The sequence below is a fragment of the Lepus europaeus genome, chromosome 15 (assembly GCF_033115175.1).
Source record: "Lepus europaeus isolate LE1 chromosome 15, mLepTim1.pri, whole genome shotgun sequence".
Classification (NCBI taxonomy): Eukaryota; Metazoa; Chordata; class Mammalia; order Lagomorpha; family Leporidae; genus Lepus; species Lepus europaeus.
This window is the reverse complement of record NC_084841.1, coordinates 84,858,136-85,002,314: the sequence shown is the minus strand read 5'-3', so window position 1 is coordinate 85,002,314 and position 144,179 is coordinate 84,858,136. Positions and strand designations below refer to the sequence as shown.

General features: G+C 40.4%; 1 protein-coding gene and 1 long non-coding RNA gene across 7 annotated transcripts; both read right to left on the bottom strand.

Annotated features, from left to right (window-relative positions):
• Nucleotides 1-40,558: 40,558 nt before the first annotated feature.
• TMEM161B (transmembrane protein 161B) lies at nt 40,559-118,083 on the bottom strand. Of its 6 annotated transcripts, XM_062212429.1 has the most exons (13): nt 117,955-118,083; nt 110,863-110,939; nt 94,305-94,408; nt 78,300-78,383; nt 76,091-76,188; nt 71,760-71,916; nt 54,487-54,638; nt 53,893-53,953; nt 53,311-53,451; nt 50,613-50,726; nt 44,367-44,541; nt 42,903-42,999; nt 40,560-41,759 (listed from the first exon to the last, which is right to left on the bottom strand). In XM_062212429.1, exons 3-13 carry the CDS (start codon nt 94,376-94,378, stop codon nt 41,482-41,484), a joined length of 1,431 nt encoding a protein of 476 aa, XP_062068413.1. In that variant the 5' UTR covers nt 94,379-94,408; nt 110,863-110,939; nt 117,955-118,083; the 3' UTR covers nt 40,560-41,481. The 6 variants fall into 6 exon arrangements, with proteins under 6 accessions (XP_062068414.1, XP_062068413.1, XP_062068417.1 ...); XM_062212428.1 differs by lacking the exon at nt 110,863-110,939 and having other exon boundaries at nt 40,561-41,759; XM_062212430.1 differs by lacking the exons at nt 53,311-53,451; nt 110,863-110,939 and having other exon boundaries at nt 40,559-41,759.
• LOC133774596 (uncharacterized) lies at nt 79,322-90,987 on the bottom strand. The gene is made up of 4 exons (XR_009868100.1): nt 90,754-90,987; nt 89,600-89,631; nt 82,218-82,282; nt 79,322-79,389 (listed from the first exon to the last, which is right to left on the bottom strand). It is a non-coding gene; the product is annotated as an uncharacterized LOC133774596 (long non-coding RNA).
• Nucleotides 118,084-144,179: the final 26,096 nt, after the last annotated feature.

Below are 144,179 nucleotides of genomic sequence, written 5' to 3'. Positions count from 1 at the left end.
CTCCTTCTCTCTGTGTACTCTCACTTTCAAATAAATAAATAAATATTTTAAAATGTATTTATTTACTTATTTATTTGATTAAAGGGCAGAGAGAGACAGATAGAGCTCCCATTCACTGCTCACTCCCAAAATACCCTCAAAGACTAAAGCTGAGCCAGTTCACTGCTGGGAACCCAATGCAGGTCTCATTAGCAGGAAGTTAGAATCAGCAGTAAAGCCAGGACAGGAATCCAGTCACTTCAACATGGGATGCAGGCATTCCTATCTGTGATGCTTTAACTGGTGGCCAAACGCCCATCCCTAAACTTACCTTTAAATCCATCGTCCACAGACTTGTAGTCCTCCTATACTCATAGGCTTCTTACCCTGGGCTTGTACCCAAGTTCCCAAAATGTACAGCACAGCTGCCAGTTTCTCTGGGTCCCTGTGAGAAACAAACAAGAGGAACCCAAAGCCTTGAGGGTGAATAGTTAGGACCAGGATCTTGAATTACCATCACACTCCTTACAAGTGTTTGGAACCACTTCACTGGTAATATAGCCTGGATCAGAGGCGTGAGAAGTCTGCCTGCCAGAAAGCTCAGCTGGGACCTCCAAGAACCTTGCAGTAAGGATTTAGGACGTATTTAAAAATCAAGTCACAAGCTCCATACAAGGAAATACATGGATGCTCAGAGAGTTGGAAGTCCAGCTCCCCAGCTACAAGCATGTAAATCCACACATCCTAATCATCAACCAGCCTCTTGAACACCCCTCTCCAATTTCCAAAAAGCAGTGAACATGTGTGTTTCTCTACACAGCTGGCTGGGTGGGTTTTACCTAGCTTGACATTACACAGTATTTAACATCAGGCTGTGGAGTTAGCCTCTAGGTGGAGTAACTGAACAGTTATCATGCACAATGTAATATGTATTCATGGAAAGTCCTCACTGCAGATGACAACACTCTGAACCACTATTAATCCACCCCTGGAATCAAGAAACCATGCACCAGAAATAAGTCAGATGGCCTTCAACTGCATAGATGGTCTGTGGTTCATTCACACAATGAAATACTACTCAGCAGTCAAAAGGAACACACTGCTGATGCACACACAACACAGAAGAAGATTCAACTCATTGAGCAGAGTGAAAGCAGCCAGCCCCCAAAGAGGTACACACTGTATGTCCATTTATGCAACATTCTGAGAAAGACAAAACTATAGGGATGGACAACAGATCAGTAGCCTCAGGGGGTTAGGGCGCTGGGAGGGGCAGCATAAAACAATGTTTCACAAGTTTGCGGCTTGTGGTGGTGGTTATACAACTCTGTACCTGTGAAGCTCAAAATACTGTATTTCCCCTAAAAAGATGATTTTATTATATGTCAATTAAAATCTAAATTTCAAAGTATAAAAGGCTTGCACAGTTGTAGTTCGCTCGTGTATTCAGGAAGACAGAATTGTCTTCTGAATATTCCTATTATACCTTGTTTATCAGTTTCTCGGACTCCTTCAGTGTCAGCTCTGTGACAAGTTTCCCCACTTCCCTGCTCTCCCATCCGTCTACTGTCTCGTTGCTGTCATTTTTTTAAGAAACAAGCACAGGGATGGGCACTGTGGCACGGCAGTTCAACCCCGGACCTGGGACACCTCCGTTCCTTCTTAGCGTGGTGGTTCCAGTCCCGGCTACTATACTTACCATACAGCTTCCTGCTAAGAATCCCGGGAGGCAGCAGCTGACGGCTCAAGTGCTTGGGGCCTGCCGCCCACCTGCAAGCCAGGTGGGGTTCTGAGCTCCTGGCTTTGGCCCGGCCCAGCCCTACCTGTTGTGGTCATTTGGGGAGTTAACCAGTGGACGGAAACATTTGTCTTTCTTCCTCTCTCTCTCTCTCACCTTCTCTGCCTTATTTAAGATGAATTTTAAAATAAGTATTTTTTAAAAGAAGTAAGCATTATTCACACAACTAAAACCCATATGGCTAAAGATTCCCTCTCCTCTAGGGCTAACCTCCACCCTTTGGTTGACCCACCTCCTTTCCCCAACCAAAATTTTTATATCCCTATTGCCTGGCTATGTACCTACACCTTTTACATTCGAGTGTGTGCAGTTTTAAACCGTGACGTCACCACACGTTAACACGGGAGTTCTCCATCAATTACCCGGACAGCTCTGTGTGCACCTGACCAGTGGCACAGACGCCGTTGCCCCACTCTAGGATCCGCACCGAGCAGCCACGTGTCTTCTTCCTGCCAAGCACCAAGCCTCCAGGCCAGGAACTACCCAGAATCCCGTGCCCTCCCGGACCTCCGGGTCACCTGAGGGAGCTACCCAGAATCCCGTGCCCTCCCGGACCTCCGGGTCACCTGAGGGAACTACCCAGAATCCCGTGCCCTCTCCGACTTCCGAGTCACCTGAGGGAGCTAACCAGAATCCCGTGCCTTCCCTGGACCTCCGGGTCACCTGAGGGAGCTAACCAGAATCCCGTGCCCTCCCGGACCTCCGGGTCTCCTGAGGGAACTACCCAGAATCCTGAGCCCTCCCGGACCTCCGGGTCTCCTGAGGGAACTACCCAGAATCCCGTGCCTTCCCCGGACTTCCGGGTCACCTGAGGGAACTACCCAGAATCCCGTGCCCCCCAACTTCCGGATCGCCTGAGAAGCACCGCGTGCGCGTCGTGCTTCGCGCACGGAGATGGCGCCGCTGAGCGCCGGCAGCGTGTTGTCTGCTGACTCCCGTGGTCGCCCGCGCTCCTCCAGGTCTGAGGGGGCTCTGACTTCAGTTCCCACGAGGAAGGCCCCCCGGAACTCCGGCGTCGACGTCGACAGCTTGGACACCCACTCAGCAGTGCGCCTGCTTTCTCGGGAGCGGACCTCCCCGGCGACCTTCTCCCCCTCGCCGAGCCCCGGGTCAGCGCGGGGCGCGGTGCACAGCGCGGTGCAGTCGGCAGCGCGGAGCAGCTCCCGGAGGAACCGGCTGTTCCGTGCCTGGGCACGCTCCCCCGCTTACCTGTCCCCCGGAGCGCCGGCGGGCACCTGCCTGCCACCTGCGGCAGGTGCTGCGGCCCCCGCCCCACCCCTTCCCTGCGCTGAGCGGGTCTTTGTGGTCCAGGGAGCCGCTGTCGCCGGGACGCGCGCGCGCACACACGCACGCCCTGCAGCTCTGGGCATACAAAGCCATGTGTCATCAGCTCGCGTCTGAACGCGCCCCGTGCATCGTGCGTTTCGGAGACGTTAATCTGGCGTCTGGGGAACGCGCAGAAAACCGTTTCGGAATCGGCCTGCGTGCAGACCCTGCAGCGGCGTTTTCGACGCCTGGCGTCCCTGCTCAGCAAGCCTCAGCCTTGACCTTCGAGAGGGCGTCAAGGGTAGAGGCCTGCCGCCGGGCGCCGGGACCCACACGTCGAGGGCGGCGGGCGCGAGGAGGGGCCGTCTGCATATGCATGAGACCCCTGGCTCTGCCCTCTTCCCCGCCAGCTGCCCGGGCAGCCGACGAGCGGGGGCGGGGCGGCGGGAGCCGCCGCGCAGGCGGGCGCCGGCCTGGAGGACTGACGGGGCTATTTGCATGGCGCCTGCTGATTGGCTCTCGGCCGGGGGCTGGGCCTGAGAGGCGGCCCCTGAATGGCTTGACGGAGGAGATCACGGGCGTCACTCGGCTCCAGAAGGCGGGGGGGGGGGGGGGGGGGCTGCTCGGCGCAAGGGGGAGGCCGGCCGCCAGGGGGCGCGAGGCCCCATCTTTGTTCCGCGGAGAGGCTCCCGCTCGGCCCGCCTCCCCGCGCCCGCCCCACCCCCACCCGCAGACCCGCGCCAAGTGCAGAGAAAGCCTGTGATGCAGTCGGCTGGCTCTGCCCCGTCTATTAAGAAAGATGAACACCCCTTTCTCCTCCATCTCCTTCATGGGAGACCACTTTTCATTTCAGATTATCACATCAATAAACATCCTTCGAGGAATGAGAAAGGCACTTGGCCAAAGAGATCCTGCAAGAAATGTGTGCACCGCGGAGAAAGACAATACGCACGCATGTCAGTACGCTCGTCGCCCTGAAACACGCGGCACGCGGGACCCCGGGAGGTCACACACACGGCTCCCGAGTCACAATGCCCGCACGCACATGCACACGCATGCACGCACAGATGCACGGCCTCGCACACGCGTATGCACGCGCGCCCATGCATGCACACACATGCGCGCCCGTGCGTACGCACACACGCACACGCACAGACCTCAGGAAAGGCATCCGGACGCAGTCACGTGCGGTGCAGACTGCCGAGAAAATACTGCAGAACCACAGCGGCCCATCCCCCGCCCTCCAAACACCCTAGAGCGGAAAGATGCTGTTTGCATAATACTCGCGCGGCCGAGCGCGGAAAAAAATGGCTCCAGTTAGGCGCGCACCAGAGAATGCGTATGCACACCCACACACACACACATACACCCGGGCGCGCACATGTGCACACGCATACACAGGCAAGCACACGTGCACACGCGTGCGCAAGCGCACGCACGCTCCTGCCGACGAGACACAACCATGGTCCGCGTCCTCCCGCCGCGGACAGGGGCGAGACACCGCGCACGGCTCCCGGGTCACCGGCCAGGAGAACGGCCGCTGGAGGACTCGGGGAGGAACCCGCCCCGCGCGGCCGGGGAAGCCCCGTCGGAGAAGCCAAGCTCTCGGAGCGCGCGCAGCCTGGCCACGAGAAAGGCGCGTCCCGGCCGGAGCTCGCTCGCTGGGCTGCTCGTGGGAAAACACACCTGAGGAAGCACACCTTGACCTTGGGACGCCTGCCCTACTCTTCTCTCGGGCTTTTCCCAACAGGATCCAAGGAGAATCCCTTTCCCTCCAAAGGAGGGTGGCCCCGTTCTTATTTTGCGAGTCCTTGGGCTTTCCCGTTGGATTCCCAGGGAAGGAGCAGCCAGGGAGGGGTTCCCTCGGCAGCCTCGCAGCCAGACAGCACCACAAAAGGGCATTATTACACAACCCAAATAACAAGGGCTGTCTGTTTGCAAATCTGTTCAAATATTTAACCTCTTAACTTGCTAAATATCCCCCTCTCTCCTCTCTCCTCTCTCTCTCTCTCTCTCTCTGGCGCGCGCGCCTCCCTTTTTTCCTTTTCCTTTCTCTGCCTAAAGTACTGGCGGGAAGGCCCCTCTCTGGAGTCTCACATGTGGCCAGGGGCTCTGCGTTTTACCTGGCTCTAGTGCAATGCCAATTTCGTTTCCAGGCAATTGCTTAGCCAGCCAGAGAATCTGTTTAGAATCGCCCAGGTCTCTCTCTCTCTCTCTCTCTCTCTCTCTCTCTCTCTCTCTCTCTCTCACACACACACCTTTATTTATTTATTTATTTATTTATTTATTTATTTATTTATTTTTACAGTGGGAGTTTTGATGCTACCCCCTGATATGTTAGACTGCCGCATCAAAGCCTCCCTTACTTCGGAGGAACTCCTCGGATCCTACAGGGGTTGCCAGGAACCCCGGGTTTCCTGTGCTCTGCACCTGCTGTGTGTTCCTGGGCCTTCGACGCCCCCGGAGAGCGCAGGCGGGGCCCTCGCCAGCCAAGGCCCAGGCAAGGCGCCCGCCCCGCGAGGGGCTCTGGCAGGGACCAGTTTGGAAGGCCCCGGTTGCACATCGCTTTATTTGGGGTTGGTAAAATGACCCCGGGGGGACCTTGGGTGCGGCAGAAGCGTTGCGATTTCACAACGTCGAGGGGTTTTGATGCACAGACAGGCGGAAGGGAAAGCTGTGCCCGGCCTGGGCTTCCCGCTTCCCCCAGAACTCGGCCTCGACGCTTCCTCTTGACATTCCGGGATTGTTCTTATATATACATATATGTGTGTGTGTGTGTGTATAGACACACACCCATAAGTATATACATATACGCGTATATATTCTTTAGGGAAAAGTCCGGTGCCATTTAAGTTGAGACAGGGAGATTTCCTCGGGCCTGTTTTCCGGGTACGGAAACAGTGACTCTGCAGTTTGGAGCAGCTCCAGGTCAGCCAGGTCCCCAAGTCCCCAAGGTTTCAGCCTCCACCAGCCCCAGAAGTCCGTGAGCCTGGGGGAGCGGGCGAGGGGCGAGGCACCTGCCGCCACAAAGCACCCGAGAAAATCCAGCCCACACTTGGGAAGCGCCCTCAGCACACTCACGTCGGGGTTACACCTCCCGGTGGTCCCAGGACCACCCCATCCCCTCCCCCGGCCCTCGGGCACCTGCCAGGCGCGGCCTCTCCCACGAACCGCGCGCTTGGGCCGGGCGGTGACCTCCGCTCGCTGCCGTCGAGGCCGGCGCACAGCCCAGCGGCACTGGGCGCAGCCCCAGCCTCGGGCAAGGGGAGTGGGTCACGGGCACGTTTTGAGGAAAGTCTTCCGAAAACTTCTGCAAATGCCAGAAAAGAAGGAAGGAAGGAAGGAAGGAAGGAGAGCTGAGCTTAAGGGGCGGGGGCGGGCTGGGGGTGGCAGCGGGGTCGGAGTCCGCAGGAGCTGCGCGCTGTGAAATGTTCAGCTGTGGATCCTGGGAATACCGCCCTCCCCGCCCTGCACAGACCCCTTAGGAAAGCTACGGACACGTTTCCTAGTCTTGCTTGATCAGAAAAGGTATTTATCCCGAGACCTTATCTACATCCGAGAGAGTGAAGGCTGTTTGTCATGCGCTCTGCGTCTCCAGTGTGTGCGCCGCCCAATTAGAAGCAATTTAAGCAATCAAGGCCGTTATGAGAGGAGGAGGTGTTAAAAATAGGTTTCCTATAGCCTCAGAACTCCAATTCCGACGAAAATCTAAAATTACATGTGTATCATTTCTTTATATAAAATGTACCGTCTGAATGGCTCCTGTTGGCTCTTCCTTTTCTTCCACGATCCCCACCACGCCCACGCCCACCCCCACCTCGCCTGCTTTCCTTTTGGGGAATTCATAACAAAAAAAAAAAAAGAGGTGAGCGTCGCCCCCTCCCCCAAAAAAGTCTCTCTGAACCCCAGGAGGGGGTCTGGATAGGGCATGGCCCAGCCTTTCTCGCCGCCACCTGCCTTCCATCCGCGGTGGGGGAAACGTGCCCAGAGACGAGGACCCCCATTCCTGGGGCCGACTCCTACGACCTCGGTCTCTGGTCATGGGACACGTCGCCCACTGGGGCTGCCACAGCCTTCATCTTGGGGGCTAGGGGTGCACAGAAAGAGCAGGGAGGTTGTACCGCGGAAAGGGGGCACAGAAACCCGGGCACGCGCTTCCAAACAGGACGAGAAAGCAAAAAATGTTTTAAAAGGTAAAAAGAAGCAAACAGAAAAAAAAAATAGAGCCCAAGCAAGGTCCCGCAGGAGAGGCGAGAATCAGGTGTGCCGCCCGTCACCCGTGTCACCCGTTCCCACGCGTCCTGGGCTCGAGTGCGCCAGCAGCCTGCCCCCCGGCGCCTCTTGCCCTTGGCACCGCGCCTGTGTCTTCCAGCACCGCGGCTGGAGGCGGCGGAAGGAGCGGGTCGAAAACCTCGGGGGCGAAGTTGGCACAACTTGCAGCAAGCGCTTCCTGCGCGCAGAGGAGCGGGACCGGGTCCTGAGCCTTTAATCCCGTCGGTCCCAGGGGTCCCAGGGGTCCCAGGCCTCTGGGGAGCGAGGGCCGCTCACAGCCCAACGCCAGAATCGCACCTGGACAGCCGTGGTGGGGCGTAGCGGGGTGCCCAGGAGCCCCAGCCAGCTGCGCTCCGGCCTAGGCTGGCTGGGCGCACGGGCAGGGGACGTGGCCCCTGCGCGCCAGCCGCGGACACAGGGCGCGGAGAGCGGGCTACGAGCTCAGAGTGCAGTTGCTCACCGGGCACTTATGCCTTCCAGAACCCAGGCTTTTGGACGGGGCCTAAAGTCAGAATGACTCTCCCTCCCCAAAGCTCGCAGGGGTCGGGGATGAGCGCAGAAGTGGGGCCGCCTCCTGCCTAAAGCGTGCTCAAAAACCGTAGGGGCTCCGGGGGCGGCGGCCACGCCCGGACACAGCCGGCGCCAGGGCTCGTTCCAGCCCCAGGGGTCCGTACAAGTTTCTCGAAGCTCCGCTAACTCTGCGCGATTAGAACCCTCCCTAGTAGCACGTGATGGATGTGTTTCCTGTTTGTTCTGCGTGTTTGTGTTCGATGCGTGCGCTGAAACCGTTTGTTAACAAATGTGTCGATTTAACAACTCAGAAAGTGTTTCCATTTTCAAATGGTACGAAAGAATTTTTGAAATTTCTTTGTAAAGCTTCGTGAAAACTGTGCTTCCAGATCTCTCTGAAAAAATAAATATGCTGCAGTGTTTCCATCATTGAGTTAGAAACAGGTGTCACTTAAAAAATGGAGCAATCATCAGGATATTCATGTTAATGAGATTTCTGATTTAATATAGAGAAATATTTAATTCCTCTTTTTACCTCATGATGTGTGCTTGGGTAGAAATCAGAGTGTAATTAGTGCTAAGCAATGAACCCTTTTACAAGTTAAGTTTGTCCGTTAAAATCTACTTACAGAGCAGATCTGAGTGTAGTGCCCATAGTTTTGGATATGGGTCCAACATGATATAGCAACATAGTCTGCTGTTAACTAGCTGGGGGGACTTAAGACTTTCATCCTTACCAAATCTTAGCCTTGTGAACTTGAGAACTTCTACTAGGTAGTCTACAATTGAAAACTTTTTTGAATAGTTTTAAGGTGCTAATACTATGAAAATTTTTCTGTAATGTTTAAAGAATCAGCACCAAGAACACCCTATGTTTTAGCTCTCTGCAAGACCTCTGAGGCTGACCCATCACCCCAGTAGTATAGGACTCTACGTGCATCTCTGTGCAAGTGTATGACTTCTCTGTAAAGGATGCCATGTCTCTCACTAGATTCCTAATCAGATCTGTGATTCAAAAACGTTTCAAGAACCATCGTCGTGAGAGCACAACCACGCTTCCACAGCATCTCCATCTTGGATATTAGTAATATTTCTTTCTAGGCATCCTGGAATGTGCAATACTACAAAAAGCAGTAAGCTGTCAATGAAGAGATTCAGTCTTCCTCTAGGTACCTAATTACCTCGAAAGAGATACCATATCCCTATGGACCCCAACGCACCCACTCAGTAGAGATAGGGAATGAGATGAACTCTGGACACAGTGGAGTCCTAAGGAAGAGTTCATGAACCTTTGGACACTGGGCAGAGCCACTGATTCTGTGGTTATTTAATGTTTTTCAGAGCAAGCACCAAAACCCATCATTTCCAAGTTGATGCCACAAGCTGCACTTGTTTGCAATCCTTTCTTGTTTCTTGTTTGCTCCTTACTGTGGTTCTTCCTTTGTATGGATGAAACAGTTCTTAAAATAGTTTAATGGCACCACAGCTACATGAATTTCTCCACTTGCACTGCTCTTAGGTGTAAGGAATGGAGTGCTTAGCAATGTTGTTATCTGTCAGCATTTTCTACCCCTAAAAAGAACTTGATTTTTTTTCACTGAAGTGTTTTGAATTATTATTCCCTTTGATAATTTGATATCTTTCTCTGGAAAAGAGCTTGCTCATCTCAGCCATCATAAAAATCAAGAACTACATAGAAGATACTCTGATAGTATACTTGAAGTTGTATTTTCCTCTAATAACGAAGAATATTTTCTCAATTCTCAGGTCCCCACCCAACCCCAATCCCACCTCTGCTCCCAGTCCCCAGCCCCCACACAAGCCCATTCCTTTCAGACTGGTCCTGAGCTTATTTACTCTGAGAAACATTTTCAGGAATTATGCTCAGTGGATTACAAGAATGAGCATTTTTTTTTCCATTCAGCCCCAAGTCTATGAAATTAATTTCCATTTCGATAATCACAAGACTTCCCTTGGAAATATCAGTGACTGCACAAGCCATAGACAGATCAAGTCTAGGTGCTCCATCATCTGAATGGGCTTGGGTTATGTTTTCAATTGGAACAAGGTATTAAGTGATTAAACTGTGCCAGCAGACATAGCACTTTTATCAAGCCCTTTTCTATCCAAGCAGGCACAAGGATAGTCAATCCCTGGCCCTGAAAGTCTCCAAGGAAAACTTGGAATGCTTCAGGAAATCATGTTTGCAATTAAAGCACTGGCATTTTTCTTCTCATCACAGAATAAAGACTGAATACCATTTTTGAAACTTTACCTTTTTTATTTCAATAAGCTACTTAAGATCCTCTTGCATTCATTGACAGGATTTTTGGCCCATGCTGCTATACTGTTCTACAACCATTTAATTGTCTGATGTTAACAGATTACAAATGACTTAGAGGCACATTTAGAATTCCAGACACCGTGATCTTAATTCCTACAGCAGCTAGCACTCACACTCATCGAAGATCAAATACCAACCTGGGAACTGTATTTTGCCTGCCTTTTTGTAGATAGAGTTGGAACACCAGTGTGTGGTCACCTTACTCCTATCAGCAAACCCGGCACATGGCACAGAGAATGAATAAGTCAACAAATAAATGAATAAATACACAGGGTACCCAATGTTTATTTGATTATTTGGACCCCTGAGAAAAGTGGCGGCTTTCTAGTGAGTCCTAGCGTGGGTCCCCCATTCTAAGTGCTCTTAAATGAAAAATACAAAACGAACACAACAAAATATTGCATAGCAGTTGCAAACCAGAAGTAAAATTGCTAAGCAGTCTGTTATCACAGAACTCTTCATAGAAGTCTTCCAAATGAGGGAGATGGGGGAAGGAAAGCCCAAACTTGCTTGAGAAGGCCAGAAGGTAATGGCGCCAGGCACTGGCCATAGAGCTTTGTGTAGACCAGCTCATTCGATCCCCAGCGAATGGATGAAAATGGCCTTTCCACAGGTGAGGCCACCACAGGCCACAGAGGCCATCTCACTGCTCAGCACCACAGGAGGGGTTGATCACACACTGGAGCAAGGTTCCGATGGAGGTGGTCTGGTTCCAAGGACAGAACTCAACACAGAGTTAAGTTGCTGGTGATGTAATGTATTGACAGAAATATAGGAAGGTGGACATAAAGGAAAACTCCAAAAATTAGCAGGTAACTCCAAGAATCCAAGAACTGCATGCATGCTGGTAATGACCAGAGAAATAAAGAAAGAGAGGGTGAGAGAGTGAGGGGAGGGGAGGAGGAAGGGAGGGAAAGACAGGGAAAGGAAGGAAGGAGGGAGGGAGGGAGAAAGGGCATTGTGACATAGCAGGTTAAACTGCTGTCTCCCATATGGGTGCTGGTGTAAGTCTTGGGTGCTCCACTTCTGATCCAGCCTCATGTGCCTGGGAAAGCAGCAGAATATGGTCCAAGTACTAGGGCCCCTGCACTCACCTGGGAGGCCCATATGAAGTTCCTGGCTCCTGGCTTCGGCCTGGCCCAGCCCCAGCTGATGCAGCTACTTGGGGAGTGAACCAGCAGATGGAAAATTCTCTGTGTATGTGTGTGTGTGTGTGCGTGTCCCTCTATATAACTCTCTCAAATAAAATAAAACTTTTAAAAAATAAAAAAGAAAGGGAGGCAGGAAGGCAGCGTGACTGGAACGCAGTCAGCTGAGCAGGATTCACATCCTGAGCTCCCATGCATTGACTGTGAAATCTTGAGCATGTTACCTACACTCTCTTGAGCCTCTATTTTTCAACTGAATTGGCAGTGATGATACTAATGGCATGAAACTGTGGTGATCAAATATAACAAGTACAAATTAATTGACATAGTCAGTGTATAATTCAGCCCTTGCTGTGTGGGGCACAGAGTCTGGGATTGAATTGTATCTTAACTGCCATCCCAAGCAGCACTGACTTCATTGTGACAACAAAAAGGCCCCTGTTCCGTTAGGACAGCTCCTCCCAGCTGCTTCCACAGCATCCCCACTTCTTTTTATCTCATCTTAATACAGTCAGGGAATTGTCTGGGACACCTAGTATGAAACTCAGCAGTTCTGTTCTTCTGGATTTCACACATAAACCTGCAAACAATCTCCCATCCAAAGTACCGTCTTAGAAGTTGGGAGAATGTCCAATAAGGGGAAGGCCTGACACAGGAGGAAGGTCCCTGTGCAGGCGTAGGCAGGAGCCTGACGTGAAAGGCAGGCTTTGGATGTGGTGACTGATTTCCCCAAGATGAGTTCTCTGTCCATAAAGCTTCATATTTGTGTAATATTTAAAATTGTTATCAAAGTAAAGAATATACATTTAAAAAACTATTTTTTTATTTTAGAGGGAGAGAGAAAGAGTTCCTATCCACTGATTTGCTACCCAAATGTTCACAATGATGGGGCCCAGCCTGAGGCTGAAGCAGGGAGCTAGAACTCGCTCCTGGTCCCTCACATGGGTGGCAGGAATCCAATTACTTGAGCCATCCTCTGCTTGCCTCCCAAGATCTAAATTAGCAGAAGCTGGAGTCGGGAGGTGGAACCTGGCTTAAGCCCCAGGTACTGTGATTGGAGCTGCAGGTGTATTTACCATCCTCTTAACCACAAGGACAAACACCCACCCTATGGTTTTAAAAACAACACAGAATGACTTACGATAAAAGGCTACATGCCCATGCCCCAATTTTCTCTACCTGTTACAACTCTTACAAAATCATTTTGAATGTTTTCAACTGTTATGGTTTGCCTTCTTCTGGTGATTACGGCCATATTGCTAAATAATATATTTATACACCTGGACATTGCCAAAACCTTCATGCTATGCAAAATGCAAATACAGCTTTCTTTTGCCACTTTCCACACCTCTTCCTAATATATCTACATCACTATTTTTATCTTCTACACTGTGCGTCTTTTCAAGTAATGCATTTTAAGTAATTTCATTTTCATATATTTCTCGAACAATCAACCACTAATATCTCTTGATTTTACACTTTAGGTCTCCTTTCATCTGTCGCCAAAATAGTATTCTTTGCATTTTTTGTTTATCTAAAAAGATGGCAACACTACCTTCTGTTTTTTCATTCACAAAGTTGTTATATGTACTTTTTATAATTTCAATATAAAATTGAAAATTATTTTAAAATTGTCATGACAAAGTATTTCATGTACAACTATAATTCTACTCCCTTATAAAGCTTTTTGTTTTTCCTGGAGTTTTCTGTTACCTTTCTTTTGTGTTAAATTATCCATCACTGTTATCTCCTTAGGTTTTTCAGATTCACAAGGAATCAATATTCACCTAAATACACCCCTCCCTGAGCCTTCTCCCATTCTGCTCAGGTCTTTAGAAATTCCTCTCCAAACTGCCCGACAGACAGGCAGAGATAGCCCTCATCACTCTGCTGGGCTCCGGCCAACGTTTTCTGTGTGGGAGGCTCATCTCATTATTTCTTAGATCACCTCTCTCTACCCCCATTTTGCTTGTAAAACTGAGCACACCAGAAGCCAGTCTCAGACCTCACTGATAATTAAGCTGGTTGTACAAATCTAGATTGAAGCTTTACAGTCTAAATCTAGATTTAGATTACAGTCTAAAATGGAAAGAGTTAGCTGCAATCAGTCTTTGATCACCTGAACAACCTAACAACTCCGTCAAATTCGTGCTTCCAAAGGTGCAATGCATATGAACATTGATTTCTAGGGGTCCTGTGTTCATGGGAAGAGCCTAAAAGAGACAACTATGGATTTACTGAAATAGGTTTGTGCCATACATCTTTTCAAAAGCAGCTGTAAGAAACTCATTGAGGCTGGCGCCGTGGCTTAACAGGCTAATCCTCTGCCTCGAGGTGCCGGCACACCAGGTTCTAGTCCCGGTTGGGGCGCCGGATTCTATCCCGGTTGCCCCTCTTCCAGGCCAGCTCTCTGCTATGGGCCGGGAAGGCAGTGGAGGATGGCCCAAGTCCTTGGGCCCTGCACCTGCATGGGAGACCAGGAGAAGCACCTGGCTCCTGGCTTCGGATCAGCGTGATGCGCCGGCTGCAGCGGCCATTGGAGGGTGAACCAATGGCAAAAAGGAAGACCTTTCTTTCTGTCTCTCTCTCTCACTATCCACTCTGTCAAAAAACAAAAACAAAAACAAAAAAAAAAAACAAAACAAAAAAAGAAAGAAAGAAAGAAGCTCATTGATCCTACTGGCAGCAAAAGCATACACACCAGCTCTTGGCCTTCCATTACCAGACGTAAGCTTGCCAACGGCAAAGTGGAATTGTGGCTCCGTTCTCAAAAGCATCTTCAGGACCCTCAAACTGGTCCAAACATTATTCCTGATTCTGCAAATAACACGCATTCTTTGGCTCTGACTCACAAATCAGATGGATGGATGGATCAGCTCAAGAGGGCGGTGCTCATGTCCAAGTTTCACCATGCCCTCACTGCCTAGCACAACTCACACGCTGCTGTGGACTGCTGAACCAGTGTTCAGGAAATGCTGAGAGAACTGTGTGTGCAGACAAGGTTGTGAAACTGTTCCTCAGACGTGGGAAACGAGATGTATTGAGATATATTAGGAATAAGAGTCTGCAGCATGGGATAAATGCCACAGGGGTCACCTGAGCAAGCACAGTAAAAGGCATTCAAGGGAGGCAGAGATTGCTTTAAGCCAAGATGACTGGAGTATACAGCAGAGAAGAGGGGCAGGACTTGGAGAGTGAAGGCAAGGGCTTTACCTGGCATAGAGAGGTTAAGTCAAAATAATATCTGGCTTATCAAATGCTTACGCTCATTCAACATATGTAACTGAAAAACAGAGGTGTCTCTTAGAGAATTTGACTCACTGTTTCCTAAGGAAGTCCAGACGGCACATCAAATTGTCTTTCTTCAATCAACTCTGGCAAGAGCACTGAGTGATCATTTGGACACAATTATCATGGCCTGTAAAAACCAGGCTTGAGGCAAGATGAAAAAGTCTCCTACATCTCTGCTTTGCCTTGGAGTTGAACTGAAATCTACCATTGACTCAATATGTAAACATCTTTTAGTTACAGCTGATTATCTGTTTAGGAAATCAAGAAAAATATCTCTCATTCCTAATTATTCTACTAAGTCTTGGCAATTTAATATGTTAGCACCCAGATTTTCTTAATGCAAACAGAATGTCTGGATATTTTCATATTTTGTTCACAAATACCCGAGTGCTTGCTCTTTAATCAAATACACCACAAAGTGGATGAATGAGCCTGGCTGAATTTCCTGAGCAGAGCTGCCTGGGACAGCATGGGGCACTCAGAGCGGAACTGGGTGCACACACTTGCAATGGCCTCCCCCAGAACTGAGAGTTGGGAGTCACCATCAATCCCAGTTTTCCCAACAACAGAAAGCTGCCGTCTCAACAAAAACAGGGGTCCCTGTTTGAAGGGCCTGTTTGTCTGTTTGAAGAAAGAATGCAAGCTGATCCGAAGGGCAGGAGTAATGACAAAAACGATAAATGGTTTATATATGTATTAGCTCCTTAAGGAGACAAACATGGAAGAAGAAAAGAAAATGAAGGAGGGAAATAAATTTATTAGAAAGCTTGGTTCACCCCCCAATGGCCACTGCGGCCGGCGCGCTGCAGCCTGCACACCATGCTGATCTGAAGCCAGGAGCCTGGTGCTTCTCCTGGTCTCCCATGCGGGTGCAGGGCCCAAGGACTTGGGCCATCCTCCACTGCACTCCCGGGCCACAGCAGAGAGCTGGAGAGGAAGAGGAGCACCAGGACAGAATCCAGCGCCACGACCTGGACTAGAACCTGGTGTGCCAGCACCACAGGTGGAGGATTAGCCTATTGAGCCTTGGCACCAGCCAGAAAGCTTTGCTCTTAAAATGACATAATCTTCCCATTATCGGCCTTGCGCAATTGTGATGTACTGGTCTCCCTACCTTTCCTCTGAAGTCTTGGACCTTGTCAGGAGTTAGTCTTCCTTCCCAGTTGAAATAACATTTTTTTTTTTTGACAGGCAGAGTTAGTAAGAGAGAAACAGAGAGAAACCTCCCAAATGGCTGCTATGGCTGGCACTCTGCTGCCTGTGTGCTGCACCGATCCGAAGCCAGGAGCTAGATACCTCCTCCTGGTTTCCATGGGGTGCAGGGACCCAAGCACTTGGGCCATCCTCCACTGCCTTCCCAGCAGAGAGCTGGACAGGAAGAGGAGCAACCGGGACAGAATCCGGCACCCCAACTAGGACTAGAATCCGGGGTGCCAGCGCCGCAGGCAGAGGATTAGCCAAGTGAGCCATGGCGCCAGCCAGAGATGATAACATTAACATCCACAGGAAACTGGCCCAAGAAGTGCTGGGGAGAAATGCTTTGTGCCCTTCAATGTCTGGGCACTGTGCAGTCCAATTAATTATATCAACAAGTCTCAATGCAAATGCTGTCTTTGGAATGCATAAAATGTTTTTTAAATTATTTACAAGATGTCCTATAACACGTTAAATCCTCTTTGAAAATGGCACATCATGCCCTTGAGTAGAATGTATGATCAATATGGTATTGAAAAGCACACTGGAGAGATAAGAGTCCTGGAAATGTGGACCCTGACCTTGGCTCAGGCAAGAAGCACCTTTGTGAAGCCACCACACAGATCAAAGTTTTCCAGACACACAGTGCTGCCAGATACTCACATACTAGAGACGTGGCAGATCCCTCCCAGAACTGGTTTTGCCTTTGAACTGACTTTTATGCATTTAGCGCTGTTCAGATTGAAGATTGCCCTCTCCTTAATGAACTACTGAGGTCAGTAACTCCAGTTCTAAAGACTCAAAATGCCGTGCCACTTGCAGCCATCACACAGAGGAGCCCCAGGCCCTTCCGGATGCATCTGAGCTGTGTAAATCCATTTGAAAAGGCGAAATTATGCATGAGCTCTAGTGGAACCCCACATTACAAACCAATATCTAAACCACCTGGTCGTTTGAAATTTCAAAGATTGTGCCTTCTTTTTCCTTTTTTATAGAGGCAGGACTTGCTGTTGCTCTAAAACATGTAAATCAAAGACCAGCACAATAATGCAAACTAATGCCAAAGCAGAAAGAAACAGCAGAACAGGCTTTTGCAAAGTTTCAGCCTCTCTCAAAAGCACTGACTTTTAAACTTTAGTCTCTTGGGTGTCTCCTTTTGTAGAGACAAGGCCTCTTTGCACACTTTCTTCCTGCCTCTTCCCGACAACCCTGTGCCTAGACCCACCCAGTTATCAGATTCCATGTCCAAGAGTCTGGTAGTTATTTTAGAGTAATAGATTTTTTTTTTTTTCTTCTGGCAAAGCCAAATAACAGGGGCGGGTACTTTGGCGAAGTGGTTAAGACACTGATTGTGATGCCTGCATTCCGTCAAACTGCCTGTGTTCAAGTCCCAGCTCTGCCTCCTAGCTTCCTAGAAGGCAGCAGGTGATCGATCACACAAGTACTTGCACCTGGGGTTGAGTTTCCGACTCCTGGCTTTGTCCTGATGCATCCCCAGTTGTCCAGATAGAGTGAGTGAACCAGCAAATGGGAGCTCTCTCTCTGTCTCATTGTCTTTCTGCCTTTCAAACAAATTACACAATTTTAAAAAAGCCACTTAACAATTGCAATGTATTTCAATAACTTCATGGAAAATAAAATTAAAAGTAAATTTAGGAACACGTGTTTAGCCTAGCAATTAAGATCTGGGTTAAGATGCCTGTGTTTCACATCAGAATGCCTGGGTTCAATGCCTGGCTCTGCCTGTTGCCCTGACTCTAGCTACCTGCTAAGTGGACCTTGGGAAGCAGTACTGATGGCTTAAGTTACTCCCTGCCACTCCCAGAGGGGATCTGGACTGAGTTCCTGGTTTCTGATTTCAACCTGGCAAAGCTCAGGGCATTGTGGGCATTTGGGGAGTAAACCAGTAAATGGAAACTATCTCTTTCTGTTGCTTTCTGTCTCTGTGCCTTGCATTTACACAAACAATAATCTATTTTGGCACAAAAAAAAAGTTGAAATGCATGCATAGTCTTCTCACAATACACACTGTGAACTTTTTAAATACTCCTTGTATGTAAGTATTATAAAAGGGAGCTGGCGCTGTGGTGTAGTAGGTTAAGCCTCTGCCTGTGGCACTGGCAACCCATATGGGAGCCAGATTGAGCCCCAGATGCTCCACTTCTGATCCAGCTCCCTGCTAAAGGTCTGGAAAAGCAATAGAGGATGACCCAAGTACCTGGGCCTGTGCACCCATGTGGGAGACCTGGAAGAAGCTCCTGGATTCTGGCTTCAGATCTGCTCAGCTTCAGCCACTGTAGCCATCTGGGGAGTGAACCAGCAGATGGAAGACCTCTTTTCTCTTTCTCCCTCTCTCTGTAACTCTGCCTTTCAAATAAATAAATCTTTTTAAAAAAAGAATAAAAAAAGAAAATTTGCACCAAAAATAAACTCACCCCTAAATCCATTTCCCACATTACTTTTCTAACCTCTGTCGCAGAAGCCTGGTCTGGAGTTCACAGCACCGTCAGAACTCTCCCAGGTGTCAGCTCCGTGCAGGCTTCGGGGCAGTGGCTTTGCCGCTGTTGGAGATGGACAGTCTCTGGGCAGGAACACTGTGAGCCCGCACGAGCCACGGAGCGACACCTGGGAAGATTATGAGTGCATTTGCAGGCTGTGCATGGTACTAAAAGCTCCGCTGAATCGTTCCACTGCTGCTCTAGTCAGTAACAAATTGAAGCACTTTATAAAATTTGTAGCTCTTCAATAATTTTGAATCACTTTAAAGCGCTCATGCTCCAAACCATAAAGTCTTTCTTAACCACTGCAAACGTATAAAAGGCACATCATCAAAATGACAGTAATCAACTCCTTCAATTTTAGGTGTGAAATTGTTCTGTGTTTTTTTTCTTCCTTGTTTTTGTTGTTCACCAAGTGCAAAAAAAAAAAAATGTTCAGAAGGACATGAGGTACAAAATCTCCATTTTTCAATCACACCAAGTAATCAAATTGTAAAAAGTTTTTAAAGAAGTATTTTGTGTTAGATACAATTTCCTCTGGGGTGTGTGTGAGAGTGTGTGTGTGTGTTATATCTGTCCAGGATCCTAAATGAACTGAAGGTGGCCATCAAGTGGCATGCAGGAATCTGCTGTTGCAAGTCTCTGGGAATGCTTTTGGAACAACAGGTACCATGTTGCCAGGAAAAGCAAACAAAAGAATGGAGCAGGAAATAGATTATACACTTGAAAGGGCATGAGTTTCTTTTTTGAGTTCAAATAGATTCCCTTATGGCTTAAACCACTAAGGAGCATGGCAACAAGGTCCTCTTAATACCATTTTCTAACTGGTGTTTGTCTTTACATTGTTGACTCCAACCTATTCAAATTAGGTCCTTCTAGCTACTGGGTAATACCAACTCTGGTTCAAACTCGTTCACAACTAAACCAAAGAAAACTCAACACTGGTTTCTAAATGAAGGTATCACAGCAGATTAGTGTAAAAATGTCTTCCATTACCTGGAACAGCCAAAATTACCTTAAGAAAACATTTTGTGTCCAGTGTTAGTGCAACTCAAATGCAGTTTATTTGTAAGCATGCTTGAAAATGAGTGTGCCCTATGGGGCCAGCGCTGTGTCGTAGTGGGTTGAAGCCCTGGCCTGAAGTGCCGCCATCCCATATGGGTTTCGTTCTAGCCCCGGCTGCTCTCCTTCCGATCCAGCTCTCTGCTGTGGCCTGAAAAGCAGTAGAAGATGGCCCAAGTCTTTGGGCCCCCTGCACCGGTGTGGGAGACCCGGAAGAAGTTCCTGGCTCCTGGCTCCGGATTGGCGCAGCTCCGGTTGTTGTGGCCATCTGGGGAGTGAACCAGTGGATGGAAGACCTCCCTCTCTCTGTAACTCTGTCTTTCAAATAAAATAAATCTTAAAAAAAAAAAAAAAAGAAAATGAGTGCATTCTCACCCATCTGGGGCTGCAGACACATCACTTCTGCTCGCAGCTCTAGCCGACATTTCTTGGCAGAGCCAACCACATGGTGCCCACCTAACTGTACATGACTAGGAAGCATGGGGACCAGATGCAGATTTGAAGAGTGAAAAGCATCTCTGCCACCAGCTCTACTCAAACCAGCAGACTCCTCCCATGTTTCCCTTGAGGGCGCCATGTGTTCATGTAGAGCTTACTTGCCAGTCTAAGGTGATGATTATTTTTTCTAACATCTTTTCCTATATTTGGTTGCTGGAGTAGGAAACAATTTTTTTTCTCTTTTAAAAGAGAACCTACATTTGTAATTTAAGAGTAAAATACAAGCAAACTCCAGTTTCCGTGGGAAGTGTAGATTTCTAGATGACAGGTATGGCTTCTTCCCACAGCAGGTAGGCTGTTGTACATCCCCATTATGAAGACAGAAGATGAAATGCTTCCAACAGGGGGAACATGTGGCCTTTCTTGTCCAATCGAATTAGGGATAGTTCTGCCTTCAGTTGATCAGCAGATGCAAAAGGCTCAGGTTGCCCAGGAGAGAGGGTGCTCTCTTTTTTTCATTATTTTTTATTTGTTTAGAGGTAATTACAGACAGAGACAGAAAGAGAGCTAGTTCACTCCCCAGATGGCCACAAGGGCTGTAGCTGACCCAATCCAAAGCCAATAACCAGGAGCTGCCCTTTGGTCTCCCACATGGTGCAGGGGCCCACATGGTGCAGGGGCCCAAGGGCATCTTCCAGTGCTTTTTCAGGCCACAGGCAGAGAGCTGGATCAGAAGAGGAGCAGCCAGCACTAGAACCAGCACCCAAATGGGATGCCAGCACCACATGTGGAGGCTTAGCCTACTACACCACAACACTGGCCCCAGGGTGCTCTCTTAGTCAGAAGTTGGCTTTGCTTAAAACAATCTAACAAATAAATCTTTAAAAAAAAAAAAAAAAACAATTTACCATGCCTTTGAAAATACATAGCCAGGAAGCCAACAAATACACTGACACTTCTTCTGTGGCATTAGGCCCTTAAAATGTATAACCTCTTTTTTTTTTTTTTTCCAGGCCTTTTATAAAGGAACATTTGGTTTTGGGTCTTTGAACCCAAAATATGATTGAGAAAGGACATTTACCAAATCAAGGTAGATGTGACAATTCCTGATTGAAAGAGAGAGCACCAGTCTTACAAGACCAGCAAATTTGATGCAGAAGAGAAAACTCATGGAAAACCATGCCATGTGACTCTCCCTCTGAATTAGTAGGAACCTAAGAATGTGTTAGGAAACCACCGTGACACAAACTGCAAAGACCTCTGTGGTTTTCAACTAGGGGTGGGTCCTGGGAGGCAGTTGGACATATGTAGCAGTGTTTTATCATCATTTCTGGTTTTCAGTTATGCCAAGTTTTTTAGTGGGGGAGCCTCAGGTGGCAATAGTGAGTAGGGAGTCAGGGGAATAAAATATCTCACAATATATTGGGCCAATAAAGAATTTCCACTATAAATGCCAAAGGTGGTCCAGCTGAGAAATACTGAGCTAAACAAAGGCAGATGCTTAGAATAAATATAAGAAAGCATTGACTCTCTTGGATATGGCTTTTGTGATGCAGCCAGACTCTCCATCATAACTTCACACCCAGAGAAATGCAGATTATTCTGGAAAAAGAGACAAAATGTAACTAACGGCTGGAGGAACTTGAAGCAAAAGTCAGTAACATCGTACACTCTTTTTCACGCACTGATTTAAAAAGTGATTGCTGAGCCCTTCCTTTCTCTGCCTGATGTGGTCCTGCAGGCATTGGGTGGGCTGAGCAAGGTTGGCACCCGTCCTGGGAGAGGAAGCCCCTTCTTGCTATTGTTTGAAGGTACACACCCCCTACAACTCAGGCATGGGTACCTAAGGCCCCGCTGCACTTGCCCCCTGCCAGCAGGTAAGCACGGAGCTGGTCTTCTCCAGAGGGCGCAGCAACAAGGTGCTTTGGAAGCAGAGACCTGGCCCTCTCCATGCACTCAACCAAGATCTTGGACTTTCAGCTTCAGAACTGTGAGCAGTGAACTTCTGTTCTGCACAAACTGCTCCACCTGGGGTGTTTTGTTACAGCAGCACAAAGGGGCCAAGACACCCTCTCCCACCCCGATGGGGCACAGCAGAGAGTTGCACATGTCCAAGGTCACAGGATCCAGCTAGACTATGCTTTTGCTGGTTAAATCTAGGACAACCTGTTCATCAAAATAAACGTTAATAATAGATAATGACCTACAGAATCAACTTGAGTCTATATGGTGTAAATAAATTGACTTACGTATGTATATAAAAGACTAAGAAATTCCTATTACTTCAAAGTGCTTATTCACAAAACACTCATGGCAAAAGATCATCTTCACTGAGACCAACACTGGCTGAATTAGGGATTAAAGCACACATCTTCAGTGACTCTGAGCCAGCTAACTGGATGCAATGAGAAAGGCATGATGTCACCTGTATAATAATCCTGCCAGTACTGAATGGCCTCAATGTCTGTCAATTCAAACTGTGGCCCATCCTACAAAATAACTGGTTCACAGAGCTTCAAAGTTGTTAAGGCCAGGGAAACCGAGAAAAGAATCAGGAGCTATGCAGATGGCAGAGCTGGACTAAAAACACGACAAGTAAATTCAATTCTGCACCAGATCACCGTAAGGGTATTCATTATTGGGACAGTTGGCCAAACTTGACTGCTGCCTAAAGTTTTGAAGGAAGTCATGTGTCTATCAAAATCAAGCGGATATATTGTGACTATATGGGTGAAAGTCCTTGATGGGCAAGAAAACACAAGAGTCAGAGCACGAAGGGACCTCTGAACAGTACATTAATGTTCAGGCCAGCAGCAAGGAGCAATTTTCCAATTTCAAGTCTCTGCACAATGCACTTCTTGTAGCAGCTGATCTCAATAAACACCAGATGGGAACCTCTCCCTCCCCTAGGTGGCCATGATCAGCCGTGTTCTGTTTGAGGCCTCTCCTCCTCACACAGTCCATGAAAATAAATGTTGTGTTGTCCACTTCGTGCCTTATCTGCAAAATCCTTATGATGCTGGAGTGAGGCACACCTTCTTACACGTGTGCTTTTACCCACATGCAGAAGCTAGAGGAGTCCTTGCGGGCTCTTGGGGTGACTTACACGGCCACTTGGGTCCCACTTTCCAGATGGTGGGGCAGCCTCCCCTGGCCAAAGCTGTACTGGCTGACGATCCTGCGGACCTGGTTTCCATCGACGACTTCCTCCTCATGGTGGAAGGATGTGCGGCCTTCTGTGGTGGGACTCACCTCTCTACTCTAAAATACTGGTAGCCCCAAGTAATCACCTACGTTAACCATAAAGTAAATAAAAATGAATAATGCTAACTATGCAAATATTACTAACAGCTAAAACTATATTAAGTATACAACATTATATTACCTATACTACACTATACTAATCATTAAAATTATCAAAATAAAAAATATTAAAATGAGAAAATACAAAAAAAAGCAAATCTGCAAAGAAAAGAAACAACACTAGCTATATTAACTATACTAACAATACTATTCAGTAATTCTAATTAGCCTATTTCTTTCTGTCCAGGTTACTTCCTCTCTATGTTTTTCAAATAAATAAAATCTAAATCTTAAAAAAATGTTAGTCCTAAGTAAAAGGATTAAAAATTAGAAAAAAACACAAAATGAGAAAAATGGGAAACACAAGAATTGGAAATGAGAAAAGGAAAACAATGAAAAGTAAGAGGAAAATAAATGATAAAATATCAAAAAAGAAACGGGGAAATGTGTAAGGAAAAAGGGGGAAAATAAAATGAATAGAAGGAAGAAAAGAACAAAATAAACAAAAGAGAAAAAAGAAAAAGTAATCCAAACAGACACAAACAAAAGAAGTGAAAAACTAGCTAGCTTGGTCCAAGAAAGAGCTTTATGGGCAAAATGGACAAGAACCTAGGCCTAGCCAGGGACTTATATAGGCATTTGGAATTATTACATAATAATGGCTCCTTATGATGTTAGAGCAAGAAATGGACCAATCACAGCTGGAGACAGTCCACATTAGTCTTCTCAAGAACTTTTCTGATTGAACAAATGAAAGAATCCCAAAAGCTTTTCTCCCCACCTTAGGATAGTGATAGAGGTTGATACTTACTTTTTGAGAAATTAAAATCCATAGGATGTTTCAGTGGCCTTTTCCTTTTCATTTTAAACATCTATAAAAACTTTTGGCTTTTGAAGATCTCCTACTGTCTACACTGAAAATATCCATTCTTTTCTCTTTAATCTCTGAATGATAGGTCTTAGAATGATGGGACAACTGCACTGGCATCCTGATACTACAGCCAAGTGTTTTGTTGCCCAAGACACCACTAAGTACATGTTAACATCTGTAGAGCTGAGAGGAAGGTATCTTTCATCATTATTTCCCCACAGAATTCATCATCAGATTTCTCAATGAGAAACAGTGGGGAACCGGAAGCCAATGATCCATATTGTGCAGGTGTAGAAGGCAAAGAAAGTGTCAACCGAGAACTCCGTATCTCCAAAACTGTCCTTCAAATGCTGGGGAGAAAGTGAGATATTCCCAGATGTCTCAGTTCTTTCGTGCTATCATAGCAAAATACCTCGACTACTGGGTAACTGAAAAACATCAGAAATTTATTTCTCACTCTTCTGGAAGCGGGAATGTCTAGGACCTTAGACCTATATGCAAGTGCATGGTTGTACAGTATATGAACTATTTTATTTAAAGAGTTGCTTTTATTTACTTGAAAGGCAGAGTTGCAGAGAGAGCTACAGGCAGAGAAAGAGATCTTCCATCTGCTAGTTCACTCCCCAAATGGCTGTAACAGCGAGTACTAGGCCAGGCCGAAAGCCGGGACCTAGATTAGCAGGGAGCTGGATGGGAGGTAGAGCAGCTGGGACTCAAACCTGCGCTCATATGTGATGCCGGTGCTGCAGGTCATGGCTTAATCCACTGCACCACAGTGCCAGCCCCTATACTGAATTTTTTTTTCTTTAAGTTATACAAATTTAATGTATTTCATATATACAGATTTAGGAACATAGTAATACTTGCCACCTAACCCTCTTTCCTGCCCATGCTCCAACTCTTCTTCCTCCTCCCTCTCCTATTCTCACTCTTAATTTTTACCAAGATCCATTTGCAGTTTACTTTATAGTCATAAGGTTAACCCTACTCTGCCTCACTCACTCAGAATCTACGTGCCCATAGTGCCATCAAACATGATTCCAATTTGGGAAATTCTGATTCGCATTTTTGTCTCTTCTTTTGCAGAAGTACAGCATATATAATTTGCTTTTTTTAACTTAATAGTTTATTTATTGGTTTTGCAAAAACATTTTTAACTAATATAGTCAAAGGATTAATGGCTCTAAATAAAGAGTTCAACAAATATAAAGTAAAAAAGATCATAATCTGGCAGGAAAATAGGCAAGGGCTATAAGAAATAATCAAATGAAAGATGTTCAACTTCATTCATATGAAATAAATTCTAAAAGTCACAAAATCATTAAAACTATAGTATATAATTCCTATCAATTTGTTAGCATATATGTGTTCATAGCAGTTTCTTATGATCCTTTGTATTTCTGTGGTATCTGTTGTAATGTCTCTTTTTTCATCTCTAATTTTATGTATTTGATTTTTCTCCTTTCTTAATCTGACTAAAGGTTTGTCTATTTTGTTTATCTTAAAAAAAAGCTTTTTGTTAATCTTTTGTGTCTGTGTGTGGGTATATATATATATATATAATATACATATTTAGTTTCAATTTCACTTATTTCTGCTGATTTTTTTTATTGCTCACCTCCTGCTAATTTGGGGTTGTGTGTGTCCTTATTTTTCTAAGTACTTGAGATGCATCATTAGATTGCTTATTTGAGATCTATTTTAATGTAAGTATTTATTGGTATATACTTCCCTGTTAATACAGCTTTTGCTGTATCTCACAGGGTTTTAAATGCTGGGCTTTCAATGTCATTGGTTTCAAGAAAGAATGATTTCCTTTTCAATTTTTCCAATGACCCATTGGTCATTCAGTAGCATGTTGTTAATTTCCATGTATTTGTAAATGTTCTAGTATTATTCTTATTGATGTCTAATTTTATCCCTTCATGGTTTAAAAAGATACATGGGGGCCGGCGCCGCGGCTCACTAGGCTAATCCTCCGCCTAGAGGCACCAGCACACAGGGTTCTAGTCCCGGTCGGGGCACCGGATTCTGTCCCGAATGCCCCTCTTCTAGGCCAGCTCTCTGCTGTGGCCCGGGAGTGCAGTGGAGGATGGCCCAAGTCTTTGAGCCCTGCACCCCATGGGAGACCAGGAGAAGCACCTGGCTCCTGCCATCGGATCAGCGCAGTGCGCCGGCCATTGGAGGGTGAACCAATGGCAAAGGAAGACCTTTCTCTCTGTCTCTCTCTCTCACTATCCACTCTGCCTGTCAAAATAAATAAATAAATAAAAAAATTTAAAAAAATTAAAAAGATACATGGTATGATTTTGACCTTTTTAAATTTACTGAGACTTGGTTTGTGGCTTTCTGTATGGTCTGTGCTAAAGAATGTTCCATGCACTGGTGAGAAGAATGTGTATTCTCTATCTGCTGGGTGAAATGTTCTCTAAATGTCTGTTAGGTACAGTGGCTCAATAGTAGGGTTCAATTCTGATGTATCCTTGTTGACATTCTGTCTGGATGATCTATCCATTGATAATAGTGGGGTGTTGAATCTCCCCAGTCATTGTATTGTATGATTCAGCACATTAGGCATTAGGAATATTCTACAAGTCAGTCCTACACTTTGATGCCAACAATAACTTAAGGATACCTAGAAGTGAGGGAACACCACTGGCACAGACTGTGAAACCCCAGAGACATGCATCTGCAAAGAACTTCCTATTCCTCCACCACACAACCTCAGGGGCGCTGCAATCAGGAGGAATGTTCTGATGGAACAATCAAAAACAACTACACATTTTTCAGACAATTTGCAAATTGGAATACACCCAGGAAAATAGCAAACAGCTGGTATAATTTTTCCATTCTGCTTGGTAGCAGACTTGCATCCAGTCTTTGCCTTGGCACCAGATTTGAAAACACTGCTTTAAGATTGCTTCTCTGTCTGTTGTGGTTTAACATGGCTGACTCCACCCAGTCTCCTCTGCTTCTTCTAATCTGACCCCACCTCCAAGCCTCTCTAGTTTTGGGTTTTCAGCTACATGCTGTTTCATTAACAATTACAAAGATAATGAGTTTTAGAAAAGGCACTTGGAGATGGCCTATTTTCCTTGTCTTCACTTACAGGTAAGGAATTCTGCTCAAAGCAGATTTACAATTCAGATTCCCAGACTTCTAAAATTGCTAGCCCCATATCTGTGATTCTAGAGCGTATCTTTTTCTTCCAATATTATCCCATCTGCTGAGTTTGAAGTTTTTGCCTTGAATACTCTTTTCTGAACACTCAGCCACTCACCACTCAAACTATAACTTCCAAGGCAGCTTTTGTCTTCATGCAGTTTTCCCTAAAAATCAAATTTGCATTCATCCTTAGTAAAAGCATTTACTACACTGTACACCCACATTGTGAGCCATGTAAGGGCAAAACTGTCTTGTTCACATTTGAATACACAGCACCCATCAAAATGGCAAAGAGTAACCACTTAATGTTTGCTGAACAAATTCACGCACTTTTGAATGAAGGCTACACATCACTAACACACACACTTCCTTGAGAAAGGCATAATTATCAGTGAGAAGACCTGGAACTTTGCTTTGTGCTTTTAATTTAACTGTTAACCACACTAGGTAATAGCAGTAGTACAAATTGTTGAAGGTCTTATTTTTCCATAATCTCAAAGGCTTAACCAGCAGATTTACAACTCATAATTGAGGAAGAAAAATCTCCAGCTCACTCCACCTTAGGAAATAAATTCCCAATTTGGACAGGTTTCTATCACTGCCACCCCCTCCCGAATTCATGGCCCTGAGAAGCCATACTCTTCATTGTCTTCATTGTCCTCCTCACTGACAAGCAAGAGTTGATAACTGAGTGTGTATGTTGGGGTGTGTGTGTGTGTGTGTCTTATCTTGAATCTGAACTTTGGAAGAGCCTGGAGTTTCCTCCCACCAGAGGATGCTGGGTGAGATGGTAGGAAATGTTTGCTGCCATTTCATTTACTTTATTTTATTTTGCTTTTATTTCCTTTGCTCAAGGGTACAGGATACCCACTAGGCTCTTAAATACACATTGAGGCAGATTTAAGAAAAGCACTACAAAGCAATAGTATTTCAGCTCTACCTAGAAATTCTGAAGCAAATTTCTGCATTTTTAGGACCCAAAGGAGGTGCATTTTAATATTTTTTTGTTTTAATTTCAGGGACCAATAGCCATTTTTTTATAGTAGCAGTATAGGAGCAGGCCAAATCTATTAACATCATTTGTAAGCAAAAGGCACTATAACATCACAAACTCTCGAAACAATCCCAGAATAAAGAATGACTGTCTAAACTGTATCTAAAATTTAGCTTCATGAAAATCATTGTTACATTGTGGTATTCTGCTTATCTTGCTACCAAAGAGTAAATACTCCATACATTCAGAAACTTGGCTGGGAGCTCTGTTCTCCTTATCTCTGGAGTTGGATATTTATATAAATTAAATGAACTTTTGGATAAACTTCATATAAATGTTCTAATGTTTGATTATTTGAATATACTTGAAAAACAGCATGACTGACACATTGGCAGGGAGTTGAGTCAGAGCAGAGGTGGAAGCAGGACTTGGTTCCAGGCACTCCAATAACAGACACAGGTGTCCCAAGTGGCAGCTTAGCAAACTGTGCCACACACTTGCCCCTGCCATCCTACCACTAATATTTTAGTGTGTATTAATCCATCATTCATAGTTTTAGTAAAATATACTAATTTTTGTGCATTTCAAAGTAAATTTACAAGGGCAAGTATTTGGCTCAGTGGTTAAAATGCTATGTGGGACACCCACATTCCATATCAGGGTACCTGGCTTTAAGTCCTGGCTCTGCTCTCTAGTCTATCTTCCCATTGAAGTGCAGCCTGGGAACCAGCAAGTGATGGCTCAAGCACTCAGGTTCCTGCCACTCACATGGGAGACCAAAATTGAGTACTGGGCTCCTGGTTTCAACCTGGCACAAATCTGGAGGTTGTTGGCATTTGGGGAGTAACCCAGCAGATGGAAAAACTCTGCCTTTCAAATAAATAAAAACTAGAAAACAAAGCAAATCACAGATATAATACAGTTCCCTTAGCATTAGCTAGAGTTTAATATAACTTTTTTTTCCCTTTTGAGGCAAAACGCACATTGAGTCAACTGTACAAACTGTATTTTGACAGATGTATACATCCATTTAATCCAAACCCCATCAGGATACATAGCATTATTCTCTTTCTAGGAAGTTTCTTTGTGCCTTTTTTTTTTTTTTAAATCTATTTGAAAGAGTTATGGAGAGAGAGGGATAGACAGAGAGATCCTCCATCCGCTGGTTCACTTCCCAAACGACTACCACAGAGCCAGGAGCCAGTTTCTTCTGGGTCTCCCATATGTGTAGCAGGGGCCCAAGCACATGAATCATCTTCCTTCGCTTTCCTCAGGTCATTAGCAAAGAGCTGGATCAGAAGTGGAGCAGCCAGAACTCAAACTGGCGCCCATATGGGATGCTGGCATTGCTGCTGGCAGCTTTATTTGCTACACCACAACGCCGGCCACTTCTTAGGCTTTTTCTAAGTCAGTGCCTGTGGTGGAATGAGAAGGCCATGCCTAGGTGGCCGCTGGCAAGCGAGCGTCAGTTACTCAGGAATGGCTTTGAAACCCACCTGACAACGGAGCCTGCCTGGCAACAGGCTGTGATTGGATGGCTTTGAATCCCACCTGGCAATGGAGCCTGCCTGGCAATAGGCTGTGATTGGATGGATTTGAAACCCACATGGCAAACGGAGCCTGCCTGGCAACAGGCTGTGATTGGATGGCTTTGGAAACTGCCTGACAACAGGCTGTGATTGGTTGGGGCATAGACCGCCCCTTGACCAGATTGGCTGGTCTTGGCTATATAAGATGTTGTACCAACTGAAATAAACAAGTCTGCAGGCTGCTTGCCTCAAGCCCACTTTCACCCGACTCCCGGGGTCTGTGTGGTGACTCCGCGCCTCTTGCCCCCACCACGCTCTCCTCTCAGAAACGAATCCACTGCAACATTGTTGAGAAATCAACTGCAACAAGTGCCCATCATTCCTGAGAGACAACTATTCTGGTATTTTTCATCATCTATTAGCATAACTTCTAGAAGTTCACCTAAGAATTTATAGTGTGTACTGTGCTATGTAAATCTTATTATACCACATTATTTTAAAGAATCATCCAGAGGCCAGTGCTGTGGCTCAGCAGTTTAAGCTGCTTCTTGCAATGCACACATCCCATAACCCATATCAGTGTTGTTTGACTTTTGGCTATTGTGCTTCTGATCCTGCTTCTTGCTAATGCACTTAGGAAGGCAATGTATGATGGTGTAAGTACTTGGGTCAATACTAAAAAAGTGGGAGACCCAGATGGAATTTTGGGTTCCTGGCTTTGGCCCGGCCCAGTCCTGGCTGTTGTTGGTATTTGGGGAGTGAAATGGAGGATCTCTCTCTTGCTGTCACTCTACCTTTCAAAAATAAATAAAATCTTTTTTAAAAATGACACCTTTAAAGATTCATCCAGTTTTCATGAATCAGCAGTTTGTACTCCTTTGTTGCAAATATTTAAAGATTTATTGGAAAGGCAAAGTTACCACACACTCACACACAGAGAGAAATGGACAGAGATAGTTTCTATCTGCTGGTTTACTTCCTAAATGGCCACAATGACCAGGGCTGGGCCAGGCTAAAGCCAAGAGCCTGGAACTCTAACATCCAGGTCTCCCATGTGGGTGGCAGGGGCTCAAGCACTTGGGCCATCTTCTGCTGCTTTTGTGGGCACGTTACCAGGGAGCTGGATTGGAAGTGCAGCAGCAGAGGCTTAAACCAGCACCCATAAGGAATGCTGGCATTGTAGGCAAAGGCTTACCCTTAGCAATGCCAGCTTCCCTCATTACAGTATTATTCCACTGTACAAATTCGCCAGTATTTTTAAATATCCTACTACTGATAAACACCAGGGCTGTTTCCAATCTGAGACTATTATAAATAAAGCTGCTATGAATATTCCTGACTTTTCGTGTATATTTTTCTCTTATATAAACACATAAATGCAGAACTGCTTGGTTGTAGCATAGGTATATAGCTTTATAAGAAACTACTGAACTTCCATACCAGGTGTGTGTCATTTCCAAGGTAGCTGTACCACCAAGTATGACAGTTCCAGTTGCTTCGTATCTTTATCAACACTTGGTGGTGTCAGATTTCCTTTTAGCCATTTAGTGGGTATGTAGTAGCATTTCACTGTGGTTTTCACTGATGACTAATGGTATTCATGGTATGTTTTTAAAAAATATTAGAACAGAAACCTCTCTTTGAATGAACTATTAATGGGGAGCAAAGTTTCCAGCAAGAAGCTAAATGAAAAAGCTGGGGTCTCTGGGGCCAGTGCTGTGGCATAGTGGGTAAAGCTGCCGCCTTTGACATCTGCATTACATATGGTTGCCGGTTCAAGTCCAGTCGATCCACTTCTGATCCAGCTCCCTGCTAATGACCTGAGAAAAAGCAGCAGAAGATGGCTCAAATGCTTGGGCCCCTTCCACCAACATGGGAGACCTTGATGAAGCTCCACGCTGCTGACTTTGGCCTGGCTCAACCCCTGCTGCTGCCACTTGGGGAGTGAACAAGTGGATGGAAGATTTCTCTCCGTAACTCTTTCAAATAAATAAAACTGTGGTTGAAAAACATTGTTGAATTTCAGCAGAGGTGACTCTCTGAATGGTGCCATCCATTGGCTGGAATATGCAAGGCATAGTACAGGAAAGAACCTAGAGCCCAGTGGTCTCCCTAAATTGGGAAGCTGATGAGGCAAAACAACTGGAATTCACAGGAAAGAGGACCAGAAAGACAAGCTGCAGAACAACATTGCTGAGTTTTGAGGGTTCCCTCTCATTCTCAGCTGATCAGTATGTGCCTGGGAAGGAATTACTCACTGTTACAGAATCACTCACCCGAATGGAAGAGAACAATTCTTGGGACGATAAAAGATGGGGAAAGTTTAGCTCCTTTCCTGACCAGCCGAAGTGGGAGAGTCTTGTAATACGTGTGTGTCGGTGGTGAGTAAAACTTAGCAATAGGCCGGCGCCATGGCTTAACAGGCTAATCCTCCGCCTTGCGGCGCCGGCACACCGGGTTCTAGTCGCGGTTGGGGCACCAGAATCTATCCCGGTTGCCCCTCTTCCAGGCCAGCCCTCTGCTATGGCCCGGGAAGGCAGTGGAGGATGGCCCAAGTCCTTGGGCCCTGCACCCCATGGGAGACCAGGAGAAGCACCTGGCTCCTGCCTTCGGATTGGCGAGATGCGCTGGCCGCAGCGGCCATTGGAGGGTGAACCAACAGCAAAAAGGAAGACCTTTCTCTCTGTCTCTCTCTCTCACTATCCACTCTGTAAAAAAAAAAAAAAAAAAAAAAAAAAAAAAAAAAAAAACAACTTAGCAATAAAGGCTGTTCTCATCTTGAAAGCAAGTCTTGGTAACTCAGCTAGATCCCAGCATACAGTTTAAGAATAATGAAAGAAAATTACCCACTACAGAACAAAGCAAAATTTGTAATGTCTAGCATTCACAGATTTTTGGGAATGGAAACAGGAAAGAATGATTCATAATGAGAAGAAAAATAAACACAAGTTTCAAAATGATACAGAAGATAAAATTAGTAGGACACTGAACCTGATAGTATGACTTTATTCTGTGTACTCAAGAAAGTGGAGGGAAACAGACATGTGAAGAGACATGGAATACATAAAAAGGACTCAAACTGAATTTCTAAAGACATTTCTGAGACAGAGCAAAAACAGATATAAATGAACTTGAAGGCATAATAATAACTATTTACAATATAGGGAGGAAAAGAACATGGAGGAACGTGCAGAGCAACAGTGAGTTCAGTCAACACATCCAGAATGTTCTCATTGCTTTGAAGCCAGCAACAAATACAGCTGAATGATTACACACAGAGCATGTCTAATTCTCAAATGAAGTGACAAGACCATTAAAATGGTTTTCCACTGAAAATGGATTTGTTAAAACTGAAATCCATGGAGTGGATGTCTGGCCACCAGAGAAGCCTGCACCCCAGGAAGGAGTGCCTGAGATCCTGTCTCAGCTCTGCTTCTGCTCCCAGCTTCCCACTACAGCTCACTCTGGGAGGCAGCAGGTGGAGGCTCAAGTCACTGGGGCCCTGCCACCCACTTGGGAGACCCTGGTGGAGTTCAGGGCTCCCAGCTTTGGCCAGGCCCAGTCTTGGCTGTTGTAGGCATTTGAGGAGTAAACCCGTGGGTTCAAAAGATATGGCTATCTTTCAGACAAAATGAAAATAATTAAAAATAATATCCTCGCTTTTGCAAGAACTTCAGTTCACATTAATCAACACTTAAAGAAGCAAGGGAAACCATTAGCAACTTTATTCTGTATGTCTGATCAATAACTGAAAAGCCTTTTATGTTTTTATTCAGGTAGTACTTTTTTTTTTTTAAATATTAATTTGAAAGGCAGAGTTACAGAAAGAGAGGTAGAGAGAGGTCGGCCTTCCATTTGCTGGTTCACTCCCCAAATTGCTGCCACTACTGGGGCTGGGCCGATCGAAAGCCAAGACCCAGGAGTTTCTTCCAGGTCCCCTATGCAGGTGCAGGGCCCCAGCACTTGGGCCATCTTCCATTGCTTTCCCAGGCCATAGCAGAGAGCTGGATGGGAAAAGGAGCAGCCGGGACACGAACCAGCACCCATATGGGATGCTGGCACTGCAGGCTGCAGCTTTACCTACTCTGCCACAGGGCCGGCCCCCAGGTAGTGCTTTTACTAAACATATGATATAATCAATCCAGCACTTTTAAGAATCTAACACCCTTTTCATTCAATACATTTTTCTACAGGAAAAGCTGTGAAGAAACTTTTTGTAAAATTCAACAATGTTTTACAACCACAGTTTTAGGTCTTTCCCCAGGAGGGAAAGCTAATTAGCCTTTAACTTGGCCTAAGACAAAAAGCCAGTGACCCAAGAACCACAGCAAACGCTCTCATCAAGAAACATAAGGAGAACTGCACCAAGAATCATCATAATTGAATTGTAAGGGTTGAACACAGTTTCATATGCTTTTGGTCAATGGTGAAATGCCTATTCAAATTTCTTGTCCACTCTTGAACCCTTTTTCTTCTTTTAAATATTTTTATTTAATTCATTAATTAAAGAGAAAGGCAGGGCTCCCATCTTCTGGTGTGAAGTGCCTACTCTATATTAAATTTGTGTGTGTGTGTGTGTGTGTGATTTTATTTATTTATCTACATGAGACAGAGACAGAGATGGCACCTATCAGCTGATTCATTCCCCAACCTCTCGCAAAAGCCAAGTCAGGCCAAGGCCTGAAGTCAGGAACCCAACCACCTGAGCCATCACCACTGTCTCCAGTGTCTGCATTAGCAAGAAGCTGGGTTTGGAACTCAGGAACTGATATGGGATGTGGGCATATTAACCACTAAGTACCGCTGTCTTTTGGGTTTCAAGTATTTTATCTCAAGCTGTGAATGTCTTCTTTTTAACAGATGTTTTTTCTTTTGATGAGAAATTTTTAGTTCCTATGAGATCTATTTTTTTTCATTAAACAAATTTATGGATACTACTTTAAAAAAAAAAAAAAAGCATATATTTGAAAGGCAGAATTGGGCCGGCGCTGCAGCTCACTTGGTTAATCCTCCGCCTGCGGCACTGGCATCCAGTATGGGTGCCGGTTTCTTGTCCCAGTTGCTCCTCTTCCAGTCCAGCTCTCTGCTGTGACCCGGGAGGGCAGTGGAGGATGGTCCAAGTGCTTGGGCCCCTGCACCCGTATGGGAGACCAGGAGGAAGCACCTGGCTCCTGGCGTCGGATCGGTGAAGCACTGGCCATGGCGGCCATTTGGGGAGTGAACCAACAGAAGGAAGACCTTTCTCTCTCTCTCACTCTCTGTAACTCTGTCAAATAAAAAAAAAAAAAAATGGTACTTAAAAAAAAAAAAAGGCAGAATTAGAGAGAGAGAGGCATCTTCAATTCATTGGTTCATTCCCGATTGCCAGGAATTAAGAACCTGGGATACCCTCCAGGTGTCCCACATGGGTGGCAGGCATACACAGGCCATCTTCCACTGCTCTTGGTGCATTTGCAGGCAGTTAGATTGGAAGCGGAGTAGCAGGGACCAAAACTGGCGCTCATAAGGGATGTCTGTATCCACGTGGAGGCTTAACCTGCTGTGCCACAACACTGGCCCCTACTTCATGTTCTAAGAAACTAACCTATGCCCACCACTAAAATTACTAAAACCACACTGTGGTTCCAGTTTTACGTTTAGCTCTGATACTGCTTACATGATGCAGGGATTGAGATTCATTTTGGAAAATGCAGATATCCAAGTATTCTAGCAGCAATTGTTGCTGATTGTTCTTTGTCCACTGCATTGCTTTGACATTTTTGCCCAAAAACAAATCACTGTGTAAGTGTGGGTCTCTTCCTGAATTCTCTATCCTCTTCCATTGACACATCTGTCTATTCTCATGCTGGTGAGATACTTCAGCTTGACAGCAAGAATTTAGGTCCTCTTTTTCCTTCCTATTCAAATTTCTAGGTGCTTCATAGTGACACATAAATATAGAAACAGCTAGCAATTTTTTTACAAAAAAGTTCACAGTATGTTGAATTTATGTTAACACTGTTGTTTTCCAATTCCTGAATATGAAAACTATTATCTATTTTCTCTCACCAATGTTCTGTAGATTTTAGTGTAAACATCTTGTACAGGTGAAAACTTATTCCTAAATCGCTTTTATTATTATTTTTTATTTATATTTTTGACACGCAGAGTTAGACAGTGAGAGAGAGTCAGAAAGAAAGATCTTCCATCTGTTGGTTCACTCCCCAAATGGCCACCACAGTGCGCTGTGCCGATCTGAAGCCAGGAGCCAGGTGCTTCCTCCTGGTCTCCCATGTGGGTACAGGACCCCAGCACTTGGGCCATCCTCCACTGCCTTCCCGGGCCACAGCAGAGAGCTGGACGGGAAGAGGAGCAACCAGGACAGAACAGGCGCCCCAACCAGGACTAGAACCCGGAGTGCAGGCACCGCAGGTGGAGGATTAGCCTAGTGAGCTGCGGCACCGGCCCTAAATGGCTTTTTGACACCATTGTTTTTATTTTTCAAATTTTCATTGCTAGTATCCTTAATTCTGTCTGTAGATAGTTAATAGTCATTTCAGTTTTTCAAACCTGATTTTGTTCATATTATTTTTTCCTGGACAAGTCTTTTTGTTTGGTAAAGGCTTAATCAATTTCATTCATCTTTTAGTAGAATCATTATCTTTTCCCAGTATATATATTTGGAAAGTATCTCATTGTGACTTTATTGCTACTTTTATTCTACTTCCCTTAGGTTTGATGGACTTTTCTAGTTTCTACAAATGGAAACTTTAAATTATTGGTTTTGTTAACTTTGAGTTTGAGGCCACACATTTTGATCACAGGTTAAATAGTATCAACGTTTGATTTCACATATTCCTTGCTTTTCAGTTCAAAACACCTCCAAGTTTTTGTTCTTTGATCTATGATTTTGTAACTCATATTCAAAATGTTTACTTTTGCTGTATTTTTAATTTCCAGCTTAACTCTACTGTGATCAGAAAGTATTATGACTGATTCCAGTATCTTCACATTTGAGTCTTTTAAATCACCCAGAATATGGCCACATGGATAGTTTCATGGAATCTCGAATGTAATTCCGCATTTGTGCAGTGATCTATACAGGTCAAATTTATTTTAGAATTTCTAGTCTTGCTTATTATATGTGTCCATTCTTCCAGCTATTGAACTATGTTAATATTATTACAACATTATGGAAGGGATTTTTTTGGTTGTTGTTTTCACAACCATTAGTGTTTCCTGTCTATCATTTGAAGATACTTTGGGGACATACAGATTTAGCACTTTTTCTACATTTAGGACTTTTTATTTTTTCTTAAGAAGAAAACAAAAATAAGTGCAAATGTTTACCATTTTAAAGGAAAAAAGTTGACATTAGCCTTTTGACATCTTAAGTGCCCACCTCAAAGTTTACCTGGAATATAACCAGCTCAGCTAAATGCCAGTGGATGGACATAAGGACATGAGTTAGAGTTAAAGGAAGAGACAGCATAACTATTTCAGACATGGGGTTCAAGTCTAGAATCAAAAAGATCAAAAGAGTGCTTAAATTTGATTCTGTAAGCTACCTACAGCTCTGTGAAAACACAGGATCACCCATTTCAAAATTCAGTTTTATTTTGCTGAATAGAGGCATCTACCTTGATAGGCCACTTTCAATTATGTGATGGCTCAGAAAGTGTGTATGAATTCAGAGAATGTTGAGACCTCCTACTTTGCAATACTGAGAATTTAATTTTTCATTTGAAAGGATAAAATCTATCTAGTGAAGTTCCAATTATGGATTTCATAATAAATTCTACTTATTGCTTCCTGGATCTATCAATTCCATTAATAGACGAATATCACTTCTGAATCATAACTCAAGAGAAATGTCATTATTTTACCAATGATATTTGTATCAGAAACAATAAGACAATGAACCCATTATGTTTGCATGCATTGGTCATTTCATGCATAGCAATTGGAATTCTGAGGGAAATGCCAAAGATAATCAAAATTCACATGAATATTAAGATAAAATTATCTGTTTTTCATTTCAGACAAATCAGTGGGAGCAGGAGGGAACATACAGCTGATTTTTATAGTGCACTGGGTTGAGGTATAAAGGAGAGGAACCAACAAATTATCAAATAAAATCCACAAATCATACAGAGCAAGATTATCCTTGATGTTGTAAAGATACAAAATAAAAATTACTGACTTGCAGTATATGATATAGAGCACAATATAAGAAAAACTCTACAAGTCTAATTTGGGTAAATTACTGAATTATCTGAAGGCAGGCATTTGGCCTAGTGGTTAAGATGCCCATGTTCCAACATCAGAGTGTCTGGGTATCTGTCATTCCTGGCTCTGACTCCTGAATCTAGCTTCCCAATCATGCAGATCCTAGGAGGCAGAAGTAATAGCTCAAGTGATTGACTTCCTGCCTACATGGGACACATGGCTTGAGTTTTTGTTGGTTCCTGCCTCTGTTGCCACGAGGGGGTCGCTAGGGGCACTTTTATAAGGGGCTTTGAAGAGTGAACAGTGGAAGAGCTCCTCTTCTTTCTCGCACTGACTCTCAAAGAAGTGTTAAAAAAAAAGTGGGGCTGGCTCTGTGGTGCAGCGGGTTAAAACCCTGGCCTGAAGCACCGCCATCCCATATGGGCACTGGTTCTAGTCCCAGCTGCTCCTCTTCCAATCTAGCTCTTTGCTATGGCCTGAGATAGCAGTAGAAGATGGCTCAAATCCTTGGGCCTCTGCACCCACATGGGAGACCTGGAAAAAGCACCTGGCTCCTGGCTTCCAATTGGCGCAACTCCAGCTATTGCAGCCATCTGGAGAGTGAACCAGCGGACGGAAGACCCCTCTCTCTGTCCCTACCTCTCTCTGTAACTTTGTCTTTCAAATAAATAAAATCTTAAAAAAACAAACAAACAAAAAAAAACTACAAATCCTCTTGCAATTAAAGAACATAATTCCCAGTACAGAGACAAGATGCATAAATACACCAGTCAGTTCAAACTTGCTTTGAAAGGCTAAACAAACTTAATCTATTACTTAAATAATGTAGTTGCTCCAAGTTCACAGCGTACTTCAGGAGAGTTCAAGTTCAAAGAGTGAATCAGAATTTTAGAAATACATGTTATTCCATTCAATAATGAAGTCTTTGCTTTCCTCCCATATTACCCCATTGTACAATCTCTGAAACTGAAAAATAATAACTTTATGGCTTTTAAATTTTAGCTCATCAATAAGGAGAGTGACTAACAGCAGGTGAGATTCTTTCCAAGTCCAACATATGAGAACTTTCATACAAAATGAAATGTCAAAGTTTGGTACAATCTTGCTAGAAAATACTTATTTCAGTGATGCAGATGTATCTCAAGATACATTTTAAGTGCTTCTTTTGGAAATACACGTGAAGTATCATTAGGCTATATTCACAATTCACTTTAATCAAAGAGTTTTATACTGTTTAAGTACTTCACACATGATTCAGTCTTTTAAAATATCAGCTTAAATGTTTAAATCTTTACCAAAAGAAAAGAATTTGCTGTACTGAAAATATTTAAATGAATGTGAACCTTAAGCCATGAAAGTTAAATCCAAAAGAAAGGATTCAAACTTAAGCTTGTAATAGCAAAACAATATATATAGTCTACCAAGTCAGTTGTATGAAAGAACATTCATTCTTTTCTTTTTTTTTTTTTTTTTAATTTGACAGGTAGAGTTATAGACAGTGAGAGAGACAGAGAGCAAGGTCTTCCTTCCATTGGTTCACTCCCCAAATGGCCACTACGGTTGGTGCTGTGCCGATTTGAAGCCAGGAGCCAGGTGCTTCTTCCTGGTCTCCCATGCGGGTGCAGGGCCCAAGCACTTGGGCCATCCTCCCCTGCCCTCCTGGGCCACAGCAGAGAGCTGGACTGAAAGAGGAGCAACCAGGACTAGAACCCAGCGCCTATACGGGATGCTGGCACCACAGGCGGAGGATTAACCAAGTGAGCCAGGGCGCCGGCCCCATTCATTCTTTTAGAGAAAAAAAGAAATCCAGCTTATCTTTTGTAGTAATTCTGTTTGTAACTTCCATTGTGGCTTTTACTACATTTTTATTAAAAACTTTTAAGGAAAAACAGAAACATAAAAATTATACATATTTATGGTATTCCAATTGATATTTCAATAGATGTACACATTGTATATAATTTTTGGATTTTAGACCCAAAAAGCATCAACAGTAATTTTACTGTTTTTTCCCCATTTCACTTGATTATTTTTCATTCAAATTACCTCAATTTCCAGTCTGTAAAACAATATTTCCCACTCTAGAAACTAAAAATTTAAAACAAACCATATTTAATAAGGGTTTAAATGGGCTGGCACTGCGGCTCACTTGGCTAATCCTCCACCTGTGGCGCTGGCACTCCGGGTTCTAGTCCAGGTCGGGGCGCCGGATTCTGTCCCAGTTGCTCCTCTTCCAGTCTAGCTCTCTGCTGTGGCCCTGGAAGGCAGTGGAGGATGGCCCAAGTGCTTGGGCCCTGCATCCGCATGGGAGACCAGGAGAAGCACCTGGCTCCTGGCTTCAGATTGGTGCAGCACTGCCCGTAGCAGCCATTTAGGGGGTGAACCAACAGAAGGAAGACCTTTCTCTCTGTCTCTCTTTCTCTCTAACTCTGCCTGTTAAAAAAAAGGGGGGGAGGGTTTAAATGGTACCTGTAGACTTGGTAAGGGAGGGAAAGGTTCTGATTTTTCAAAATGACAAAAAAAAAAAGGAGAATTCTAATTTGGGAGAAATCTTCAGAGTGTCCATAAAATTTTAAGCACTCTCACACAAAGGCAACACAAATATACTGCAAACTGTTGAGTTTTCAAGATGGATTTTAATCTCATTCCAGACAGAAATAAAATTTCTAGATACAAATACATCTCATTCAAATCACTTTTTAATATACATTCATCAACTTAAAATATTACAAGGATCCAATATTTTCATCTCTTATAATCTCAATATATTATATATTTAATATATAATATATATACAATACATACAAGTAGTCAGCAGGATTACAAAGTAATTTTTAAAGGTCTGATCAGTATTGATAAATATTTTTAGACCATTAATAGGAACTATTTAGGAACAGAGAATAAAAGCCCAAACCTAACAATAAGATTGCAAATGTTCACATGGCCAATCATTTGTAGAGAACTCTCAAGTTGGGTGGAATATATTTTAAAACAATACTCTTGCTATTCTCAAGCAACAGTACTTTTAGATATTCATGTATATCACCATTAAAATTTAAAATAACTATGCAGCTTTCCTTACTGTAATATACAGTAGCTATCTCTTTCTTTCTGTTGGTTTTTGTTGTTGTCATCTGAATAGTAACTAATATGCTACCAACAGAAATGTCTAGCTCCTTTCCCTCCCTTAACGCATGGCTCAGTTTGAAGATTGTTCTATAGGCAGCCACCATGACTATTAACAGTACCTTAACACCACAAAGAGCAATGAATCAATAACTGGAGTCATATGAGAAGTTTCAAAGACTGCTAGAGGTTTCTGTAAACCAAGGTAATCAGAAGTATTACCCTTGTAGATAGCCCTCTCACATCAGTAAATACAAAGAGTTAAAATCCCAGTGCCACAGTATAACAGTTAACAATTTCTTCTGTGATTTTTAAATATTATAACATTAATTCACCCTGAGAATACAGAGGAAACATTTAAAACAAGATAGTCTGATATGGTTTTTCCTTTGTACTTGCTCTTTTCTGGTTTTTGTCAGCCCTTCAAGGGCATACATACTTGAATTTTAAGTGTGAATTGGATATCCATTTCTGTTAACTGAGATTCACGCCACAGTCAGATACTGGTGATAGAAGAGCCCAAAGAGGCTTGTAGAAAAAAGGCAAGCAGCAATCCACCACGTCAGGAAGGACAGAAGTCCTCGGAAAAGAAGAGGAGTGAAAATGTTTTTTAAGCTGCTCAGTGCCACTGTTATTTGCGTAACAGTTACCTTCATCTTTCCATCAGCAGATGGTAATTCAGAGTAAACAGAATTGGAGGGTAGGCTATTATCAACTGGTAAGGTAGAGACAGATTCTGGATAAATTCCCCAGGAGTGATTACCTAGAAAATTTAAGATGCAAATAAAATTTGAAGAGTAACTACTTCCAAGGTCTCTTACTTAAAAAAAAAAAAAAAAAAATTTAACCTAAATTTGAAATTAAGAATATGAAATTAGTGGCACAGTAAGTCACTTTATGTTGAAAACAAAGTACAAATAACAATCATTCTACATTCATTAAAAATGTACCTAGTATAATTAAACTGTATAACTGCTTTCAATTAACTGAAATAAAATCTGGTAATTTAATAAAAACAATTTTTTCCTTGTGTAAGACATGAATCAAGTACCTCTATACCAGTGACAGGGACAGACTCAATGACTTCTTAGAAATCTTTTCTACCTCTTACAACATCAGAATACATTTATTTCTCAGAAACCACCTATGATTACAATATGAGAAACTATTAATAGCTTCCAGAAATTTTTTCATCACAGACATTTCTACATTGGATAGGATATGAGTCACATAATTTACAACTAAGCTGCCTATCCCTCTACCTTTCATACATTTTAAAAGGACATTTACACCTATCATCAGCCCTATGGTATATTCTAAGCACACACAATACTACTTTTCACTTCTTCAGCTCCACATTGGCAGACTACCTGATCTAAGAAAAGGGAAATGATCAATGCAATAATGAACAGTTCTTGAATAACACTGCATAGGGACTGGACAGCTTAGTGAAAAGACTTGCAGAAGAACATCCACTGAGAAAGCAATACCCTTTCAACCCAAGTTATCTAAAATACAGTTTACAAGACGATTCTGTAAATGAAAGCAAGTCTCTAAGTTCCTTGCAATAATTTAAACACTAGGCACTAACAAAACCTTAAATCAACCTTTTATAACTAAGACCAACAGAGCTCACTCAAGTTGTTGGGTAAATTTGAGAATTAACCTTTAGTAATAATTCTTGTGAGTAAAGCATATAGTTATAAAACCACATGGGCCTGAATTTTCAAAGTCAAGATGATGCTATTGCAGATCAGCTTCTTCAGCTAAAACTTTCCCATGCTTCCTCTTAAAACTATTAAAGATAGGAACAATTTTAAGAGGCCTATTTCCTTGTGGGTAACACAAAAGCATTAGGTACATGTAGAGAGTGAAGGGTGATGCCCAGCTGCCAGGGAGCACCTACCTAGTGTTTTCAGAAGCAGAGTCGTGTGAAGCAGCATTACCAGAGGTGCCACATACTGCAGTGCAATGACACAAAGGTAATAAAAGACTCGAGCCACCTGCAACCAACCACATTCTTAAGTATCTATTACAGCGGCCATGTTAGGAGTGATTTAAACTTTCATGTAACTGTCAAACTGAAATGCTAAGAGATAAATAAACCTTTTCATAGAAAGGAAACTAAATGTTAATAAGTTTGCATTTCATTATAAATGTCCTCAAACTGACTTCAGAAAGGCTCAGTTTGAAGGTTTCTAGAATGTGAAAATATTAAAATAAATTTCTTTCTTAAGAAGTTCGTACAAGATGTATGTAAAAATCAAATGGTATACATTCACTTACACTTCAAAGATTAAACAAGTGCTAAAATGTCTACGGATAGCTATGTAAAACATCAAACTAAATAACAAGAGGAGGCAGAGTTATATGAGTGTAAACTTCTTATAAAAATATTAAATCCCCATTCTACATGAATATATTCCATTGAGGTCAAATAATAGAGACTACGAAGACACACAAAAGGTAAAACAAAAAAAAAAGTTGTTTACATTTGATAAATACCCCTGAATATGAAAGAGAATAAAAAATGTGGAGGATCAACATCTAATCTCTAAAAAGGACACAATCGCATTACAGGTCCACTACAATGGTAGGTAGATTCCTAGCATTTTCCTTCTCTGGAGTCCCTATTAAGTTCAACACATTCCATGTTTAAGTACATGGAGTAATGCTAAAGGGATTAAACTTAGTTACCAAAACTGGTATTTCCAACCCCTTAAGTCACAAAGTCGAAACATCTGTAATGTCTTTCAAATCAGAGGGGTTTCATTTAGAAAGAGCAGGCATACCACAGATTGGTACAACACAACTATTAATATAATTAACACATTTAAGAAAGGAAGAGGAATTGAGATCCTTTCTTCACTCAGTACAAAATCAGACCAAAGGGGCCAGAGACGTGGTGTAGCTGGTAAAGCCACTGCCTGCAGGGCTAGCATCCTATATGGGCGCTGGTTCGAGTCCCAGCTGCTCCACTTCCAATCTAGCTCTCTGCTACGGTCTAGAAGAGTAGTAAATGATGGCCCAAGTCCTTGAGCCCCTGCACCAGCGTGGGAGACCCAGAGGAAGCTCCTGGCTCCGGATCAGCACAGCTCTGGCTGCTGCAGCCATTTGGGGAGTGAACCCGCGGATGGAAGACTCTCTCTCTGCCTCTGTCTCTCTGTAACTCTGCATTTCAAATAATATAATAAATAAAATCTTTAAAAAAAACCAATCAAGGTGTTCTTGGTATCTATCAGCTTAGGTCTGTCCCATTTATTTACAATCAGAATACTGTGGCATTACCACCTACTAAAGGAAACAATTTCTTTTGGTTTTTATAACACAGTGTTCACTATTTTTCATTTTGATATGGTATAAAACTTACCATTTTCTGTAGCTCAACTGTACTTATTCGTCCTGCTTCCTTCTTCATCTGATCCACACACTTCTGGGCTAAGTTTAGATATGCTTGCAAGTGACTACGCATCATTGCCAACCGCAGAGCACACAGCAGGATTATTAACCAGAGGCGCAGAGTGTCGAATGTAGCTTCTGTCATTCTATAGATCAAAAAGTTGATATGGTGCTCTCAAAGACCACAATATGCTAGTTCTACGTTAATGTTCAACATATAGAAAACAATTAACTTAGCCACACCCAGGGACATGGAAGAATCTCATTCTACTATGAACTTAAATACATAATATTTTCACTTGTATAACCAAACTGGATAAATGCATCATGAAAGTGTTTAAGTAACATGTGAAAAGAGAAAAAATAGGGAGCAGTACTTAAGACGCTTTATCTACCACCCTCCATGGGGAACAAAAAGATATGAAAAGAGAAGTTGGGGGCTTATAAACTGGAGATGGGTGGAAATAAGGAATCCACAGGAGAGAAATCAATGATCCACTTATTATTAGGTACAGTTTTATCTAATCATGTATGTATTTTAATGGGATTTTTACTTTGCTATCTAATTAGGACCACTGGAAAATCAAGAGTTTTGATGTATGAAGAAATCAGATGCCTCAGATTTGTCTTTAAGAAGTCACCTAGCCTGCTCTGTGTAGCAGCTAGCTTGGTTCTGAGCAATTCCTCAAAGCTAGGGTTAGGATTTCAGGTAAAAAGATGTGCCTGTAGGATACTGTTTCAAAAACTAGACTATTGGTGAGGATTCCTTAAAGAACTTTAGAATGCAGAGATGATTTCTATTTCTTTAGGGATTTCATTTTTTTGTTTTAAAAATTAATTATTTATTTGAAAGTCAGCATTATGGATAGACAAATCGATCTTCCATTGCTGGTTCACTCCCCAAGTGGCTGCAATGACCAGAGCTGAGCCAGGTTGAAGTCAGGAGCTGCATCTAGGTCTCTAACATGGTGGTAGAGGCCCAAGTATTTGGGCCATCCTCCACTGCCTTTCTCAGGGCATTAGCAAGCAGCTGGATTGGAAGTGGAGCAGCAGGACACAAACCAGCACCCATATGGAATGCTGGTGTCATGTTTTTAAAATATATGGTTTCTGCTTTGATAAAGGACTAGGGGGTCCGGTGCTGTGGCTCAGCCTGTAGCACCCAGCATCCCAAATGGGTGCTGGTTCTAGTCCTGGTTGCTCCATTTTTGATCTAGCTCCCTACTCATGCACATAGAAAAGCAGCAGAGGATGGCCCAAGTGCTTGGGGCCCTGTACCCCACATGGGAGACTTCAGCTTCTGGACCCTGGCTTTGGCCTGGCCTAGTCCTGGCTGTTGTAGCCATTTCGGGAGTGAATCAGCAGATGGAAGATCTCTTTCTGCTTCTCTTTCTCACTCTCCGTAACTCTGCTAATAAATTTTTTAAAGACATCTTAAAAGAAAAAAGAAAAGGAATACCCAGCAATTTAAAAATGAGACCTGGACCATCTTTGCTATCTACACTAATCTTTAGAACGTATCAGGCACTTAATAGGCCTGCTGAGATGCATACTGCCTGCTAGGATCTGGAACCTAGAAGGGTCTCCCTGAAATTCTTTTTTTTTTTTTAAAGATTTATTTATTTATTTGAAGGAGTTACACAGAGAGAAGAGGAGAGGCAGAGAGAGAGAGAGAGATAAAGTGAGTATTCCATCTGCTGGTTCACTCCGCAATTGGCAGCAATAGCCAGAACTAAGCCAATCCGAAGGCAGGAACCAGGAGCTTCTTCTGGTCTCCCACATGGGTACAGGGGCCCAAGGACTTGGGCCATATTCTTACTGCTTTCCCAGGCCATAGCAGAGAGCTGAATCAGAAGTGGAGCAACCGGGACTTGAACCGGCGCCCATATGGGATGCCAGCACTGCAAGTGGCGGCTTTACCTGCTACACCACAGTGCTGGCCCCTTCCTGAAATTCTTAAGAAAATGAGGGGAGAATGAGTGGATAAAAGGAAAAACAAATGAGAAAAGATTTAAAAAGCTTCTTAACAGATCACCCCCAAAACAGGTTTAATTATCACTCAGTCCCTCCGTCCAGCAGAAGCACCTATGAAAGAGCAAAAGCCACAGTATTCAACAAGTTGCTTGGGGAACAACATTAATGACTAGTACTGGAAACAGAGAATGCAGAGAAGGCATAAGAGCATACAATTCTGTTTGAACTATATGCAAGGAGGTCAGAAATGAGGACAAGATAAACCTGGGCTATGTTTCCTTTTCCAAGGTCATGAGTGCATATGGACATAAAATTCAATGGAGGGGCCAGCACAGAGGCAGGTTAAGCCTCTGCCTGTGATGCCAGCATCCCATATAGGCACTGCTTCAAGATCTGGCTGCTCCACTTGTGATCCAGCTCCTTGCTAATGCACTTGGGAAAGCAGCAGCAGATGGCCCAAGTGTTTGGGCCCCTGCAACCATGTGGGAGACCTGGAAGAAATCTTCTGGCTCCTGGCTTTGGCCTGGTCCAGCCCCGGCCATTCCAGCCATTTGGGGAGTGAACCAGAGGATGGAAGTTCGTTCTCTCTCTCTCTCTCCCTCCCCTTCCCTCTCTCTCCCTCCCTCTCTCTCTATAATCCTGCCTTTAAAGTAAACAACAAAAAATCTTCTAAAAAATTCCAGTGGAAAAGCTCACTGTTAGGAAGGATAAAAGCACAACATTTCATCAGTCCATTCCCTGTGAAACCAACAAGATTAAGGAGTACTTATGTGAAAACAACACTGCATCCACAGCCTTGAACCTCTCCAGGGGACCTATGAACAATTCTGTGCTCCCTGGACTTGTGCAACAAGGGGAGAAATCAAATAGTATCCCCCAAACAAGCCATTTCGTAGCCTCTGAGGATAACAGACAAAGGGAATAAAGGCAACAAAAATAAGGCAATAAATCAGAAAACTATTAGCTTATTTTGTGAGTTCAGGGCTCAGGATAATAATCATTAAATAGTATGCTCAGATTATTGAAGCAAGATCATAAAGATAAGCTGATCTGGTGAGGTAGCTAAAGAACCAGCTTGACTGGGGTAAAGAACAGCATAGAAATTTCCCAGAATTCCTGGTGCTGTTCTGGGCTTCACTGCAGATGTTCTTTTTGGTTTCCTTTTCATGTGTTTAGTGCACACATGAAATCTGTTTACCCACTTTTTTCCCCTTGATATAGCATGAATGGAATTAAATACATTTCCGGGTTGGAGCTGCATCATCACTTTGTCTTTGACTACAAATAAGATCTTTCCACAAATGAATTTGTCTCTGACAGAAAAAGAACCTGTCACTTGCTTTCTCCTTCATCCCACTCTGTGACTGATGGACAGTCATTCTTTCACAATAGACCACATGGACTTTGGATTTTAAACAAAATCAAGTCAGTTGTGCCTAAACACTTAATCACTAATTCACAATAAAAGGAGAATAGAATGAAGCAGAGAAATTGTGTTGGAACTGTTTATGAAACAGGTCTGAAATGCAGATGGGACAAGGAGACAGACAGCTGAAAGGCGACAACTCAAGGCTGGTGCAGAACAAACAGTATCCTCTAATTTAATACCTACCCAAGGGAAAAGTTCCTGATGTCTGTTTCTGTTAAGCAAGGTATTCACTACCAATAAATCTGAACAAAGTGTAATCAACCTGAAAAGTGGGAAATGAAATGTGGGTATGACCACCTAATGTTTATATATGGCAAATATGCCGGGTAAAAGTTCTCAGTCTGTTGTTTCACCTAAAAACACGAGATAGGACCAGCAAGCACAAACTAGAAACTTCTCTAAGACTGAATGATAAAATATGTAAAAGCACCACTATCTAGCATAATAAACGTACATGAAGAGTATATCATAAATGCTAGTTTCTCTGTTTTCCCAACTTAACTAAGGAAAATATACTGATAACATAATCATAGAATATGAAATCCAGTTTCTAAGACAAATGCCCAGGAAGAATTGGGAATGGCTTCAGTATCAAAGACATGAATTTTAAGTTTCTTTGAGATTTTGTCTAGAACCCCAGGATCCTGAGATGTACTTTTAAATATTTAGGGAATCTATCAAGTTAAATTACCACTAAGGTTTAGTTGTATGTGCGGAAAACATTACTTCTTCAGTGGATATTTCCCAAGTTCAATAGGATTAACTCTAAGAACATGGTCATGGTCATTGCTGACTATCTACTACAAGACAAATCTGCACCAGGATCTGGGAGAAACACATAATAGGAAATGCACAATGGGGAGTCAGCAACTAGTCAAGGTTTTCTACGTTAATTTCAGAGGCAAAGCACTAAAAGGAACATTTATTAAGCATGTAATTCCAGCTGGCTACATCATATGTTCTTTTACTTAATTCCAATAATAATCTTGTGAGGTAAGATACACTACTATCTTTGTTTTCCAAATGGGTAAACATAGGCTTGGTGAAGTTAAATAATCTGCCTCAAGTGGCAGTTTTAGTGAGGGGGCAGAGATGGAGTTTGAACTAGTTTTGTCTGAATCTTTCTATTACACCAACATAGTTACACAAGGGTAATATATCAAGAACAGTTAATTAATACCTCTTCATAAACTGCTTCTGGGGCCGGTGTTGTGGCATAGCAGATTAAGCCAGTGCCTATGATACTGGAATCCCATATGGGTGCCAGTGCAAGACCTGACTGCTCCACTTCCCATTCAGCTCCCTGATAATGAGCCTGGGAAAGCAGCGGAAGATGGCCAAGTGCTTGGGCTCCTGCATCCACATGGGAGACTTGAAAGAAGCTCCTGGCTCTAGGACCTGGTTTCAGCTGGACCCAGCACCTGATGTTGCAGGCAATTGGGAAGTGAACCAGCAGTTGAAAATTCAATCGCTTGTGCTCTCGCATGCGCTCGCTCACGCTCTTTCTCTCCCCTCCTCTCTGTAACTCTTTCAAATAAATAAAAAAATAAATCTTAAGGGGCTGGCGCTGTGGCATAGTGAGCTAAGCCTCCACCTGTGGCGCTGGCATCCCATATGCACACCGGGTCAAGTCCCGGCTGCTCCACTTCCAATCAAGCTCTGCTATAGCCTGGGACAGCAGCAGAAGATGGCCCAAGTGCTTGGGCTCCTGTACCTGAGTGGGAGACCTAGAAGAAGCTCCTGGCTCCTGGCTCCTGGCTTTGGATAGGCCCAGCTCCGGCTTCTGCGGCCATCTGAGGAGTGAACCAGAGGATGGAAGCCCTTTCTCTCTCTCACTCTCTGTCTGTAACTCTGCCTCTCAAATAAATTTTTAAAAATAATAAAATTTTTAAAATAAAAAAAACCTGCTTCTGTGTTTTCCTACCACCTCCCTCTTTTAAAATATATTTTTCTAATTGGACAAATACAAATTAGTATTAGAAAATAATGTCAAGGCATTGTTTTTAACTTTATTAGGTGTGATGATAATATAGCTATTGAGGAAAATATGTATTTTAGAGATGGAAACTATAATACCTGGGGTGAGAATGTCATGTCTCTAGTTTACTTGAAAAATACTTCAACAGAAAACAAAACCTGGGCAGCATTTAGCCTAATGGTTTAGATATCTGAGTCCCACATTGGAATACCTGGGTTCAATTCCTGGCTCCAACTCTTGACTCAGATTCCTGCAAATGAAGACTCTGGGAGGCAGCCATAATAGCTCAACTGACTGAATTCCTGACACAAATGTGGAAGGCCTGGATTGAGTACCCAACTTCAGCCTAGCCTAGCCTGGCCCAGTCAGACCTGGCCACCGTGGGCATATGGGATGTGAACCAATGGATGGAAGCTCTCCCTATCTCTCTGTGTTTCAAAAATGAAAACAAAAAAAAAAAAAAAAAGCAAGAAAAGAAGAAATAAAAAAGGATGGAGCAAATCTGCAAAATGCTAACAACTGTTAAATGTAGGGGCTGTTCTTTTTTTTTATAGTACTCTTTTCTATAATTTTCACAACTGAAAAAACAAGTACACAAGTGTAGTTAGTACAAGATAATATTATTTACAAAGATCCCCAAAAGCTATGATGGTCATAGCTTCAATTTTATAACACACATTTTAGCATTTGTTAATGTTCAGCATTTCTATTAATGTCTGAAAAACACAGTGTCCTAATTTTTTATCATTAAAAATTTAAATATAGTAAATGACATTTAGGAAAACAGTTCAGATTATATAATGAAACGAAAATTAGTCCTGGGTACCCATACTTACAAAGGAATATTTTCTTTACCCAATGGTGGGTTCATAATGTAGTCTTTGGTGATTGGTTTTACCCAGAGCAGAACCATAAATAAAGGTGCCAAGAAGTTGATATGAAGTAATGTTCTGAAAGTATGTAAGAAATAAATATAAAAATCTAGAAACAAAATACATTAATAAACTATAAAAGTTGGGTGTTACTAAAATGAAGGTAAGAACTTATTTGCAATATTCTACATTAAGGTACTACTGTCATACAATTTTGTGTTTATCATCACCATTTAACAGATTTCAGCTGAGAAACTATGGTATTACCTTAATTCTTCAAATTAGCATAATCAGGTCAAAGAAAGTTAAATGACTTGCTCATGGCAACATAACAAGTTAGAGGCAGAACTAGGACTAAAATCCAGATTTCACTTGTACTCTAGTATATTCTTCAAAAATCCTGTATCTCTGATTTAATGAATGAGTAGTTTAATGATTTTCTAATACAGTCAATGAATCCATTGGATTTTCAGTACAGAAGAGTCATCGAATACTTACCAGTGAAGCTGAAATGAAGTACTTGCTCACTACCCACAGGTAAGTGGTAGTGACTAAGTCAGGTCCCTAACACAAGACACACGGCAGCTAGACCTGACTGCACCTGTTACCTGTGGAACCTTCAATACTCAATGATCATGTATCATGATTAAATTACACTGTGAAAATCACAAGTGATTCACATAGTTTTATTTCATGTTGGGCAATTATGAACAAAGGTGAAACTAATTTCCCTAGCCTCTACAAACGAAGAATTATACCTTACTTTTGACAAGGTAATACCCTTAATAATACGGTAAAGAGTTTCAGGTCTGAGCTCTAACTTCTTAACTGCTGTCCAAGTCTGTATCCCACAGAAATACATGGCTAGTAAAATTTTTCTTAAAACAGTAGGCAAATTCTTCAGACTATGTTATGACTGTAAACTGCTTTCATTATCAACACATTAAACAGCTAAACAGGAGGGTTTAAAAAACACAGACACACACATTTTAGAACATCTCACAGGGAAAGGTGGAACCTAGTTCTAACCTCTGATATGACAACAGGTCTGAGTGTCCAGACAAGTAGGTGACGAGAATGCTGCTCTTTGTGCCAGTCATGTCACTCTCATAACAGAACTAGCTTGCCCACACCCTTCTAGCAAGGCAGAGTACAACACAATAAGGGCTGCAACAAATTGCAAATAAAATAAAACCCCAAATCCCTACTAAGGAAAAATATTTTTGAAAAGAAGCCACATTTTACTGAAAAGGACACTAAACTGGGCACAACCAGGCCCCCACCAACCCCCTTCCTAACCACCACTAAATGCTTTAAATGTTTTTATAAAGTGATTCCTTCATCCTCTAGCCGGGGTAAACCATGGAGTGCGGGGGAAGCAAGCAGTATTAGGTATGCAGTGTTGCTAGGGAACACTCCAGTACCAAGGAGCAGCCCACAGCGGTTTCAGTAGCTTGTGAAGGGCTCCCCTCCACCCACCCTTTTCAGCTTATTTAAATCATAACACCAGGGTTAGTGGACTGAAGTGTGTGTGCAGAGAGGAGGGGGAGAACCAGGTTTGTCTTAAAAGAAGCCATTAAAGAGAAGGGGAGTGGGAGAAAGGCAGTATATAGCCAAGAGCATGCTGAGTAAAAGGTGGAAAAAAGAGGGATGATGGAGCATGTGGTGCGAGGTGAGAAAAGGTAAACACATGCACAAAGCTGATGGAGGAAAGTGGAGGGAGGGTGGGAACCAGTACTGTCAGAATCAAACCATGGGGAAATAACCTAAGTGAGAGACAAGCATGTGACAGAGACCAGAGAATGGGCATCATTACATCGAGGGTATCAGAGAGCAGGCATGTTAGGAAATACAACCACTTAGGGAAACGGAATGAGCATGGATACATGTATCAGAATGGAATGCTCTCAAGTTGGGCTTCCACTGCAAAACAAATGATGAGACAGGAACGTGGATCTGGCTACAAACTAAAGTAGATAGAAGCCTGTCTCGCCAAGGTGTCTATGTCAACAACAAAAAAACCTGTGCCCACCACAAGAACATAGTGAAAGACTTTGAACTACATGTAGAGATCCAACATGATTTCTCCACGGCTGAACTGGAATAGAACTTGGTAGGTGAAAAAAATTGTGTAAGTACAGGATTGGCAATAACCAAAATAAAAATGCTTTATTACTAATAGATCAATAACTGAAGGAAAGCAGATATCTCTTATACAAACAACTTTTAGTTTGAAAACAAAAATTTTTAATACAGTAAATGAAGTTAAAAACTATTTAAATAAATTTATGTAACGCTTAAAATCAATATTGCTAAATAAAATGATTTTTTTTTACAAAGAAAACTTCCAAAGGTCCTCATTTCAGCTGTAGAGAGTGCAACATTATAAGACTCTAAATTAAAAAGAATCTAACATAAACATGGTATTTCCAGTTTAACAGATGAAACAACTTTAGTAATCAAAGGCACATTTTTTTCAACCTAACTTAGGATTAAGACTTGAATGACAGTCACTACTCAGAGTTGAGAGAGGAGGTGACGTGACATCAAGTGGTTTATTACTGTTCAGTGCAATAACTTATGGTTCTATGACAGTGCTATACCTTCATCAAGGTGGAAACATTTATCTATCTGCATGTGCTTATGTACATTTTCCGCTTACTGTGTAATGTTTTCTGTTGCCAAATTCAGGGCATCCAGGTGCATTTGAGCCAGTCGCAATCCAGGAAATGTCAAAAAAGCCCCAATGAGTGAGCAGAAAATAGCCAGGAAAAATTTGAAAGTAAGTTTTGAAACAGGACCCCTAAAAACAAAAATTTTTAAAAAACGGATGACTTTCTAGGAAATTTCTTTCTTCTGATTAATCACCGAACAAATCACAGCTATAGGCAAACCAAGTGAACTTCTCCTAAAGGACTGTACTTATCCAAGATCTTGGTGAAATATAAACTACTCAACTCCTTAATCACAATTCAACCTGTATATTCAACAGAGAGCTGATACATGATTGAAATACAGTTTTATCTCTAGAGGCAGAGAAATTAAGTAAGAGCAAATCTTCGTAAGAAGTCTTTTATAAAAGATACCACCTTAATACAGCTGTAAAATTTCAAAGTATGTTTTTAGAAGTGACAGCCCAAATTATTATTGTTTTGACTAATTAAAAACAAATAATCATTTAGTTAATACTTTAATAAAAATGGAAAATTAAAAACTTAAATAACTTAATTATTCAAAAACTTACTGAGATTCTACACCTTGCTTTTCGAGAAACTGCATTGCGCTGTCTGAAAAATTTGTAAATCCTGTAAAAAAAAAAAAAAAGACATTCATAATACAGGGGTAAAATACAGAATCTTTCCTAGGAAATAAAATGCTAAAAAACAGAGCATCTTAAATTTCGATGTGACTAGCTTAGCTCTTTCATGTGTTAATTAGTATGCCAAAATGCAATAAAATTTGGTTATTAGCAGGAACAGTCTTTGAAAGCTTCCCTTTGATATTTGTACATTCTATGAATGTGCATAAAATTTGCATTAATTCTTTAAACTATGTGAGTAAACTTTAGCATTACAGAAACTTAACTTTGAGGAAAAAAAAATGAGGGGGTAATTTCTTTGGAAAAAGGTTAACAAAAAAACTTAGCTGAAACAAAAACCAATAAGCAAAGAGAGATTACTTAAGACTAATAAAGGTTAATTTATTAGAACACCACAAAATATACTCTTCAAATTTAATTTTAAAAATTTATCAGACACAAAGCTTACTCAAACACTGAAGAAAAATATTAACCATAGAAAAAGCAAACCTAATTTGTAAAGCTGTATTCAACTATTACCTGTTTCGAGTCCAAATTCCAGATAATTTTCTGTTACAATCAAGACTGCCATGGCTTTGACGAAGAAAAAAAATCCGAAGGTGACACAAAGTGACCTTTCACCGCCATCCTCTACTTTAAAATAGTGTGTAGTTAATGAAAACAGAACTTTGCTGCAGAAGGAAAAGTTGAGGAAAAACCACAAATATCTTTGTGGGAGCTACACACAACTATCTCCATAGGACATGAGCTCCCATAAAATCTGACTATAGCTCTTTTCTGAGTCTACAACACGCTTATCTACAAGCTGTCTTTTGGAAGGAAGTAAAGAACACACAAAAGTCTGACTTGGTTCCCTGAAAACAGGACATACAAGCAAAATAAATCTAAGTGACGGATGTAACATTTTCAACTCAAGGAAAAATGCATCCATACATTAAGTTGTAATTAGGCAATATACTCCTCGTTTATCTGACATTTTACTGACAGGTTATTAAAGGAATTTTAGGCAATAGGTTCTCAGTGACAAGAAAAGTCAGGGCACAGGTTATTTCAAAAAACTATCTTTGTGGGCATGTTTGTCAAACAGTTAACAATAAAACATAAACATCCATCACAGGGATCACCTGTCATCACCCAACAACTTAAAATCTGAGAATTATTAGTAACCATGTAATAACCACTGTGAGCTGTGTTATTTAAGATCATCATTTCACAAGAGAATTAAAAACAACATATAGAGTGAAAAAGTTCGTTAACTGTTCAAAAAAGTTTCTGCATTCTCACCTATCAAAACATACTCAAGAGCTCATCTTCACTGAAATTCAACCCCACAATAATTCACTAAAGATCTAATCAGAGCATGATCGAAAGATACAACACAGAACTCCAAGCTGTTCTCAAACAAACAAAATAAAAGGCACCTAGCTTAGAAACACAGACAAGCACCTTCATATAGACTTCACAGCAACAGCAGTCATTTCATACACACCATATACCAAGCTTTATCAAGTATCTCATTTAATCTTCACAGTGGCCACACTATTCCCATTACTTTACAGAGTAAACATACAAACACACCCACACACACCCAGAGAGACAGAGACAGAGAGACAAACAAGAGAGAACTCTTAAAGAAAAAAGAAACCATGACACAGAGATTAGGTTAAGTAAAAATCCGTCAGATTAAGGGCAACTGAGATTGAAATCTAGGTGATCTGGATCCAGAGTCTGTGCATACATAAAAATTGATTATGCTGCCAAACTAGACAGCATCTGAATTACATGGGAGTTTAGCAGTAAGACATGAGATTTTTTTTTAAAAAAAAAAAAGATTTTACTTACTGGGCCCGCCACTGTGCTTTACGTAAAGCCTTTGCCTGTGGTGCCAGCATCCCATATGAGCGCTGGTTCTAGCACTAGTTGCTACTCTTCCAACCCAACTCTCTGCTTGTGGCCTGAGAAGGCAGTATAGGATGGCCCAAGTGCTTTGGTCCCTGTACCTGGGTGGGAGACCTGGAAGACGCTCTTGGCTCCTGATTGGCCCAGTTCCTGCCACTGCAGCCACTTGGGGACTGAACCAGCAGATGGAAGACCTCTCTGTCTCTCCCTCTCTGTGTCTGTAAATCCACCTCCCAAATTTATTTGGGCCAAGTCCCACTGCCTTCCCAGACTGCAAGCAAAGAACTGGGTTGGAAGAGGAGGAGCTGAGACATGAACTGGCACCGCAGGTAGAGGCTTAGCCTTCTACGCAACAGTGCCTACCCTGACATGAGGTCTTTTTAAAATAGCATTGTCTCTGCAGAGGCAGACAGTTCAAACATTCTCAGAATCTGAGTTTTTCTACAGTGTTGGGCAGGAAGATGAAAAGAGACGTTAAATTATTTTTATAACAAGGGAGATCTTCAAATCATACAATTTGCAAAACTAACAATTCCTTCAAAGTAGAGAGTAAGCATTTAAAAAGCAGTATTTATACTCTAGTCCTTATTAGGTAGTATTTTGTGGTATTTCTATGTGCTATTCTTCCAAATTCTTTCTAAAATCATCGAACATTATTGTTTAAAATTTTCTCTAAACATATTCTCAATCTTATTTCCTTTTGGCTAACAGGTACGAAACCATGTACATAAGCAGTAGGAGTACAGAGCAATACTGGAAAAGTTGGTATGATTCTGTAATACCAAGCTTAACTAGGATTGATAAATGTAAAGGACATCAATTTCAATAAAATTATTAATGAGACTTTATTTTGGTCTTTTGTGATTGTTGATGAATGGTATTTCAACAGAAGCACACTTAATTCCCATATAATTTTAAGAAAAAAAGTGATTAAAAAAAAAAAACCTTCTGGGGTAGGTGCTGCGGTGTAGCAGGTAAAGCTGCTACCTGCAGTGCCGGCATCCCATATGGGCACTGGTTTGAGTCCTGGCTGCTCCACTTCTATCCAACTCAGCTAACTCTCTGCTGTGGCCTGGGAAAGCAGACGATGGCCCAAGTCCTGAGGCCCCTGCACTCATGTGGGAGACTTGAGAGAAGCTCCTGGCTCCTGATCGGCTCAGCCATCTGGGGAGTGAACCAGCAGATGGAAGACCAACTCTGTCTGTCTCTCTGCCACTTGGTAGCTCTGCCTTTCAAATAAATAAATAAATCATTCAAAAAATTTACAATGTAATCATTTCATGCAACCTACCATTATTCTTTTCTACACTTTCTATAAGACTATCATTCAATTCAGAGTTTCTCCATTTAAGCCCTTAACTCAAAGACAAATACTGGTAGTTTCTAGTTGCAGTTAATAGACTTTCAAAGGAAAAATATTACGAAGACCATATATAGCTAGAGACTAGGACCCTGACAGTAATTAAGAGTTTGTAGATAAGAAGATACAGGCAGAACTCACCTCACATCAATGCAAAGCCATCCCATTAACCAGGGTAAAAGAATTTGTAATGACAAGTACTTTTGATGGAGCCAGTTGTGAATGCCAGGCAGAAAAAAATGGTTAAAAAGCATTCATCTAAAACCATCCTGCATAATCTAAGCTCTTTGAACAGTTTTATAATTCACCAAAGTCAAAAACACTGCAATTTCTTTTTTTTGTGTGTGTGTTGCTTGATTTTTTATTTTATTTTATTTTATTTTTTTATTTAGTGAATATAAATTTCCACAGTACAGCTCATGGATTACAAAGGCTTCCCCCCCCACAACTTCCCCCCCACCCGCAACCCTCCCCCTTCCCACTCGCTCTCCCCTTCCATTCCCATCAAGATTCATTTTCAATTCTCTTTAAATATAGAAAATCAGTTTAGTATATGTAAAGATTTCAACAGTTTGTCCTCCCATAGCAACACAAAGTGAAAAAATAGTGTTGGAGTACTAGTTATAGCATTAAATAACAGTGTACATCACATTAATGACCGAGATTCTGCAAGATATTTTTTTTAAAAAAAGATTGATTATTTTTCTATGTAATTTCCAATTTAAAACCAAGGGTTTGTTTTTTTTTCATTTTCAATTATCTTTGTATACCGAAGATCGCTTCAGTATATACTAAGCAAAGCTTTCATCAGTTTGCACCCACACATAACCACAAAGTGTAAAAATACCGTTTCAGTACTAGCTATATCATTACTTCACCTTTGACAGCCTATTAAGGACAGGTCCCACATGGGACGCAAGTACACAGTGACTCCTGATGTTGATTTAACAATTTGACACTCTTGTTTATGGCATCAGTAATCTCCCTAGGCTCTAGCCATGAGTTGCCGAGGCTATGGAAGCCCTTTAGGGTTCGCCGACTTCGATCCTATTCCGACAAGGCCATAGCCAAAGTGGAAGTTCTCTCCTCCCTTCAGAGAAAGTTACCTCCTACTTTGATGGCCCCGTTCTTTCCACTGGGATCACACTCGCTGAGATCCTTCATTTAGGTCTTCTTCTTCATCTTTTTTTTTTTCCCCAGTGTGTCTTGGCTTTCCATGCCTGAAATACTCTCATAGGCTCTTGAGCCAGATCCGAATGGCTTAAGGGCTGATTCTGAGGCCAGAGTGCTATTTAGGACATCTGTCATTCTATGAGTCTGCTGTGTATCCTGCTTCCCATGTTGGATCCTTCTCTCCCCCCCCCACCTTTTTTTTTTTTTATCAGTTAGTATTAGCAGACATTAATCTTGTTTGTGTGATTCCTTTGACTCTTAGGCCTATCAGAAAACACTGCAATTTCTATTATGATTTTTTTTAGTAGTAAAACTTCGAAGTCTATGCTTAAATTTTCTTCTCATAGGAGAAAATAAGGTAATACATACACAAGAATCTGTTACTGTTTAAAAATTATGCAAATTTTAAAACATAATCACATTGTATTTACAACTAATAAGTGGTATTAATCACTTTGAGCTGATAACCAGTGTGAAAACAATGAAAGCAAACAAAAAAAATAGCAGATTTTAAATTTTAAATTTTTCTTTTCAAAAATCAAGAATCTATCTCTGAATACCAATTTTCTTTTAAAAAGTAAGTTAGGAGGGCTGGCGCTGTGGCTCACTTGGTTAATCCTCCGTCTGAGGCGCTAGCATCCCATATGGGCACTGAGTTCTAGTCCTGGTTGCTCCTCTTCCAGTCCAGCTCTCTGCTTTGGCCCGGGAGGGCAGTGGAGGATGGCCCAAGTGCCTGGGCCCCTGTACCTGCATGGGAGACCAGGAGGAAGCACCTGGCTCCTGTTCAGATTGGTGCAGCTCGCCAGCCATGGCGGCCATTTGGGGGGTGAACCAACGGAAGGAAGACCTTTCTCTCTGTCTCTCTCTCTCACTAACTCTGCCTGTCAAAAAAAAAAAAAAAAAAATCTTTAAAAAGAAAAGTAAGTAAGGAACAATTTTACAAGTCTTAAAGGAAAGTTCTTCTAACCTTAAGAATGATAATTCTAGGATACAGTTACCCCAATTTTTCCCTCCAAAACACTCTGAATCCCATGTTCTTTCTCATTTCTCCAAAACAAAACAAACTAGTGGCTTATTTTTACAAAAATCAAACACCACAAATCCATCCAAATCCATCTCTCCAGTCATTTTCAAGACCTTTATTTATACTGAAAAGTACAATAACATCTTTTGGCCAAAAGTGGTTATCAAATGACCAGAATGAAATTTTTCCAAAGATTACACTTACTGCCAAACTTGTTACCCTAGAATAATTAAATAAATGACAAAATATGTCAACACTAAAGGAAAACAAAATTAGATACAACCTGAACCTGGCATGAAGCATGATTGTGCCCTTTCCCCTAAAACTTTAATGTGATACAATCTCACACTACAGATGCCTAAAATACTATATCCTGGCTCCTCACATATTACATACTGGATAAATCTTAAACCAAGTATTCAGTGAGTTCCACATTAGAACAAAATCTCCAAGTATTCCAGTATAAAATACACACTAAATATTTTGATATGTTATACTAGCATCTGGCCATGCCCACATGTTCAAATTTTCATTTAATGACCTCCAAACCCACACTTAAGTCAGAACAGTGTATTTACCATCTCCTGACTATAACTGCTATACTGCCTTGGGTCATGGTCTCTATCATCTGAACTGCCCTGCTTGCTTGCCTCCATCTAATCAAAGACTCGACTACAGCTTTACTTCCTGCATGAAGCTTACCATTACCTCTCCAGCCTGACCATTCTCTCCCTCTTTTGAACTTATTATAGCATTTACCACTATAATTCACTTGCTGTGTAATCATGTGCCACCTAAAACCACAGTGTGACAGCACTGTAAAGAATCATCTAGAGCTGGAGTGTCTAGATGAATTCTTCTTCTTCTACTCTCTTTTCCTTTTTAAAGATTTGTTTCTTTTGGAGTCACAGAGAGGGGGGGAAGAAGGGAGGGAGGGAGGGAGGGAGGGAGGGATGATTTTCTACTCTTAAGACATTATTTTCCACAGGGAATCTAATCTCTTGGTGTCTCAGTTTCACTTGTGAAATGCAGCTGCTGCACCACCTCAGAGGGTTACTCTGAAAGCTAAATACTTCCTTCTAGTTCTCAGCAACAATTTGATGTTTTCTAGATAACTGAATTACATAAAACTTCCAATATCAAAGAATAATATGAGAATGTATCTAAAGACAGATGAACTGCATAATGGTAGGGTTCCTAGTAATGTTTAAATCTTTTCCACTGAAGTTTAATTAAAGAGGTACAGGATTCCACGAGCTGCAGTGGAGTGGCATAGCCTGAAAACAGACATGGGTAAACTCAACAGAGGCAGCAATTAGACACCCAACTCTTTGCTCCATTGTCTTCCTATGCAACCATACAACCAAATGCTCTCTAACAGAAGACTAGCATATTTTGCCTCCAAAAAAACTAAACCTTTGGCAAGCAGAGCTGAAATTAAGTCACATGTGCTGAAACCAGGATGATTAAATGAAAGTCCATATAGTTAAAGGTAGGACAGCTGCTCCTCGATTTGCAGTAGGGTTAAGTCCTGATAAACATTCTAAGTTGAAAATGAACTTAATACAAGTACACCCAACCTGCTGATCATCATAGCTTAGCAACACAGTACAATGTATAGTGCCAGTCATTTACTCTTGCAAATGGAAGGCTCTAGGGAGCTGTGGCTTCTTGGTGCACTGTCCAATATCGCAAGCGAAAAGTTGTAAAGCACAGCACTAGCCTAGAAAAAGATCAAAATTTAGAATTCAAAATATGTTTTACTAAGAGTGTATTGCTTTTACACCATTCTAAGGTCAGAAAATCCTAAGTCTGGGACTGTCTGTATTCACTGTGGCAATGTGCACAGCAGGTTGTACACCCTGAGCAGCAGATTGAGATTTTCTCTAGATAAAACAGAAAGTGCCAAAGACAAGACCAATACACAATGACACTACGGGCTACCTAAAACAAAATAACTTTAGCATTACCAAGTTCTTCTTCAGTGGAATCAACCAAGCCCTGCTTAAGTGAAGAGCTTCTACTTAGCTTTTAGTGTCTGACTCTAAAATATGAAAGGAATCCTTAGACACTAAAGATGGGATTAGCAAACTTTCTCAGGAACAGATAGTAAATATTTGAGGGTCTGTGGCCATATACTTTCTCTGTACTGAATTTTTCTGTCTGCCTTTCCTCTCCACCTCTTAACAAATATTAAAAGCCAATCTCAGCTCAAGAGCTACACAAAAGTGGGCTGCAACCCAGTTACTGTAGGCCATAGTTTTCTAACCCCTGCTTTAGAGCACAGCATCTTATATTAAAGAGATAAAATTAGCCACAGGAAAAAGAACTTGGGGAAAAAAAAGAGATGATACAAGCAGCAGTTAATAAAAGGTTTTTTTTTTTTAATAATATGTAAATAAAAGTGTACATGTTTTTACACACAGGTGTCTCTTATAGGAGACATGTTCATATTTCATAAAGCTAAGCAATAATAAATGAGTCCTAGAAACAAGCTCAGAATGCTATGAAAAAGGAATTGTTAGTGAAAATAAGTTTAGAAAAATTAAAAATAGGATAAATTGAAAATACAAATGTTTGAAAAAAAATGTCAGGGATAATTTCCCATAAAGAAAACAAAAAGACAAAGATGGAAATGAGAGAAAAGGTGATGAGAAGATCAGTCTTTGATGTACAATATTTGATGAACAATAGTGAGTGAAAATGAATGGGGGAGGTAAGTTAACAATAGAAGGGCAAATTCTTACAAGAAATAAAATTTTCAAACTTGAATTTTTCAAATTAAAAAATCCCACCAGAGGGTGGATATTTGGCATAACAGTTAAAGACACCACCTAGGGTGACCAAATCCCATACAGGAATGCCTGAGTTCAAGTCCTGGCTCTGCTTCTGATTCTAGCTTCCTGCTAATGTTCGCTCTGGGAGACAGTAGATGATGTCTCAAGAAATTAGGTCCCTGTCACCCACATGGGAGACTTGGATTGAGTTCCCAGCCTTGGTCTTGCCCAACCCCAGCTGCTGTGGGCATCTGGGATTGAATCAGCTGATGGGAGAACTCCCTCTGTCTCTTTTTCTGTCTCTCTCTGCAAATAAGTAAATAAAAATTTGTTTAAACATGAAATTTAAAAAACAGCCCACGAAATCCCAGCATTATGAACTAATAGTTCCTCATGAAATGTATGATGACAGACTTTCAAAAACAAAATATCAGAAGACTGTAAAAGTTTTCTGAGAGGATAAATGAAGCAAAAGAAGTCATACAGGAAAGATTAAATATCACAATGTTGTAATTCTTAACACCAACACTCAAGATTGAGGACAATGGAGCAGTGTCTTCAAAATTATGAAGAAAAATACTCATATTAGTAACCTAGATTTTATATCCAACCGAATACCAAATAATGAGAGCACAAAATTAAGACAGCTTCAAAACCACAAAGTCTAAAAATAGCTCATATGTGCACCGTGATAGAAAGGTACACCAAAACTTTTGAACAAATCAAGAAAAGAGAAAAACACTGGATTTTGGAAATGGGAAATTAAACTTGGGAGGAAGGAAAAGAAAATTCTTAGGATGAGAACAAAAATCAGCCCCATGATTAACAGTTATGTTGCTGGCCTGAAAGGCATCCACTTCAGCCCAAAGCCAGAGAACAGCAGGAAGTCTCTAAGGTTTTCTCCATGGGAAATGAGAAAGAAATTAATACAGTTAGAAGGGAACTGGTTAACAACTGCACTGAAAATCTAATGTAATTAATAATAAGCACAAAGAAAAAATGGTAAATTTTTATAACAAGCAATTAATTTATAAAAACTATAAAAGAAACCGAAGAACCTTACAGTATGCATACATTGCTATGGTCTGAACATCATTTGGCCCCCAAACTCTTAAGTTAATGGCACTAGAAGGCTGAAAACTCTATCCAATTATGCTGTTTACTGAGCCCTAGGGAAGTGATTAGATTATATGGGCGACCCCCACCCCCCCATACCTCATGACTGAATTTTGGTTGTGTTATACATGCACGCCTCCTGTTCCTTGACCTGTGATGATCTGTGCTGCGTGGGGACTCTGGCAAGAAGGCCACCACCACATGAAGCCCCTAGGCTTTGCACTTCTAGATCCATGAGCCAAAATAAACCCTTTTCTTTTTCTTTTTTTTTTTAAGGTTACATTGCCTCAGGAAGTTTACTATAACAAAATAAATAATATTGGTAATATAAGCACTATACTTAGAAGTACAGAGATTTCATAACCCAGAAGAGACAGATAGATAGGAAGCTAACAGCCAGGAGAAGTCATCAGAGGCTATGGAAGATGATTGCTGGTTTTCTGACATTCTTAATACTCTAAATATAAAACTATGCATATATATAACATTTGATAAAAGTATTCTAGAAAATTCAGTGTAGATCTTTTTTTTTTATTTGACAGGCAGAGTTAGACAGTGAGAGAGAAAGAGAGACAAAGAGAAAGGTCTTCTTTACATTGGTTCACTCCCCAAATGGCCACCATGGCTGGTAAGCTGCGCTGATCCGAAGCCAGGAGCCAGGTGCTTCCTCTTGGTCTCCCATGTGGGTGCAGGGCCCAAGCACCCGGGCCATCCTCCACTGCCTTCCCGGGCCATAGCAGAGAGCTGGACTGGAAGAGGAGCAACTGGGACAGAACCGGTGCCCCATGTGGGACTAGAATCCGGGGTGCTAGCGCCGCAGGCAGAGAATTAGCCAAGTGAGTCACGGCGCTGGCCCAGCATAGATCTTTCTTTTTTTTTGTTTTTTTTTTTTTAATTTTTATTTTTGACAGGCAGAGTGGACAGTGAGAGAGAGAGAGAGACAGAGAGACAGAGAGAAAGGTCTTCCTTTGCCGTTGGTTCACCCTCCAATGGCCGCCGCACTGCTGATCCGAAGGCAGGAGCCAGGTGCTTATCCTGGTCTCCCATGGGGTGCAGGGGCCTAAGCACTTGGGCCATCCTCCACTGCACTCCCAGGCCACAGCAGAGAGCTGGACTGGAAGAGGGACAACAGGGACAGAATCCGGCACCCCGACCGGGACTAGAACCCGGTGTGCCGGCGCCACTAGGCGGAGGATTAGCCTGTTAAGCCACGGCGCTGGCCCCAGCATAGATCTTAATAAAATCTTGATCTATAATTTACCCTTACAATGGAAAAAAGGTATGTCATATCCTGGAGTTTAATAGAATGTAAGACACATTCATAGCGTAAATTATAATTTTTTTTAAGATTTATTTTTATTTATTTGAAAGGCACAGTTACAGTGGCAAGGGATGAGGGAAATGTAACAGAGAAAGAGAGAGAGAGAGAGAGATCTTCCATCTACTGGTTTACTCTCCAAACAGTTCAAATGGCTAGGCCTGGGCCAGATCAAAGCCAGGAGCCAGAAGCTTCATCCAGGTCTTCCACAAGGGTAAAGCATTTGGGCCATCTTCCGCTGCTTTTCCCAGGCCATTAACGCAGAGCTAGATCAGAGTGGAGCAACCGGGACTTGAACCAGTGTCCAAATGGAATACTGGCGTTGTAGATGGCAGTTTTATCATCTAGGCCCCAACACTGGCCCCACATATATGTATTAATCATTAAATCTAATGCACAGACATTATTTCCAGGTCCTATTAATTCAAATATCATAAAATACTTATGTCAATTAATACTATTAGGAATGTTCACTATCATCTTAAAGCTAAAAGAATTCAATGCAACTTTGACTTTTACGGGCAAAGATTCAATAGTATATGTATATATTTCCAAATTAAAACAGAACTAAGTATTTAACTTATTTTATAAAGTAGTAAACGAGTAGGGTCAGTGCTGTGACATAGCAGATAAAGCTGCTGCCTCCAGCATTGGCATTCCATATGGGTGCAGGTTTGAGTCCTAGCTGCCCCACTTCCTACCTATCTCCCTGCTACTGCACCTAGGAATGCAATGGAAGATGGCCCAGATCCTTGGGCCCCTTTACCCACATGGGAGACCTGGATAAAGTTCCCAGTTCCTGGTTTTGGATCAGCCCAGGTCTCCAGTTATGGCCATCTGGGGAGTGAACCATCAGATGGAAGATTTCTCTCTTTTTACTGACTTTCAAATAGATAAATCATTAAAAAAAAAAAAAAAATGCCCACCACTCATATCAGAGTACTTGAGTTTACTTTCTGGCTCTGGCTCCTGACTCCAGTTTCCTACTCATGCAGACCTTGGGAGGTAGTCTGGATCCCTGCCCCCTATGTGAGAGATAGGAATTGAGCTCCTCTTTCAGCCCAGCCCAACCCAGTCTTGACCACTGTGGGCCTTTGGGGAATCAATCAGCAGATGGGAACTCTATTTGTCTGTCTTTGTCTCTCTGTCTCTCAAACAAAACAAAACAAAAAAATAATCTGATCCTGCCTTCCAATGTTAAAATAAATAAAACAGATAGTTCTCAACAAAACTTAAAAGAAATATTTTCTTAGCTATGTATGTTTAACTACTGATCACAGAGAAAAGAACTGAAAATTCTCTGACATAAGCAAAACCTATCAGAAATGTTTAAAACCTCATCCCTTCAGAAAACTAACAGCTGATCTCAGCCTCACCATATTGTGAAGGGAAACAATAGCCAAGCATTTCTGAAAGCATAACCTATATGTTAAAAACAAAGTAAGAAACTATTAAGTAAGCTTCTGGATTAAAACAAAGATATCATTTAAGTTTTAATCATTGTTTTACAACTAAATGAGAAAAAAACCAATCACATACATTAATAAATAGAAATAAGAACCTATTACTCAACATCGCTATTTAACTCTAGGTTCTTACTCTGAAATGCAAGTAATCTAAAAGCATTAATGTCACAAAAGATCTCTGAAAGTTTCTGTAAGAAAGCACACTATGTAAAAGTTTTCAAGATAAAATAAGTACCTTGGCTCACATTCAATCATTTCGACTCTGTTCCTCTCTCACCATACCTGACATCTTTCAAGTCTACTTCAGGGTTTAATGTTTCATTTTTCTTATTAATCTAAAGCAGAACATTTTCATGAAGAATATAATGATTTAGAACCTTCTAAGGAATGTACAAATGGTGACTAAGCTGTGCTAGTTTGCAACAGTAGTTTAATTCCCACAACAAACACATACAACATTTAATTTGTAGACCTTAAAGTTACAAATCTACATACAGAACTGAATATTAAGCCAGAAAACCTTAGATTTCACTTTAAGCTATTCATGGCTTTAATCTTTGAATAAAATGTGTATGTCTGGCAACCAGGGAAAATTAAAATTTTAAAACACAGCCATAAAACATACATAATAGGGTTTTGTACCTTAAACCATCCACATTGTAAAATACAAGCACTGTGGAAATGTGACTCATGATCCAGTCCTTTACCCAAATATAATAGGACTACAGAGAAGCTTTATCCTTCTTTGTAGAACAGCTTTCTTCTCACTCAAATCCACATAACTCTCTCAGTATTACTCTCTCTGCTACAGCTTATTCCCAAGAAAGGTTCCTTTTGTTTTTGTTTTTTTTTTAATCTATACATTGTATTTTAATCTTTCAAGTTTTTGCTTGCACCAAAAAATCTCTGGCTTTTCCCAAGCACCATTTTTATCTTCTTATTTTATTCATATAATGAAAGTGATATGCGTTGTACTCATAAAATCAATAAACATTTCTCCTATGACTCTTAGACTTCATGGAACACCGTGCAGGAAAGAGTTACCAGAACTACTCCATCATCAATGCAAGGCTATCTTCATTCTTTATCATCCCCATGGTGCGTAATTTGCATAAATGGAATTGGCACTCACAGACTTGGTCAAAGTAGGTGGGAAAAATACAAATGGGAAAGCAGAGTAGAGCTGAGAATGAGTTTGGATTTAGGAGCCAGACTAGAAGCAGGTATGATGGCTGGTGAATGCACCACTCAGTCAAGGCAGAAAGCATAATTGACAATGAGGTTTCAGGGGTCAAGGTTATAGTGTCACATACTGTGAGAAGTCATTCCTGTATGTTTAGAAATCTTAAGATTCTGTAGAAATTGTAACTGCTATCTCTCATAGGTACGTTCAATACAATAGGGGAAGATAACAAAAATGATAATAGAAATAAAGCAATTTTCTTCCTCACTTTTAAGTAGGCTACTTTAACAAAGGACATTCCATCAATAACTGCAGAGAATTTCTGAATCAACTGGGGCATGTGTGACTATGGGATGAAGCAGAACTTAATGGAATGGGTTTGAGTCGTTAGGAGACATATATAGTAAGAAAATAAAGAGAAGCCAGAACTGGCTGAACTCAGTTTATAAAGCATGAAACAAAACTGTGTATGTTACAACTAAGACAAAAGATAGGCTATAAGTAGACTCTTCCTTGGTGTTAATCTGGGTATCTGGCACTTAAGTAATACTGATCTCCTACATGCTGTTAAATGCAGGTTACTCCCTTACATGCTACAGGTCTAAATGAAAATCAAGTTCCAAAGCATACATGTGATTCTATTTTCTTCTTCTTCTCTACCACTTTGATAGAGGTAGCAGAAAATAGCTTGGATTGTAAATTCCTCAGTACTTTCCATCCTTTGTTGAATGGCGAGACAGTCAGCTATGGGATTCCCGCAGGGTATTATCATTTGGTGCTTTCATGAGTACACTGCTTACAACTAAGCAAAGCCTGGTGAGTGCTTAAGACTGTGTGGGATCTTTGTCTCAGGTTATTAGGTATCACTGAGCAAAATGTACAAAGAAATTTATTCACAGAAATAAAATGAATAGGAACTAATAAGAACTTTTAGAAATTTCTCTGGGGGGTTGGTACTGTGGCACAGTGGGTTAAACTGCTACATGAAGGACAGGGATCCCATGTGGGTGCCAGTTTTAGTCCTGGCTGCTCCACTTCCAATCCAACTCCCTGCTAATGCACCTGGGAAGGCAGCAGAAGATGGACCAAGTGCTTGGGTCCCTGTATCCATATGGGATACCTGAAGAAGCTCTTGGCTCTTGGCTTGGGTATGACCCAGCCTCAGTCACTGTGGCCGTTTAGGGAGTGAACCAGCAGATGGAAGATATCTTTCTCTGTCTCTCCCTCTCTCTATAACTCTTTCAAATACAATAAAAAAATTATTTTTTCCTCTGGTAGGTACATTATCAAGGGTTGTATTGCATTAATATAAAACTGCATATCAAGAATATCCATTCTCATATATGTATAAACCATAAAGAAAATGAAGAGTACTAATGAACAATATTTTGAAGGGGTGGCCATTTGGTCCAGAGGATTAAGCTGACACTTAAGATGCCCAAAGCCTTTATCAGAATACGTATGTTTAAGTCCTGGCTCCGCTCTCCATTCCACCTTCCTGCTAATGTGCATGCTGTGAAGCAGTAGGTGACAGCTCAAGTAGCTGGGTCCCTGTCACCCACATGGGAAACTTGGATTGAGTGTAGCCTCCCAGCTTTGGCAGGGTCCCAGCTCTGGCTATGTGAACATGTGGGGAGTGAACCAGCATATGGGAGATCTCTGCCTGTCTCTGCCTCCTAAATAAATAATGTTTTTAAATTTTGAAGGACATAAGAATTACTAAAATATGAGAAAAGCAGCATGACAAAATAGTCACCTAGTGATTACTATCAAGTTAAAATAATTTTAGTGTGTTGCATATGACTTGATATCTAGGGATGGGTCTTTATTCTGACTGCTATTTTCATATATTTAATTCTACATAATTATATAGCATTTTAAATGCTTGAATTTAATACTGTGTTCTTGGAATGCATGTAGTATTGACTCTCTGAGGATGCTTCTCATTGGCATAAATGATCAGTACTTCTACTCAATACACAATACACTTAATGAAGATGTTGACTTTTAAGGATCTGTTCAGTCCTTCTAAAATGTATGAAATAATGCCTTCAAAACTATTAGGGGAATGATTTTCAACCTGGAATTGCATTCTCGGTCAATTAATTTATAGGGTAGAATAAAAATATTTTCAGAAATGCCAAGGTCACACAAAAAAAAAGTAACTTCCACACAACTTACATGAAGGTGATACTGGAGGATCCATCTGATCAGGAGGTGAGATCGATCTCCAGCCAAATGAGGACATAAACCAAGTGGGACAAAGATATAGACTCTAAGGACACAGAGCTCCAGTGTAAGAACTATGCAAAAAGAGACCCTAGGAAGATCATGATAGGTGACCCCAGGGGCACAGCTGTGCATCAGGTCAACCAATCCAGGCAGGGACCTCTCTTGGACACCAGAACTCTCCACAAGCAGAGACTGATACACCAAGAATGCTTCCAAACATACTGACATTTAAACACCCAGAAAAGTTCACAGTTAAATTGACAGCACACATACAAAGAAATCACACAAATGCAAAATTAAAACAAGGATTGATACGTGAAGTGTTCATGCAATTATAACATTAACACTGAATATTCTTCTATATGTGAAAGCTGAGATGAAGGAGAAATGAGCACCAGCAACAACCCACGAAAATATGCTACTTCCTCACTTTAAAGTGAAATGGTAGCAGCTAAAACATAAAGCTGTGGCCTTGTAAGCTTATGGAAATATGGAGGTGAACAGCAATAGCTAGGAGTTGGAAGAAGTTGGCCTCTGAAGAGATGGAAATGAAGGTGTAAGGAAACAATTTAATTTCAATAAAAATAATGAACAAGAAATAAAAACATTTTTAGCAGCAGTAAAAGATACAAGTTTCCAGATTGAAAGGATAAACCTAGAACACAACACACTTAATAATAAAACCTCAGAATATCAAAAGAAGAAAAAGCTTCAGGCAGGTGCATGCTGGGGGAAAGGAGAGGTAAACATGGAAAGTAAAGGCCATCCAATTTCTCAAGAGCATTCAAAATTCTCAGGAAAAAATATTTTCTTCTTAGTGTTTCCTACTGAACTAAAGGATCAATCAACTAAAGGGGAAAAATAAGCATAATTACAGGTAAATAAGATTTCAAGAATGCAGTCTGCCAGGAGAGTAAGCCAAGAGGAAATGGTGGGATCCAGAAAGAGGAACAGGGAAACCTTAAGGAGGTGGTAAAGAGTCCCAAGACAAAAGCTGTACAAGAGAGGCAGAAAACTGAGGAGGGTATTTCCACTGGAAAAGAGAGAAATGCTGTGTCTGAACTACTGCAGTAGCACCAATTTTGTCTAAGAGTTTAGTTTCCATACAATAAAAATGAAAATTGTTCAAGGAAAGTAAAATACGCTATAAGGCTTAACTATAAATAAAATTTCCATAAGCATGACATGGAAAAAAGTGACCATAAATTCATTAAAATGCTTTCTATTTTGGGAGAATAGGAAAGACAGGGAATAGGGAACAAGGAACAATACTATCTGAATCTATCACATCGTGGTTTCCATATGGTAAGAAATTCCAGGGCTGGCGCTGTGGTGCAGCAGTTAACTCCCTGGCCTGAAGTGCTGGCACCCCATATGGGCGCCAGTTCTAGTCCCAGCTGCTCCTCTTCCGATCCAGCTCTCTTATGGCCTGCAATAGCAGTATTAGATCACCCAAGTCCTTGGGCCCTTGCACCCATGTGGGAGATCCGGAAGAAGCTCCTGGCTCCTAGCTTCGGATCAGCACAACTCTGGCCACTGCAGCCATTTGGGGAGTGCACCAGCGGATGGAAGACCTCTCTCTCTCTGTCTCTACCTCTCTCTGTAACTCTTCCAAATAAATAAAATAAATCTTTAAAAAAAAAAAAGAAAGAAAGAAAGAAATGCAGAGGCGAAAGGCTGCTTCTGTGATTTTAGACTCAGATTAAAAAAAAGGAAAGATAAGGAAGTGGTATCTTTCTTTACATTTAACTTTTTTGGACAGGCAGAGTTAGATAGTGAGAGAGAGACAGAGAGAAACGTCTTCCTTTTCTGTTGGTTTACCCCCCCAGATGGCCACTATGGCTGGCCAGTACACTGGGCTGATCCGAAGCCAGGAGCCAGGTGCTTCCTCCTGGTCTTCCATGTGGGTGCAGGGCCCAAGCACTTGGGCCACAGCAGAGAGCTGGATTGGAAGAGGAGCAACCGGGACAGAATCCAGAGCCCCAACCGGGACTAGGACCCGGGGTGCTGGCGCTGGAGGCAGAAGATTAGACAAGTGAGCCACGGCGCCGGCTACATTTAACTTTTAAAACTATTTATCTTTATTACTTTGAAAATATTTTCAAGTACATAGAGAAAATTTCAACAAAGAAATGTTTTCTAATGATCTAAAATTATTTTCACATCAGAGATGAGATCTAATAGTATTAGATGCAAAAGGAAAATACATTCCTAAGTTAATACCAATGATGTTTTGAAGGATACATTGCAAAAGACAAAACAAGCAGGCACCAGACTAAGCTGATATTCATCTCCTGTGTAGGCTTCATAAGACTGTAATAGACTTCAGTAATTACATACACAACTGTAGCAGCCACCGTGAAATCCACCAGCCACTGGTATTCTGGAAAGTAATGCAATGCTGAAAAAGAAAGTTAAAAAAAATTTTTCACTTAAATTTTCATAAACAGCTTATGTGGATTTATGCATATTATCATGTATGCTAGACTTTATCCTATTTGTTGATTTGTAGTATGTTTATAAATATGAGAAATTAAAAATGCAAAATAGATCAAGATGTTAACATTAAAACTAAATTTCAGTATCTCATAAATTAAACAAACCTGAAATGATTTCCAAAAATTATTTAATTTGTCAAAATATGGTTGCAAATATGTTGTTATGTCCTTAACTGATTAGTACTTTTTACAGAAATTGTGCTTTTTCATAAAGATCTAGCTATGATACTTTTAATATTAGAATTCAGCTTGATTTAGAATACAACGGATGTACTTACATTGTTAATTTCTATTACATATATAAGAGTTAATATTAGCTACACTAATGAAGGACCAATAACTGTGTTATTACAGATTAAAATCAAAAATATACTTTTTATTCCCACTTCCACTATGTAAGAAAAGCTGATGAGATATCTTTTAATTTTCCATAAAACCATATTCCTTCAATAAACTATTCTCAAGAGTTTACATTTAAATTAACAGTCTCTGAAAATAAATACAATTCCATCACCCTCCAAATTTCAGTTTTAAATTCTTTATAAGGTAAAGATATTCTGGTGAACTTCTAGCAGAGTATGAGTATGGTCCACAATATCAACATCATTTTTCAGAAGGACTCCTAAAAATGTTGACTCATATATGTAAACACCAATTCGTAAGCTTGTACTGGCACATAATTACTTGATCTGTATGACTTTGGAAAAGTTCTAGCTGTAAAATCTGACAATAGGCCGGCGCCATGGCTCAACAGGCTAATCCTCCGGCTAGCGGCGCCGGCACACGGGGTTCTAGTCCCGGTTGGGGCGCCAGATTCTGTCCCGGTTGCCCCTCTTCCAGGCCAACTCTCTGCTATGGCCCAGGAGTGCAGTGGAGGATGGTCCAAGTGCTTGGGCCCTGCACCCCATGGGAGAGCAGAATAAGCACCTGGCTCCTGGCTTTGGATCAGCACAGTGCGCCAGCCGCAGCGCGCCGGCCGCGGCGGCCATTGGAGGGTGAACCAACGGCAAAGGAAGACCTTTCTCTGTCTCTCTCTCTCTCTCACTGTCCGCTCTGCCTGTCAAAAATAAAAAAAAAATTAAAAAATTTAAAAAAAATCTGACAATAATACATCCTTATAGGCAAAGTATTTTAAAATGAAATACCAGGGCCAGTGCTGTGGAGCAGTAGGTTAATCCTCTGCCTGAGGCACCAGCATCCCATTTGGGTACCAGTTCTAGTATTGACTGCTCCTCTTCCAATTCAGCTCTCTGCTATGGCTTGGGAAAGCATTAGAAGATGGCCCAAGCACCTGTATGGAAAGCTCAGAGGAAGCTCCAGGCTCCTGGACCGGCCTAGCAGCTGTGGCCATTTGGGAAGTGAACCAGTGGATGGAAGACCTTTCTGTCTCTCCCTCTCACTGTCTGTAACTCACTTCTTAAATAAATAAATAAATAAAATCTTAAAAAAAAAATACCATTTAATGTAAGACCTATTAAAAATATCAAAACAAATCAAAATCATCATTTCCTGGAGGTCATAATATTTTTCAAATTCCAGATCCTTTTTCGATTCGGTAAATTCTTTATTTGCTTCAAGTTTTATCTGCTTTAGGTTTTCTGTTCTGACTGATCTAGCTTCTGAACATCAGCCTGAAAGAAAGAGTCATCCTAAGTGGCTGCAAGATTCCGACCTCAATCCTCTTCCCATACAAAGAAAAAAGTCACCCCATCAGTCTTTTGTAAAACTTTCTGGAAGGAACCAGGAAAATGGATAGAAAAGACAGACAAATATCCATTTATCTAAAAGTTTACAGCTTTTATTAACAAAAAATGAAGTAAGCATTCTAAGTCCCCATGCCTATCCATGCTCACATAGGCTTCTTCCACGCAACTCACTCAGAGCAAACAGCCAAGTGACATTCAGAAGTCCTCATATTCTTTAAGAGGCACTTAAACAGCTAACTCAAATTGGAACAGACTTGATTTTTTTTCTTCGTCTTTTTTTTAAACTTTTATTTAATAAACATAAATTTTCATTATAGCAGTTTTTCCCCCTGATAACCACCCTTCTACCCGCAAACCATCCCATCTCCTACTCCCTCTCCCATCCCATTCTTAAGATTCATTTTTAATTACTTTATATACAGAAGACCAACTTAGTACATGCTAAGTAAAGATTTCAACAGCTTGCATCCACACAGACACACAAGTATAAAGTACTGTTTCAATACAAGTTTTACCATTAATTCACATTGTACAACACATTAAGGACAGAGATCCTACATGGGGAGTAAGTGCACAGTGACTCCGGTTGTTGATTTATCAACTGACATTCTTATTTATGATGTCAGTAATCACCCGAGGCTCTTGTCATGAGCTGCCAAGGCTATGGAAGCCTCTTGAGTTCAGAAACTCCGACCTTATTTAGAGAAGGCCATAATCAAAATGGAAGTTCTCTCCTCCCTTCAGAGAAAGGTACCTCCTACTTTGATGGCCCATTCTTTCCACTGGGATCTCACTCACAGAGATCTTTCATTTAGGTCATTTTTTTGCCACAGTGTCTTGGCTTTCCATGCCTGAGAAACTCTCATGGGCTTTTTAGCTGGATCCGAATGCCTTAAGGGTTGATCCTGAGGCCAGAGTGCTGTTTAGGGCATCTGCCATTCTATGAGTCTGCTGTGTATCCCACTTCCCATGTTGGATCGTTCTCTCCTTTTTAATTCTATCAGTTATTATTAGCAGACACTGGCCTTGTTATGTGATCCCTTTGACACTTAATCCTATCTTTATGATAAATTATGAACTTAAACTGATCACTTTAACTAGTAAGATGGCATTGGTACATGCCAACTTAATGGGATTTGGAATCGCATGGCACATTTCTAGCTCTACCATTAGGGGTAAGTCCAAGTGAGTGGATACAGACTTTCAAGATACAAAAATCATAGATGTTTAAGGTGAAGTATATGCTAATTAAGCTGATCTGATCACTAAATATACAACTACTTTAAAAAAAAAGAAATTATTTTAAGCAACACTTTTAAAAATATAAATTCCCAGCACCTACTCCAGATTGACTCTCTAAAAATCTTTTATCTGTAAAGAGGTCCTCAAGTGATCTTAATGTATAGCAAGGTATGAAAAACAATGTTTTAAATAACACTATCCTAGATGTCTTTTCCTTCTAGGATTCAAATAATTTCACAATTATTTCATTTTAAACTTAAAGCCATTATAATAAGTTGATTATAATGACATTGAGACATGTGGGGAAACTAAATGACTTATTTAGAGGTATCCACTTGATAAAAGTGAATTTGAAGTGATAAATTTTCTCTGATTCTCATGTAGTTCATTTCTCTTTTTCAAAAAAATTTATTTTCCTTTTCATTTGAATGGCAAAGAAACAGAAACAAAGTGAGCTTCCAATAGATGGATTAATCCCAAGATGTCAGCTATAGTTAAGGCTGCGCCAGGTCACAGCTGAGAGGCTGGTACTCAATCCAAGTCTCCCACATGGATGATAAGGACCCAAGCACTTGAGCCATCACTTGCTATCTCCCTGGGTGCACATTAGCAGGAAGTAGAATCGCAAGCAGAGGATCCAGGACTTAACCAGGCACTTAATATGGGATGCAGGTGTCCCAAGCAGTGACCTACACTGTACTCACATCTGTCCCTCCTGTTCCCTGTTCGAAAACCATGTTTCCTTCTACTAAAAATAAGAATAAAATGGAATTCTTATAAGCATAGGTAATTCATTACAAATATACAGGAAAATGCAATTTTGCATTTTTCTAGAAGTTGAAAAAATAAAAACTGATTTCCATTTTGTAAACAGAAACTGCAAACAAGCTTGTGTAGTCAGCCTTTTCTGAAAAATGAGGAAAATAATATTACAAGTTAGATCAACAGAAAAAAAATTCAAATGATGTCATTTTGGGATTACAAGTTCTTAGAAATATTTCATGTTCAGTAAATGGACTTAATGATTAGAAAAACATACAAAACAATCTAGTCATAATAAAATAAAAATATTTTATTATCATAATATAAAACTAAGATTTACAGAACACTTTACCAAGATTTCCCTTACCTAAAGTATCCACTTCTGTAACTGACTTAGTTTCTAGATGAAGGTCAATATCCTTGGGAATGGTTAATGGTTTACTTTCAATGTGACCATTGTATTTCCTATAAAAATCAAACAAGTAATACAAAGAACAAGTACACTGTTATCCCCAGTGCTTATATCAAACTAATTACAAACAAGACTCTAAATTTCACAGTAAAAAAAGAATCAGAATTTCTAACAGTTTATCAAAAATGAAGGTACACAAAGATACCCCCTTTTTAAAGGGGGAAGACAAAATGTACATGTAAATTATTATCTGATTATACAGATTACCAGCAAAATAATTACCTAAATTAGTGACAGTAACTACACTTTGGCTGCAGGCCTACAATTTCATACATGTTTTCTCCTACTCTCTCTTCTGTAGCTTTAAAGACAATATCTCTTTCTTTAGGCACAAGAGTAAAAGCAAATGAAGACAAAGTGTACTTTTCTTTGACATGATACACATATCATATACAGGTATGCAGCACAAAAAAACCCTCATATATATAGATAGTTCTATACAAACAAGTCAAAGTTGAGGAATTATATTAAAATTCATGTACACGAGAAATTCAAAAATATGAAAGGCTGACTGTTGAGTTTATGAAAACTCACATGGAAGAAAATAAAGGAATTTTTCAGGTGCATTTGTATCACTCCCAAATTTAATTTTTAAGGACAAACACACTCAAGTATAGGAAGCAATAAAGTAATTTTTAATAACATTAATTTCAATGATGATAAGCTATTTTGCACTTATTCTTGAATAAACATAAATTTGGAAAGCATCAGTAAAACATTATTTTATAATTTCAATAAATCGAACAGTACTGCTATTAGGAACAAGATGGCATCACTAGTGTATCTCACTGCAAGTATAGAAAATGTTCAACATATAAACATTATTGTAAATCAGTAAAACTATTGATTTTAATGCATTTAAGAATTCAAATGTTTACAAAATGAGTGTTATACTATATAACCAAATTTTATATATGTTGGACATGATAATAATAAAAAGGCAAAGGTAGAATAGTTTAAAAGAAACAGAAACTAAAACCTAACCTGGATTAAAATTCTGTTCCTTAACTAGTTATGTGAATTTTTGCAACTCACTTAACATCTCTGATTAACAGCTTCTCATTATTATGAATTAAATTATTAGGTAAACAGTGTTGTTGTGTGGATTAAGTGTAACTGTATGCAAAGGTGTTTTGTAAATAATAAAAATTATAGGCAGGGATATTTTATTTTTTAAAAACCCTAACTACTGAACTAAAGAAAGGTTTACTATTTCAATGATGTTCAAGTGTATTCCTGAGAAGTGAAAGAGTGACAATGACATTAGGAAAGACAGTCTTCTCAAGCTTCCAATTTCATGCCAATCACTCATGTTTCAGAGAATTTTTTTAGTACCTACAAATATATTAGGCCAGGTTAACATAATTTTTATGATACACATGAAAAATGTGGTGGCAATCTGCAGTCCTTAAAATTTTCTAATATATTAGAATCAAGATTTCAGAGTCAGAGAACACATAAGAAGTCCGTCTGGAACCCCAGTAGAGGAAAGTATGGCTCATGCAGAAAAGCTTAAACAATAGGCACTTTCCTTGAAAATTCAATGTAAATAAAGATATAAAATACTACAGCTAGAAGGATCCTTCAAAATGTCTCTGTTCAGTCTTTCAGTTCCACAGATGAGGATACTGAGTCCATTCAGTGAGGCAGTTCTCTTCATAAACTCTTAACAAGAATGGAACATTCCAGAGCTAAGTGGGAACTAAAAAGTTGCACTGGCCACACCTTTTAAAGCGAAGAAACTGAGGCCCAAAGCAGGTTCGTTTGCTCAGTAATACATCAAGAGTAGTAGCAAAACTCAGAAAAGAATCCAATCCAGTTGACATTTTCAAGCGAATTGTCTCCCTCAACACTCTACTAAATTAAAAAAAAAAGATAGTCATACTATTTTCATCATTAAAACTCACGGAAAAAGGTTAACCATTCTTGAGGAAAACAATCAGCTTCATATTTATGTATTAATTACTACCTAATGGATTTTCATCTCAAATTTATCAACTGCTTATGGCATAACCTGTACATGTTTTTTTTATCAACGTATAAAATAAATTTAAATTTATTGGGTTAACATTTAGCACTTTAGAAGCGCAGCTTTATAACATACCTGTCTTTTTTGCTTTTCCCTCTTTGTTGCTTCCCTGCAAGAATTCTTAACTCTTCTTCTGTAGGATGTTGGTACCACCTCAGACTAAGGGAAAAAAGAACCCTTTTAAACAAGGCACTTAAATTCACCAGAATTATTTATTTATTCTACACAAAGTAACTGAATTTCCTATTTGTGTTGACACTGCAGGGAAACATTAGGTGAAACTGTAATCCAAACCAGTTATTGCTATAAGCGACCAAAGGCTTTAGATTCAAATCCAGCAAACACTTACAAAGCACTTACTAGATGCCAGGCCCTGCAATGCTGTCTGGATATTGTTTACAATCAACACTATTAATAATATACACTAAGATTATACAGGGCTTATTATTCAAAGTGTATGAGGCACACTCTCCAGTAAAATGGGCAGGAGCACATTTATTCTCCACCCACTCTTCATTTGAAAGGATTGACAGTTACCTTAAAGTTGTTGAAATGCTCTCACATTTACAGGTAGTCTTTCACTCGTGTCTCTCTTCTAATTTAGCTTGAGAATTCTCAAAGTTTATGTATGTAAGAATTAGAGAATTACAAAACCCTTTCCTCTTGGCTATACCTAACCTTCTTCAGTTAAGGCTCCAATAGTAATACAACTGTTGAATACAACAGCATGAATTCAACTCCACCATGCAAAATACCCACAACAAATCATGTATTCCTTCCAAAGCACAAGGAGACTCATTTTGGATTGTTGTCTCTCCTAGTGGTCCCACTATCTACCAGTCACCTAAATTTGATACTCAGATCTTGTCTTCCCCATACTCTTTCCACATTATCATTAATTCCATTCTGCAGCTCTTAAAATGTGAAACTGCCTGCTTAGGCTTTAGTTCAGTCTATCTTCCCCTGCAGCTCCATCCACTGTAAAGGCTCTCTCATCAGTCTCCCTGCCTTCCCCAGGGAACACTCCTTGTCAAATCTGTTGAGCCCACCTTTAGTTATTTTTCCATAATGGAAATCTTATCAAGGTACATGCCTGTTTAAATCTTTTCCAATGTTCCTCACAGGGGAAAGCAATGAAAAAAGCAGCTAGGCAAGGTCCAACAGCCTGTTGTTATAAAGGAAGAAACACAGACCAAAGTAGTGCTACATTTTTAATAAAAAATATCCCAACTTCTAATAATACTAGCGACAGATATTTTGTTCTTAAAAAACAGTACAGAATTGGCAATTTGAGTATAGACTGGATACTTGATGATATTAACGAGCTGTTAGAAATTTTTAGCTATGATAATGAGATGGTGGTAATTTTTTTTTAAAGCCCATATATTTTAGCGATATACTCTGCAATGTCTATGACTGAAATAATAAAATGTTTGGAATCTACCACAAAAACAATGGGTTGTAGGGAGGAGAGATGGAGGGGAATATATGTAAAAGAAGTTTGGCCACAAGCTATTAATTGTGAGGAGTACACAGAAGTTCCTTATTTTGTCTACTTTTTTTAATTTTGAAAATTTCCATAGAAACTACACATTACAAGGCCGAAATGTGTACAGAGTTTATGACCTTCTGCTTCTACAGCTTTTCATGATCTCCAGAGTCACCTTCAACCTCTCCCCATTTGAATGTGACACATTCTGGCTTAACTAAATGACATTTTACTCCTCACAAATCTTTTCATCCTTTGGGACACCCTTTTCACTTGTAAGCACTTATGCCCTTATCTGGCAAATGCCTAATTTATATATTTTGTTTACAAGGCAGTCTCTTTTTGGTGTGATAAAGAATATTTGAGAAATCTTCATGAAGTTCATGGAAAATGCATGTTATAAGAAATCATGCACAGATTTCAACATTTTTTTTTGCACCAATATAAACCCAGTAACATTTCTGAACAGTATTTAGTTACAAGCACTAAGAAAGGTAACAGTTTAAAGAGAACTCTTATCAGAGCAACATGAATTCCAGTAAAACTGAAGTAAGAACAAACATCAAATTTCTGATGAAATTCAGATGGAAGAACAGTGAAATCAATGATGCTTTAGCAAAAGTTTATGGGGATAATACCCCAAATAAATTAACAGTTAACAAATGGATAACTCATTTTAGGAAGGGATGAGACAATGTTGCAGCCCACAGTGGCAGACATCCACGTCAACCTGGGAGGAAAAAAATTAATCTTGCCCATATCCTAATTGAAGAGGAGAGATGATTAACAGCAGAAACAACAGCTTATACAATTCTGAAAAATTAAAATTAAAAAAATTAAAAACTTAAGAACAAGCTTTCTGGTCAAAGGTTGCCAAAATTGTTGTGCCTGGATCAGCTAGACAAGATCAGAGCTTCCAATGTAAATTTTAAACAAGTGGGGATCAGGTCCTGAAGCAATTCTCCCAGTACAATCCTGAAGACAAAGCAATAGCTACCGAGAGGAGGACATGGTCCAGTTTTTAAAGCAAAAGTGGACCAGTCGAGAGCAAAAGTCATGGCAAGTTTTGGGGGATGGCTAAAGTGTTTTGCTTGTTGACCTTCTGGAGAATGGTAACATCTGCTTATTAGAAGAGTGCTTTTGGGAAAGTTAGCTGAAGTTTTCACAGAAAAATGCCTGAGAAGGCTTCACCAGAGTCCTTCTCTACCACAGTATTCATTTCTCTCATCAAACAAGGACAAATCTGCATGAGTTTCAACAGGAAATCATTAGGCATCCTCCTTATAGTCCTGACTTGATTCCTTCTGACTTCTTTTTTTCCTAATCTTAAAAACTCTTTAAGGTGTACCAATTTTTAGTAATAATGTAAAAAAGAAGGACTGGATTGGTTAAATTCTCAGGTCTCTCAGTTCTTTAGTGATGGACTAAATGGCTAGGGTTTCAACAATTACAAGCGTATTGAACTTGATGGAGCTTATGTTGAGAAATCATTTATATTTTTAATTTTTGTCATTTAATTCCACTTTTCCACAAAATTTTTGAAGTCTTTTGGTACCTGTTTTTTGTTACCAGATCCTAGCACAGAGTTTCCGAAGTCCTTTGAATAATCAGAATGATAGGGTTAGCTTTGTTAAGCTATTGACGTGAGTGTAGTTGGCCCCCAGATAACTCCAGGATAGGACAGGGGCTTGGCACCACAAATACAAGCACATGACTAGAGATCTGGGGTTTTTAGCCACCTGACTTCAAGGGACACGAGAGCAAATGAAGATAAAGCTCAATCATTTAAATCAATGTATGAAATCATGTCTATGTAATCAAACTCCATAAAAACTCTGGACATCAAAGAACAGAGGAATATCCTGGTTGGTCAACACACTGATGTTCTCAGAGGATGAAATCTGACTCCACAGGAAGACTGCATGGAAATTCTGTACTCCTTCCCATACCTCAACTCAGGTGTATCCTTTATAAAAAGACCATAATCACAAGTCAGCAGTTTTCTGAGCTCTGTGAATCAGTCTAGAAAAACACTGAATTTGAAGGAATGGTGGGAATCTCTGAATTTGCTGCCAGTCAGTCAGAAGTGCAGGTGCCCTAGCTACCGTAGAACTTGTGGCTGGTATATCAAGTGAGGGCAGCTCTATGGATGGAGCACTATGGGCTCCATGCTAACTTAACAATAGTTAAGTGTTCCAACTGAATTGCAATTCACTCAGGTGGTGTCGGATTGGTCGGACTGAAAAGAAATGCTACCTTAACTAAAAATTCTTGGAGTAAAGATTTTCAGACTTACTTGTTTTTGTATACTTCAAAGCTAGTACAGTTACTGGCATATAGTAAGTGCTCAAAAAGGATCACTGAACCAAAGTACATCAGTTTTATTCTTAGCTTAATGGTTTTAAAATAAAATATATACATCAACCAGAAAGTCCTTAAATTACAATTAAAATGTAAGGAGGCACTTCCTGAAATCTTGAGTGAAGTCCAGAACTTTAACTTACAGTCAATTCTTGTTATTCGCGGTAGTTATGTTCTACAAAGTCGCCGCGAAACTGAACCATTGATCCTAGGGGAAATACAGGGTTAGGTTGCTGTGAGCCTCTGGTCACAACATTTTTATAAACTGATCAACACATAATCCTTGTTTAAGGTGTGTTTCTGTTTAAGGATACCTTATTTTACATCTGTTGTTAATAGTGAATTCACACCAATAGTTTGTACCTCATGCCTAAACAAAGTTTATCTAATGAGTGTAATCACAATAGCATTTTCCTGAGTTCTCTGAATCTTTTTAGAAATTCCTTACCACAAGGCAGATTGTATCTTTGTGTTTTGGACTACAACACAATCATTCTGCAGTATGATTGGAGGTCATTATAAACAATGAGATCACAAACAACAAGCAGAAACTGAAAGAGCATGGCCCAAATACACCACAAAATGGATCCTGTTTGCATTATGAGCTGTGAATAAGAAGGCAGAGTTACTTTATTAGAGCTCAGTGGGGAACCCACAGAGAGGACCACAAAAATTTTTTACCACTCTGTGTAAATCCAATAGGAAAGCTGAACATGTATTGATTAAGGGGTACCAAATAAATTTAGCAAGTATGCAAATTAAATACAGAATCTCAAACAATGAAGAGAGTAGAACATTTAGAAGAATACTTAAGCCATTCACAACAACTAAAATTAGCTGCTGTTTAGCCTTGAGAAATAACAACACGCAGTGAAAGAGAACTCTTGGTGTAGGAAAACTTAGGCTAAATTTAGAGTCTTACAATAATGAAATATGTTAAGACCTTTATATTTTCTAAGAGTCATTGTCTTTTTAAATATACTCAACTTTGTTCAATATTATTCTGTAAACCCATTTTCTAAAGTGGACTACATTTATTATAGTTCTAATGGATCACTCAGGGTCATCTTCATTAGTAATAATTAGTGTTCAAAGCTGAAATCTAAGAATGCTGGATGCTTTGAGGGCCACTACTTCTACTCTATTACTCATCTGCTAGCTCATGGAAAGCCCACTATGTTCAGGCACTCTGCTATACAATGGAGAAAGAATCACACACAACAAAGTCAAACCTCCTGCCTTTTTTGATTTTCCACTTTACTTGCGATAGGATCCAGCCAACCAAAAACAAAACAAAACAAAACAAAACCACACATATATACACAAAAAAATATGAAAAATCAACTACAAACTGTGATGTTACATGAAATAACCAGATAAGTGATGAAAATAGAGAGTGGATGAAAAAAATTCAGAAATGACATTTGATCAGCAACCTAAAGGTTGCACAAAATGGAGGGAAGAGCATTATAAGGAAAGAATAGAATGTCAAAAGCACAGACGCAAGAAAGAATACAGCTATTGCAGTAATTAAGAAGCCAATATGGCAGTAGCTTTAAGGACAAACACAAGAGGAAGGCTGAAGAGGCTGAAGGGAACATGCAAAGCCTCAAAGTTCATAGCATGGAGTTTAGATGTTATGCTAAAATAGTGATCTCAAAGCAGGAGAGAAACACTTCAATTTACATTTTAACGTCCCTTTGCTGCTCTGTGAGTTAGAGGAAGGAAGAAAAAAATAGCAGAGAAGTGGTAAATCAGCAGGTCTTGATAATAGACTAAAGGTAGAGAGTGAAAAAAATTAAGGTACACAGGATTACACCACACTGATGACTTGAGGAAGACAGTGGTATATTTTCTGATATGGAATAGAGCAGGAAGTAGATATGCTGAGTTTTAAGTTAAGTACCTATGAGATGTCATGTGAATATATCAAGGCAACTACATATTATAACCTGAAGATTAGAGATAATTTGAGGTCATTACATGATCATGGTGTTGAAATCCATGGGAATACAATCATGGTAAAAGTCTAAACAGTTAGAAAAGAAGTGCAGACAATTCATCTAACAAATATGACCATAAGTGGAAAGAGGGAATTGGGCCAAAAACTTTGGAAACGTTAAGGAACGGCTTCGTTTTTTACTGATGGAGGAAGGCAGGGATGTGACTCTTCTTTATTTGTTTTTGTAGCAAAGTCTGGGTGAAGGTCAGAGGGAATGGGACCCAGAGCAAAAATGCAGAAATTGGGCCCTGACCCTTCTACCATACACCAAAACTTAAAAATATTTCTTTTTAATTTAAGTAAAGAGAGGGTGCACTTGTATTTAGGATTGCGGGTCTAGCATTGTGAAGAGAATGAAGGGCTCTGCTTCCAGAAGCTGAGTGAGGCTGAGGCATGCCAGGTTTGAGGATAAAGCATTTAGCTACAAAGCAGAATATATAAACACTGCCAGGCAGCAAGGAGAGGCCATCTGAGGACTGAGACCATGAGTATAAAGTAAAACACTGAAGTACGGCTGAATGATTGTCTTTAACCATCAGTGCTTTTTTACACAACTGGATCCCATACTACATGGTTCCCACTTACTATATACTGTATCCTGGTCTCAATTTTCAGCTTTTTCCTTTGCTGTTGGTTGGTAGATATATCTATCTCACCAAAATGACTGCCTACTTGCAACTGCTGTACTAAGCCTTTGTAATTTAGACAAATATAAAAGTTTGTTAGATTTTAGAGCAGAGGTTTGTCCTGGCAGTTAAGATGATGCTTGGGATGCTTGTGTCCCACACTGGAATGCCTGGGTTCAACTCCTGGCTCCAGATCCTGATTCTAGCTTGCTGCCAAAATGGACTCTGGGATGCAGCACTGACAGTTCAAGTAACTGGGTCCCTGCAACCCAAATGAGAGACCTACATCGAGTGTCCACCTCCCTTTTTGGCCTGACTCATTTGCAGTTATTGCAGTTATTTGGGAGTAAACCATATGGAGTCTATACTCTTTGTCTACGTCTCAAATTTTTTAAGAACTTTATTAGGCCAAGAAACTATGTAGCAGGTAATAATAATAGTAAGAAAAAAATATAACTTAAGAAAAATGTTTTATGTCTATAAGTTGAGCAAAAGTAACATGTTATGAAATTGCACATACAATCACATGAGAGGAAGTATGAAAAGATTAGATGGAGGAATATGAAAAGATTAGAAGGTACTATAACACAAGTTACAAATGCTTGTCTTTGGGTGATGGTAATATCCTTATTTTTACTTTTTACCAACTTTTCAACTTTTGCCATATTATAGGCCTGTTAGTTTTTGAAATGGGAAAAAAATAAACTTCTTAAAAAATAAAGACTGGGGTCAATGTTGCAACAGGTTAAACCACCACGTGCAAAACCAGCAGCATCCCATATCAGACTGCTGGTTTGAATGCTGGCTCTGGTTCTGATCCAGTTCCCTGCTAATGTGCCTGGGAAGGCAGCGGAAGATGTCTCTGTCGCCCATGTGGGAGACCCGGATGAAGGTCCCAACTCCTGGCCTCAGTCTGGCCAGGCCCTGGCTATTGTAGCCATTTGAAGAGTGATTCAGCAGATTAAAGATTGTGCTCTAGCTCCCTCTCCCTCTACCACCTTCCCTCCGTCACCCTGCGTTTAAATGAAAATATGCATTTTAAAAAGAAAAATAAAGTCTAAGTATTAATAGGATCTCACTGAAAAACCAGAGCTCTTACATTTGAATTAAATATATTAATTTCAACATATCTTATGACATTTACTTTGGCTATTTAGTGACTTTTTCACTTATGTTCAGACTATCATCAATTTCTCAGACAGTAACACGAATTTCTAGGCACATACTTCACTAATCTATTGTAATAATCACCTCATATAAACCACATATAGAATATCAGGGCATTACAATGCTTACTGAAGCATTTCAAAACTACTGAAGAAATATGTGGCAGAAAATATAGGCTGTACTAACCTAGATTTTATTTTAAAAAGTTGAAGAAGCAATGTCATTTATAGCAAACCACTTCAGAAATTTTAGAAAATAAAACTCACAGGGGCCGGTGCTGTGGCACAGCCAGTTAAAGCTTCAGCCTGCAGCACTGGCATCCCATATGGGTGGCCAGTTCGAGTCCTGGCTGCTCCACTTCCGATCCAGCTGCTACGGCCTGGGAAAGCAGTAGAAGATGGCCCAAGTCCTTGGGCCCCTGCACCCACGTGAGAGACCCAGAAGAATCTCCTGGTTTCAGATCAGCTCAGCTCTGCCCATTGCGCTCATTTGGGGAGTGAACCAGCAGAATGCAGGACCTCTCTCTCTCTCTCTCTGTAACTCTATCTTTCAAATGAGACAGAGAGAGAAGTCTTCCATCCGCTGGTTCACTCCCCAGATGGCTGCAACGGCAGGAGCTGCACCGACCTGAAGCCAGAAACCTGGAGCTTCTTCCGGGTTTCCCTCGTGGGTGCAGGGGCCCAAAGACTTGGGCCATCCTCCACTGCTATCCCAGGCCATAGCTGAGAGCTGGATCGGAAGAGGAGCAGTCAGGACTAGAACTGGAGCCCATAAGGGATGCTGGTGCTTCAGGCCAGGGCTTTAAACCGCTGCACCACAGTGCCGGCCCCACCATTTTAAAATTTAAATAATCACCCAAAACTCAATTTCAAGACACACAATATAGGTCACTGTTATGAACTGAATGTTTGGGATGAAAATTCTTATGTTAACATCTAGTCCCCAGGGTGGTGGTACCCAGAGGTGAGGCCTTTGGAAGGGAAGTAGGTGATGAGGGTGAAGCGCTCATGAATGTGATCAGTATCCTTTGTTGAAGGGACCCTTTCTGCCAATATGAGGATTACAGGGACTGTTGGCAGTCTGAAACCCAGAAAGGGGCTCTCACCAAAACCCAATCACACTGGCATCTTTATCTCAGGTTTCAGTCTTCAGAACTGTGAGAAGTAAGCTTCTCTTGTTTATCAGTCACTCAAGCTACTGTTACAATCCAATATTCTGTTAAAGCAGACTGAACTAAGACAGACACTAAAGACAATTTTTGTCTCCATTTCAAATCTTCTCAATATTGATTAGTCAAAAAACAAAACAAAACAAAACAAAACAACAACAAAAAAAACACCTTAAGAGAAAACAAACACCACCACTTAAAATCTAGACAATCTTTCAGCACAAGTAGCTAAAATAACATTTGTTTTACACATTCCCTGCTGTTTGCTGGAAATAATAATAATACTCTGGAAGTGGAAGTTAAGAGAGCTAAGGCAGGGAAAGCAAGGATTCAGGCATTTTATTAGGATAGTAGCTGAAGGTTTAGGCTTTTCCCTTAGGTCACAGGTCCTACCTACTGTGCATCTGAATAGTAGGTTTCACACACCAAAGGGAACTTGCAGATTGTTGGATTGGGCAACATGCAACAGAATACAGCCAAAAATATTTAAAGTAACTGAATATGAAGGGGTGTTAACACTATCTTTACCCACATGGGATGAGACAAAATCAGTAAATTTGACTATAATATATTTTTGATGGGGACATAGGAAGGAAAGGAGCATAATAAAGTGAGAGCTTAGGGAGATAAATAGGAAGAAAAAAATGCATGAAGTTTGAGCTAAACATTAGGAAAAAAGATAGCAGGTTCAGCAAGGAAGCTATATAGAAAAAGCAGTATTGTCCTCATGCAAAACCCACTATTCAAATGTACAAAAAATGCAACCTATCACTTACCTTTCCATGAAAAGAGGGGCCAAGCAAACTTCAAAACAAAAAATAACTTTAAGTACAACAGAAAGTAGAGAATACTTTTGACTACAAATCAGTGTATGTTGGACATGATAAAGAATATCTTTAGGTAACAGGAGAAAATGTTAGAACAAGTGTTCCTTAGGTTAGGTGAGCCTGCTTACATCTAAAGTACTGAAAAAGTAACTTCTCAGGACTCTTTCTTTCCTCTAGAGAGGAAGAAATAGGATGAAAGAATTAGGCTCTTCACAGAATTTTGTTGGGTCAACAATATATCTCATGGGTTCAAGAAGTCAAAGAGATAGGCCAAAGAGATCTCAATACTCAAATTCTTGTTAAGGCAGGAATCCGTTCAACACAACGTGATAGTCATAAAAATGTATGTAGAAAAGGAGAACAAATAACATTTTCTATAATACAGAAAATTCCTTATTCGAAGTGCTTGGGACCAGAACTGTGTTGGATTTCAGATTTTTTAAGATTTTGGAAAATTTGTAAGCAACATGTAAGAATATCTATTGGTGATGGAACTCAAGTCTAAACATCAAAATAATTTATGTTTCATATATACATTATACACGTAGCCTAAAAACATTTTAAAAATATTTATTTATCTGAAAGAGGGAAAGACACAGGGAGATCTTTTATCTGCTGGTTCATTCCTCAAATGGCTGCATCAGCCAGGTCTGGGGCAGGCTGAATGCAGGAGACAGAACTTCATCTTGGTCTCCCACGTGGGTGGGAGGGGCCCACGTACTTGAGCCATATTCCTCTGCCCTCCCAGACACAAGAGTAGGAAGCTGGATGGGAAGCAGAGCAACTGCGAGTTGAGCCAGTACTATAAAATGGAAAGCATAAAAGCAGCAGCATAACCTGCCACAACACCGGCCCCCTGAGAATAATTTTACATAGTATTTTTAATGTGCCTACATTTTAACTGTGACTCATCACATTAAGTCAGGTGTGGAATTTTCCTTACGGTGTCAAATCAGCGCTCATTTGGATTTTGGAGCATTTTGGATTTTCAATTAGGGATGCTCCATATGTATTTTTCTATTTTAAAAAGTTGGAAGGATAGAATGTAAGACTTCCACAATTTAGAAACAAGGAATAAATTTAATCTCAAATGACAAGACAAAAGGTACAGATTGAAGAATAAATGCTATTTTTAAACTCTACTCCTACTTACCAAGCTTTGGTAATCAAAGTCAATACTCACGGGCTTTTTAATTAAGTTAGAATACCTGATCATGCAGCTACAGAGAATCCATAAAAACACAGTAAGTGGAGAGAGACTGTATACTACTCACAATCTAAAGAATATATTCTAAAAGGTACAGTACAGCTACAAAAAATGAAAGAATAATGTTAAATAAATTACTCTTCAAATGCCAACAGAAATCACAGTAGCTGCAGAAAAGTTATACTTGTCTCCCCAACCAAATCTAAAACTCAGTTCAAGTATGACAGCTCCAGGGCAAGATAGGGAGGTGGATGAGCAGTCATAAACAAAATATATATAGCAGTCTCCCCTTAATGGAGCGATGTACTGCAAGACACAGTGGATGCCTGAATCCACAGACAATATAGGTATATGCTACAAATGCTATATTTTTCCTATACATACTTAAGAAAAAGTTTAATTTATAAATTAGGCACAGTGGGGGATTAACAATAATTAGTAATAAAATAGAACAATTATAACAACATACTGCAATAACAGTTATATTAACATAATCTCTCTCAAAATATCTTATTGTACAATACTCACCCTTCTGGTGATGACAAGAGATGATACAACGCCTATGTGACGAGATGAAGTGAGATGAATGATAAGGTGAGTGATGTGGCATTAGGCTACTACGTAGTGGTTAGCTGAATAACCTAAGTGGCTACTATGGGACAAATAGATAGGTAACATATACAGCATGGATAGACTAGACAAAGTTGATGGTTACGCCTTGGGTGGGAAGAATAGACTAAGACAGCACAAGATTTCATCATGCTACTCTGAACTGTACATGATTCAAAACATAAATTGTTTGTGTTTACTGAGTTTTCCATTTTTTTTCTCTTCTGAATTTTCATACCACAGTTGATTGCAAGTACTGAAACCACAGAAAACAAAATCACAGATAGAAGGGAACTACTATTCTACACTGCAAATCAGACCTCTAAAAGAAGTCTGGATCTGTTTCATTTCTCAGTATGTGAACTTGACTAAATCATTTAAAACTTGTTTTCTCATTTGTAAAAATAGAGATGATATCACTCATTGTGGAAGAACTTTACACTCATCAATCTTCTTTTTAATTTCCTTGGTACAAATGAAAACTACAATTCCCAGCTTTCCCTGCACTTTGGATAGAAATAGCCAAAGAGCCCCAGCCTAAAAAAAACAGGCAGTGGCCGGCGCCGCGGCACAATAGGCGAATCCTCCACCTAGCGGCACCAGCATACCGGGTTCTAGTCCCAGTCGTGGTGCCGGATTCTGTCCCGGTTGCCCCTCTTCCAGGCCAGCTCTCTGCTATGGCCCAGGAGTGCAGTGGAGGATGGCCCAAGTGCTTGGGCCCTGCACCCCATGGGAGACCAGGAGAAGCACCTAGCTCCTGGCTTTGGATCAGCGCAGTGCACCGGCCGCAGCACCAACGGCAAAGGAAGACCTTTCTCTCTGTCTCTCTCTCTCACTGTCCACTCTGCCTGTCTTAAAAAAAAAAAAAAAAAAAAAAAAAAAGGCAGTGATGAATTACGTGTTTCTAAGCTTGACAACCTAAAATCTGCTGAAAGAATCATAACCCATTCTCTCTTCATGTGCTACCTGGCCCAGCATCTGAAGTAGCAGAAGGAACAGAGGAGCCACAAGAGTGAAGAAGTTCAAATCCCTAAGTTACCACTTGGAGAACAGCTGAATCATTGTATAATTACCTTGTGAGAATCCACGGAGAGCTACCCAACCCCCTTCTAATTCGCCATTTAACTCTGATCCCTGTCTGAGGAAACCAAGTGAGAAACTTCTATTAATTTCAGACATTGATTTTTCACAGGTCATAACATATTTCAATGTGTTTTCCCTCCCACCTGGCTTAGAATGTATACATCTAAATCAGGTAACAGAAAAAAAATTGTCAGCATAATGCTTTATGCAAATACAAAGCAAATATGAACAGGATCAAGCTATGCTAAAATCATGTAATTTTTAAATGTTAAAACATAGTTTCAAAATACATGTTAACAGTAATATGTTCCTTTAGAAGAGCTAGAAACTAGTCAATTGTTTTGATATTAAAAAGATGTTATTTCTTAAGAAAAAAAATGCCTATTCTTTCTGGTGTAATTACTAATTTAATTCTTCAAGGTGTTGACTCCTTTGGGAAAAATGGCTTCCTCATTCAGCATACCACAGTCAGGTGCTACTTCAAACTCTCCATTTCAAAAGAGGTCAAAGTAAGATAGCAACAAGTACTAACAAAACAAAAGTCATAAATTTTAACTAATGCATGAACATTTATTTACAAATTAAAGTTAATGATACATGTGAAGTAAATAAATGAATACTAAGACAATATGTAGTTTCTTCTCTCATAGTCATGACTGATCTATTGTGGATATCTAAACATCTATTTACCTGAAGAGTTCTATCAAATAATTCTATTCAATAGTTACTCCCAAGCCATGCTACACTATCCGGTTTTTAAAAAGTCCTCTTAGGCCTCTTCCCATACATTCTTTTAAGCATTTACAGACCATAAGGCATTGCTCTCATACTTCTCTTTCTTCAGTGCAATTTACATCAGAAGGTTTGAAATGGAAACTATCATTTCTGGTAATATTTTTAGAGGCAGGCACTTGGGACAGCAGTATGACACAGCTTAAGACACATGCATCCCCTATCAGAGTATCTGGGTTTATGTCCTAGCTACAGCTCCCAATTCCAGCTTCCTGCTAACGCTTAGTACCCTGGGAAGCAGTGGTGATGGCTCAAGTACTTGAGGTTCCTGACATCTGTGTGAGAGAGCCACAGTGAGTTCATGCTTCAGTCTGGCTCAACCCCAGCAGCTGTTGCACAGTTAGGGCATAAACCAGCAGATGGAAGACCTCTCTCTCTTTCCCCTCTCTTTGAAAGGTTCTCAGCCTTTCAAAAATATTTTTAAAAATTTAAAACAATATTTTACATGAGAAAAATAGAACTTTTAGATTTTTGTGATTATTTAAAAAGGATCTCATATTACAAAACTTGGTAAACCAGTAATTTTGCCTAAAGGATAAAAATCAATGATCTTACTCAACTGAGCTGAGTGAAAATACTCAGCAAGTTGGCTTCCATGACCTTAAAATTTCAGGACTAATAGTAAAAAAAAAAAGGGGGGGGGAGTGGTGATACTAAAAACACAAAACAGAACAAAGCTAAGAGGAAATGAAACTAAGGGTTTCAGGAAACTAGAATATTGGTAAATCAGTGGCAACTGATCAAGCATTAAAGACAGTGTTAATGAATACAAAAGTTAATCTGTTTACAAAAGCAAGTCAAAATCACAAAGAAAATCAGCATCATCTTTAAAGGCTGAACCCTCCCTCAAATTCTGCATGTGCACCCTATGACATATTCTTGTCAAAAAGCAAAGATTTTCAATAAGACATATTCCAATATTAAAGATAATCAGGTTTTAGATCTCTAAAGTTTTCATCTCTGTTGGTGAATACAAATTTTATAGAAACACATGGAAAGTAAAACATGTAAGAACACTTAAAATGTACATAGACTAAAATGGAGGGGCCGGTGCTGTGGCATAGCGGGTAAAGCCGCAGCCTGCAGTGCTGGCATCTCATATGGGTGCCGGTTGGACCTGGCTGCTCCACTTCCAATCCAGCTCTCTGCTGTGGCCTGGGAAAACAGTGGAAGATGGCGCAAGTCCTTGGGCCCCCGCACCCACGTGGGAGACCCGGAGGAGGAGGCTCCTGGCTCCAGATTGGCGCAGCTCCTGCCATTGCGGCTAGTTGGGGAGTGAATCAGTGGATGGAAGACCTTTCTACCTCTCTTTCTGCTTCTCCTTTTCTCTCTGTGTAACTCTTTCAAATAAATAAATAAATCTTAAAAATAAAATAAAATGGAACAAGACTGTCAAGATGTTTATAGCCAAAAAAGATGCTGAAGTCTCACTGGATTACAAGCATAGAATTTGGAAAAGTGACATTCTCAGCAGAAAACAAGTTACCTTAATGAATTTTATGTATTAACTTACTAAGATTCCATATACTTGTAATTAATGGTAATGTGCCTCACTGATGTTTACCTTTTCATGATCTATGGAAAAGTTTTGTTAAGCAAAATAAGTGAACAAGATTGCACAGGGCATATTAAAACTACACAGTAAAAAAGCTAGTTATAGATGATTGATTTGCATTTATAAATAAGTCCAACAGAGGCTTTCAACCTTACTAGAACTTTAGTCGTAGTTTACCCTAATAAAATATACACTTATAAACAGCTGTTTCCTCATATATTCATTTACGCATGTGTGTGGTATCAGTTTCAAAAAAATTTTAAACAGTCTGAGTAACACTTTTCTATATTTGAAAATCAGTATGGAAAAAGACATCAAGAATATAAATAAATAAAAGTTGAAAGTAAATTATATGAAGAAAATTTAAGCTTTGTGGATAGAATGGCCCTGAAGTAAAGGCTTATTTGTCTCACAGTATAGGAACTCACGAGCAAGAGAGCTATCCATTGTTTCCTGCTTTTAAAATGTCTAAGGAAACTGGACAAAGGAATACAGAAGTTGGTTATTCACTACAGATAAACAACTGACATAAATAGTGCCAATTTTTTCACTTACCTTTCATAATTACACAGGTTTTGCCATGTATTTTCTGTGTGCAGACTTTTCTGGCTTTCATGTAACTACATCACCTTACTTGATTTTGTTATTTTATTGTACATATTTCAACAACGCAACTTAGGTCCTTTGTGGAAGGAGTTGGGATAGTAGTGGGCTTACAGCAGACAAAGGTAAAATCTCACAACATAACTTCCTTCCCCCTTTGCTAGTTAAACAGTTCAAAATTTTTTGCAGTAAAACAAAGAACCCCTAACTGTCATAAGCCTCTGAATGGATCCACCAACAAGACATATGCTTTGAATCATTTTTCATCAACAGTGATGAAAATCACTTGTAATTTCTAATCCCCTTGTTGACCAATTATTATAAGGTATTCTCACCGGACAGACTCTGGTGAATAGAACATAGCAGAGGGAGGCAGAGGTGGGGGGGACTTCTTGTCCTAACTCCTACCCTTTGTGCTAAATGGATAAAATATTAATATCTCATATAACAGAAATAAGAAAGCTAAATCTCTTAACTTTCCTTTGTCATACTTTTAGAAACAGGAATTAGGACTTAACTTTTAGGAAGTAAATCAGCCTGGTAAACTAGAGATTGAAAGTGTCAGCCACAATCAGCCTATCCTTGCCTTACCTGCCATTACAGAGTAGCCATCGAGCAAGAGAATAGTGAGGTATAATCTTCTGCATGACACTGGCCATCACCATGGTAACGACCAGCTGTATACCTATCACTCCCTGTGTAAAAAAACAAACAAACAAATTTAACAATAAATGAATTTGGATTTAGGAACATTGCAGGAAAACTTTCTGTACATTTTGAAAATTACAATTTAAGAAAAATTCAGTTTACTATTAAAATATATCATCATTCTCTCATTTAGGTATTCAGGACCATATACTCTAGCTTAAAATACAGTATGTGGTCTCATCTCAGAATCCTCTACATGTTATCAAAAGGTCACACCCATGTGAACAAAAGTAAAATGAATTAGCATATATATTCAAAATCTATTTCCAATAAATGGTCTATATAAATTAAGGGTACCAAAATGAAGCAAAAAATAGTGATTTGTTTATTCTTCTATGTACTCAGCACACGTAAAATACTAGTTTAGAAAGCTTTTAAGGTAGTAGGCCTTTTTTTAAATTCTAGGGCAGAAGTGAATGATTAAAGATATGAAGTGTGATAGCAGAATGGGTCTGAAAGTCACTAGGAAAGAAACCTGAACTCGTCACCACCAACTTCCAGTGGGTGGGTCTTCAACAATATCCAATGATACTCTTAGTTTTCTCTCATTAATCTCTCCCTTACTCTTCAGAATGACTAATTCAAACACCTTCCTTCTCTTCATACCTCCAAACTTCAGACTCTGCACTCTGTAGATCTTCAGGTCACAGCAAAAACAGACACTATCAAATGGAACTCTCACTTGCCACCAAGAAACTCACAAAGTCACTAGTATATGTCTTGCCACACCTACTAGAAGTAATAATGCTTGTTCTATGGAAAGCAAATTCCTGTATTTGCGCTTCAGACCAGTGCTCTTTGGCTTTCAGGGAGACAAGACAGCAGGTGACTCAAGCGGTTGGGCACAGCTACCCACATGACAGACTGAATTGAGTTCCCAATTCCCAGGGATGCTCGCTCTCTCTACCAACCTACCTACCTACCCACCTTTCTATCTACCTCAACAACAAAAAAATAAGGAAACATTTTTAAAGGGTAAGCACCTGACATATAGTAGTTAGGACACAATTTAGGACATCCACATCCCAAACTGAAATGCTTCAATTTGAGTCCTGGCTCTGCCTCCAACCTTAGCTTTTTGCTAATATGAACCCCGGGGAAGCAGCAGGTTAACTGCTCAAGTACTTGCATCCAGGCCACCCACCTAGGAGACATGGACTGAGTTCTGGGCTGCTGGTCTCAGCCTGGGTGGGGCCCCAGTTGTTAAAGGCATTTGGCAAGTGAGTCAGTGAATAAGATCTATCTCTCTGCCTTTCAAATTAATTTTTGAAGAAAAAAAAAAGATTTTTTTTAAGTTTGTGGAAAATCAAGTTAAAAGCTTATTTTGGTGCCCAAAGTGAAATTTTTTTTCCATAATATACATTTTTATATGAGCTTTCTGAAGACTGAGTGTTGGTACCATTTCTCATTATCACAAGTAAAAGGCAGAATTTTTCTTATAATGTCAAGATTACAGAAAGTCTTTTAAAAAGTGAAACCAGTTTCACAGTGACAGAAGATTAAAAAAAAGTTGAAAACAATAAAATTTGTGCATGAAAAAACAATACAAATAGTATCAGAAGACTAACTGGGGAGAGTATTTGAGGCCGGCGGAGTGGCTTAACAGGCTAATCCTCCGCCTTGCAGCGCCGGCACACCGGGTTCTAGTCCCGGTTGGGGCACCGGATTCTATCCCGGTTGCCCTCTTCCAGGCCAGCTCTCTGCTATGGCCCGGGAAGGCAGTGGAGGATGGCCCAAGTCCTTGGGCCCTGCATCCGCAAGGGAGACCAGGAGAAGCACCTGGCTCCTGGCTTTGGATCAGCGCGACGCGCCGGCCGCAGCAGCCGTTGGAGTGTGAACCAAAGGCAAAAAGGAAGACCTTTCTCTCTGTCTCTCTCTCTCACTATCCACTCTGCCTGTCAAAAAAAAAAAAAAGTATTTGAAACACATCACAAAAGAGTACTCTACTTAACGGATATTATCTAGAGTTCTTTCAAGTCAATTACTAAGAGATCAACTGCCTAATAAAAAAAGAGTAAGTACATATACGTCTCTAAAAAAGAAAATAAAGTAGTTTTAAATAAGTTTTTAAAAAACAATTACCAAGTCTGTCTCAACTATGTTTTTATTTGTGAATATTTGAATGCATTAAACTCTACTGGATTAAGGTTCAGATTATTTTCATATTTACCTAACATCAAATGATACATTTTTACCTTTTTCTCTCCTATTTCCTATCCCTTGAATTTACTATCCTCTTTTCTGTGTAGTCTGAGAGAGAGGTTCTGTAATCTGCATACAATGAATGCCATTGCAAAGAACTCTTAGAGGCAGAACAACAAGGCCAAGAAAGTTATTAGCAACTTTGTCAAAGGTTGGTCTATTTAAAGGCCAAAGATCATTTTTTTAAAAAAGATTTTTATTAATTTATTTGAAAGAGTTACACAGAGAGAGGAGAGGCAGAGAGAGAGAGAGGTCTTCTATCTGCTGGTTCATTCCCTAACTGGCCGCAACAGCCAGATCTGTGCAGATCTGAGGCCAGGAGCCAGGAGCTTCTTCTGGGTCTCCCACGTGGGTGCAGGAGCCCAAGGACTTAGGCCATCTGCTACTGCTTTCCCAGGCCACAGCAGAGAGCAGGATTGGAAGTGGAGCAGCCAAGTTTCGAACTGGCGCCCAAAGGGGATTCCGGCGCTTCAGGCCAGGGTGTTAACCTGCTGCACCACAGCAAAGGCCCCCAAAGATCACTTTTTAGTCAGGGAAAGTTTTGAGGACAGTGAACCTCAACCTAGCCTTGAAGTAAGTGATAGCATCCCAGAATCTTCAAGGCAATTTAGTATAATCTCTCACAAATATGTATTATTTAAACATGTATCACAATGTAGACAATATTTCTGCTCCCTAATAGCAGAAATTGTATCTTAGTCACATCTAATAAATGTCACAGCTATTAAGTGGTATTTTAGAAAGATTGATCTGGAAGAAATACATGATGGAATGTGATAAACTAAGAAGACATCTTGCCCAATTCCCTTCCTTCCGTAAAATCACTTACATGATGACGTAACTGCTGATAGACCCATTATTAAAGATGTAAACCACATCAAGGCAAAAACAAACAAAAATCAGTGAGTTATGAGTCCAAATTTGAAAACTCACTAGGTTTCTAAATAATCCAGACCACAAACAATGAAACTTTAAAGTACAGTGGTATCTTTGGTACCCAGAAGAGAAATGTGTTCCAGAAATATTGTTGAACTTAAAACAAAGAAGGAATTAAAGAGACTAATCCTGAGAAAAGCAAATATCACAGTATCAGCTGGCACTCATTCTTTGTGTTGTAGTTAATATATGAATAAAAAATGTTCAATTCAGAGGCTGGCATTTTGGTGCATGAAGTGAAGTGCCACCTGTAATACTGACATCCCATATCAGCACTGGTTCAAGTCCTGGATGCTTCATTTCCAATCCAGATCCCAGCTAAGATACCTGGGAAAGTGGCAGAAGATGGCCCAAGTGCTTGGGCCCCTGCCACCCTATTGGGTGAACCCAGATGAAGCTCCTTGGCTCTTGGCTTTGGCTTGCCCCAGTTCCAGCCATCTAGGAAATGAACCAACATATGGGAGATCTTGACCTCTTTCTCCTTCTCCACCTCCATCTCTCTCTCTCTCCCCCCGCCACCTCCTTCACTTTGTATAACTCTGCCTTTCAAATAAACAAATAAATCTTTATAAAAAAATGTTCAGTGTAAAACTGTAATCCCACTCTGTTCCTTTATTTACGCCATTTTACTCTTTTTAAACGAAGCTGAAAATATTTTCCCAAATTTCACCTACATATTGTGCTAAATCTACTAGTATATAACAGAAATCTTCCAACTTTGGCTGGCACCGTGGCTTAACAGGCTAATCCTCTGCCTTGCAGCGCCGGCACACCGGGTTCTAGTCCCGGTTGGGGCACCGGATTCTATCCCAGTTGCCCTCTTCCAGGCCAGCTCTCTGCTATGGCCCGGGGAGGCAGTGGAGGATGGCCCAAGTCCTTGGGCCCTGCACCCGCATGGGAGACCAGGAGAAGCACCTGGCTCCTGGCTTCGGATCAGTGAGATGAGCCGGCTGCAGCGGCCATTGGAGTGTGAACCAATGGCAAAAAGGAAGACCTTTCTCTCTGTCTCTCTCTCTCTCTCTCTCCATTCTGCCTGTCAAAAAAAAAAAAAAAAAAGAAATCTTCCAACTTTCTAACAGAAGCTAACAAATACTAGAATGCATCTAATATTAGGTGATGTAATACGTACTACTCAAAGAAAACATCACCTTTATACCAAGAAAAGAATCTACAAATTCTTTCAGAGAAGATAACTGTAAAATCAGGAAAGTAGATCACTAGTTATTCCTTTTGACATATATTTAGAAAAGAGTCCTAGTAATATACATTCAAAATGGCAATTATTTTAGAGAATTATATATTATCAATTTAATACATTAATACAACTCTGATCAACTTTTAAGCCACTAATATGGAATTGACAATTACAGTTTACATACAGGGATTTACATACGAAAATATAAAATATTTATTTCATTTACTAACAATCATTTAAAATTCAAAAACAAATTGTCTTTACTCACCAACTTAGCATCTCTGAATGTCTATTTTTATACAAAAGCAGAATTTTTGAAACATTTAAGACATTTAAATTGCCTAAATATTTTTCATTATTTTTAATTAAACAAGAATACTTAGGTAAATTTGGCCAGAAACTTAAGTGCAAATTTCACAACAGAAAACTGTTAAAACTGGGCAGAGATGCAGTGAAGCTAAAAGTCCATCATGGTTGAAGTCTCAAAACACACAACCATATGGGTCATTGACTCAAGTAGCCTTAATGGTTTTATTAACGCTTCAAAACAATAACTTGACCAAAGAGATGGTTTCTGTCTGGATTCACTGCCCCTAGGCTTTGATTCTCTTGATAACTGGAACTGGGGAAAAGTCATTTATGAAATAGCTCATAAGCACCCAAGAAGGGTGAAATACTGGGTTAACTTGGGTTTCAACCTTTCCACATCTATTAACCTGAGGCCATGAAGAGCAAGAAGTTATTTGCCTTTAGTCTCTAGAAGAATGATCATTTCAATTTTTGTCAGTAACAGTTTCCGAGTAGCCTTTAAGAAATCCTTACTAAGGAAACCTAAACAATTCTCTAGAAATCCTTACTAAGGAAACCTAAACAATTCTCTAAGAAACAAAATATACCAAATAACGAGATTTTATCTTGCTTGTCAATACTGAAAACTTCAAAAACATAAATAAAAAGATGCTACAGCTCTAAAATTTGAATTTTGAATATATGTCAGTGGAGTTAACATTTTCTTATATTCCATTAAACTAGCTCTCCTGCTGATAAGCAGATTGATACAAAACATAGATTGTTTATCATTAAAAGGCATATTTGCATAAAAACTTAGAACTCAGACCACAATAATGGGTTTCAATTATCATCTTCTTGAGTAAGGTAGAAGGGAAAAAAAGAAAAGATTTTTATCCAATGACCTTCCTATTTTTTGTCTGTCTACAAGGTTTAGTATTAGAAAGCTAGACATGTTGAAACAGACTTCTTACACTTGCTCAAATAATTTCTACTTCAAAAAGTGTAAGTTTTGTTGTTTCAACGCAGGTCCACATAAAACTTATAAATCACACTTTAAGCATTTAAATAATGCATATGGACTAATCACAAATGAGGAAAACCAAGATCATAGAATTATCCAAATATTTATCCAAAATCAAACTCAGAACATTTATGAACATCTATTAAGCAACAAACTGCAAGTGCAGGATATGTGACCCTTAGCAGCATGGAAAGGATAGGAAGACAAGTTTATGACAACACAGAACAGGGGGGAAAAAAAAAGAGGGTGAGAAGAATTACTGAGGGTAAAAAGTTGTGACTGGGAATTCTGCAAAGTAAAATGTGAGTGAGGACTTAGAGGACATTAGAGTTATCTGGATTCTTTTTTTTTTTTTTTTTTTTTTTGACAGGCAGAGTGGACAGTGACAGAGAGAGACAGAGAGAAAGGTCTTCCTTTTGCCATTGGTTCACCCTCCAATGGCCGCCGCGGTAGGCGCGCTGCGGCCGGCCGGCGCACCGCGCTGATCTGATGGCAGCAGCCAGGTACTTATCCTGGTCTCCCATGGGGTGCAGGGCCCAAGCACTTGGGCCATCCTCCTCTGCACTCCCTGGCCACAGCAGAGAGCTAGCCTGGAAGAGGGGCAACTGGGACAGGATCGGTGCCCCGACCGGGACTAGAACCCGGTGTGCCGGCGTCTGCTTTTTTGCTCTATCAAAAAAATAAATAAATAAAAGTTATCTGGAAAGGCAATAGGCTAAAACCAGATACTGAAGGGCAAAACCTTTGGGTTTGGAATTCAACGTGAAGGCAACAGAAAATTCATTATAAAGAAATATGATCTGATCAGTACTTAAGAAAAATTGCCCTGAATACCACATGAAGAATGGATGACAGATAGCCTCAAGATACCAAGAGAACTGTGCAAGTGTGACAGACAGGGAGTACCTGAACTAAAGGCAAGAAGCAAGGCAGTTGCCTTGCTGGAAAAAACTAGTGTTATGGTACAGCAGGTTAAACAGCTGCCTGTGAATCGACCTGCTCCACTTGTGATACAGCTCCTGCTAATGTGCCTGGGAAGACAGGAGAAGATGGCCCAAGTACTTGGGCCCTGCCACCCACATGGGAGTTCCAAGCTCCTGGCTTTAGCCTGGCCTAGCTACAGCAGTTGTGGCCATTTAGGGAGTGAACCAGTGGATGCTAGATCTCTTCCTCCTCGCTCTCTGTAACTCTACCTTTCAAATAGATAAACAGATACGAAAAGAAAAAAGAACAGAACTAGTTATCTATATACATTATGTGACAAATGACAAGCAATGTTAAATCGTGTAAATTTAAATTATGTCAACAGAGAAACTTTTCCAATAAAAAGGAAAAGTAAATGATAATTCAAATGAGAATATATTGTCTACCTAATATTTATCCAATATCTTGCTGGCTATCATCAGGGACTTGGCACAAAGATTTTTGTGTTTCACTAACTATTCTATCCTGAATACCTAAAACAATGTCATTTAGAATAATTTAGGGCACAATGTAAGGCACCTGATAGAATGGTACCTTTTTTTTTTTTTTAAAGACTTATTTTTATTTATTTGAAAGACAGAGTTACAGAGAGAGGTAGAGACAGAGAGAGAGGTCTTCCATCCACTGGTTCACTCCCCAGATGGCTGCAACAGCCAGAGCTGCATTAATCCGAAGCCAGGAGCCAGGAGCTTCTTCCAGGTTTCCCACATGGGTGCAGGGGCCCAAGGACTTGGGCCATCTTCTACTGCTTTCCCAGGCCATAGCGGAGAGCTGGATTGGAAGAGGAACAGCCGGGACTAGAACCAGTGCCCATATGGGATGCTGGCACTGCAGGCCAGGGCATTAACCCACTGCGCCACAGCGCCGGCCCCACAATGGCACTTCAAATAGTTTAAAAAGTAAGTTGATTTTGGTACAAAAAATTTTTGAAATCTGTGCCTTTCCAAAAAGGAAATTAGACCAATATAATAATTAAAGAGAAACTTAAGCTAAGAGGTTGAAACTAGAAGGAAAGAACAAAGATAAAGGCTTTCTGAGAAGAAAACCAATCAAGCTTTGAGTATACCTGAACATGAAAACTAAAAACTGTAGAATAAAACTGAGGGACGTCTCAAAAGTTATTTGGTTTGTTGATTGGTAGATTATTAGGGCATGTGAGGGTAAAGTAGTTGTAGACTGAAAGGAATTCAAATAAAAGAGCTGATAAGCCTCAAATAGGCGTTCAGAGGATGGAAACTTGGCTGCCTCCCTAGCTTTCAGAACACACGAAAAAATCCGCTTTGTTGATACTAGAAGGAGAGCCAATTCACATGAGACAGACTGGCAATAATCAGGTTTATAAGAGTTTTATCAATTAATTTACAGTGAAATGTAAACTATCAAGTGGATCATACAGTCAAGTTCACTAAGTGTTTCACTGAAAACTATCTTAATACATCAGAAATCAAATCAAAATCAAGCTGCTTGGTGCATTGTTTTACAGCAGAAAGCAGCAAATATTACTGAAGAGTATTTCATTCAAGCAGTGCTGAAGTCTTATGAAATGCTATATACAGAATACCTCTCTAGAGAGAGTATAAAATACTCTCTACCCCAATGAGTTCTGGGAAACATATGCTCCATTTTGGCTTCTTGCACTAGTTTTCTAGATTTTCAACTGATAAGACTTTTCCAATTGATACATTCTCCGTTTAGATAAAACCTAACCACAAATTATTCTTTCTTTTGATATGTAAATACCATGACTTGGCTACAAGCTAGCCTACCTTAGGTCCTACAATGAATTCATATAAAGTTCAAGGTGATAAAAATCATGTGATGATTTTATCAAACTCTTAAAAGTGTTAATCACCCTCACCACCACCTACAAACAAATGTTAGAAGTGGCATGGTAAAGGTCAGTGCTCAGTTAACACGAACAAATTAAGCAAAGACTGGGAAATACTGGATCACAGAGGTTATATCTGCCAAAGTTAAAAATACAGCTACCATTAGAATAGGAAAGAAAGAGAAATCCAGGTAGACAGACTTACACATACAAAGAGAACAAATGAGATGACTTAGAAATAACGCGAAGTTCCACAGTGCTAGATTTTGGTATGAGATGCACACCATGGATTTTTCTGCAGATACCCTGAAATAATTCCAGGATCTTAAGCCTGGGAAGTAATCAAATCAACTATATTTTGGAGGTAAAATTCCACCACTTAGTGGGGATAAAAATTGGAGGGGTAAGAGTAAAGTAAGGAGCAAAATTAGAAACTCACTAAAATAGCAAAATGTATCTATTGGAGTGAAAGGGACATTTTGAGATTTGATGATTGTTTACAACCCTTGTCTCTACTGTTGAGGAACAGTGTTTCTTTTTCTTCATACTATCTGCTGAACTCTTTACTTAGTGTAGGGTTAATTTTATGAGTATAAAGTATACTGAAAACATAACTACATAAAAATTAAGAGTGGGACTAGGAGAGGGAGGAGGAAGAAGAATTGGGGCGTGGGAGGGTAGGTTGGGAAGCATCACTATGTTCCTAAATCTGTATATATGAAATACATGAAACTTTTATATCTTAAATAAAATTAATTTAAAAAACTAAGTAAAAATTATTTAAAAATCATAAAAAAATCCACTGAAATAGTCCAAGCAGCACCATAAAAACCTTACCTAAAGCAGCTGCAAAAAACGAGAGCAAACGAAAAAAGAATTAAGATTTTAAAGGGGGAAAAAAAAAGAATCAGACATGAGATTAGTAATTATCTCTGCAAGGCAAATTTCAGCAGATAAGGATAAACCTCAGGTGATTCCCTAAAGATAAAACGGACATAATGGGCATAATTATTCCTTGAAGAAATTAAGCAGTGAGAGGAAAATCTGATGGTTGCTAGCTTACATATGTATTTATAGATATACATATGTATGTATGAATTTATATTCCTTACATAAAGAAAAAGGGAAAGAACCAAAGTTATTGCTTAAGGATCAGAAACATAGGAGACCAAAGGTGTAGAAAGGCCTGAGGAAATAAGACATGCAGAGTGGGTGTTTAGCCTAGCAGTTAGCCTATCCCACATTGCATACCAGGTGTAAACAAATAAACTAAATAAAACCAGATAAAAGCTATCTCATATAATTAACTCTTGGACACTGGAGATGTCTCTGGGAAGGAATTGCCTTCGTTCATGAATGTTTTATGCTGCTTTTACCAGCTTTGGCATTATATGAAAAATCCTTCTTTTAGATTAAATCTAAGCAGTCCTCAATGCTATTACAGAACCTACTAGAAGCAGACACCTTTAAAAACCTAACCTGGGTCTGTCAATCAGCCACAATTATAATTTCGTTTTCAAAGATTTATTTATTTGGGAAGCAGAGAAAGAGAGAGAGAGAGAGAGAGAAAAAAAACACGTGTGCACTTATATCCATGGGTTCACTTTCTAACTACTGACAATAACTGGCTGTGCTAAGCTGAAGTTGCACGGTAGGAATGAAATGGAAGTCTCCCATATTGGTGGTAGGAATCCAACTACTTAGCCATCTCTGCTGCCTGCAAAACTCTACATTGGCAGCAAGCTGGATTCAGGAGCCAGAGCTGGGAATCAAAATCCTGTATTCTGTTAAGCAATGTGGGCATCCCAATTGCTAGACCAAACACCTGCCTCCTTTATTTGTATTTTTTAACACACCTCTAACTGTTAAACACACAATAAACTGGATTGAAAGCTACAAAAAAAGAGGATTTACTAAACAGGAAAATACAATAACAGCATTTAGAAGGAAAGCAAAAATAATAGCAGCTATTGATATTTTATATTTAATGACTGGATCATATAAAATTGCTGATTTTTAGCTGTCTTGACCAACAAAATTGCAATTTCATATATTCAACTTAATACTACAAATAGAATTATACATAAAACGTAACTAACGACCAGATATGAACTCAAACAGATGGGTTTTCAAGCTTAACTGTTTACAGAACTAGTTTTGTTCACCAACACCAAAGTTTCATAGCATGAAATATATTTTTAATTTCTTTCAAGTAAAAAGTACAAGGAGGGCCTGGTGTTGTGGTACAGAAGGTTAAGCCATCTGGAATGCTGGCATACTATACGGGCACAGTTTTGAGTCCCAGCTGCTCCACTTATGATTTAACTCACTGCTACTGTGCCTAGGAAAGCAGCAGAGGATGGCCCAAGTGCTTCAGCCTCTGCACCCAAGTGGGAGACCTGGAAGAAGATCTTGGCTCCTGATTTTGGCCTCATCCAGCCATGGCTGTTGTGACCATTTGGGAAGTGAATCACCAGATGGAAGATCCTGTCTTTCCTTCTCTCTGTAACTCCACCTTTCAAATAAATAGAATCTCATATATATATATATATATACACACACACACATATACATATACATATATATATTTAAGCATAAGATTTTTGTGATTTTCTAAGCAAATAAAAAAAAATTTAATGCATTTTAAAATTAAGGTCAAAAAGCATACATTTTCAATAAAATACCTAAATACCTTCTAAATGTCCCATGGATTATACAATATAGTACAATGCATAAGTTTGACATAACTATATTCAAAAACAATAACTGCATGCTTTCTAGTAGTCATTTATCGTTATCTGATTAAGTTTAATAATCAGAGAAAACACTTTCCTCAATATAAATGGATAAAGTAGGAGCTGGCGCTGTGGCATAGCAGCTGAAGCCCACATCTGCAGAACTGGCATTCCTATGGGCACCAATTCAAGTCCCAGCTGCTTCACTTTCGATCCAGCTCCCTGCTAAGGTGCCTGAGAGAGCAGAGGAGGATGGCCCAAGTACTTGGGCCCCTGCACCCATGTGGGAGACCTAGAGGAGGCTCCTGGCTCCTGGCTTTGGCCATTTGTGGCCATTTAGGGAGTGAATATGCAGATGAAATCTCTCTCTTTGTCCCTCCCCTCCCCCTGTAACTCTGCCTTTCAAATAAAATTAATCTTTAAAAAAACCAGATAAGGTAAATGGAAGACCAAGAACAAAGAGTACAAGCATAAAGATATTTTTTCACAAGAATATGGGGCATCCTTTAATTCATTTTAACAAATTGATGTTGAAAATAACAGTTGTTTATTTCAAAAGATAATTTTCAAGTTACAGTAACTTGAATAAATTATGCAATATCTCATATAAAGCAATACTATAGTCATTAAAATGTTGAGAAAGAATGAAATATTTTAAAGATGTTAACAAACCACTCATCTCTAGCCAAAACAAACATAAATGTTTCATTATAGTACAAAAGATTCAGTGGAAGTCATCCTAAATTCTGCCAGTCTTCCTTAACTGTAACAGTATATTCTGACGTTACAAAAACATGACTACAGGTCTATACTCTAGGAAACTATTACCCAAAACCAACCAATTAAAAGACACAATCAACATTTACAAATAATCTTGTTCAGGTCAATTCCTACCCAGTCATCAACATCCTCTTTCCTCTATAAAACCTTCCTTGGCTTTTCAGCTTCCGCTAAAAAACATATGCATAACTCCAAACTAACGCTTCTCATGCTCAACTGTAACCACTCATTTACCTGTCTCTCTCCCACTAAAACTGTATTCATCTCTTAGCCCCACCTGCACTCCCAGGAAAGTACCTAGGATGGCAGGTTTTCAATATAAATTAAACAAATATTTACCTTTTGACTAAACAAAAAGATAAAGCAAAAATTTGCCTGCTGTTCTTCACTACACTCAGGTGACTACTATGTGTCAAGTATTGAATTTTAGCATAAAGAAAAACGTTCACTTTCAGAGCAAATGACAATGTATTTTTGCTTTCTACCCATCTCAGAGGAAAAGGTACATCTGTTTTAACAAGGTAATCCTCCAAACCTAAGTAGTAGCTATCTGTGTTACAAATATTTTCTTTAGAGGCCAGCACTGTGGCACAGCACAGAGGTTTAAGCCACTGCCTGTGATACCAGCATCCCACATGAGTGCTGGTTCAAGTCCTAGCTGCTCTATTTCCAATCCAGTTTCCTGCTAAAAAAGTAGATGATGGCCCAAGTACCTGGGGCCCTGCCACCGAGACCCAGATGGAATTCCCTAGCCCCTGGCTTCAGTCCATCCATGTTGTAGCAATTGGGGAATGACCAGTCACTGGAAGATCTCCCTCTCTCTCTTTTTCCTGTCTTTCCCTCTCTTTGGTAACTCTGTGTTTAAAATGAATAAATATTTTTTAAAAACAAACAAATTGATAAGCACACTAATAAAGCTTCCTTAACCAAATCTTAAAGAGAAATTTCAGCTTAACTTCAAATTTTAACCTATGCACAAAAGCCAAGAAAATGTAATGTGTACCTCTAATGTTAACTGTTAGCAAATGCATTCACTGTGAATATTTTAATGTGTTAAATAATTGAACACACTAAGATCAAAGTAGTTCTGTCACTAACTAGCTACATAGCAATTAGAAAAGCTCTCTCTGGGACTCATTCCCTACCTACAAAATGACAAGAGTTGGCAAATGATCTCCAAAATCCCAAGCACATCTTACTGTTCATGACTACAATACTTTAACTAAATACACAATAAATCATTGGTATACAGAGATTTAACATAGCCACTATCAAAGCCTGTGATATGTAGTTATTGCTAATGGCAACAAACATTAACCCCTTCCTTACAAGGGCTATAAATGAGCAAATATTGAGAAGAATCAGCGTCCCAAACAATGCAAAGGAGTAGAGACATCCCACCAACTAGCACTCTCACTTCAATTAAAGAACTAAATATGTCTGGGGCTGGCAGTGTGGCATAGGGGGTTAAGCTGCCACTTGCAATGCCTGTATCCCATGTGGGAGCTGGTTCTAGTCCCAGCTGAGGCACTTCCAACCCAGCTCCCTGCTTGTGCACCTGGGAAAGCAGCAGAGGATGGCCCAAGTGTTTGGGCTCCTGCCACCCCACTGGGAAGCCCAGAGGAAGTTCACAGTTCCTAGTTGGGGCCTGCCACCACCCCCCCACCCCCCCCACCCAAGGCTTATATTTAGTATGAAATATCTGAACTACTCAAACAACTAGGCTATTCAGTAATAAATGATACAATTGTGCTTCATTTCTGTTGATCAATCTAACAGAAGGAAAAAGGGTATCAGTAAGCATCAATTTAAACAGAATTTTTAGTAATCAATCTACTACTAAAAGCAAAACTTTTGAGATTAAAAAAAAAAAAATCATTGCTTCTAGAAGCAGAAATAGAGTGAGAGCACCCATCCACCACTTCACTCCCCATATGTCCACAATGGCTGAGGAGCTGAATACAAGATCCAGAAACTCAATCCAGGTATCCCACATGGGTGACAAAAAACACATTATTTGAGCCACCACCTGCTCCCTCCTAATGTCCACACCAGCATGAAGCTGTAACCAGGAATCAAACCCAGGCACTTTGATGAGGAACACAGGCAGGCATCAACTGTTAAGGCAAACATCAACCCAGTGGTTTCTCTTTTAAGGTTGAAACAAAAAACAAGTGGTTTTAGTCATGGAATACTTACACTAAAATATACAACTTCACAGCCATAAGAATTTGTACAATTTTGTAATCATTTATGGCCATCAAAAAATGGCCAAAATAAAAATACCCAGTAAACACTGGTGTTAATGAAGTTTTGGCTTCGGTGTAATTCAATCTTCCAATATGACTTTCTTTTTTAGGGAAAGAAAATAAACTATGACATTGCTTTTTCTACGCAGATCATGGCACTGGGGCAAACCATGGCATTCACCAGGTGAAAGATAACAAAAATCAGCAAACACTATGTAAAGGGCATAACTACACAGAGAACTAAGCAATCAAGACAAATATTTAAAAAGCCTTCTAATAACTTATCATAAAGATAAAAGTATTAAGTTTATTTAAAAAAAAAAAAAAACTGCCTTGACTTACAGTGTTAGGTATTACAGCTGGCAGCCTAAAACCACATATTTGTTCAATGGAGAACAACTTGGTGAAATTCCTTCTTCAAACATCATTTCTTATAGGGAAAAAAAGTCTCCCTTTCTCTATTCAGTGCCCCTTAATATTTATCTCTTCATAAGCCAAACCTCTCTACTTCTAAAGGTTTATTGCAACAACTCTATCATCATTTATTGATTCTGTTTTTGCCCTAAAGGATCTCACAATAAATAAATAAAAAATAGCTGGTGGTTGTGAAGAAGTAACATGGGAAGATGACCTTTAAAAATTCTCCTAGTAGTGAAAACCATTAAAGGGACCATGTGTGCTAAACATATGGGAGGGAAGGCAAAGTACCCTGAACCATTAAGCTCCCTCTGCAACTCAGGAGGAAACAAAGTTCCAGATTCAAGTAACAGGTAATCTAAGCAGAAGGAAAGGACACCTGACAATCCTCACAGCCTTCAGCAAAAGAAAGAGTAATGGTGAGCCAGGCATTGAACAAGTATAATACAGTAAATGCTTGCACTGAAAAAAAAATTCTAGTTCACCAAGCTCATCATCACTACTTCCTCTAATTGCACTCACCTCTTCAGTGTTTCTAGAACTCCATTCTCCAAGTCTAAGGGAAGCTAATGCTCTGATGTGAAGGAGTGCCTGACCTGGATGCGGTTATGGCAGAAGGGATATGAAGATCTTTGTTCTAATTTACTATGGCAGAGGCAGATGTGTTCGGCAACCTGTCATTACTGCTATGACTGACAGTAATGATTAATTTCTCTAATACACAATGAGATGTTATATTAGGTATTACCAATGTTTGGGGGCAAGTTCTCTAGAAATAACAACATGGATTATTTCTATAGAAAAAAATGTTTCTGGAGCCAGCACTGTGGCATAGTGGGTAAAGCCGCTGACTGTGATACCGGCATCCCATATGGGCACTGGTTCGAGTCCCAGTTGCTCCTCTTCCAATCCAGCTCTCTGCTATGGCCTGGGAAAGCAGTGGAAGATGGGCCAGGTCCTTGGGCCCCTGCACGCAAGTGGGAGAACCAGAAAAAACTCCTGGCTTCAGATTGGCGCAGCTCTGGCCATTGCGGCCATCTGGGGAGTGCGCCGGCAGATGGAAGACCCCTCTCCCTCTCTCTCCCTGCCTCCCTCCTTCCCTCTCTCTGCCTCTCCTTCTCTCTCTATGTAGCTCTGACTTCCAAATAAATACATACATTTTGGGGCCCACGCCATGGCTCACTTGGTTAATCCTCTACCTGTGGCGCCGGCATCCCATATGGGTGCCAGGTTCTAGTCCCAGTTGCTCCTCTTCCAGTCCAGCTCTCTGCTGTGGCCTGAGAAGGCAGTGGAGGATGGCTCAACTGCTTGGGCCCTGCACCCGCATGGGAGACCAGGAGGAAGCACCTGGCTTTGGATCAGTGCAGCAATGGCCGTCGCGGCCATTTGGGGGGTGAACCAATGGAAGGAAGACCTTTCTGTCTCTCTCTCTCACTGTCTGTAACTCTACCTGTCAAATAAACAAATAAAATCTAAAAAAAAAAAAAAAAAAAAAGATTTAAATAAATAATACATCTTAAAAAAATGTTTCTTAACTTCAATGAATTGGATTTTTGAAACTCAATCTTTTCATAAGTTTTTACTTATCAAAGATAAATAATAATCAGACTGGTTCTTGGTCACAGCACAGCACAGTGCTGGGTTAACACAGGACTGGGTTAAAGTCAAATTCTATCACCATTAACTCTGTAATTATGGACGAGGATTTAATCTTGCTGTGCTTCCATTTCTGTATCTATAAAATAGAGGTTAAAAAAATACAGGATTGGGCCAGCCCTGTGGCATAGCAGGCTAAACCTCTACCTGTGGCACTGGCAATCCATATGGACGTTGGTTCTAGTCCCGGTTGCTCCTCTTCTGATCCAGCTCTCTGCTTTGGCCTGGGAAAGAAGCAGAAGATGGCTCAAATGCACCAGCATGGGAGACCTGGAAGCAGCTCCTGGGTACTGGCTTCAGCCCAGCTCCAGCCCCATTTGGGGAGTGAACCAGCTGATGGAAGACTTCTGTCTCTCCCTCTATCTATAACTCTACCTCTCAAATAAATAAATAAATCTTTAAAAATACAGATTTACCTGTATTTTAATATTAGTTTAATATTTTAAGAATTATTTTATTTATTTGAAAGACAGAGGAGTTACAGAGAGAAGTAGAGCCAGAGAGAGAGAGAGGTGTTCCACTCCACTGGTTCACTCCTCAAATGACTGCAAGGGCCGGAGCTGAACTGATCCGAAACCAGGAGCCAGAAGCATCTTCCAGGTCTCCCACGAGGGTACAGGGACCCAAGGAGTTAGGCCATCTTCTATTGCTTTCCTAGGCCACAGCAGAGAGCTGGGATCGGAAGAGGAGTAGCTGGGACTTGAACTGGCACCCATATAGGATGCCAGCACTGCAGACCGGGGCTTTAACCCGCTGCATCACAGCACCAGCTCCTACTTCTTAAGGATTTAAATCAGTTAAAACAGAGTTTGGAATAATATCTGATAAATATTAATTGCTAAATTAATATTTATTACTATTATTGAGGAAACATAAAATTCAGTTTCTTATTCTATTTACTCTTAAAAATCTAGTCCAAACCTTCTTTGTGAAACATTTAAGTTCTACACAAATTTAATATTCCTTCTTTTGTGCTTACAATTTACATTCTTCTAAATGTATATAGTAATGTTTACAAATTCACATATTCAGAATCACAGAATCTGAAGTCAAACTATAAAGGTCATCTAGTTCTTTTTCAAAGAAACTTTCAAAGTCATGTGTTTATTTTAATTTTCAAAGTCATATCCTGATTGAATTTTTTTTTAAACAAAAGCACCATAATCAGATAGCAAGATTCCGAGTCTCAATATCAAAGTAGCAAATGCTATAACTACTTCAGGTTTTTCTTTTCTTTTCTTTCTTTCTTTTTTTTTTTTGACAGGCAGAGTGGACAGTGAGAGAGAGAGAGAGAGACAGAGAGAAAGGTCTTCCTTTGCTGTTGGTTCACCCTCCAATGGCCGCTGCGGCCGGTGCACCACGCTGATCCGAAGCCAGGAGTCAGGTGCTTCTCTTGGTCTCCCATGCGGGTGCAGGCCCAAGGACTTGGGCCATCCTCCACTGCACTCCCAGGCCACAGCAGAGAGCTGGCCTGGAAGAGGGGCAACCGAGAAAGAATCCGGCGCTCCGACCGGAACTAGAACCCGGTGTGCTGGCGCCGCAGGCGGAGGATTAGCCTATTGAGTCGCGGCCTTAACTTCAGGTTTTTCTAAATTTAGAAAAAATTTATGGTTTATGGCCAAAATGTGAAACATACTGAATCTACCAATACAATTACTGTCTGCTTTATTTAAGTAAAAGATAAGGATGTAAAATTGGGATATCTGGGGTAAATGAACTGTATTCTCTGAGAACAGCCTGAAACTAATAAGTGATTATAGCAAGGTTGCAAGATATACGGTAAATATACAAAAGTCAATCACTTTCCACATACATGCAGTAATGAATAAGTGGAACACAATACCATTTATATCTGCATCCAAAAAATTAAATACTGAAGTATAAATCTAACAAAATACAGGTACGTAAAAGATCTATTTGAGGAAAGCTACCAAACTCTGATAAACAAAACAAATGGATCAAAGAACAAAGGATAAGCCAATCTTAAGAAACTACAATGAAATTAACCCAGTCCTATGCAAGGGAACAGTCACATTCTAACACTATTTCAAATAAGCGTCTTTAGGAAAGAAGTGGTAAAGGAGAAAAGTCAGAGGAAAAAAGAGCTGAAAAGAAAACCAGATTTCCACCATTATGTGGTGAAAACCACATGTGCTAAAACCTGACCAGAATACATCCTCCAGATGACTCATGTTTGATTTTCACTAAGGTAGCAAAGAACCTCCAATGTTTCCATCGGTCTTTTTGCCTGTATTTTCCAACAAAGGTGGTTTAAGGACCATCAGCTTCATACTTAACTGCACAATTTACAAAAAAACAAGATTTGAAACTTCACTTCCCTCTCCCCCAGTAATCGGGTCCAGATAAGATTTTTTATCAATTATCAGTTAATTTCTAGGCAAATCTAACTTTGAGAACCAGTATGCCAACCCACTTTTCAAAACCCAGTTGAAATCACCCACTATACTACATTACCACCACTGGCACCTGCAGTTAGAGTATCATTCCTCTGTATTCTCTGAGCATATCACATGCAATTTTCGTATAACATTTACCATATTACCTCTTCCCAACAATCCCTCCAACCTTCCCCACAAAACAAAAGACAAATAAAAAACCCTTTCTTTATTTACACTAACTATGGCACAGGTTTACAAAATTTCCCCCACCAACTTAATCCCAGCAGTAAATTATTACAGGATGCCTATATCCATAAAACAAGCTGTGAAATACTTGTAATTTCAGAAACTAGCTCTACTCTTTATCCCACAAACCAGCTTGAATGGCAGAAAGGTTTGTTTGTTTAAATTTTATAATTTTCAAAAAGAAAAGTACAATGGTGTAGTTTTATTCTTTTAGGAAATCTTCTATAAATATTTCCACAACTTCAAAGCATAAAAATTAATCAGGATTTTTAGTCTAGATCATAATTCTATTATCATTTGCTCACAAAATAAGAATTTCATTTTACATATAAGGATCTAATGCACTTTGGGCTACATAATGCATCAGAGAAGGAATACACAGAATATATTTATAATAACTAAAACAAAAATAAAGCAAAAAGTATCCCAAGAGTTATTTTCCATTCTGGAGTACTATTTAAGACAGTAGTTAAATACTTGGCTAAACACATGAACGAAGTTCTCAGGTATTACCTGCATAATGTATAAAAAAGTAAAAAAGGAAATGACAAATCATACTTAAGAAACCAAAATGACAAGGAAAACACTGTGAAAATAAGAATAAATTCTATGTAACCAATAACATGTACCTATTCTGAAAAAATTCCTAAGTACAGAATCATAAATATAAGAATCAGATAACTTTAATGATCTGATTGCTTTAAATTTTACCATATTTGTATATGGACAAAATTGTCATTTTTCCATTCAATTATTTTTTTACCTACTGTCTATAGTCCCACTAGTCTAGGGTCTTTTGGCTTTTTATTTGTTAAATTTCTTATTGGTTAAATATTAAGCCTTTGTACTATATTTATTTGAAAGGCAAAGTTACAGAGAAGGACAGATGGGGAGAGAGAGGGAGAGGAAGGAGGAGGAAGGGAGTTGAGAGAGAGATTGAGATCTCTCATCTGACTGTTCATTCCCAAAATGGCCACAACAAACAGGGCTAGGCCAGGCTGAAGCCAAGAACCAGGAGCTTCTTCCATTGTCTCCCACATGGGTAGCAGGGGCCCAGGGACGTGGGCCATCTTCCACTGCTCTCCCAGGCACATTATAAGGGAGCAAGATTGGAAGTGGAGCAGCAGGGACCTGAACCCGTGCACATCTGGGCTGCCAGCACTGTAGGCAGCAGCTTGACCCACTGCACCACAGCGCCAGACTCCCAGAAAGTGCTTTAATCCTTGTCAAGCCACACTTTGTTGATCTAGGAGGAATTTGGAACACTTATCAAAATTGGGCCATTTTACCAAATTCATACAAACTAATAATGGCAGAACGTGATTTTCTGAATTTAGTTCTGGTGTTCTTTTTATTAGGCCCAACAGTGCAAAAGAACTCAACTTGGGGCCAGCACTGTGATGCAGCAGGTTAAGCCACTGCTCATGATGCTGGCTTCCCATATACTAGTGCTTGTTCCAGTCCTGGCTGCTTCACCTCTGATCCAGCTCCCTACTAATGTGCCTGGGAAAGCAGCAGATGATGACCCAAGTTGTTCTTGGGGTCCTGCCACTCATGTGGAAGACCAAGACTGGTTCTTGGCTCCTGACCTGGCCTGGTCCAACCCTGGCTGTGGGCAACCATTTGTTGAGTAAACTAGTGGATGAAGATCCGTCTCCCTCTCTCACTATTATTATGCTTTTCAAATAAATAAATAAATCCTAAAAAAAAGCTGAATATTATATAAATGTGGCAATGTTGACTTCAATTAATGGCTAAACCTTTTCTTTTGAAAGATTCTAAACACCGATCACATTTCCACAGACACCAACTTCACAGCTGGGAAAGATAAAACTGATTCAAGTAATGAACTCAGAAACGTAATGCCAGATTGGAGAAAATCATCTATTTGGCCCCTGCTAGCTTTCAGGTGACGTTCTGAGAAACTTTATTTTTTTTAAAGATTTATTTATTTTATTCGAAAATCAGAGGTCATCCCCCAATTGGCCACAGGAACCAGGAACCAGGAGCCAGGAGCGTCTTCTGGGTCTCCCACGCTGGTGCAGGGGCCCAAGGAATTGGGCCATCTTCCACTGCTTTCCCAGGCCACAGCAGAGAGTGGGGTTGGAAGTGGAGCAGCCGGGACTCGAACCAGCGTCCATATGGGATGCCAGCACTGCAGGCGGCGGCTTAACCCGCTACACCACAGCGCCAGCTCCCTGAGAAACTTTAAACATTACTTTAAAACATAACTGCCTCTTTGGAGCTGGCATGAGGAGAGGGGTTCTACTTCCAGCATACTGGGAATAAGTTCACATTCAGCTTCTCTGTGACTATGATGAACACAAGGACTTCAAGAACACCCTTTATTCAACTTTTCATATCAAGAAGTCAAAAACTGAGCTTCAAGAAATGGAGATCTGAATTTTAGTCCAGTGTACACCAAACTTCTGTTACCTACTTCAAGTAAATCACTACCTATTTCTAGAACCCAGATTCTTCCTTCTGTAAAATTGGGAGTTGGGAGTAAGGAGACAGTGATTAGGATTTGGTTTCAGTTCTACTGTTCTCTATGCTCAATTTCACTGATACAAAAAAGGAAAAGAAACAAAACTCTTTGAATGAATACAAACAATATTAATCACTGAGGTTTCACATATATATGTCATTTAGTCTATGTGAGACATAAGTTATCTGACATATAGATTATCTGGTAGACAGCACCAAGAACTATATTACTTTGTTTTACAATTTTTTTCTTTTTTTTAATATTTATTCATTTATTTGAAAGGCAGAGTTACAGAGAGGCAGAGGCAGAGAGGTCTTCCATCCACTAGTTCACTTCCCAAATGGCCACAAAGGCCAGAGCTGGGCTGATCAGAAGCCAGGAGCCTGGAGCTTCCTCCAGGTCTCCCACGTGGGTACAGGGCCCAGGGATTTGGGCCATCCTCTGCTGCCTTCCCAGGCACACTAGCAGGGACCTGGATCAGAAGTGGAGCAGCCGGGGCAGCAAGAAGTGGAAAAGCCGGATCCATATGGGATGCCGGTATTGCAGGTGGCAGCTTTACCTAGGCCACAGCGCTGGCCCCTGCAAATACTTTTAAATTTCTAAGTCATTCAAAGTCATCACACAAAAGTTGGATGCCAGTAACTTTTGGCCCTGGAAAAAGCATGACAAATTGAAGCTAAATGCCAAGGCAGAAGCTTATACAGATAGGGGTTTGAAATCTTTTGGACAGTCAAGTTAACTGACAATGTTGAACTTTCAAGACCCTGTGATCTTGAAAAACAGCAAAGGTAATAAGTCTCTCCAGGGACACGCAACAAGACACCTTTGGGATGCCTGTAAATCATTGGATTCCAAACTCAGCTTCCAAATCCAGACTCCTGCTTGATGTGCACCTTGGGGAGGCAGTGGTGATGATTCTGTACTTTGTTCCCTGATACCCACAAGAGAGACCCAAATGGAATTCTAGGTTCTTGGCCATGCCCTGGCCCAGCACTGGCTATTTCGGGCACTTGGGAAATGAACCAGCAGAGTGATCTCTGTCTCTCTCAAAGTCCTTCAAATAAATATTAAAAATATTAAAAATTTAAAAGAAAGCTCCTCCATCCTTTTGTGTTAGGGGAAAAGAGCTTATGGAAAAGAACCACCATTCCCCAATTGTCTCCCACACCTGCCGATTATGACAAGGCCAGACCTAGACCCTCCAAACTCACAGTGGTAAATGACCTGCTTCACCACTTGTCTCCACAGGTGAATCAGAACAAAATTCTTATTATCCAAACATTGAGACTCTCCTTTCCAGGACCCTGCACTTGGCCTGGCATCAGCCTGATACACCACAGCTCCTCCTCCGAACAGCCTTCCTTACGGTAAAACATTTTCTGGTTACTATCCATCCTATCCCACCTCCCCGTACGGGTTTTTTTTAATACTTATTTACCGCTCCCTACAAAAGAAAAACCCTTTGGCCTAATCTGTGAAATGCTTGCAGATTTTGTGATAAGGGCATTCTCCCTATTCCAACAACTCCTTTCTCCACGCCTTTGCGCCTTTCCTTTTGTACGAAGTACGTCCTTGCTAAATCCGTATTTTTTCATTTGACACCATCTCCAATACTGAACTGGTTGGGTCTGAAAGATAATTGCTGAGTTCTTTTTTTTTTTTTTTTTTTTTAAGTGCTAAGTGCCTACCCTCTCCAAGAGGAGGATCCGCAGTGACCCTTTTCAGCAGCCAAAGGCCGAAAACCTCAAGTTCTTGGCCGCCACTGTGACGCTGTGAGGGGTGGCGGGAGACCAGCAGGGCAAGGTCAACTGTGGGACCACCTGGCGCCACAGGCCACACACAGGGAACGAGACACCGACTCCGCACTCCGAGACAGAGACGCCCCCAGCGTCCGCCCCACTAGCCTCACGGCGAGGCGGGACAGATCCTGGTTCCTCAGAGGCTCGGGCGCCCCGAGGAAAGCGGCGGGTCCTCCCCAGAAGCTCGCCCCAGAGCTCAGCCCGCTCCATTCTGAGCAGGGCACCCAACCGGCTCCCTTCACCAGACTGATCTCCCGGCCCGCTTTCCCCACACTCTCGTCACTCCTGTCCTCACAGAAAAACTCACCATGGCGCCAAAGACCGGTGGAGGGCCACACACCCTAGAGCCGCCGGCACCCTCCGGGACCTCCCGTCCCCGTCCTGCAGCGGTGAACCACTCCAAAGCGCGAGCGAGCGCGTCTTCCGGCTCTGCCGGAAGTTCTGCTCGCGCGGGACAGGAAATCCCGCCCCTCTCCGGAACGCCGGCGACCCCACGCCACGCAGAGGTGAGGAGACGCAGGACGTCCTCTACGGCGACTTCCGTGGGTGCTAGGTTAGGGGCTGGGGGCGGTGCTGACCTTGAGAGCGCGCGGGGGAGGCGCAGGCGCAGCTCAGGTAGGTGGGCGGACGGAGCGCCCCGTGGCGCGCCTGCGAGGATCCTGAGGTAGGTTGGGTGGTATCGGCTGCTGCGCGTCCTCCGGGTGGGAATGGATGGAGACGCCGGTCGGTGCCTGAGGTGGGAAGGACCCCAGCCCCAGCGGGTTGAGTGAGAATAAAGGCCACAGTCAGGCAGTGCTGGTGCTGAGACAACCCGGCAATTGTCTCCGCTTCCTTCTTGGCGCCTTTTCCTCATCTCGGTAGATCTGTCTCTGTGGTTTCTGTTTCCTGCCTCAGTGGATCTTCCAGCTCCACCCTCCCAGAGGGTGTGGAATCCGATCGTGAGACGTGTCTTCGCTGTCCGCGGATACCAGCTGAAGCCAGAAGCACATATTCCAAGACCTGAGGAATTGAAGAAAAGTCTGCCTGATTCATATATTCGATACGGATGCTTCCTTTTAATTAAAAAAATCAGATGGAAAAATGAAATTTCCACATCAATTTTGTGTTCTTTTGACCCCTCATATCTGTACCAGCCCATTCCTTCGGCTTTTTGGTTTTATTATAAATGAGATGCAGCACTCGAGTCAGATTTGGAGTGGAGGTACAGAAAACCTTAGACTCAGAAATTTATCTCACAGTTTGGAGATCCTTACACATATTGTGACTATCTGTAATTTCATCCGTGAGATCTCTTTTTGCCATTCTGTCATGTTTTTTCACGAAGTTGGAATAGAGGAGGGAAATTAGGAAACTTCAGAACTTGGCAAAGATGAGCAGCGGGGTGACTATGGATGTTAAGTTTCTCCATCCTTATTAATGTACTTTGAGGGAGTGATACCCAGGCTATAAGTGATCCAAAGACTGGGAATTGGGGTTCTGGGCCAGCCTAAAGAAACAAGCTTAGAATAGCTGCTTTTTATTAAGAGGCACAGAGACTGCATATATGGGTTATGTGGAGGATGAATAGTGTGACGAATTGAAGCAGCTGGAGATGAAAAAGAGTTTGCAAAACAGAACCTACTAAGGATTGAAGACAGAGCTTCCCCGAGGATTGGGCTTCTCCTGTATAGGGAAAAGACTGTAAATAGACAAGCCCCAGGGCATGTGCAGATGATAAGTGTTGTACAGAGGAACCGGAGTTGTTTGCTGCCGTATCTGAGAAGCAGCTGCTATCCTGGAGGAAGGGAGAGTGAAGAAGGAAGGTGGCTATCAGCCTGTCAGTGACAGTGCCTCCTGTGAAGTCTTAGTCTTTCATTTCTGACACTGTAGTTTTTAGATCTGTCCTAAACCTGGCAGCCTTATTGAGGTTCACAAAGCATCTCCTTTCATAAGACAGCAAGACTGGAATTATTATCGGGATGGAGTCCATTGGTGCCAGAGTAAAATCACAAAAAGAAATCACGATTTTTGTTATCCACTTACCATTTTTAATAGATCATGGAGTTCTTTGTTCCCTATTTGGTGTATTTCAAGTTGATGAATAATCCTTGGTTAATAATACCCTTTAATGTTCATGTTTGACACAGTTATGTCTATTATAGCACAAAAACACCTGTTATACAAGTAACTTTTGAGTGATTAAAATGTGTTTATTATATGTTTTAAGGGAGTGTCACCCAATCTTTTTTGTCTCAGAGAATAAAAGTGTTTTCTGTTGGCTACCTGTTTCAAGGTAGAGAAATTTGCCTATTTCTTTATTTAAAATACATTGGAATATTTGACAAGGATGCGAAGAAAGGGGAGAATTATGAAAAGGATGTGGATGATGGAAAGTAAAAAGAAATTCAGTAGTTTCGACAAGGGAGTTATGAGTGCAATCTTAGAGAAAAGTTTTGGTTCCATGTTAGGGCTTTGTGTTGAGTTGAAGTGTTGTGAAAAGCATTCTCACATATGTAAGACCACCACAAAAAGTTAACTTCCTCTGTCCACACCCAGATTAAACTGGATCTTTTAAAACCATTAATACCTATAACTTTTTTTTTTTTTTTTGAGGGGCAGAGCTACAGACTGAGCTCCCATCCCACTGGTTCACTTACTAAAGTCTGCCATGGGATCTTGATATCATCTAATAACTTTTGGTATCAGAAACATCTTTTAAAAACCATCAAGGGTTGGGGCTGGCATTGTGGCATAGCAGATAAAGCTGCTGCATGCAGTGCTGGCATCCCATATGGGCACCTGTTTGATTCCCAGCTGCTCTACTTCTAATCCAGCTCTACTATGGCCTGGGAAAGCAATGGAAGATGGCCCAAGTCCTTGGGCCCCTGCACCCTCATGGGAGACCTGGAGGAATCTCCTGGTTTTGGATCGGCACAGCTCCAGCCATTGCAGCCATCTAGGGAGTGAACCAGCGGATGGAAGACTTCGCTTGCTCGCTCTCTCTGCCTCTCCTTCTCTCTCTGTGTGACTCTGACTTACAAATAAATAAATAAAATCTTAAAAAAAATCAAGGGCAATAAAGAAAATACCATAGAAAAGTACTTAACTGTTTAAAGCCTAAATTATCCTTGTTCATTAAATACTGAGTAGCAGCTATGGAACACTCATTGTACTCTGGGAAAACAGTGGTAAACAAAATAAACATGGTTCCTGCTACTTAGGAATTACATCTTAGTAAATAAATGAATAAGAAAAATTTAGTGATAATTATTAAGTGGAAAATTAAAATAACTGTCTTAGATAGGTGATTAAGGAAAGCTTGTGATACCATTTAAAGTTTCTATTTGACATGTGAACCCAGCTTTGCAAAAACTGGAGAAACTTTTTTTTTTTTTTTTGGACAGGCAGAGTGGATAGTGAGAGAGAGAGACAGAGAGAAAGGTCTTCCTTTTTGCCGCTGGTTCACCCTCCAATGGCCGCTGCGGCCAGTGCATCTCACTGATCCGAAGCCAGGAGCCAGGCGCTTCTCCTGGTCTCCCATGCGGGTGCAGGGCCCAAGGACTTGGGCCATCCTCCACTGCCTTTCCGGCCCATAGCAGAGAGCTGGCCTGGAAGAGGGGCAACCGGGATAGAATCCAGTGCCCCAACCGGGACTAGAACCCGGTGTGCTGGTGCCGCAAGGCAGAGGATTAGCCTGTTAAGCCACGGCGCCGGCCTGGAGAAACTATTGCATGCAGAGGGAACAACTGCAAGAGTAGAAGGCATGATCTAACTTGAAATATTTCAGAGGCCAAAAGAAAGCCTGCATGGCTCAAGCATAGTAACTAAGAACTTTGGAAGGATAAGAATGGGCTAGATAATATTAGCTTAGAAAGCCAGAAAGGATTTTATTGTGAGAGCAATGGGGAAAAAGTAGAGCATTTAACCCAGAGGATATGAAATGATATATTTTAAAAATGCACTCTGTTAGCATTTTTTTTTTTTATTTGACAGAGTTATAAACAGAGAGACAGAGAGAAAGGTCTTCCTTCCATTGGTTCACTCCCCAAATGGCCGCTATGGCTGGAGCTGCACCCATCTGAAGCCAGGAACCAGGTGCTTTCTTCCTGGTCTCCCATGTGGATGCAGGAGCCCAAGCACTTGGGCCATCTTCCACTCCCCTCCCAGGCCACAGCAGAGAGCTGGACTGGAAGAGGAGCAACCGGGACTAGAACCAACGCCCATATGGGATGCCAGCGGCGCAGGAGGAGGATTAACCAAGTGAGCCACAGCACCAGCCCCATGCATTTGTTTTGTAATTGGAGTATACTTATATGTAACAAAAGTTATTAACACATTAGATTTAAATCTGTTATTTTTGCTCTCTAAATTCATTCCACTTCTATGCTTCTCTTCTTTTGCCTCTTAAATTGATCATATTTAATTATACCAGTTTTTCTGTCCCATCCTTTTAGTGTTTAACTCATGTATTACAGCATGGAACCTTGGTTTATTAGTATCTAGGATAATTTTGTATTCTGCCTCTTCCTAGATAAGTAAGGACCTGAGGACCATTAAATTCATTTACTCTCCCATCCTATGTTATATACATTAGATATACTAAATATGTATTTCTTAAATTCTCCTGAAATTATTGTTTTAATGCAATTAATGTACACTTATATTTGCCCCAACATTTACTTTTCTATTATGCATCATGACTTCTTGAATTTGAGTTCCATCTGAGATCATGTCTTCCTTTCTTGCTTTAGTATTTGCTTTTGTGAATGTGTGCTAGTTATAGATTCCCTTGGTTTTTGCATGTGTAAACAGTCTTTATTTTCCTTTCAAGCAACATTTTTTTGAATTAATGGCTACTATCATTTTAAAGATACATTCCATTCTTTCTGGCTTCTATTACATCTTCTGTGAAATAATGTTAATTTTATTTTTACACCTTTCAAAGGAACCTTTTTTTTCCTGTTGCTGCTTTTAAGGTGTTTGTCTTTTTTTGTTTTTGTTTTTGTTTTTGACAGGTAGAGTTATAGACAGTGAGAGAGAGACAAAGAGAAAGGTCTTCCTTCCATTGGTTCACGCCCCATATGGACGCTACAGCCAGCGCTGTGCCAATCCGAAGCCAGGAGCCAGGTGGTTCCTCCTGGTCTCCCATGTGGGTGCAGGGGCCCAAGCACTTGGGCCATCCTCCACTGCCCTCCCGGTCATAGCAGAGAGCTGGACTGGAAGAGGAGCAGCCGGGACTCGAACCGGCACCCATATGGGATGCTGGTGCCGCAGGTGGAGAATTAACCAAGTGAGCCACAGCACTGGCCCCTAAGGTGTTTGTCTTAAGCCTGATAAGCCTTATTTTGTTTTTTCTTTTTGAGGTTTCTAGTTCTATGTGAATCTAGATCTGATGTCTCTCGTCTATTTTGGAAAATTCTCAGCTCTTGTCTCAATAGATATTGCTTCTACCCTCACTCTCTTCTTGCTTCTTTTCTTCTGATACTCCACTTACATACATGTTAAACCAGTTATCTTTATCCCTTATGTTGTCTATTCATTTGTCTCTCCATGTTACAGTCTTTATAGTTCTTCATACTTTTCAGTCCACTATTTTCCTTTTTTAATAACTTCTAATCTGTTAAAAAAAAAAAACATCTTTTTGGTTGCTGTCAGTTCAAGTATTTCTGTTTGATTCTATTTTATTGTTCCCAGTTATCTCTCTAGTATTTCAATCTGATCTTTTATTTCCTAAATATTCTAACCATAGCTTTTTAGAAGAAGAAACTGACTGGGCTGGCGTTAATGGATAATGTGAAACCATTTATCCCATATCAGAGAACCTGTTTGAGTCCTGTTTGCTGTGCTTCTGATCCAGCTCCCTGCTTTTGTGCCTGGGAAAGTACCAGAAGATGGCCAAAGTACTTGGGCGTCTATCTCCCTTGTGGGAGAACTAAATGAAGTTTCAGGCTCCTGGCTTCGGCCTGTCCCAGTCCTGACTGTTGCAGGCATTTGGGAAGTGAACCAGCAAATGGAAGACTGACCTCTCTGTGTCTCTACCCACCCACCCCACTGCCATACCTTGCAAATCAATCAATCATTAAAAAAAAAGATAAAACTGTGACTAATAACAATGGAGTCCTGATATTATCTGTAGCTTCTTCTTTGTTATCATTGTTTTATTAAGTGGCCAAACTATTTTGAATTTTTGAATTATATGTGAAGAAATACCTTGAGGTTCAATATAATGATATTGCCCACAGAAGGGATTTATGTCTTCTGGCGGGAATTTTGGCCGCTAATAATCTAAGATAATCCAACAGGTGATTGATATGGTTAGAATATGAACAGATCTACCTCCAGCTTCCACCTCCAGCTCATACTGTCTCTCAAGGTATAGACCTTTAAGGTGCCAACTCAAAGCATATGGAGTTTATCAGAGCAAGCTCTGGACTCCAGTTTTTGTCTGTTTAACTCAAATCAGTTAGAAACTCTATCTAGCTTCTTAGCCATTTCTCAGGAATTATCTCAGAGGAAGAGCTATCATAAAGCCTAGATTCAAATGATTTTTTTTCCCTTCCGGATTTTTCACTGCTTATTAGCTCTCTAATGTTTTCAGATGTCTATTTTATAAATTTTCCAACTTTTCTAATTATTTTTCAAAGAAATGCCTCATCCATCATTACTAAATATAAACTAACATAAGCATTTCTGAGTTGTTTACAAAAGTAACCATTAATTGTCTTAAAATTTCAGAGAATTATGAGATCACAATTTCTATCTAGTGTAATTAAGTTAGAAATTAGTAGCAACAGAAATCTAGAAAACCTCATGTATTTGGAAAATAAGCACACTTCTTGGTAAGAGGGACCAAATTCAATATGAATTCTCACTAATAGAAAATACATATTCAGAACTAAGAAATGACAAAAACACTACATATCACTCCATGGAGAATGCAAGTAAAACTATACTTTCAGAGAAATTAAAAACTTTACATTAACTAATACTAAAAATTAAAGCTAATAAGCCACCCTAAGTAGAAAAGAATGGATGATAGAAGAAAAAATTATTGAAATAAATGTAATGAAACAAATGTTGGATACAGAGGATAGGTAACAAAACCAAAAGTTGTATTATTTAGCAAACTGATAACATTGAGAAATATTTGATAAGATTACCCAGGAAAGAAAGAGGAGTCATAAATAAAGAATACTAGAAATGAAAATGGAGACATTGTTACAAATGATGTAAAGACTGGGGAAAAATCATGAGCAATGTTATAATAAATGGGAAATATAAATGAAGTAGCTTCTAAAAATTAACTTGTCAACTAATTCAACAAGAAATAGAAAGTATGAATGGTACAACAGTCATTAAATAAACTGAATTAGGTATTTTCTAACACCAGATTAAAAAAAAAAGAACACATGTCTAGAGAATTATACCAAGTTACACCAAACTTTCACAGAATGGGTAAATTCAGTCTTATATAAACCATTCTTCATTTTGTTAGGGTTCTGTAACTTTGTCACTAAAACTTCATAAGGAAAATAAGAATTATAGTCTAGTCAAATTTATGAACACAAAAGTTAAAATCCTAAATAGAAAATATATACAAAAAAAAGAAAAGAAGAACATGGTCAGGTTGAATTTAGCTAATGAGTGTATTTTGAATGTAAATAGAGGAGAAAATCTATGTGGTTACCTCAATAGATGCAAAAAAGAAGTTTGCAAAAATAGACATAAATAAAATCTTTGGGAAAATTTTAGATTGTGTAGAATTGCTTTAAGCGAATAATATCTGCAACAAACATTTTAAAATGAAGTATTCCCTTAGAATCATGAACAAGTACAATGTTGGAAATCTTAGTAGCATAGTAAGAGAAGAAAAACAACAAAATAACTATTTGAAGTGAAGAAATACATTTATAGATAAATTATTAAATAAGATCTTTGAAAGGATTCCATATATAATGTTGCAGACATGAATTGCATTTCTCTCCAGTAGAAATGAACTATTAGAGAATTATTTTTTAAAAGATAACCTTATATCATTTTAAAATATGGACTATGAATAAGTTAACAGATTTTCTAGAAAATCTTTATGGGAAATATTCACAAAATATTGAAAAACATTAAATATTCTATTTTTTTAAAAGGCCATCTTCAAGTATTAGGTCTCTGGAGTTGAGATGATAATTCTCCCCTACTCAATGAAAGTGATTGCAATTAAAAATTCAAATTGAGGGGTGGGCAGTGGATTAGCAGTTGAGGAAGAAAATGGAATTCCCACATTCCTCTGATGGCTGTACTCTCAATTCCAGACTTCTCTTAATGCACACCGTAGGAAGCAGCAGGTAATGGCTAAAGTAGTTGGGTCCTTGCCATGCAACTGTGTGAAAGACTTGGATTGAGTTCAAAGCTTCCAGGTTTGGTCTGGCCCTGCCCTTTGATTCACTTGGAGTTTGATCAGTGCATGGGAGTGCTGTTCTTGTCTGCTTTTTTATTATGTCAATATGCCACTTCCAAAATATACACTAGTTTGTATTGCTGCATAGCAAACCACCCCCAAAGCAGCATTTAAAGCTAAAATATTCCTCATCTCCTGTTGTGTCAGAAGGATCAGATACCCAGGAGAAGATTATCTCAGTGGTTCTGGCTAAAGGTCTCTTGTGAAGTAGCAGTAAAGCTATCAGCTGAGTGCAGTCATCTGATGTCTTAACTAGTGATAGAGGATCCACTTCCAGGATGGGTTATTCACATGACTATGGGCAGGATACTTGAGTTCTTCACTGACTGTGAAGCAGACTATCTTGCTTCCTCAGCATATCTGCCTCTCCATAGAGCAGCTTGGTCCTCCATGAAGCAAGTAATCCAGGTAAAGGGAAAGAGGCAGAAGCCACCTTGTCTTTTTTTTTTTTTTTTTTTTTTTTTTTTTTGGACAGGCAGAGTGGATAGTGAGAAAGAGAGAGAGAGAGAGAGAGAGAGAGAGAGAGAGAAAGGTCTTCCTTTGCCGTTGGTTCACCCTCCAATGGCCGCTGCGGCCGGCGTGCTGCGGCCAGCACACCGTGCTGATCCGAAGGCAGGAGCCAGGTGCTTCTCCTGGTCTCCCATGGGGTGCAGGGCCCAAGTACTTGGGCCATCCTCCTCTGCACTCCCTGGCCACAGCAGAGAGCTGGCCTGGAAGAGGGGCAACCAGGACAGAATCTGGCGCCCCAACCGGGAGTAGAACCCGGTGTGCCGGCGCCTCAAGGCGGAGGATTAGCCTAGTGAGCCGCGGCGCCAGCCACCTTGTCTTTTATATCTTGTTTTATCCAGCATCAAAAGTGATGTATCATCATGCAAATGTCACCAGCCTGTTGATCACACAGACCAAAACAAATCTAGCATGAAAGAGTATTACACAAGAAAATGAATACCCAGGGATAGGGTGCATTAGGTACAATTTTTAGGTTACCAACCACAGGGCTTAATAAAATGCTTAAAAATAATCATTTTAATCTATTTACTTGGGAAGCAGGTAGAGGCAGAGACAGAAAGAGACACAGAGAATTCTCATCCATTGTTTCATTCCCCAAATGTCTGCAACAGCCAGGTCTTGGCCAAGACTGAAGCCAAGAACTAGGAACTCATTCCAAATTTCCCTTCAGGAGGGCAGAGACCCAAGTACTTGAGCTGTTACCTTCTGCCATCCAGGGTATATATTAACAGGAAGCTAGAATCAGGAGTAGCAACTGGGACTCAAACCCAGGTACTTTTATGTGGGAGGTGGGCATCTTAAATGGGGTCCTAACTGCGAGGCTTAGCACCCATCCCCAAACAGATTAAAACAAACTTTGATAGTTAAGAAACTTGAATGCTTATTGAATATTGGTAATACTATGAATTGTTAAAAACTATTTTTATATAGCCATGGTAACTTTTAAATATCGCTGCTTTTTTTTTTAAAAGATGCGTATTGAAATGTTTAGAGATGTAGTGGTATAATGTCTGGAATATGTTTCAAAATTTAAGATGGGGAAAGTAGTTGGTAGTGTAAATGAAGCAAGATTGATTATGAGTTGGCAATTTTTGAAACTGAGTAATAGGTAATTGGGGGTTTATTCTACTTTGCATTATGTTACATATGGTTTTTAAAACATCAAAAAGGAAAAAATGACACCACAGGAAAAGTAAAAAGTCACACAATGGAAGATCTTTGTAACACGAATTTTTGGCAGAAAGATTAGCATCCAGATTGTTCAAAAAATTACTACAATTCAATAATAAAGAAAATAATATCCTCCATCTCACCCTCATTCATGTCCACATCAGGCAAGTCATACAGGAGAAAACTTGAAGAAATACCTAACCGTGAAGAAATAACTGTCCTTACCTATAAGTTAAGCACAAGTGATGAAGTCTGGCAATGTTATCAAAATACTTAAATACACATTGCTAAATAATGTATAAATTTATATAATATAATCTGTTTGAAAAATAACTTGACATTATCTAATACACTTTAAAGTGCATACCTTCTATGGTCCAGGAAAAAATGTGTGTCAGGAGACATGAACAAGAAGATGCATAACTCTTATTTATAACAGTCAAAATTGGAAGCAACTCCACTGACTTTAAATAGCAGAGTGGTTGAATACATTATGTATACCTATGTAGTAGAGTACAGTAGTACAAAAAATGATTTATAAGACCATGGACATGGATGAATCTCAATGACAAAATATGGAGCTAAAAAAATTTCACAAAAGAATATTACAGTAGGATTCTGCTTATATAAATTAAAGAACCAATGAAAGTAAACAATAGCTTAAGTAAATCTACAAATTAAAGATAAAAGATTCTAACTACAAAACTGAAGGTAGCAATTTTATGCAGAAGGAAGGGATGGAATGAGGAAGAGGCATACAAGGATCTTCAGAGTATGGTAATGACACACATTGGTTTTCGTGAAAGAGTCCTGATGTGCCTATTTTCCTGGTATGATGACTAATAGAGCACTTTTGCACTCTCAAAACTGTCATTCTTTGGATAATAAATTATATGTTCATTATTTTTAAAATAATCCCTTTACTCCTTAAACTGGATGGTAGATGTATGTTTCTTTGTTGTGTCTTTCTTCTTTGTATCATACATGTATTTTATAAATGTTCATTTTAAGCTGCTCAATATTTAACAGCATAATTTTAAATCTTAGTGACAATACAATAAGAAAAAACCTGTATGTGGAATAAATGTAAATAAGATCTGAATGAAATCTTTTTTGTCTGGGTGGCTATGGATTTATATAGTGTACCATGTATCTGTTATTGGGTTAAGTTCTTTACAGACAAATATTACTTCATTCTCATAATGAGACTTTTAAGTGGGTATTATCTCCATTTTACTCATGAAGAATCTGAGTCACAAAGACAATACAAAACTTAGCCAAAGTCATATCATAAGTAACACAGTAGATTTTGAATCCACATAATGTGATGCCAGACTATATGATCTTACCCACAGTAACTGAGGCCATAATACATTCTTAACCTTTTTTTTTATGTCATGGAACCCTTTGGCACTTTGATGGAACCTGTAGAGCCTTTTTTGAATTAATACCTATATGTGCATAAACTACAATGCAGGGTAGGATTATAAGTTAAACCAATACTAAAATACAGTCATAAACATGTTTAACAAATGTGTACTATACATGAGTATTTCATTAATTCATTAAGTAAAATCTAAGTGGAGGGTCTAATAATAGCTATCATTTTGAAGTAATGAGCACCAATTATATCTTGAGATATTTACAATAGTAATAGGAAAACATCTGTGATTTTTATAGGTGAAAAGGTCACTTCTAATAGTATTCTGGTTTATTGCCTATGTTCACAATTGGAAGAAATATAAGTTTTACTTGGAAGTTAGGCAAAATTAAGGTATAATCTTTTTCCCACCCAAATTCATGGCCTTTTGCTTGCTGATCTTTGTAGACTTCCTGACATATATTTTGTTTTGGAGAGGTCATACTCCCCACATTCACTTCTCACTTTCTGGTTTGGGATTACACTGAAAATGTGACACACAAATAAGTTTATTAGAAATAAGAAAAGTATTGCTTTATATGGTAAACTTGAGTGGGGGATGAGAAATGGGAGTGTATCAGAATAACCACATGTATGAAGATATTGGAAAGCTTGAAACTGCCTTGAAATGTTTTATCCAACAGGTTGAAAACTGGCTCCAAACATGAAATGCCTCATGCAATTCTTGATAATTTATTATTGATACCACAGTGCCCTACAGTATATATTTGTCAGCATCTGTAGTAATGTAGCAATCAACAAAGAAAATCCAAATAATTGCTCACCTTTTGAAAGTTTCGGTGGGCTAAAATCAAAACATCTGAAAAAGTTTTTGACTTGCCTTTCTCATGATTTAATGTCCCAGCAGTGAAACTGAGGAGCCTAATTCTGACCAACAAGGAAGAATTGCTTGGCTAATTGGAAGTGACAGAAACCTTGAAAGAAAGCAACAACATACCAAGGATAATTATAAGAAGGTAACATGGGCCCTAAAGGATGATGTCAAGAAACCTGAAGCCCCTAAATGAGGTGAGACTTGCAAAAACCTGTTGAGAGGACAAAGAAATGGTCTTTTTAAAATTCTGTTCAGAACTAGGAGATGGTCAAGGAAGGGAAAAGCCTCTTTGCAGCTTCTAATGTGTGGTTAGAGCTGACAAAGAAAGCAGAACTCCCTTACTAAGGTTTTGCTTCATCTCTACAAAGGAAACTTGAGAAATAGGTTGACACCATAAAAAGACATGTTTGTGGGGTCAAGCCAACCTGTGTTTAGTTCTGTTTTAATACTGTTAAACTTAATTTATGGGAGGCCATTGTTTTAGATGGAGCTCTTACTCTAAGTCCCAACATACCAAACCAAAATGGAGTCACCCAGGTTAAGGCCTCACATCAACAAACCCAAACAGAGTTATTGATCTGATTTCTTGAGAAATCAAAGGAGATAAATAATAGTCAAATCTCCAGAAAGGTCAGTTTCAGCCAACATGGTAAAAATCAATATTAAAGCTTATCACTTGAAATTACATATAATACATATCATTTTATAATGATAATAAATATTTTACTGGTTTATACATTTACTATACTTTACTTGTTATCATGGTTATAGAGTGTATTCCTATTTATAAAAAAAAAGTTTTCTGTAGAACAATATGCTGTGTTATGCCAAAAGTAGACTCATACATTTCATGTTTTCTGTATAACTTTATTGTTTGAAGTCACTTCCAGTGCAAGTACAGTCTAAGTACATTCTAAGATGCAAGTACATTCTAAGATGGTCACACTGTACAGTGCTATTGATGAAATTACTTAACAACACATTTTTCAGAAGTATGCCGTTTGTGTGGTTAGGTAGCACATGACTGTATTTGCTGGTTAATTAAGTCCTCTCTTCTTTGGTGTCATATTCATTCCTAAAAAAAAGTAACTGAAGCAAAGGAATAGATTGAACTTATGAAATAAGTGGTCAAATGCTCAAATTAAAGACATAAGTCTTGAAACTTAAGATGATGAAGAAAGAAGAGTTTTCTTCAATTTCCTCAAAATTTAAAGAGGCAAAGTTTAGAGGAAATAGGGGTAAAAATGTATCCTTAAACAAGATGTAGTAGGTAAATGGCCATTCCCCAAAAGACAACTTCATCTCCTAATCCTAGAACCAGTGGATCTTACTTTACTTTCAAGATCTTTGTAGCTACAACACAGTGAAGAATCATGAGATAAGGAGATTGTTCTGGATTATATGATGGGCCATAAGTCCAATGTCATGTAACCTCATATGACAGAAGAAAAGACACAGTGAAGAGGAGACAGTGTGACCATGGGGAAAGAGACTGGGGGAATGTGGCCACAGATCAAGGAATGCCATAGCCACCAGCAGCTGAAGGAGGCTGAGAATATTGATGTTCCCATAGATCTTCCGAATAAAGTACAGCCCTGCTTTTTGTTATATAATATGTTGTCTCAAATTTACCCCTTGTGTTAACTGTTACTAACCAATAAAAATGGATATGTTTGTCTGTTCAGTCTTCTAATTTACTAAATAATATTGACATTCTTGGTCATGTTCCCTGGGAAGCAGAAACTAGGAATCAGATTTGTGTACAGTAAAATTTATTAAAGGATGTTCTCTCTCTCTCTCTCTCTCTTTTTTTTTTTTTTTTTTTTGGACAGGCAGAGTTAGACAGTGAGAGAGAGAGACAGAGAGAAAGATCTTCCTTTTTCCGTTGTTTCACCCCACAAATGGCCACTACGGCCAGCGCACTGTGCCGATCCGAAGCCAGGAGCCAGGTGCTCCTGGTCTCCCATGCAGGTGCAGGACCCAAGCACTTGGGCCATCCTCCACTGCCTTCCTGGGCCACAGCAGAGAGCTGGACTGGAAGGAGAGCAACCTGGGGTGCTGGTGCTGCAGGCGGAGGATTAGCCTAGTGAGCTGTGGCACCAGCCTAGAGAATGTTCTTTGTATTCACATCTGGGCTGTGATATAATTATAAGAAAGCCTATACTGATCCTGCAAGTGGCTCTGAAGCTAGGGTAGCCTTTCATAGGTGTCCCAGATTGTGAATCCATAACCAGTCATTCGATAAACACTACCCCAGGAAGAGGTTGTGACCCTGAGGAAGGCTGAGGAAAATTCCTGTGTGGAGCTGACATTTTGAGAGCTGTCGGTCAACAGTGTTCCCAGCAACTGAAGGAACAATAGCTTTAGCTCTGGAGACAAATCAGGTAGCATTGGAAAGTGTTCAATACAATTGGCAATCATGAAGAAGCATGAATCTATCTGAAGTTGTCAGATAATCACCACCACCACCATTATCACCATCATCACCACCATCAGTAACATTTACTGACAATTTTACTATGTGCCAAGCACTTGTACTAAGTGCTCTGAAATTATTAACTCATGTAGTTCTATAATATAAACCCTATAATATAATTTAAATGCTTTGTACTTAAAAATAAAAATAAACAAGAAACCATTGTGGTGCAAGCCAATTAAGCCACCTCCTGTCACACCAGAACCCCATGTGAGCACTGGTTCTGGTTCCAGCTGCTCCACTTCCAATCCCGCTCCTGCTACTGCACTTGGGAAAAGCTGCATAAGATGGCTTGAGTACTTGGGCCTGTGACATCCATGTGGGAGACCTCAAAGGAGTTCCAGGCTCCTGGCTTTGGCTTGGCCCAGCTCTGACCATCGGGGCAATTCGGGGAGTGAACCAGAAGATGGAAGATCTCTCTGTCTCCCCCTCTCTTTCTGTAATTCTGCATTTCAAATAAATAAAAATAAATATTTTTAAAATATTTTATATTTTATTATATAAAATATAAAATGCCTTGCTAATAACCATTCAGTAATTTTCATAGTAAATCACTCCGTCCAGTATGAGCAGACCCATTTGGCGACTATCTTTTGTCAGGATAGTTTTTTGTTTCATTAGTTGTACTTTCCAGTCAAGTACAGTATTATGATGTCTTTAGTTTACTTTCAAATAATTAAGCATAGATAATGTGTTATTATGAGTGAATATATTTGTGAGTTGACTTAGGCCACATCAATAAATACTGTTGCTTGCTATAATTAAGAATTCGCCTTTTCAGATATGGTCAGCTAATCAGAAGTCCACAATCCAGAGAAAATCATAACAAATGCACTGTGTTTAGTCATCTTGGACTACACCAGAATTTGCTAGCTAACATAGTGCGTATTAGCAATTTGTTTTCATTAATGAAATTGGTGCTGTTCAAAGTATGTGGATTGGCTAATATATTTTACACATTCTACTTTTCCAGAATTGAATATGAAAACATAGTAAGCATCATAACCTATGTCTAAGATTTTTTCTCTAAAACATCCTATATCCAATTTTCTTAATAAAGTGGCATCTGGTTGCCTGATTCCTGCTTCAAAAGATTGCTGTATCTACCTAAGTGAAACTTTCATGCATGTTGTAGTCAGCCATATATGATCGCCAACCTCAGGTGATCCTCAGTGAGACAGCCTTAGTCCATTTTCTGTACCAAAATACCAAAAACAGAGTAGTTTGTGTAGAACTGATATTTATTTAGTTCATGAATCTGGAGCCTGAGAAGTCCCAGAGTATGGCCAAAGATCTTTTGATGCTATTCTTCCTGCAACATAACATGATGGAGGGAACATGGAAATACTGAGCGAGCTTGTCAGAGAGAGTTCACTTTTATAACAAAACCACCCCTGGGTTATTCCATTAATCCATTACAAGGGCAGAGCACTCATTACTCAATCACCCGAAGGTCTCATCTCTCAACATTGCTGCATTGGGAACTCAGTTTCTAGCACATGAACTTTTGGGGGACATATTCAGTGACCTAATATCAGTGATCCTTGAAGTTCATCTCTGCAGTCCTCACCCATATCAAATAGCTGACCTCTGTAGTCAGCGAGATATTCTTGAATTGACTGCATGTGATCTCTGATGCTAAGCAATAAGAGACATTGAAAATTCCACTTTGTTCTCCCCTGAGTTACCTGTTATGGAAAAAGACTGTCACCATATTGCAAAACTTTTCATGTATTGGTATGGGAAGATGCATGTGGGGTGGAACTAAGGTCTTCTGCTGATAATTAATTTGCCAGTTACATGTGTGGGCCATCTTGGAAGCAGATCTTCTAGCCCCAGTGGAGCCTTAAGTTAACAGCCACAGCCAACATCTAGGCTCTTGCAAGACCCTGAACTGAAATGACCCAGCAAGTTGCTCTCAAATCCCTGATCTACAAGAGACTGTGAAATAGTAAATATTTACTGTTGTTTCAAGTCACCAAGTTGTGGAGTAATTTGTTCTACATAATGGGATATACCTCATTGTATATATATAAAATGACTGAGAATTGAAGCTTAATTTACCTTATAGAAGAGATTATATAAACTGTATATATAGTATACTTCTAAAAGTTCATGGATAATTGAATTAAAATATTTTTATTTTGATGCAAAAAAATTTTTAAATTCATGCAAGAAAGGTCTTCAGGTAGTTCATGAAAGGTATATGTTATAAAAAACCTATGTGTGAACTTCAAAACTTTTGTGCCAAAATAAACATTGTTTAATTCCATTTTCCATGAATTTTCTTAAAGTAGCCTCATAGGTCTCCTTGTTAATAGTTGTTTTAAAACTGTGATTTAGGCCGGTGCTGCAGCTCAATAGGTTAATCCTCCGCCTGCAGCACCGGCACCCCGGGTTCTAGTCCTGGTCGGGGCGCCGGATTCTGTCCCGGTTGCTCCTCTTCCAGTCCAGCTCTCTGCTATGGCCTGGGAGTGCAGTGGAGGATGCCCCAGGTCCTTGGGCCCTGCACCCGCATGGGAGACCAGGAGAAACACCTGGCTCCTGGCTTCGGATTGGCACGGTGTGCCGGCCACAGCAGCCACTGGGGGGTAAACCAACGGAAAAGGAAGACCTTTCTCTCTGTCTCTCTCTCTCACTGTCCACTCTGCCTGTCAAAAAAACAAACAAACAAACAAAAACTGATTTATATGAAAGAATTTGGTTTGACCTGCCTTCATTGGAATGTAGTAGCCATCTGCTTCACTCATCTCAACACTTTAGGGTTATTTTTATTTGTCAAAAAACCCAAAATAGTTGTACATGACCAAAATATCTTAGCCCATTTGCCAAGAGAGTTCAATTGACTTCCCTGCCGACAATACTTTGATTTTATGTACTTCTCTTTATCACTATCATCATCCTAGTACAGACAACTCTCACTTAACGACTCTTTCAATAATCTGTTTCTTTCTGTTCTATATGCTGATCCTCTTCCCATTGTTCACATGAAAGTTAGAATGATCCTTTTAAAGCACAAATCTTTTCATGTAATTGCGCCATCCACCTATCCCATTTAGAAACTCTCCGTATTTGGAAAAGTCATAAGGTAAAGGTATAACTGAACATAGCCTGCAAACCCCTGCCAGGTTTGTGCTCTGGACTTTCCCAGCCTGGTCTTGTACTCTTCTTCTTCTCCCTCCCTGTCATCCCCTCCATGCTAGCTCTCCACCAATTACTAGTACTCTGCCTGTTCCTGTTCACCACACAGACTTGTCTGAGGTGTTTTATCTGACTTGGAATCTCTTCCTTTTCCTCTCTGTCTTGTTTAAGGCCGCCTGTCCTTTGTATTTAGTGCATCTGTCAGTTCCCAGCAGAACTTTCCCTTGCCTCCCTGGTTGACTCTCGAGGCATCACACATACCTCCTTTGTGCACCAGTCACATTACAATTTCACATGTGTTTGTGTAACTATGTGATTAATATTCATGTTCCCTGCTAGGCTTTACATTCTGTGTGAGCGGCTACCACATCTGATATAACTCATTCCTGTGTGCCCAAGGGCCTATCACAGTGCTGAGAACATGGTGCGTACTTGATAAATATTTGATGAGAAAAATGAATAACTGATTAACTAATTTAATGAGCTCAGGTGGCTCTGAATGTTGCTTCAGATCCAGAGTGCTTAGCTTCAAATTGTGGCAGTTTGTAGCTATGTAATGTTAGCAATGACTTCACATCATTGTAAAGTCATAGACTTGTTCTCTGTAAATAGGGAATAATGATTACCTTATAGAGTTTTGAATGAATTAAATGAGTAATATCCACTAAGAGACTAAAGGAATACCTAACAAGGAGTACTGTATGGGACAGCTGCAGTGATTAGTATTAATATACTTAGTCACTTTTGTAATGCTGGTTCCTTAGGCCATGGCCACGAGTTCCTTGAATAAGTCATTCTTCCCTTGTGAAATTTCAAGCCTCTAGCTGAAAACAAGAAGCGATATCAAAGACACAAATTGAAGGAGGGAGCTTAGAAGTCTTTGGGGGATGTTCAGTTTTGTCCCAGGTGTAGAGAGGCTAATGTTAACTCCCATATTGTTGATGTTTACTTGGTGACTCGCTATTTATAAAAGGAGCAAGGGAACACACTTTGTATTTAATCAGAACCTCAAAAAGCTCTATATCTACCTTTCAGTAATTCATCAAGTAAAGTTGAATCCATTGTATGAGTTTTTTTTTTTTTTTTTTTAATTTTTGACAGGCAGAGTGGACAGTGAGAGAGAGAGAGAGAGAGAAAGGTCTTCCTTTTGCCGTTGGTTCACCCTCCAATGGCCGCCGCGGTAGGCGCGCTGCGGCGCACCGCGCCGATCCGATGGCAGGAGCCAGGTGCCTATCCTGGTCTCCCATGGGGTGCAGGGCCCAAGCACTTGGGCCATCCTCCACTGCACTCCCTGGCCACAGCAGAGAGCTGGCCTGGGAGAGGGGCAACCGGGACAGGATTGGTGCCCCGACCGGGACTAGAACCCGGTGTGCCGGCGCCGCAAGGCGGAGGATTAGCCTAGTGAGCCGCGGCGCCGGCCATTGTATGAGTTTTATAATCTGTGTACTTACTTATTGGGCTCCCTCAGTAATCTTCATTTGAGCCTCTTCTAGCAACGTCTTAACATCATATAAAGTGGTATTGGTTTTCTGGGACTATAGACCTTCCACACTGAGTAATGAATTTAAAATGTTAAAGCTACAGAACGGGGCCATCAAAGAAGGAGGTACCTTTCTCTGAAGGGAGGAGAGAACTTCCACTTTGACTATGACCCTGTTGGAATAAGATCGAAGTCGGCGAACCCTAAAGGCTTCCATAGCCTTGGCAACTCATGACTAGAGCCTAGGGAGATTACTGACGCCATAAACAAGAGTGTCAAATTGTTAAATCAACAACAGGAGTCACTGTGTACTTTCGTCTCATGTGGGATCCTTAATGTGTTGTCCAATGTGAAGTAATGCTATAACTAGTACTGAAACAGTATATACTGAATCGATCTTCCATATATAAAGATAATTGAAAATGAAAAAAAAAAACTTGGTTTTAAATTGGAAATTGCATAGAAAATTAATCAATTTTTAAAAAATATCATGTAGGATCTCTGTCCTTAATGTGCTGTACATTGTGATTTAATGCTATAACTAGTACTCCAACAGTATTTTTCACTTTGTGTTACTATGTGGGTGCAAACTGTTGAAATCTTTACTTAATATATACTAAACTGATCTTCTATATATAAAGAGAATTGAAAATTAATCTTGATGTGAATGGAAGGGGAGAGGGAGCGGGCAAGGGGAGGGTTGTGGGTGGGAGGGAAGTTATTGGGGGGGGGGGGAAGCCATTGTAATCCATAAGCTGTACTTTGGAAATTTATATTCATTAAATAAAAGTTAAAAAAAAAGAACATGCAAATGTGAAAAAAAATGTTAAAGCTACAGATCTGAAACTTTTAACACTCTATGTTATAAACTACTAAAATATTACATTCCTTCTTATCCAGCAGTAGAAATGTTGTTCATGTTCGATATGAAGGCATCAATGCTTAGATCTTGTTTAGCTGCCAATCCTTCTTATAGAAATTCTGGAGGCTGGTGCTTTATTGTATTCAGGGTCTCCATATTTATTTGTTTATACAGATAAATCCATTGTAAGCTGCCATTGATTTAGGCAATAGTTCATCAGTTGAAGGGTTGTTTTTGGTTAAATGTTGTCTGGGATGTATTTTGTTCTTTGTTGACTGCACTTTGTATTTCCCAGAGACACTGATATCACCCAGTCCTTGCAACTTAGGTCATTTCAATCTGAAGGAAAGAGAAAAAGAGCTCCTTTCAACTCTTTTCCAGTTCCTCCTGGATTTTTGAGAAGGAGATACCTCTGAAAGGAAACAGATCAAAGTGACATGGACTAAGGGCAGATCAGATAGCTATACTTTGTGGTTTGTTGAAAACAGAGCTAGTTTTACTGGAAAAGAGATCCTGTGTTATAGCTCCAAGAGGCAGAGGGAAGGTTAGAGGGAAAACTACTAACCTAAAGATCCAACTACCATCCCTGTACCAGTTTGTTAGAAATTAAAATTCCACTGTCAGAAATTAATTCTTAAAGATAATTGAAAAGAATTTTGAAAGATCATTCCATAAAGTGGGGTAGGGGGAGGAATGAATTCCCTATCAAAGTTTTTCCTAAAGGTGAGTTTTAAAAGGACTGAAACTAAGAGGTACACTAACTCCTCAAAGTTTTGATGTAATTGAAGGAGCACTGTGGAAAGAAAGGGTTGGAGAAGCACAGACTACATTTGAAGAGAGAGTAGAGAGAAATCTCTAGCCGCAGAAAACAGTGATTCCAGTATGTGATGGCTATGAAGAGAAAGAGAAAAAAGAAATGTTTTTGTTTTCCATTTTCTGCTCTAGACATCTACAAGCATACTTTAAAAAATGAATATATTTCAAAGATAAGTTTTGGGCAGATGTTTGGTCAGCAGTTAGGACACCAGTTAGGACACTTGCATCCCACATTTTGTAGTATATGGGTTCAATATGAGCTCTAGCTTCAGATTCCAACTTCCTGTAACTTTGGGAGATAGCAGATGATATTTCAAGTTGGTCACTGCCATTTATGTAGGAGACTTGGTTTGAGTTCTTAGATCCCAGCTTCAGCTTATTCCAGCCCCAGCCATTGCAGGCATTTGAGGAGTAAACCAGTGGATGGAAGCTTGCTCTCTTTCTCTCTGCTTCTCAAATAAATAAATAATTTTAAAAAGATAAGTTATTTGGTGCAAGCTATTTTGAAGACCATGCACAGTTTTTTTATTTTTATACATGTTTCCCACGAATACTTTAAGATCACTTGTTTAATAGAAGAAAGGAAATATGCTTGCATAGTATGTGATGGGATGAAAGGAACACTGAGGCAAAATTGGAGGGTCATTTCCTTGTTGTGCCTAGAATGTGAGAACAATTTAACTTTTTAAAACATCCTAATCACTAATTTTTTAAAAAAAGATATTTATTTTATTTATGTGAAAGGCAGAGTACAGAGAGAGAGAAAGAGGGAGATAGAAAGAGAGAGAGGGAAAGGCAGAGAATCTTCCATCCCTGGTTCACTCCCCAAATGGCTGCAATGACCGGGGCTGGGCCAGACCAAAGCTAGGAGCTAGGAGCTGCTTCTGAGTCTCTCACAAGGGTGTAGGGGCTCAAGGACTTGGGGCCATCCTCCACTGCTTTCCCAGGCATATTAGCAGGAAGCTGGATCAGAAGTGGAGCAGCCACGACTCAAACCAGCACCCGTATGGGAGTCTGGTGGCATCACAGGTGGCGGCTTTACCCACTACACAACAACACTGCCCCTCACTAATTTTGTTTATCCATAGCCTTGTTAACTTCACTTGCTACTTATATAGTGATTGGTATATGAAGAGTCTTCTATAGGTTCATCTAAATAAGTATTATGAAAAACTATACATGAATTTTAATTTTTTACAACAAAATATAATTCATCTTTCAGATTCATTTTTCCACAAGTCTTATGAAGTACTCTTATAATTACTGTTCACTCTGCCTGAAATTCTCTTCCCCAGCTGAGTAGCTAGCATTCTCACCTACTTCTTGCAGGTCTCTATTTAAATGTCACCTGATCAGAGAGGGTTTCCTTGACTGTCCTATTGAAAATAGCACACTTTAACCCCACTTTCTGGTCTAATTTCTTACCCTGCCTTATTTTGTTCTTCGTGGTACTTGTTATTATCATACAGTATATATAATTTACTTATTTATTTACTTGTTTCTTCTCTGTTTTCCTGGCCAGACTGAAAGCTCCATGAAGATGATAATTCTATTTTGTTTACATCTATTGTTAGTGCTTAAAACAGTGCCTGACACTGTCTATATATTATCTGAATCAGTATGTGCACAAATGAGTGAACGAATGAAAGAATGGAAAACTCCAGAGCTACTCTCAAATTATGAAAGAGTTCTCTTCTGAATATTAATCTGATCTTATCTGCCATCTGTCTTTTGTGTTTTCATGGGATTAACTAAATTTCTGGTCTTTCAGTAAGATATATTCTTATTTTAAAATAAGATTATGGAATTTGTGTGGCTTTGCTTTGTTTTTGTTTTGTTTTGAATATTTTTTCCCTCCAGGGGAGAAAAACAGGTTGATGATCTTGGGTCATCATCTTGCTCTAATCTTGTTAGTATTACTAAATAATTGGTCAGGATAATTTTTAGCTCATTAAATTTTAGCGCCCAGAGATTCTCTACTTTAATTTCTTCTTGTTACAAATTTTAATGTGAGACTTGGAGAAGTGGTTCGGTATACCCAAATTTGCTTCAAAATACATCTGTAATATAAATAATTTGCAATTGTCTATGTCCTTTCAGTTGTTCCTTTTTATTATTATCAATATTATTTCTTACTTGAAAGGCAGAGTTACAGAGAGGGAGAGGCAGAGCCAGAGAGAGAGAGAGAGAGAGAGAGAGAGAGAGAGAGATTCCATTCGCTGGTTCACTACCCAAGTGGCCGCAACTGCTGGAGCTGGGCCCATTCGAAGCCAGGAGTAGGGTTTCCCATGTGGGTACAGGGGCCCAGGGAGTTGGGCCATCTTCTGCTGCTTTCCCAGGTGCAGTTTGCAGGGAGCTGGATTGGAAGTGGAGCAGATGGGACTCGAAGCAGCAATTACATGGGCAACTTTACCCAGAATGCCCCAGTGCCAGCCTCTAGTTGTTCCTTTTCAGTGGTTCCTCATCACCTTGTCAAATTTTCCTAGAGACATGACAATAGCAGGTAAAGTAAAGCTACCTAGCCAATGGCTTTAAAGCAGGCAGTCTTCTGCTTAAGATCTCTTGAATTATCTTTAAAATTCACTAGTAAATATGTGGCAATATACACCCTACTGTATTTGCATTTGCTTAAATATAAAGATAGTATCACATTAAGTTGCTTTCTATTGAATGTCACAGACTTTCACAAAGATATACCACATTCATCCTATGACTTGCCATGTTCTATTTCCCCTAAAATTTGAAAACTATGAAGTTGAGCTCACAAGGTACTGTTCAAAGTCTTGACTGGCATTCAAAGCCATCCAAGGGTTAACACATGACTACTTGTTTCATACCAATCTGAACTTTATGTCTTAGTGATTCTATTGTGTATGTATTAATATTTCGAAGTCCCCTATTGCCTTATGTTTCACACTTCTGGCCCTTACTTATGGTGCTATTTCTTCCTGTAATGCACTTTCTTCTCCATATCCTTTCTTTGACTTGCTCCTTCCTCGTAGTTTAAGGCTTAGCTCAGACAGTCCTTGACAGTTTCCTCTGCCTGTCCTCCCTTCTCTTCTCTTTCTGCTCTCCTTCCCTTCTCTGGTTAGGCTGGAATAAATGCCTCTCCTCCCCTTTCTATTGCTCTCCACTTTGTTTGATGAGGGAGCTGGCTATGTCTTATTAAAATTGTTTATGGTCTGTTCCAATTATCTATTCATTGCTTAAAATATAGTAGCCTGAAAACAAGTTTATTATTATTGTTCATGATCCCGTGAGTAGATCTCCCTTAGGGTCTTTCATATGGTAGCAATCAGATGTCAGCTGGAACTGGCCAACCAAGAAGGATTCTTCACTGACTTCTCTGTGGCCTCCACAGAAACAGCTGGATGTTGGCAGGAATCTCTCTCTCTCCCTGTGACTTTTCCATATGCCTAGTTTCCACATTAGAGTGAACACAGAGTAGTTGAATTTCTTAATGTCTTTCTTTTCTTTTTTTTTAATTCACAGGCTTTTATTGGGGTTCTGCTCCCAGGTGAGGTTCCCCAGTCCCAACAGAGCAACAGAGCAGGGGCCTGGGAAGTCGCGTGTCAGAGATTGGGAGAGCTCCTTTTATAGATTCAGGGCATGGGGGTTAAAGGTTGAGGTGGGTCTGATCCTTATTGGTTGACCTTTAGGCACTCGTGGGGACCTTGACAAGGACTTCTCTTCCCCGGAAGTAGGCCTCTCCATTCCCGAAAGTGTAGGCCTTCCCTCCTTGCGGATCCCAAAGCTACCATCCTGACCTTTTGATGATAGGAAAGGGGGCGATGATGAGTCTCTCTGGCTACTTCCTGCTGACTGAGGATGTGGTCTACAGGGGCCCACTGTGGGTATCTTGGGGCTCCACAGGGACAGGCATGTATGGATGGAGAAGCATCTGGTTGACCGCCTGGTTGCTGAAGGCCTTGGTTCATTCCATTATCACCAGCTGTAAACACTTAAACAGACACTGTAGTATACAAGTCAGGGTGAGAATAGCAACCAATGATCCTAAGAGTGGCATTAACCAGGTAATGAAAGGATTTCATAGAGGAGAGAAAATGAGGGGGGTCTCTGGACCCTTGTGAGGATGGTTTGATGGACGTGGTTTAAATCTGATCCCAGCCGAGACCGGGAGAAAGGCCACTCAACTTTTGCAGGTAGTGGGGTTTGTCTGTAGAGAAATTTTGAATAATCATACAAATTAAGTGGAGGAGAGGACCATCAGTACACACAGGTTGGGAGTAGAGCCACTGATGTTAGAGTAGAGGCTATGATTACAAAGGAATGAGGCCCAAGTTGGCTAGACAGGGTCTAGAACAAAGGACAGAGTCACTATTAGAGGACCCAAGAAAGGTGCTGTCTCAGCCTCAACTAAGTTTGCTGATTGAGAGGCAAATAGAACCTGACAGAAGGGGCTTGATAATAATCTGGTGGGCTTTAGGCCTTGTAAGTTAAGAGGCCCAGACCTATCTCTTCACATAGGGTACATCCTAAAGGAGGTGTGAACCTTCTTGGGGAAGGTACCCTGTTGACTTCCATTACCTGGCTGGTCTGGGAGGAGAGCTGGCCAAGTAAAGGCAGGTGGCATCTCTAACAGGAAATTTACAGTTCTGCCTATAATGTTTCTGACCCTACTTGGCTGTCCCCTCAGCTGCAGTGGTCACTTTGGAAGTTGGGCTGAGTGAAGGGCTTTTCAACTTAGAGCCAATAAGATCTGTGGCTCTGACCTGAAGTCCTTCAACTCCAGGGCAGGTCCATTTCCAGTGATCCAACTCTTGGCTGGCAGAGCTACCAGGGCTCTTCACAAGCTGATTTCTGCTGAAGCCCAGGCTTACCACACTGAAAGCCACTGCAGTGAACTGGCCTGTTGGGGCTCCTTGAGGGCAGATCACTGTACAGAACAGCCATTAATAGGCTGCCACCTATCTTTCCATTTCTGATGCCTAGCTTTCTTTTCCTCCTGATTTTTTGTTAAAGCAGACCAGAGGATGCAAGTCAAGAGGGTGCTCAAGTCCTAGATCACTTACTGACAATAGTAATATCAAATGAAGATTTAGAAAGTAGTTTCATTCATTAGATAACAAATATAGCAGTGTCAATACTAGCTTTTTAAACTCTTTAACTGTTTTTTAATTTACCAATTGATTCGAATTACTTTCTGCTCTTAGTAACCTCAGCCAACCATATTTTCAGTTGGTACCTATAATACATTATTGGTTTCATCTGTTTACAGAGCATCCAAAAATACTGAATACAATAGATGTGACTGGAAAAATTCCATCAGAACCTATAGGAGGACAGTAAGCACAGAACCAACAATGCTTTAGTTTTATGAACAGCAAATCCGATATATAAAACTGTGGATGACAAAAGACTTTAAATTGC

Excerpts from the sequence above, each read along its gene's own strand:
- TMEM161B (XM_062212428.1), bottom strand. Across the intron at positions 54,639-71,759 it reads CTTGTTTTGTCTTTTGCAAT|CAAAGTTCTGTTTTCATTAA; the intron begins GTATCCTTCAAA and ends TTCCTTCTGCAG. Across the intron at positions 53,954-54,486 it reads GGAATTTGGACTCGAAACAG|GATTTACAAATTTTTCAGAC; the intron begins GTAATAGTTGAA and ends TTTTTTTTACAG.